General features: G+C 38.3%; 1 protein-coding gene across 1 annotated transcript; it reads right to left on the minus strand.

Annotated features, from left to right (window-relative positions):
- Nucleotides 1–25845: 25845 nt before the first annotated feature.
- On the minus strand, nucleotides 25846–27742 carry LOC149220532 (calmodulin-like). The gene is made up of 4 exons (XM_089382822.1): nucleotides 27389–27742; nucleotides 27127–27284; nucleotides 26775–26855; nucleotides 25846–26306 (listed from the first exon to the last, which is right to left on the minus strand). The coding sequence occupies exons 1-4, from the start codon at nucleotides 27462–27464 to the stop codon at nucleotides 26172–26174; spliced, it is 450 nt and encodes a 149-aa protein (XP_089238948.1). The 5' UTR covers nucleotides 27465–27742; the 3' UTR covers nucleotides 25846–26171.
- Between the last annotated feature and the right edge of the window lie 116437 nt (nucleotides 27743–144179).

Below are 144179 nucleotides of genomic sequence, written 5' to 3' on the forward strand. Positions count from 1 at the left end.
AGACTACCGACTGCATGCAGCACTTGTTTGTATAAATGGATACACAAAATTAATTTTTACACATTCTTCTTATGAAACTAGTATGTGCATGATTAGTGAGCACTTTGTACATCTATTAATATAATAGCATTATTATGCTTACTAACTTAACATATGTGATTATTAAATATTTTTTTCTATGGCTACATATAGAAATGATTATCATCCATAAACCCACTACAGAAAAACTAAGGTATGCCGTGAGAAAGGGTCATGAAGGAATGGTGAAATATATATAATGCATGCCCAATGTCATTAATTATATTTATTTTTAGGTTACAAATGGTTATTCATTCATTAATTGAAATATAAAATGACGATGATGAGGGTGACTAGGGTGACTCAAAGACTTATAGGATATTGAGAAATAGTTATCTTGCATTTTTTATTACAATTTTAGATATTGGTATTTTTATTTTATTTTATTGAAATCTTGATTTTTAAGTATGTTTGAGAAGAGTTGGGATTATGAAGGTTTAGAAGATGAAAATGTTATTTACACTAGGTCAATCAACTCTATTTTTTTCCTTTATACATTTATATATTTTTTCATGTAATGTTGTATATAAAGTTGTTATTTTCTTAATGTGACAATGTGTCACTTGTTTAGCATAAAAAAATTACATGATTAGTTTATGAATTAATTCAAAATGTGATCATCATATTTATAAATACGTGTTTTTATTTTTCCATAGTGTAAAATTAATTAAATATTAAATCTGAAAAGTTTTCATAACTGTGTTGATGGATGTATAGTTATTTTTTGGGTTATGAACGGAAATTGATGTTAATGGGGTGGTGGATTTATATTCATGATTTTTTCTTTATTAAGTTGTGAAATAGATTTATAGTAATTATAAATCTATTTTTTATAATAATATAAATATAAATAATTAAATTAATTAATAAAAATTAGATTATTATACTTTGGTTGATAATGATGGTAATAATTAATTAAATAATCAATAAAAAATTAATTAATAAAAAAATTATTAATAATATTTTTAATAAAAAATGGTATAATTGTATGGGAGGTAAGAGTAGGAGGGGTTATCTATCATCTTGATAAAAAATAGCAATTCAATATGTATGGGCTTCGGGAGTGTTACTGATAATTAAGTCGGATGTTTAGCTTTGTGGTAGGGATTAGAATTGGCTATCTCAAGAAGAATTCAATGATAGTCATTCAACGGGTATGTAAGCTCAAAGAGAATTCTAATCGAATTCAATCCTCAATTCTACAAAGAATAAGTTTGTAAATAGAAAAAATTGAGAATTTCAAGTTCTATCATGTCAAGAGATATCTCAACTGAAAGGCTGATGCATTAGCAAATAAGGGAGTCTCCTTAGATCAAGGGATATTGGCTCAAGATGAAATAAGTGGTGTGTATAAACCTTTACCATGGAAATCCAAAACATAAAACAAAGTCTAGGGGTATTGAATGTTTTAAATAGTAATAAAAGGGGGATAATTTGGCTGGTAGTCAACCAACCTTATGTCACACCACACCTTTATTTTTTGATCCCTCAAATTATCTCTCCAACATTTTGGTGGCTTCCCTCTTCCATCGAGATCTGTGTCCGTGCATACACTTGGCATGCCCATGCGATCACAAGCAAGGCCAGCGATAGATGCATGTTTTCTCAATCTCTTAATAAATGTGGAAGGAAGTTGAGGGTGGTTGTTTTCATATTCGAGGAGAAGCATACATGCTCAAGGTACAAGGCTAGAATGACAAAGGAAGGAATTTGCAATGATATTAATTCTGAACTTTAATGCATGTTTTGGAGAATGTACAAGGGAGTTTGTTGCATTGAATATGGTGAGAGAATTGATCGTTTGGTGGGGGAATGCATGTTTGGTTATAAGGCACGGCCGCTCTTCATCATCTCAATAGAAATTTGGGCATGGCTTTTGAAAGTCTTTGTAGGGAAGGAGGATTGTTGCACTGGTGTTCACATGGACAGGTCGTCTTGCTCAAAGAAGTAAGAATCAAGTTGGCATTTAAACTACCTCACGACAACAATGGAATATATATTGTCTTTGTTAATGGGGATTGTAGAATTCCAAGCTCAATTAGCTCTCCTAAATCAGAAAATTACCTTGTTACAGACCAAGATGGACAAACTGTAGTTGAAAAATGACCTTTTGTGCCTCATTCTTACTAGAATGGAATTTTCAAGTGTGAATGGTGAAACAATAGTGGATGTGGAAGAGGACGAGAGTGAGGCAATTGAGGCACATAAAGTCATGGCACCCAAATAGCTAACGAGGGATGCTCATGTGGCCACAAAGATAATGGTTCCTGCTCCACTACACCCAAGGTAGTTTGACGAGGAAAATGAAGAAGTCAATTTTGAAACCAGTCTGAATAGCGCAGGTTAGCTTGTTTCTTGTATTAAACCATGTTATACAAATATGTATGAGTTTTAAGAGTCTTTTGGAAGGTTTATAAGAAACCTCTGCTTATAGGTGTTATATGTAAACAATGTAGTAAAATTTAAAGTCTTTTTTAGACAATTTTGAACTTAATTGATAAAAAAATTATTGCAGATATAAAATAATTTAGCTTTAAACCTAAATTAAAATATTAAGAAAAAACTTAACTATTTCATTTAAAAGTGAAAATAAAAAATAGCATACTTGTAATGTTAAATATAGATAGAGTCACTATAATATTAATACAATATAAAATTCTTGTATTTAGGCTTCTATGATCCATAATGAATTAAGCAAAGTGTTTCGTTAGATATCACATAACATAAATTTTTAGCCGACACATTTCAAACCAACAAGTGTGGTTCATCATCAAGACCAGATGAAGAGGCAGACAATGGCAAAGGCTTAAATAGAGAGCAATGTAGAGATATAATTTCAAATAATGGCTATATTTGAATAATAATATTTAAATTAATTTATTAATATATTAAAAACAAATATTATCAAGTAACGGCTATATTAAATGGCTAGTTTTGGAAAAGTAATATTTAAATAATGATATTAATTTATTAATTTATTAAAAATATTAATAGGTAGCGGCTATATTAAACGGTTAGTTTTTGAAAAGTAATATTTAAATAATAATATTAGTTTATTAATTTATTAATGTATTAAAAATATTAATAAGTAATGGCTATATTAAACAACTAGTTTTTGAAAAATAATATTTAAATAATGATATTAGTTTATTAATTTATTAAAAATATTAATAAGTAATGTCTAGTTTTTGAAAGATATATATATATATATATATATATATATATATATATATATATATATATATATATATATATAGAACCGAATATTACTAGTTTTTGAAAAATAATATTTAGATTATGATATTAGTTTATTAATTTATTGAAAACAAATATTAATAAGTAATCGCTATATTAAACATCTAGTTTTTGAAAATTAATATTTAAAAAAAAAAAAGTCAAACTCTAAACAAGGAAGGAAGTTAAAAATTATAAAAAGGAGTCAATACCCTAATCAAGACAAGATCATTTAATAAATAAAATAATTAATGGAAATAAAATAAATTAAATTAAAAATAATTAACGGGAAAATAAATAAAATAAAACAAAAATATACACAAGTCAAAAGAAATATATATATTCAAAGAAAAGTTATCAATAAATAAAACAGCGTCAACAATAAAATATGGGGTTGAGGCCCATTAAACAAATAACATAAATACTAAAAGGAGTTAAGAACGAATAGGATGATAAAATACATAAAAACACGAAGGATCAAGAAAATAAATTCTAATGAAGAATAAATCAAAAACAAATACTATAAAATGGATGTCAATACCTACATAGCTAAACAAAAAAACAAAATAAATCCCAAAGAGAAGCCTAAAAAACTAGGAGGACAAGACAGGGACCCAACTTCTACTAATATTCCAACCATCATCTCTATTCAAATTATTGGGTCTTTTTTCAATTTATAGGGTCTCCCTCAATCTACGATGATGGAAATGACTAACCCTAGCAACAACTTTGGCCTCCTCAATGCAGATGTGATGCTTAGATTTATCTGCATGCTCTACCAAAGTAGAGGAGCAGATCTTGCTATGCTTGATGTCAGTGGCATGCTCACGAATCCTTTGATTAATCGAATGACCAGTCTAACCAATGTAGGGAGTCCCACAAGAACATGGGACAACGTAAAAACCCTTCATATTCTTGGGGTCCACTAGATCTTTTACAGATGTAAGGGAGCTCTGGATGGTATTTAAAGGCCTAAAGATTGAAGCCACCTTATTCTTCCTTAGGATCCTCACAATCTTGTAAGTGGACCCTTGGATAAAAGGAAGATGAACACCAGAAAATCGATCCTTGGTCTCTTTCTTAGCACTAGGAACTTTTTCAACTCTGAGGAAAGCCTTAGTACATTGGTGTCTACTATAACCATTATTAAAGAAAACACTTAGGAGATGTTTTTTCTCTTCATTGAGATGGTTGTCATCAAAAACTCTTAAAGCTCTAGTCGCTAAGGTGTTGAGAACACCAAACTTTTGAACTGTGAAATGATGAGAATTAGCATGAAGATATTGTTCTGTATGAGCTTTCTTACGAAATACCTGATGAGAAAAAGAGTCATCATCATTCCTTGAGAGGAGGATGTCAAGGAAGGGAAGACTACCATTACATTCAAATTCCATGGTGAACTTTATGGAACTAGATTGATTGTTAAGATGGAGGAAAAACAGTTCCAACTCTTCTTTACCATGGGACCATATGACACAAGTGTCATCCACAAACCTCTTCCACATCTTAGGCAAAAGACGAGAAGAAGCTAAGGCCTTTGATTCAAAATCCTCCATGAATAGATTAGCTACCACAGGGGAGAGGGGGGAACCCATGGCGACACCGCAAGTTTGCTCATAGAATTCCCCATAAAATTAAAAGAAAGTAGAAGTAAGACAAATACCAACTAAATAAGCCGTATCCAAATCCATGATGCGCTTGATGACTTCAATGGCCTCGTTAATAGGGATATTAGTGTAGAGGTAGACCACATCGAATCTCACAAGCTTGTCATCAGGATCAAGCTTGAAACTCTTCAACTCATTATCAAAGGATGCAGAGTCCTTTATGAAGGATTCTGTATGGCCAACAAGGGGAATACTAGTAGAAGTCGGTTATGTGTTTTGTCCTCCTAGTTTTTTAGGTTTCTCTTTGGGATTTATTTTGTTTGTTTGTTTAGCTATGTAGGTATTGGCATCCATTTTATAGTATTTGTTGTTGATTTATTTTTCATTAGAGTTTATTTTCTTGATCCTTCGTGTTTTTATGTATTTTATCATCTTATTCATTCTTAACTCCTTTTAGTATTTTTGTTATTTGTTTAATGGGTCTCAGTCCCATATTTTATTGTTGACCTTGTTTTATTTATTGATAACTTTTCTTTGAATATATATATATAGACTTCTGTATATTTTTGTTTTATTTTATTTATTTTTTCGTTAATTATTTTTAATTTAGTTTGCTTTATTTCCAATAATTGTTTTATTTATTCAATGATCTCGTCTCGATTAGGGTCTCAATTCATTTTTTATAATTTTTTACTTTCCTCCTTATTTAGAGTTTGACTTTTTTTTAAATATTATTTTTCAAAAACTAATTGTTTAATATAGCGGTTGCTTATTAATATTTTTTTTTAATAAATTAATAAACTAATATCATAATTTAAATATTATCTTTCAAAAACTAGACATTAATTATTAATATTTTTAATAAATTAATAAACTAATATCATTATTTAAATATTATTTTTCAAAAACTAGCCGTTTAATATAGCCATTACCTATTAATATTTTTAATAAATTAATAAGCTAATATCATTATTTAAATATTATTTTTCAAAAACTAGTCGTTTAATATAACCGTTACTTAATAATATTTGTTTTTAATATATTAATATGCCATGATCTGCCTCTTCATCTGGTCTTGATGATGAATCACACTTGTTGATTCAAAACTGGTCGGCTAAAAATTTCTCTAATATGATTTTTACCTAAAACTTTACTTAATATAAAATTCATATAATGATAATATTAAATAGATATTAACATTACAAAATAATACATAAATAAAATAAAAATATAAATGTAATACAAAAGTTTTATATTTTAATGTTAAATAGATGCTATAAAATAAACCATATCACTAAAGCAATTAACAAAACTAAGAATAACATTAACCTGACAAACTAAAAAATGATTAAAAACATTATTTCAATGCAGATAAGAGAACATAATTCCACAAAATTGTTTCAAAGAAAATATTGATGCAATTGAGACATTACTTCGATACTTTTTCTCTCATAATTTGCCTCAAAAAACCTGCCCTAAAATGATTCATGCAACCAAAACATATAAAAACATATATGGTAATCTCTATGTGCATTGCATTTTTTCTTCATGTGAAATTGATTTTGGAAAAAAAAATTACACTATGGTTGTGGCATTAAGTGGGACACCAGACATTATATCCCATGGTAGCGTATGCAGAAAAGTCTAAAGAAAATGTAGGTATATTCCATGGTAACGTATGGAGAAAAGTCTTAAGAAAATGTAGGTATATGAGGATGCCTCCATATTAATTTAGTGATTGAACGGATTTTATTAACTCTCAGATATTCATTTAAAATCTATATAAAATCATATCATGGTAATGTCTTTTACTCATGTGTTAAGGATATAAAACATGAAGGTAAATTAATCAAAGGAAGGGTAACTTATGGGGAATTGAGATAAGGACATATATTTGCCCCTTATAAGGAAAGTACTTCAGTACTCTTGAAGTAGGCTCAAAAAGATTTAAAGATGGTAGTAGTTTTTAATTGCACCATGGAAATTGTAATAGTTTCGGGTGGAGCAAAAACAAAATTGTTATTTAGTTTTAAAAAAAAAAAAAAAAAAATTGTTATAAATTTAAGGGAGTTTTTGAAATGTTACATATTAGAAGTGTCATGTTTTCATTGTTGGTTTGACAACTTAATTATTATAGGTTTTCTTATTGTTCAAGAAATAATAAAACTAAATATAAAAATATAAAAATTTCCCTAAATATGGGTGACCCGAGGCAAAGCACCTTGTCCACTTGACTGCGTCCGGCATGTGGAGATTGTCCTTCAACAAATGTCGCCTTGGAATGTCCAACTGGCCTTATCAACTCTAGCATTATATTCTACATCAGTCTGGCCTCCCAGATGTTTCTCACCTGATCGCCTTCCCCTGCACTCCACGCCGCTCCTTCTAACCTCAATTTTGTGACGCCCAACTCCTGCAACTCAATCATGAGTAGCGATAGAGGTAGGGGGTGTCTCCCAAGCCAGAGCAGAGGGAGCAGTTGACCCCCAACCACTCTAGATGACACCTCCATCGCCACCCTATTCGACCATAACATTCCTGAGCACATTCGAAGGAATGTGATTTCCATGGAAGAGGAGGAGACCCGGAGGGGACACACATCCCTTTGGGTTCTTCACAATCTTTTGGCTTGTCAAATGAAGGATAAGGAGTAGGAAAAGGCTCTTTGTGCATCTCAGTCATTCTTCCTCTTTTCTTAAAAGATTGGCAAGAGACCTCAACATTGCCTACCCCCCCAACCTCTCATCCTTTGCTATGTCTCCCTTGTTCTCCCCTCCCACCAGCTCATCCCTTCCCCCCTCCCAACCGTAGAGCTCCTCCTCCTCCCTTTTTCCTCCCCCTCTCCCTTTCGGTGAATGAAGCTCCTCCTCCCTCCCCCCTCAGCCCAACCCATTCAAATGTTACATTGTGGAAGAGGTACCTAAGGACCCCAACATAATGCAGGCACATGGGAGCACCCAAGCTCGCAGAGGCACCAATTAGGAAATGATGTGGCTCCACTGTGATGTGCGTTATCCATCGACAACATGACAAGAAAAAGGTTGGTAACTTCACTCTCATTTTGGTTAATGGCTATGAGAGTGACCTTGTTTTGGCTCAGTGAACAGTGCAACCATAGCTTTTCTGCTCGGCCTAAGTGCGCCAAGTTTGAGACTGAGAAGCTCCTAGTTTTAGTGCAATTTTCCACTACCCTTGTCCTACAATGTACCATTAATGCGCCACGATGCTCAACACCCGTCTGTGATTTGAATAGCAATATTTTTCATATACTAAACTGTCTAGAAAATGAATGTAAATTGTGGTTTCCTCAACCAGGGACAAAGAATTTTTTACTACACACTCCAATTTCCTTGCTTTGAAGCAGAGATGAATCTCATAATTGTACATTGTGTAAATTTTATTCAGCTAATATAATATAGAAACACTAACTTACAAACAAAAAAAAAAAAAATATATATATATATATATATATAATTAATTAATTTAATCAATTAATTTAATCATTTAGCAGCTATATTAACTACTTGTTATTCATTTAGTGAGCACTAATTTATATAATGAATTTATTAGGGATTTCATTTATAAATGTGGGTACGAATCCCATGTGTTTTTTCGCATTTTTTTTAAATAAAATTTTATAATGAAAAAAAACCATTGTTAAATATACTTTTTTTTTTCATATTAATTATAATGTTTTGCGATGCTCTCTTCTCTTTACAATAATTCTCTCATGATTAAGTGATAAAGTAAATCTATTACTTTGGTTTTCCTCTTTTTCTTTTAAACTCTTTACTAAATTGAATTTGTGAATTTAGTATCGACATTAAATTGTATTTTTCTCTAAGTTATAATGTTTAGGGAAATATTCCCCTACATTTCAAGAATGGTACTTAGGCAAAATATATAATAAGGTTGCAAGTCATTATATAAATATACTAGAAAGAAATCACTATCAATTATAAAAAAATTGAATTTGAGTGGAAGATAACAAGCATTCCTCTAACCCATTTAAATTAAACACAATTTAATTCTATATAAATACAACTTACACATAGCTAATAATTTATACTTATGAAATATTAATATTTTTAATTATTTTTAATAAATTCATTATGAAAACAACAAAGTAAATATATACATAACTACTTTTAAATATTAAATGTGGAATTTTAAATTTTATTTTTTGTAAGTTAAATTATCATTGGTAGTTCACAAAATTACAAGAATCACAAGATGTTATCTATCTTTAGCCTACCACAAGGGAAAATAGAAAAGAGATAGAATAATTAATTACACACCATAAACAAAAAATAAGCTAGGGGAGTAAGCCACTAACTATAAAGGTTTATAGTATTTTTCCTTGAAGCAGGAAAACCACTCGAAAGTATAACAAAGACCATTGTTATAATAAAATAATTGGAACTTGAGAAGCAAGAGGATAAGAAGGTGTCCACATAAATGGGATGATTTTCATCCTTACAATGCGGTACCCCCACCGATCCTAGAAGCGAGCCAAGTTCAAGGTAAGCTAAATGGCATTTACATCCATAAACATAAATTTCAACTCACTCGGGTTGATCAAAATATTATCTTGAGCATCCCTATAATTCACTAACACTTTTCCCAAAAAAATTAATTTCCAATACAATTCCACAATATACAAGTAGTGGTTTTTCCTAGCCCTCGTGTTCACCATGTCAATCATATAGGCAATGAGACTATCCAAAACCTCTAAGTCTATTTTTTTGTGATGAGTTTCTTCTTCTACTTCATTGAGATCGAACTGAATCTCAAGGAGGGTGCACGTATAAAAATGACACATCAAATATTCAATATGAAATCAAGTCTGCAAGCCTCCAAGATTACAAGAACCACAACCACCCTAATAGTGAAATGAGTCCATTGATGAGCCATGGTTTCTATAGGAAGGAAGAGTCGCATAGGACTATGCAGCGCCAAGTATGAAGGACAAACAAAATGTAGCTAGGAAACAATGTTGAGACCTTCTAGGAAGTTTGATAAATAATTGGAAATGATCAGAGGGGGTGACTTGCCAACAACAAGATCCAATGGGTATGGATGGAAAGGAAAGAATAAAAAACCATGGATGGATGTGAAAGGGGGAAATACTACAAAAATCCATGGTGAGTAGAGGAAACAACATTAAGGAGGGCAATGGAGTAGAATGGGAAGGCATACCAAGGAACCAACACTAAGACCCCCATCAATTTTTTAGAGGCCAAGAACAAGAAAATTTAATAGTAAATGCCATGCAAGGTGGTGATCAAGGTGTCCAGTACATCGAACATTACACAATCTGACCAACCAACATGTTAATGTAATCCATCTCTTGAGACCAAGGTCATCTAACTACCATCCCCGCTTTTACATTAGTAATTAACACTCTCATTAAGAAAATTTAAATATTAAATATATATGCAAAACTTCTATTATATTATGGATAAATGGTGGAGAGTTAATACATAAATGGTTGCTTTAATTTAATCAAATAATCCTATTTAATATTTTATTATTAGCATGACCACTTTAATTTAATGAAAAATGTTATTATATTATTAAGTACAATATTATGATATTGTACATGAGTTTGTATAATCCTTATAAAAATAATTCTAATAATTATACAAAGTAATTATTTATTAAGTTAAATTTTGATACTATTTTAATAAATAATAATATAAGTTAAGGAATTTGATTTCAAAAATAAAATAAAAAATTCAAAAAGATAAGTTGGTAGGGAATAAAGGGAAATACCTATATTGTAATGCCCCACTTAAATCTTATCATGCAAATTTATTAATGTTTACATTACCTGAAAATATTGAGAAATATTGGTGAATACCTTCATTTTGGAAACTATAAATTTATTTACTAATATAAAATTCATTATTTCTATTTTGTTCAAATTCCCAACTTGCCTTCTCAAATTGAATCTTAGGTAGGATATGGTCTCCTTCCATTATTTCAAATTATATATATATATATATATATATATATATCTCACATTCCCAAATGTACTCTCACATTTACTTGGGAGAAGGCATAGTCCTCTCCATTTAATTACATCTCACATGCCCAAATGTACTCTCACATTTACTTGGGAGAAGACATGGTCCTCTCTATTTAATTACATCTCACATTCCCAAATATACTCTCACATTTACTTGGGAGAAGACATGGTCCTCTCCATTTAGTTACATCTCATTCCCAAATGTACTCTCACATTTACTTGAGAGAAGACATAGTCCTCTCCATTTAATTATCAATATATATATTCATCTCACATTCCCAAATGTACTTTCAAATTTACTTGGGAGAAGACATGGTCCTCTCCTATTAATTTGTCAATTTTATATTCATATCACATTTTCAAATGTACTCCCAGATTTACTTGGGAGAAGAGAAGTCAACTGTAAGGATGGATGAGAAGTTAATGAAATTAATGAGAGGTGGTTGAGATGGAGAAGAGAGGGAGGGTATAAAAAGGAAGGAGGAAGGGAGAAAAGGGGTTGTGGGGTCTTGCTAGATTTTGGGATTGGCTGTGATTTTAGGATTTGTTGTGATTTTTGGAGACCTTAGGAACCTGTGGAGGTTTCTTGGGTTGTTGAGATGGGGGAAATATTGTTCATCTTGGTCTGGATCATTCATCTTGGATGCAAACGCTACATCTGGTTGGACTTGGGCTCGGAGGGCTAGGGAACCTGTGGAGGTTTCCTAGGCTAGGAATTATTTCCTAGTTGACTGGGAGGTAAATCTAGTTGGGTTAGTCAAGAGTATCATTCAGCAGGAGCAGCAGCTCAAAGCCATCTCCACTAGCCAACGGTACAGGTATTCCTCTATAGATTACTCGTGTAAATTTATTAAAATGAAATGTTCACCATAAGTTATAAGGATTAGAATGTAAATGGTAAAATCTTCATTGTTTAAAAGTCTTGTAAGAAAGTAAATTATTGTCTCTTATTGCATTTAAATTCTAAAGAAATAGATCTGTTAGAAGACCCTAGGATAGGGCTCTTACACATATTGTTACCTTAGATGTAAGTAGATATTTGATGAGTCATGGTTTTTATAGGAAGGAAGAGTCACATAGAACTATGCAGTGCCAAGTATGAAGGACAAACAAAATGTAGCTAGGAAAAATTGTTTTGATCTTCTAGGAAGTTGGACAAATAATTGGAAATGAGCAGAGGGGGCAACTTTCCAACAACAAGATCCAATGGGTATGGATGTGAAAGGGGGGAATACTACAAAAATCCATGATGACTAGAGGAAACAACATTAAGGAGGGCGATGAAGTAGAATGGGAAGGCATACCAAGGAACCAACACTAAGACCCGCATTAATTTTTTAGAGGCCAATAACAAGCAAATTTAATAGTAAATGCCATGCAAGGTGGTGATCAAGGTGTCCAATACATCGAACATTACACAATCTACCCAACCAACATGTTAATGTAATCCATTGCTAGAGGCCAAAGTCATCTAACTACCATCCCCACCTTTACATTAGTAATTAACACTCTCATTAAGGAAATTTAAATATTAAATATATATGCAAAACCTCTATTATATTATGGATAAATTATGGAGAGTTAATACATAAATGGTCGCTTTAATTTAATCAAATAATCTTATTTAATATTTTATTATTAGCATGACCACTTTAATTTAATGAAAAATGTTATTATATTATTAAGTACAATATTATAGATAAACTGTGGAGAGTTAATACATAAATGATCGTTTTAATTTAATCTAATAATCTTATTTAATATTTTATTATTAGCATGACCACTTTAATTTAATGAAAAATGTTATTATATTATTAAGTAAATTATTATGATATTGTACATGATTTTGTATAATCTTTATAGAAATAAATTCAAATAATTATACAAAGTGATTATTATTAAGTTAAATTTTGATACTATTTTAATAAATAATAATTAAAAATAAATAATAATATAAATTTAAAGAATTTGATTTCAAAAATAAAATTAAAAATTAAAAAAAGATAAGTTACTGTGGAATAAAGGGAAATACCCATATTGTTACCTTAGATGTAAGTAGATATTTGAAGACTCCGTGAGATAGTTGGAAACCTAATCAAGGTGGAATGATTACTATCCTCCCCATCTTAGATACCTCTAGGTTGTGATTGCCACAAAGAGGAATGCTTATTATCCTCCCCACTTTAGATGCTTTTAGGTTTCCATTGCCACAAAGAGGTATTGTTATTATCCTCTCCACTTAAATTCAATTCCCACAAAAGATATGATAAACTTTGTTATAATAGATTTAAGTCCAAGAATTCAATTTCCACAAAAGACATGATAAACTTTGGTGTAATGGTTTTAAGCCCTGCCATGTAGTTAATTTAATCAAATAATCTTATTTAATATTTTATTATTAGCATGACTACTTTAATTTAATGAAAAATATTATTATATTATTAAGTACAATATTATAGATAAATAGTGGAGAGTTATGGTCGTTTTAATATTATTAAGTACAATATTATAGATAAATGGTGGAGAGTTATGGTCGTTTTAATTTAATCTAATAATATTATTTAATATTTTATTATTAGCATGACCATTTTAATTTAATGAAAAATGTTATTATATTATTAAGTAAAATATTATGATATTGTACATGAGTTTGTATAATCTTTATAGAAATAAATTTTAATAATTATACAAAGTAATTATTTATTAAGTTAAATTTTGATACTATTTTAATAAATAATAATATAAATTAAAAAATTTGATTTCAAAAATAAAATTAAAAATTAAAAAAGATAAGCTCGAAGGGAATAAAGGGAAATACCCCTATTGTTACCTTAGACGTAAGTAGATATTTGAAGACTCCATGAGGTAGTTGGAAACCTAATAAATTCATTTGATAGGGAATGGAATATAGGTTTTTACATCAAATAATTTAATATCTAATTATAAATAGAAATATTAAAATAAATTAGTTTTTACTTTGAAAAACTAAATAAATAATATATTATTTTAAAAATTGTTATATTTATATTTATTTTATTTTATTTATTTATTTGTAATTTGAATATATATTAAAAAAAATATGACATATTTACAAATAACTATTTTCTTTATAAAAAATTATTCACTATAAAGGATGTGAGGTACTATGATGTGCGGAAGATTTATTAATTTTGAGGCATAAATTAATTATAGAAATTGATTAAAAATATATTATTAAGGAAAGTAAATCTAGGAGATTTAAAAATGTTTATGTAAATCTATATAAAAGTGAAGAGTAATTTTAATAGTAATAATTTTGAGATGTAAAAAGATATATATAAATGAATTTTATATTTTATGTAAGAGTTTTTTTAATTCTTTTTACCATAGAATGGTAGAGTAGTTCGTCACGAGTTCACAATTTTGTGGTCACAAATCTAGGCTTGGTTTGATCCTTAGATTCCCTTGGTCTTTATTGCCACAAGGTGGAATGATCACTATCCTCCCCATCTTAGATACCTCTAGGTTGTGATTGCCACAAAGAGGAATGCTTATTATCTTCCCCACTTCAGATGCATTTAGGTTTCCATTGCCACAAAAGATATGATAAACTTTGTTATAATATATTTAAGCCCAAAGATTCAATTTCCACAAAATACATGATAAACTTTGTTGTAATGGCTTTAAGCCCTGCCATGTAGTTAAGTCTGAACAATCCCTCCCTAACCCAAACATGTAAATTCCTCACATGGAATTGATTTTTTGTGATTGTGAGAAACATGCAACATTTCTTTAAAAAATCACTTTTGGTTTTAAAGTGTAAATCATTTATATGAAATTTTATCTTATAAATTATATACCATTTTCAAAATAAAATAAATTTGATTTTTCATTAATAATATTTATATCAAGTAAATAATTGATTTTCATTTTTATTTATTCAAATAAAATATTTGTTTAAAAACTCTTACTTCAGATAATAAAGTTGCCACAAAGAAGAGTGCTTATTATCCTCCCTACCTTAGATTCCTTTTAAGTTTCCATTGCCACAAAGAGGAACGATTATTATCCTCCCCAACTGAATTCAATTCCCATAAAAGATATGATAAACTTCATTATAACGGATTTAAGCCATGAATTCAATTTCCACAAAAGACATGATAAAATTTGTTTTAATGGCTTTAAACCCTGCCATGTAGTTAAGTCTGAACAATCTCTCCCTAAAAATCACATGGAATTAATTTTGTGATTTTGAAAAACATGCAACATTTCTTTAAAAGATCACGTTTGGTTTTAAAGTGTAAATCATTTCTATGAAATTTTATGTTATAACTTATATACCATTTTGAACATAAAATAAATTTGATTTTTCATTAATAATATTTATATCAAGTAAATATTTGATTTTCATTTTTATTTATACAATTAAAAAATTAGTTTAAAAACTCTTGCTTCATATAATACAGTTGCCACAAAGGGGAATTCTTATTATCCCCCCATTTTAGATGTGTTTAGGTTTCCATTGCCACGAAGAGGAACGATTATTATCCTCCCCACCTAAATTGAATTCCCACAAAAGATATGATAAACTTTGTTATAATGGAATTAAGCCCATGAATTCAATTTCCACAAAGACATGATAAATTTTGTTGTAATGGCTTTAAGCCCTGCCATGTAGTTAAGTCTGAACAATCCCTCCATGACCAAAACATGTAAATTCCTCACATGGAATTCATTTTGTGATTTTGAGAAACATACCACATTTCTTTAAAAAAACACTTTTGGTTTTAAAGTGTAAATCATTTCTATGAAATTTTATCTCATAACTTAAAGACCATTTTCAACATAAAATAAATTTGATTTATTTTTACCTATGCAATTAAAAAATTAATTTTAAAACTCTTACTTTCATATAATAAAGTTAAATGGACCGGCACAAGCGCACCAACCATTCCCGGTTTTCCTGGCACCTGGTTTACCCTATGGGTTTCTTTTCTTCGTCGATCCCCGCAAACAGGTATTCCCTTCTCTCCGACGGTCGGTTTCTTGGTCGATTATCTAGGGCATCACTATTTTGGCAGGTAATATGGTCGAAGAGGACCTCGTGGACTACGAGGAGGACCCCATGCCTCTACAGGACATTTGGGCATATAATAATCGCCCTGCCATGGAACCCCGGGGAAAAGAACATGTTTCCGAGACAGCTGCCTCCTCCTTACATTCCCAACTGCCGCGCTCGGGGAAGAAGAAACATCCTGATGTTAACCTGGCAGACCTCCCGGCTCTCGAATGTCCGCCCCTCTCGCCGGCAACGCTCCATCTTCTGGGTACCTGTCTGCAGACTTCTCCATCTTTTGATTCACCTCTCCAGAACCCTACTCTGCCCTCTGAGCCTACACCCCCTCCGCCTCCTCGGACCACAAACCCTGCATCCGTTTCATTGATGCCGACGAACCCCCAGGGTGCTCAGCGACCCCCCCGCTCATTGCTTCCGGGCACCAGCAGTATCGACCCCCGCTCCCCTATCCGCTCGGGTTGTTTTAACACGCCGCTGCTACCTGCCCGCTCGGCGGGATCTGCACAGCACAGCACTTCTGACCCGTGCCGCAAACTACTTAAGGATTTCCCTATTGGAAAGCGCTCGGAGAAACTGAAAAAGGGCAAGTGCCTTCGGGCTATAGACTCGGATATCAATCTTACATTTGGTGAAGACGTTCAGATGGCGGACGCTCTGGAAAATGCCCGAAAGGTTCTGGTCGGCCGGGTAAGAGGTCGTACCTATTCGGTTGAAAGATTAAAACTATGGACAGAGGAGATTTGGGGCTCTCTCCTAAAAGAACTACCAGTGATCAGGGTCCTTGCGAGGGGCTGGTTTGCATTGCATTTTCACAGACCCGAATATACCCAATGGATACTTTCCCAATACTGGCATATTGAATTGGCACCAGTCCTGCTGAAGCGTTGGGATCCTCTTTTCGACCCGGAGCGAGAACAATTGGGTGCCGGACCAATATGGGTTCGACTTCCAGGTTTGCCCATGCAATTCTGGACTCCGCAAGTTTTCAAGAGAATAGGTGACGCGCTGGGCACCTACCTGGAGCATGACAAATCCTATGAGCAAACTGGAATCATGACCATGGCTCGTATCCTGGTTCACCTTGACACTAGGCCAGGACTGGAGGAGAAAATCACCCTGCATCGCAGACACTTCTCGCGCAAGCAACTGCTGGACTATGAAGGAGTCCCGTTTCGATGTCGTAGATGCCACAAAATTGGCCATCTGTACAAAGACTGCCCTCTGCTTTCGGGGGTGACATCCGAGGATACAAAAGGACCCAGACAGCAGCCTACAGTGGATCAAAACAAAGGAGTAAACAATCCTGCGGAAGGGGATCTGACTCACAATGAGACTCCAGCAAATGTGGTATCAGAAGGCACCAAGAAGACCAACAACAGAAGGAAGGCTACATCCACTCCAGCTCCGCCGCGCACCCGGTCCAAGACAGCGGAGACTGCATCATCTCATCCAGGTAATGCATCTACTCCCATATGTTCTCATAATTTATCTGAAGCATTGCATTCTGTTATGCACACCTCTTTGCTGCCCCCTCATATTGATCAGGCATCGCTTCCTTCCATCCTATGCACAATTGCCCCCCCCCCTACTTTCTCCACCACACCCTCCGCTCACAAGTTGGAGCAGGGCCTCCCCGATCCCTCATCCTCCCCGGCCGGCTCCGGATCGCATCCCTACCATCTCAGACCTCGGGCCCGAACCAGATTGCTAGGACTGGGTTCCTCCCCAGGCCGATACCGCAAGCCAAAGAGGGGCCGTCCATCAAAAATCAACTCGGCTATTCAAAGCGCTGTAGCTGATGTCGCCCAGGGGCGACAATACACCATTGAACGGGCACTTAGAGCAATTGAGCCCCTGGCAAGTGGTTCCCCATGATTTGGCTCTCCTTCAATTGTAGGGGATTAGCCAACCCCAAAAAGCGATTGGCTCTAAAACGACTGATTCATGAATCCAGATGTGACATACTCTTCCTACAGGAGACCCTTTGCACCTCGGAGGTGGCGGTGCGAACCCTTCAGGCCCTTCTCCCTGGATGGATATTACAGGGTATGGATGCTAGTGGCCGGTCAGGAGGTCTGGCCATTGGCATAAACCCTAGAAAAGGCAAGCCTCTCTCCTCATGGGGGGGCAGAGGATTCCTTGGAATGGACATCTTCTTGGGAGAGCTGGGTTTCCCTATTCGTATCATCAACATCTATGGCCCTAACCTGAATAGGCTGACCTTCTGGCAAAACTTTCTGGAAAGCAACCACATTACTCGCGCTACTGTCCTGGGCGGTGATTTCAACTTCTCCCTGGGCGTTGGAGAATCCTGGGGACATCATGCACAGATTGATCCCATCTCTGAACAGATGAGTATGCTAATTGATGCATACAGGCTTGTTGATATTCCAATGAATAAGAAAGTTCCAACATGGCACAACTAGAGAACTGGGGAGGCAACTCTAGGAAGACGGCTAGACAGGTTTCTGGTGCATGAGGATCTGATTCCACTATTCCCCCTATATAGACAATGGGTCAGCTCAGGTGGACTCTCTGATCATCTCCCTATCCTCCTACAAGTCAGTGATGCAATAAGCAAGCCCCGCTCCCCTTTCAAATTTTTTGCTGGATTCCTACAAGACCCGAATTTTATTAAAATGGTCTCGGAATACTGGGGATCTCAACCTCCACTAAGAGAGCAGAGAAAAGCTGCGGATTTTTGTGACAGATTAAATGAGCTAAAGAAATTGACTGAGACCTGGGCAAGAAGGAAGCGACTCAGAGATGAACAGCTGCTTATTGATACAGAAACCCAGATAGCTCAATTGACGGACGAAAGGGGGACGGGCTACCTATCTGAGGTATCGAAATCTTTACTGAACCATCTGGTTGCACAAAAATCTAAGATCTTACAAGAAAAAGAGGAGTTGTGGAGGTTAAAAAGTAGAGCCATTTGGCTCAAAGCAGGTGACTGTAATACCAAATACTTCCACAACCTTGCTAATGGTAGAAAGGCATCAAACACTATTTGGCAACTGCCCTGTGAACCTGAAGGATGGGCTACTACGCACCAGCAACTTGCCAAATTGGGGGTAGCACATTTCAAACGGCAATTCACTGCACCGACTGCCATCAATCTTCCAGATATCATCAATCTTGCTGGTCACTTCCCTAGATTTGTTGGTCAGGAGGACTTGGATGATCTCACTCAACCAGTCACTAAACAGGAATTGGAAAGCACGCTCAAATGGTTCAAGAAAGATAAGAGCCCGGGGCCGGACGGCTGGCCAGTGGAGTTCTATCTGGCTTTTTACGATCTACTGGGAGAGGATTTATTGGAGGTCATTGAAGAAAGCCGGATCACAGGGCACATACATCCCCCGATGAACTACACCTTCATTGCCCTGATACCTAAATCAGATGACCCTACATCCTTTAATGACTTCCGTCCTATATCTTTATGCAATTGCCTCTACAAAATCATTTCCAAGATCATAGCAAATCGCATCAAGCCCATTCTGTCTTCTCATATTTCTGCTGAACAATTTGCCTTCCTCCAAAATCGACACATTCAAGAGGCCATTGGCACCGCCCAGGAAGCTTTACACTCCATAAAGCATAAGAATCTTAAAGGCATATCTCTTAAGATTGATCTTGCAAAGGCTTTTGATAAAGTTAACTGGCTCTATCTGAAGATGATACTCACCCATTTGGGCTTTCCCCTCATACTTATAAACTGGATTATGGGCTGCATCTCTTCTGCCTCCTTCGCTATCCTCATCAATGGCTCGGCCTCTGCTCGATTCAACATCAACAGAGGAATCAGACAAGGATGTCCTCTATCCCCACTCCTCTTTCTAATTGTCATGGAAGGGCTAAGCAGGCTCATTGCAACTGCTAAAAGGAATGGCGATATCAGTGGACTCAAAATCATGGAGCATTATTTCCTCACTCATCTACTCTTTGTAGATGATATCCTTATTTTCATTAATGGGAGTGTTCGGGACACCACTGCCCTAAATGACATTCTCCAGCTTTTCTGTAAGGCTACGGGAATGGAGATCAACAGAAGGAAATCGACTATGTCCATGGCGGGGTGTACAAATCAGGAATCTCAGCTGGCTTCTCAGAAATTCCCATTCCTGGAAATCAATCTGCTGGATGGCATCAAATATCTGGGCTTTAGACTAAAACCAGATGGTTACAAAATAGAGAACTGGTCTTGGCTCATCTCCAAAATAGAAAAGAGGATCAACTGCTGGCATCACCGGCTCCTATCCAAAGCAGGCAGACTTATGCTGATAAAATCTGTCCTTGAGGCTACTCCAGTATACTGGATGTCACTCTCATGGATCCCAAAGGGTATTCTCAATAGAATTCAACAAACATGCAACAGATTCCTTTGGAATGGAAACAAAAAAGGGAAGATTTTTGCCTGGACTCGATGGTCCTTGATTACCACTCCAAAGAAATGGGGGGGGTGGGGCCTTAAAGCACTCCCGGATTTTGCGCAAGCGTTGGCTGCCAAGCAGGGCTGGTTATTACTTAAACAGAATAGTCTCTAGGCAGAAGTTATTCACCAGAAGTATATATGGCCTTTGAACATCATTGACTGGATCCGGAGGCCTCATTGGAACCGACAGGGCATATCGGCGATTTGGAAGGCCACTCTAAACGCCATGCCTCTTATCAGAGATAATCTTTTATGGCGCATTGGTAATGGCACCTCAGTCCGCATTGGTTTTGATCCATGGCCTGGTTCAGGTAATGCACACATATTACCAGAAGGGCTGATTCTACATCTAAACAACAGGGGCATCAAATATCTCTCGCAGATAGGTGATCAACAGCATTCCACCATATTCTCACAAGCTTGGATAACAGATCAGCAATGGCAACTGACAGAAGAGTGGAGCACAATTTGGAAAGATTACATACAGGCATTAATCGAATCTCATATCAGACTCAGGGAGGAAGAGGATGAGCTAATCTGGGTTGTATCCAAATCTGGTCAATATGTGTCGAAGATTGGATACTACAAACTGATTGAAGCAAAAAATCCGGACACTCATAAAAGCTGGTGGTCCGCTATCTGGCACCTGCAAGCTCAACCACGAACAAGACTTCTCATGTGGAACATTCTTGCAGACAAAATCCCTACGGGAACCAACCTTAGGAAAAGGGCTTTTGCTGGACCAACATGGTGCGTTTTATGCAGAAAAGAGGAAGAAACTACCCCCCATTTATTTCTTACCTGCTCGATCACCAAGGAATTATGGACACAGATCACCCAGGCTCTTAATATAAATGCGGTATGGCAGGGGGAAGACATACCTGCGGCATGGGATCAGTGGTGGACTGCTGTGGCATCAGAAAAGCCCAGGAATTTGCCACTTTTGGTGGCCTGGTATATCTGGAATAGGAGGAATGCAATCATATTTGAGAATTGCAATGTAAATTGGAACCTACTACCCTCTACCATATGTGCGGCATATATTGAGATTCCAATTGAAATCAAACAGAAACAACCCAAGATCATCAGCCCAGAAATCATAAACAAAGATATGTCGTGGGCATATTTTGATGGGGCAACTCAGAGACAAGGCTGTGGGGGAGGCATTCTACTACATCTATCAGACTCACACTACTTTCATATGAGATTGGGACTCGGTCCGGGTACAAACAACCATGCTGAACTCATGACCCTGAGACATCTTCTATATTTTGCCTTGTCCAAAAACTGTCAACAATTACAAATTTTTGGGGACTCAAAGACTGTGGTTGATTGGGTTAACAACAAATCCATTTGTCATGCATATTCATTGAAGCATATCTTGGAAGAAATTGTTTTTTTCAAAACACATTTTGACCAGATAACTGTTTCTCACATCTACAGGGAAAGAAATGCAATTGTTGACCGGCTCTCGAAAGAAGCGGCGGATCGTCCTCTAGGAGAATGGCTGATCGAGGAACACAATCTAGAAGGGATGCACAGTTTCTATCATAGACCATATATTGATGGTCCCCTTCAGGGAGGCAATGGCCTCATCTAAATTTTTGCACTATCATGATATATATTTGTACATACCGCAGTATATTCCAGCTTGATCTGTTTTGTATAGCGATCATGCACTATTGATCTGTTTTTGTATAGCGATTATGCACTACTATGATGGACATTGATCCTTTTACTGTATCCCTGTGGGTACCTATATGTAAATTTTGCTTTTTGATCAGTGGTGAAAACCACACTATAGCATATGCCTATGGGCATCAACAGCATGTAATTTCTTATAATAGAATTTATGAATTTTCTTCTTCGGAAAAAAAATATAATAAAGTTAAATTGTTGTATTAATAAATACTTCAATTTTCACAAAAATTACAAATATTTAATAAAATAATATATATTACTAAGGAAGTATATTTAGTAAAACTCCTATTCATTCTAAAAGCTATATTAATTTTTTCTTTAATTATCACACTATAATATAATCAAAAACTCATAGCCAAAAATTATATCCATTCAATATAGCAATAATACTTCAAAACTATGTAAGTTACACAAGTTATTCAATAAAGTTTTCAATCTATATAGCTTAAGTGAAAAGGAAATTTCTTTTCATTTAATTAAGAATGAAAGAAAAGCAATATATTTCCTAAGGCAAATAAACATTAAATTTGTTATATTCTTATTTTATAATATAGATAATAGAATTAGCATTTTACCTCATTAAACCTAAAATTGAGATATGCTCATATTTAATTCTAATCTTAAAGAGAACCACTTTACTTATCATAGGTATTTTATTCCAAAGGAAAGTTCATCCCTCGTAATGAATTCCACAAAAGATATGATAAACTATGTTATAATGGATTTAAGCCCATGAATTCAATTTTCACAAAAGACATGATAAATTTTGTTGTAATGGCTTTAAGCCCTTCAATATAGCAATAATACTTCAAAACTATGTAAGTTACGCAAGTTATTCAATAAAGTTTTCAATCTATATAACTTAAGTGAAAAGGAAATTTCTTTTTCATTTAATTAAGAATGAAAGAAGAGTAATATATTTTCGGGGGCAAATAAACATTAAATTTGTTATATTCTTATCTTATAATATAGAGAATAGAATTATCATTTTATCTCATTAAACTTAAAGTTGAGAGATGCTCATATTTAATTCTAATCTTGAAGAGAAGCACTTTATTTATCATAGGTATTTTATTCCAAAGGATAATAACAAAAGGGAAAAACAATTATAAGGTTAATCAAATTCTATTAATGCACCCATCCCAATGAATTTATGGGAAAAAATGATGAAAACTTTTAAGTCCAAAAACATGGCTCAAATCCGGGAAGTGGAAAAACATGAAAATGAAGAAAAAAAGGTACAAGATTAGCTGATTAATTAATAAATAAATTCCAATCACATATTTTAATTCTAACTCTAAAGGTCATAATTGTTCCAAGATAACATGCCCAAATATTCAAACCCATAGTAGTAAATTCAATAAAATGTAAAAATTGGTTTAGAAAGTTTATTCAAATATCAAAACTTCACACCCAAAAACTTATATCCATTCAAGATAACAATAATACTTAAAAAGGTCTAGGATTTTTTAAGGCTTACTTAGAGAGATATGAAAATTTTATTCCTAATCTAATTAAAAATGAAAGAAGAGCATTATTTTGTTGTCCCATTTACATAAGCTAAGTGAAAAGGAAGTTTTTTCTTCATCTAATTAATAGTGAAAAGAAGAATATTAATACAGGTTCATATGTATTTCTAATTGAGGATATGTTTATATTTGATTTCAACTTTTGAAGACACAAAATATGCAACACCATACTTTAGCTATTATAAAAAATTTATGAGGTAGGGTTCATGGCTTACAATGAACATGAATCTCATAACCCAACTTCAATGAAAAGAAAAATTATTGGAATTCCAATATGAAGAAGCCTACCAAAAATAGTAATAAAGAAAAAGACAAGAGATTATAAGGTTAAACAAATCTTAATCGTGTACCTATCCCAATGTGTACCTAAACAAATCTTGAGTAGTGTACCTATCCCAGTGGCTCAAATATGGAGAAGGGGAAAACATGAAAAAGAAAGAAAAGAGTATAAGATTTACAAAGATTAAATAACAAATAAATTTTAATCAAGTGTTATGTATTCAAACTTATGGTAGCCAATGCAAAAATTAGTGTAAAAAGTTTCTCTATATGCATAAATTCCCAAAAGACCTACAAGGAGAAAACTTTTAAATTTGAACTTAGAGCCAATGTAATTACAATGGAAAATTGCTTCAACACAAAATATGTAAACAACTAAAATCATGATTCAAAACTCATACTTAACTCTTAAACCTCCTCTCAGGAAAAATGAAGAAACTTCTCAATTCCAACCCTAAAGGAAAAACTAAAAAACTTCTCAATTCCAACACTAAACCCAATGTAATTACAATTGAAGATTGCTCCAACATAAAACCACAATACCCAATGTAATTACAATTGAAGATTGCTCCAACATAAAACCACAATAATTAGAAATACATCATTTTTTTATTAATTCCAAATTTACATAATAATAATATCCATTTTTAAGGTCACAGCCAAGCCAAACACCAAATTGGTGTATGAGACCCCCTTATTTGTGGGAGAAGGGACCCACCTTCGCACAGCGATTTGACTGCTAAGTCTACGAAGACTTATAAAGAGTACACATATATAATTGTGTACTCCTTATAATTAATATCAAAATTAATACAAAATTAATATCAAAATTTAAATTATTTCTCTGAACATTAAAATATATTAAACTCTATACCTACACAGCTATATAATTATATTTTTATTAATTTGAGGAGCTATCTAACTTCATACGATGGCTATTTATGTAAAATGACATTTAGAATTTATATATTTCCCTTGCAAAAGGAAAAATCTTTAATAACTGAGTAATGAACCCTATCACTTATTGCTCCAGTAAAGAGCCATTGTTGTTTGTGTTAGTTTGATGCGCTACAAGAACACCCATAGTCAATGTTTTTCACAGAGAATATTTACATGCCAATTGGAACATGGAGGTCCTCAGCGTGAGTGAGCCACTTTGCACATTTCACCTATGCTTAGATTTCCAAATTATACTGAATCGGGTTCCAGATGTTAAAGGTCTACAGGTTTCAGACTGACACCTGCATGTTAATCATTTAAACAAACTCTGCTATATGCCTCAAAATGGAAGTTAGACGGCCATGCGTTAGTCTTGTCCATATTCAAGACCTCCGATGCACAATCTAATATAGCGAAAAGATACAGAAGGGATGAGCAAAATAGGAAATGGTGAAAAGTACGTATATATAATACGGTGGTGGTCAACTGGAGTTATCTCTCAGGTGAGTAGAATGACTATTGTCTTATCCACTTAGATTCAAATTTTGAATAATAACAATAAACAATAATACTTTGATACATCTTGTTTCAGACTGACGTCTGCATGTTAATCATTTAAACAAACTATGCTATATGCGTCAAAATGGAAGTTAGACGGCCATGCGTTAGTCTTGTCCATATTCAAGACCTCCGATGCACAATCTAATATAGTGTAAAGATACAGAAGGGATGAGCAAAATAGGAAATGGTGAAAAGTAATATATATAACACGGTGGTGGTCAACTGGAGTTATCTCTCAGGTGAGTAGAATGACTATTTTCTTATCCACTTATATTCAAATTTTGAATAATAACAATAAACAATAATACTTTGATACATCTTGTTGCAATAGCTTCCCCAAGAAATATAACATGTTGGTATGTAATTAAACTTCACTAAAAATTGGAAACCAGAAAAGAAAGCAAAGACATTGACGTATGAAAGTTATTCCATTTACATGAGCATTGATTAGTGCATGTGATATGAGATTGAAAAAATTGGAAAACAATAATATATATTTATCACATGCATATAAAGGCCCAGGGAAAGAATTTTCCGCCCCAGGGCAGCTGAATATTACAGCATACCAAGAAAGGCAAATAATAGTTGGCAATTCCCCCAAAAAAACAGACAAAAACACTACCAAAAGCGTTGTCCTATGTGAATCTTGTTGCTTATCTCCAGTAGATCTACACTGCCAACTACAGAGAGCAGCAAGATCAAATCTTGTGTATTATAAAGATCACTTTACCAGCATCATTCTCACAAAGTCCTCGTAGCTGACCTGTCCATCACCATCGGCGTCAGCCTCGTTGATCATTTCATCAACCTCCTCATCTGTGAGCTTCTCCCCCAAACTTGTCATGACATGTCGAAGCTGCAAATGAAAACACTCAAGCCATCAGCCCTAAAGCAGCAGATCCAACTCAAATAACTGTGGTTAAAGGGGTGATAGTTTAGCTCTAAAAATGGTGCCATGTCAGGGTTTGGAAGTTTGGTTTAGGTAAACTTCAGCTCTAGAGTTATAAGAATTTATGGAATTTATGGTTTTGTCCGTGGTATTCATTTTTAATATAGCCTAGAAACCACCACTTCTCTTGGTATTTAGTGATTGGTGTTTCCTTATTCTAACATCTGTGGCCTGTAAACTTAATATAAAGTGCACCCTGTAAACTTGATATAAAATGCACCCTCCTCAAAAGCAAAGATGAGACCATCCAAGTGCAATGTCAAATCCAAGTACAATGTCAAATAGTAAATACTTTTATCTAATAGGTCAGCTAAAGCACTATAAATCCAAACAAAGCAATCTTTGGCCTGTCAACTTGATATAAAACCCACTCACCTCAGAAGCAGAGATGAGGCCATCCTGGTCCTTATCAAAAACTTTAAAAGCCTCCTTCAATTCCTCTTCTGAAACTGTGTACTGCAAATTAAAAAATAAAATAAAATAAGATACAAGAATATGTGGGAAAAAAAACAAATCAAAATGCCACTTGATATAGCTCATTCAAAGCACAGGTCTAAGGTTCAAATCTCAGGCAAGCTACTTCCTTAAAATATTAAAGATAGTACTGTGTTAATGCAGAATTTATGCAATAAAGTGATAATTGCACCATGTTAATGGGAAACAAGAATTCATAACTCCAGATAGATGAATCAATAGCATTTGAAGATTAAAAATGAAATCTTGGTACCTTCATTTTTCGGGCCATGAGGTTCAGAAATTCCGGGAAGTCAATGGTTCCACTCCCATCGGCATCGACTTCATTGATCATTTCTCGGACCTCGGCTTCTGTGGGATTCGGTCCCAGGGAACGCATCACGGTCCCTAATTCGTTAGTCGTAATGCACCCTGCAAACCCACTATCACTATCATCTTTCAACCCATCAAACCCTAAAAGCTCGTATAAAGGAACACATCAAACCCTAAACGCTCGAATAAATGAAATAACTTACCATCGCCATCCTTGTCAAAGAGGCTGAAGGCCTCCTTGAACTCAGAAATCTGCTCTTCGGTTAATTTCACCGCCATAGTATTCGATCTAACTCTTCCCAGATGACTAAAGTAACTTCTATTCCTATGGCTGAGATCAACCCAGTTTCGAATCCTGTAGAGTGAAAGGAGAACTCCTGCCGATTCCTCCTAAGAAGCAAAACTATTTGAACTTACGATGACAAAACACGGATATATATATTTGTATCTGGGTAAGGATTTGAGCCCTAAAATCCGGGTGTTGAGCGTGAGATTTGACCGTTGGATGCACAGTGGAGATGATCGAACCGCCTAGATGCGATATACCCTGCGATTGTGACTTTGCCCGTTGCAACTTCTTTGCCCGCTTCTTTCTCGATCAATTTGACTGTGTCGTAGAGCTCCCTCTCACCCTGGGTCACTGTGAACTTGACACGTAGAGCTCCCTCTTACCCATCATTGGATAGTTGATAAGCATAATTTTAGGATTCCCTCCAGGTGTCGTAAAAGGCCACGTCAGATAGGGATGATTTGGTATTGAATTTATTACTAGGCAAGCTCAAAAATACGATGATTTGGTATTGAATTTATTACTAGGCAAGCTCAAAAATACGATTATTAACCGAGCTAGCTATAAAATATAATTTTTTATTTATTAAAAGGTATTTTTTAAATGTGAAGAAACTCATAATGAGAAGAAATATAGTATTTAAGAAAATTTTTGGATGGAACTCTGTATAGGATTAATATTTTGTTCAATGTTTTGGGTGGACCCTCTACTTATCAAGGGATTAGAGAATATTGAATATAAACAAACTAGTGCTCGAAGCTTTAAATATAAAATTTTCATTCTATCAAATTATGGTATATTTAGATTATGCAATTTCAACAATTAATGTATGTAATATTAATCTAACTATTTTGATTTTGGATAAAATTAGTCAAACTACTAGAAAATTTTAATATTTAAATTACAATAAAGTGATAAGGTTTGGATAATCAGCATAATCTAAGTAATATATGAATGAATTTTTTTAGTGTATTTTTTCTAGTTAATTTTTAATCAAAACTGGATAGAGATTTTTTTTAAAATTGAGTTTAGAGAAATAACTCTCCTCGATCAATCACATGCACTTTTGGGGGTTGACGTGTTTCGAACCAATCGATGTGGTTTCATCATTTCATCGTGATGATGAACCACATCTATTGGTTCGAAACACGTCAACCCCAAAATATGCATGTGATTGAGCCGAAAGAGTTATTTATCTAAACATTATAAATCACAAAAGCTTGAATTCAGAGAACTTGAATTTAAGTTGTTTAATCTGTAGAATTTGAGTGCCTCAGGAGCTTTCCAAGGTGTTGAATTCATTTATGTATTCAAAAATGCATTTTAAACAACAAAATTTTACAATTTCAGTGAAAAAGGCCATTTCATTAGCCCACAAGACGTAGAGCAGACGATGACAGAGCGTTCCATTAAGGCACTATGTGGTGTAAAGGTCACCGGTTCGAAACTCTGTGGGCAAAAATCCAGCCATGCTAAGGTTAGTGTGGCCCAGGCCGAATGCAATTCTCGAGGGTGATTTGGACGTCTTAGATGCCCCTAGGTCGCAACTACTCAAGCCACAGGTTAGGCATTCTAATCTTCTCAAAACTCACATTACCTAGCAATCAAAACAAAATAAAATTAAATAAATAAAAGACCATTTTGCCTATAAATTAGACTATGCTTTTGGGATTTCCTTTACATAAAATGGGTTTGGTCTTTATTTATGTTGGGTCCTTCGTTTTGGGGAACTAAAGAACTTAGATGACAAGTTTGAAGGTTGAAGATATTTTGCGAAGATAGTCGTTGGGAAGCTATGAGGGAGACAGTCAGAAAGGAGGAAGGAACCCATTGAGAACTAATAGTTGTGGAAGAATGGTGAAAGAAGGCAGCCACAGCTGAGTGAAGAAGAATAATGACAGTTAAGCAATAGAAGCAGTTGAACAAGGAAGAAGGAGGAGCCTCTAAGAGACAACTGGTAGTCCAAGCTAGTGCAGAAATATAAAGAAGGACGAGCGGAACAAGAAAAAAGGGAGGAGAGTACTGAAATGTTGTTGCAGAGTTGTTCGAGCCACACTGTGTCTGCTGTCTTGGTTAATGTGGTTATGTATTGATCTCTCATGGTAGTTTTGTGATGTTGATAAGAGGCTCTCGAGCTGGATGTAATACTATACTGCTACATGGATTAATAGAAAAGGGAGTTTGTTGGGATATTTGTATAGTATGGATGGTTACATGGTTTTTTTTTAATTTTAATGTGATCATATATGTATTGTATTTCTCCTCTGTGTGTTCATGATCTGTTGCGATTAGATGTCTAATTGATATATTCCGGGGCTCTTTGACTATTGCGTCCCTCATGTGACTCCACCCCGATATCGAACTCCCACACCCCATCTGACTAGGGCCATGACACGCCTCTGGTGAGACTCATTATCCACCCTGGATAAGGTGAAAATGCTGACATTATGCTAGACTATAGTGAAGCTTTGTTTGTCCTTGTGCCCAAACCCAGATTCTCAACCCTGTTAATATTTTTGCGCCAACAAATGGTTATGTTGTCGGGACCTAAAATTTCAAAAAGGGGTTTGGAATATGGTATCGAGGATCTTTAAGAAGGAGCTACAAGACTGGTGGCATGAACAAGTGGAATGGTTCATCTCTCAACAAGTCAACTTCGTCAACAAGGTGTAGAGAATTTGAAGGAAGAGATCCTATACGCGGAATTGACTAGTGATCAATACGAGATTTTTTGGTGCAAATTCTCAGAGGAGCTCTACAACTAGTTGTGGAGAGTGCAAGTAAAAGGAAAGACCAGCAGACAAAACCAATCTCGCCATACCTAGACTCAAGTGGATCTTGTCGAGCTATATCGACTTGACATAGATCTGACGCAAGTTATGGATTTCTAGGTGCAAAACACGCTAGAGGGACATATTAATGAGTTTGTCACGGAGAGTCATCAGTCCTTTTCTAAAGCTGAGGTCGTGTTCAGGTCAGGATTGAGAGGAAGACTACTAAAGGAAATCCCATTGTGGTTTAAGGCTCTAATGGTGGAGGAGAACTTGTTGGTGTTCCAGAACCCGAACATTGCAGCTTAATTGCCTATTACTAGGGGAAGGACTTAAAAGGAGGGATGCTACCAAGTGGGGAACTATGAGAATATAAAAGAAATGGACGCAGATGAATTCTGAAAGGCCGAGGATATGAGGGTGCAAAGGAGGGCTTGGATAGTTGATAAATGGTGGGAGAGGGCTCTATGGGAAATTAATAGACGACAAAAGAGTTCACACCAAGCAGGAGCGGTGTTAGGAGGTCTAGAAGAGGAAGAAAGAGTGGAAGTTGGTCCATTAGGAAGAGAAAATATGGTTGTAATGACTGTGGGTCAAGAGGGTGACAGGAACCCATCCCCGCCAGTGGAAATGGAAACGTTGGAAGGAATGGGCTACACTGGCTCCAAGGAAGGCCTGGATGATGACATGCACCTTTTTGTAAAGAGACTATTTGTAGAAAATGATGCATCCACTATAAGCAATGACTCGCCTTCCCATAGCTCAGGTAGTAGCTTCCTTAACCTTCCCCTGGTACTCTATCATAATCAAGTGATAAATTTTTGTCTAAGTTAATCAAAGTCATAAGAGTTCAAAGTGTGCATGCTACCTACAAAGCTCGTGATGGTGGCAGTAGAACTAGTAATAGTAGTGTGAACCTGCAGGGATCATTGCAGCCTGGGTCGTGGCGATTTATACTTCTCTCACAATTTCAGTCAAATATGGAAAGATCATTGACCAAGTATCCCAAGTTCTATGGTAAACGGAACAATGATGTAGAGAAGCATTAGTATCTGTGTGAAGCCTTCTAGAGGGCCCGCCAGACACCTGATGTTGTAAAGTTAATTGAATTCCAAACCAATCTCAAATAAAGAGCGTTGAGATGGTTCATTAAGTGGTTGGAACTGCACCATAATCCAATAGTAGATGATGTCATGAGGGAATTTTTGCGGGAATTTAAGATTCTTTAGACCAACTAGCAACGGGTTGTATGAGCTATGGTAAATCAAGTAGCAGGAAGGAGAGACTGCCTGGGAACTAATGTAGAGATTCAAGGATGCGATTGGCAAGCTCACCTAACTGATAAATCCAAATCATCAACGGGACTGGTTCATTAAAGCATTATTTCCCCTTATTCGTACACCATTAACTCAACAGAAAATCGATATGCTGCAAGACGCCTTGGAGCAGGCGACTAGGATTTAGGCTATGGTGATATATCCACATGAGTACTGGGGGGAGAAACACCTCATGACCAATCCATATTGGGTCTGCAACATCAAATTGTGAACCTGACAGAGAAGTAGAGGGATCTGTAACTGGCACGCCCTGCACGATCGAATGTATGGTGTATTAATTTTATTTAGAGGGTCATGTTGCTATGGAGTGCCCAATGTTGTGGGGCCCAACCACTACACCTACACTAGTGGTACCATCTGAATCTACACCCGATGAAGGAGTTGCACAGATAGGGACGCAAGGATTATACACAGGGTTCAACCAATTTCATGCATTTCCAAGTTAGCAGAATTCAGCACCAACTGAGTACTGCGGGATATGCATAGGATATGGGCATCTCCCTCGTCTCTGTCCAATTCTACAAAAGTATTCCAACATTCCAAACAAGACCTTTTTTGAATTTTGCACTTCACTAACTCATCATATTGATCATTGTAGAGCATTGGATGCCCTAGATGATCTGTTGGACTGGTCAGCCTACTGAATCAATGAGGCTCCATGATGGCGAGGAGGAGGAGGAATAATGGGAGGAAATATAGGAGGTAGAAGCTCGATTTGTTATTCTAACTGTGATCACGAAGGGCATGTTGCACAAGATTTCCCACTACCCAAAAGACCATGGTGCTCTCAGTGCAGGGTTAACACACATGCAACAGAGGAATGCCCAGAGTTGATTGCTAGATGGGAAGAATGCAACTGTCAAAGGAGAGAAAACTTGATCAATGTAGAGCCAAGGTTTCTGGAGACATCTCCCCTCTCAAAAATCAACATAGTCACTCGTGGAGTGAAAAATACTAGAGATGACATGGAAGCCACTAAACAACCCAGGATTATAAGACCGACGTCACCAAAGCACTCATATGACCTTGAACAGCAAAAGTGGTACTACAAGGAAGCTGCAGAAACTTTTAACACTAGGCGGGGGGTCGCAAGAAGAACAGCCAAGATCCCTAAAACCTAGGATTCTGGACCTGCTACAATATAATCTCAACCCATAGAAGAATGGTTCAGACTATTCCTACAAAATTTGAACGACGATCAGATGCTTGGACAATTTTAGGAAAGTCTAAAATTTGTTGTCAATGACGAAGTGACTGAGGGAGGAATCATTTCTACCAATCTACCTAAAAAACACTCCAGGAAGGTACAGAGGAACAAGAAGAGAATGGGAAGGGAGTTCCAAATTGATGCTCAGATTGCGGGTTTCAAAATGAAGGATAAGATGTTGGACTTAGGCTCAAATGTCAATACTTTTCCAAGAAATACTTGGGAAGCCTTGGGAAGACCTAAACTTGCATTTTCTCCAATTCAGTTGTGTATGGAAAATCAATATTGCATCCTGTCAGTCGAACGGCTGGAGAATGTAGAAGTCAATATAATAGGGGTGAAGACTTATGTGGAATTTTAATTGATAGGAATTATGGGGGACAAGGACCCCTACCCGGCACCGCTTGGGATAGACTATGCTTTTGAGAACTACATGATAATTGATTTAAAGAAGGTACTTATGACATCGAAAATAGAATGAGTTAGAGTGATCCAACCCCTAGACCCATATCAAGGACCAAGGTTCAGTGAGCCAACAAATGATAAGTAAGAACCAAAATTTTTGGATCAACTATATCAACTAACAACAAGAAGAAGGGAGGACTATATTAACCCAACTGCAGGACGGTCTATCAGCAAGTGTAGTATTCAGAGTTCGGAGGTTGGTTCGGAGGCCTCTTGGGATGATTGGCAGTAGGGTGGATATGAAATCAACACCAGGCACTGCGCCACAATCCATCAGATCAACTGGATTGGCATTGAGGTACAAGAATTCCGTATTTTCAATGGTATGGATTCATTTAATACGTTTATCGATAGAGTTGATGCAACTGTTCCTTAAGAACACAAGGTGCCCCTACTAAATGTCACCTTACAAGCAACATCGGAAATGTGGTGGGAAGTTCTATTATGAAACCAACTCAAGAAAAGATAGAAAAGATAGATCAACGCCTTAGAATTTAGCCTCTTTGAGGGGGCAACCTCCTTTACATTACATAAATGAACAATTCTTGGATGATACAAATGAGAAGACCTCCTTTCTATATATAGGAGTCTAAGGGGTCATAACTGTTGAAAAGTGTGCAACAAGAAATGCTTGTTGAGAATGCAACAAGATGATGGAGCTTAGTGGAAAGGAGTCACCTTCACTGAGTGGGCCCGCAGGCAAATTATGGCACAAAGTCTATTTTTGGATCACAGCAGGAATGATCACAGCGGGAGTGATCACAGTGGGAGTGATCACAGCAAGAGTGATCACATCAGAAGTGATCACAGTAGGAGTGATCACAGCAGGAGTGATTAGAGTCTATTTTTAGACTGCTAGTAAAAAATAGAAAAGCCAAATATTATTGTCTCATAATAATATTTAGACTATAAACTTTATCTTATCCTCTTGGAGCACTTCAATTTGAGCTACAGATGTGGCACATGCAGCTGTCAGAAGGAAATGCGCTTTCTTTGTGGGTCAGTTGAGATATTACATGCAGGACATCAGTTAGAACTCATGTGGTTGAGTTCTGTGGAGTTAGATGAGCAGTTAATGGAGTTGTGTTCAGTTTGACTTAGTTGAACTAGTTGTATTTAGTCTAACTGGCCAATAGACTAAGTGATGAGTTGTGTGAATTAGTTATTAACTAATTCACTAATTATTAACTCATAATGCAACTGAAGAATACATCAGTTAACTCAGTGCATGTACAGTTCAATAGGGACAGGTGTTAGAGGTTGAGATTGCTATCAGTTGTGACTATATTTGTGCATGAGATCTTGCACAATCAAAGGATTGAGTATGCCCATGAGAATTGCATATGCCCAGTGATATAGCCTGTGCTCACGTGATTTCCAGTGTGAGTGATTTTCCAAGGTAAATAGAACTTGGAACGAGTTTGGATTCATTCATTCTCTAGCAGGGATTGTGCAGTGGAGGCAGGCAAGCAGCGGAGGAGATTTGGAGATCGGATCTGAGCTATATTGTGTGTAACAGGTGGAGATAGTACTGAGTACTTGTGAGGAGTATTATACTATGTACTGTTACATGTTCTCAATCATTAATATACAGATAGTGTGGGGTTTTCAGCTGTAAGCTTTCCCCGGGTTACATACTGTGTTAATGTGTGCATGCGATTGATGTTTCATTGTTTTTAATGCTACTAAGTTGATGATCAACGTAGAGGAGGTTATGTATTATGCATGTATTCCGCAATAGTGTATAATCAGGATAATCTCTGTTGAATATGTGTTTATTATTCAAAATTTCTACATGGTATTGGAGCTGGTTGATTTGTAGAAAAAGTTCTACAGGATATCAAAGCGAGGATTGATCATCAGATCTATTATTCAGAAAGTGATTACATTTTATTTCTTCAGGCAGAGTCTGTAATCGGGCGAGGTAGCCTCTGGATTCATCCTTCTTTTGGAAGGTGAGATATCTGGTGAATGCCCATACAGTCGATCTCTGTACAAGAAATACTTTGTTCTCATGAATTTTAGATCCGAAGGGGTTGAGTTTTGAAGCTAGTGGAATGGCGTTCAAGGATAAACTCAGAAACATCAAGTGTGAGAATGGAGACAGTATGCCCCAGTATCTCACAAAGTTCACCCAATGCCAGGATGAGCCGGGAAGTGTGGGGGTAACTATTGAGGATGAGGATATGGTGAGCCTAGCACTCCTTGGCCTTCCTAAGAGTTGGCATAGCTACCAAGACTCGGTGAATGGATGGGAGAAATTTCCAGGATGGGAGAGACTTTGGTCGGATCTTGTGCAAGAGGAGATTAGACGGTGCACCAGAGATAGTTCTTCATCTATACATGATGAGGAGAACTGTGCCTTAGTGAGTAAGGCGAAGAAGGGGAAGGGGAAGGTTTCTCTTTCCGAATCTAGTTCTTCCAATGATGGGAAGAAGGTTGACAAGTCAAAGGTGAGATGCTTTCGTTGTCATGAGTTGGGTCATCATGCTACTAATTGCCCAAAGAAGAAGTCCAAGAAGGGATCCGGGGAAGGATCTGAAGGTGAGGCAGCCTCACTTGCTTCACAGTTTGAGTTGGACTTCACACTCTTCGCATGCATGGTTTCATCCATGATGGGAAGTGGTTGGTTTCTTGACAGTGGAGCTTCTTTCCACATGACTGGTGACAAAAAAAATTTCAGTACTTTGGAGGAGAAAGATCTCCAGATACTCATAGGGATGGGTAATGATGAGAAGTATAGTGTCTCGGGTGTAGGCACGGTTATTTTTCAGAGGGAGCATGGAGCTCGCCTTACCTTGACCGATGTCAAGTATGTACCAGGACTGAAGAGAAACTTGGTGTCGATCGCAATGCTGGAAGACAGAGGCTATGATGTAGTCTTCAGTAAGGGAAAGGTTTTCCTTAGGCACATCATCACTAGAAAAGTGAAGCAGATTGGTTCACGGGTCAAGAACCTGTATGCTCTTGAGGTTCAAGATGCATGCAAAGCCTTGAGCAGCGAGGCAACTGATGGAGACTTGGTGGTTGAGAGGGAGTGTATATTACCTCTCAACATGCAGAGCCAGAAGAAGTCTCAGACGATTGTGGAGGAGCCACGATTGGTGCAACAGCTTCAGGAGGTTGTGGAGCAACCACAACAAGGGAAGCTGAGAGGAGATCGAGTAGAGACATCTACTCATGCAGAGACCTCCAGTAGGGGGAAACTTCGAGCCAGGTGGGCTGAGGGATCACATGAAGCCATACCTCCAGGTAGGAGGTGGGGCGATATAGAGTGATCGTTCCAAGGAGGAGGGGCAGGATCCTTGAGGTACCCAACCTCTTGGATGAGACCTTGCTACGAGAGCCCCGATGTGGAGTAGCAGGAACTGACTAATTGGGTAGAGACAGATGCGGATGGAGCGGCAGAGAGAGCGACAGTGTAGGGAATCCCAGGACAGCGCATAGCATGCAGGTTGCAGAAATGCGAGAGGCACAAGTGTTTTGCACAGTGCTAGGTGGCACAGAGAGGTGTGCAATGGTGCGAGATGCATGAAGATGTTGCAGTAGCACAGATGTCAGAGAGGGAGCACTTGTCAGCAGCAGGTAGAGCTTCAGCATCAGAGTATGTTCCTAGCCCAACAGAGTGGTTAGTTGGGAGTGCTTTTTGTTCCAAGTGTTGTTGGAGCAAAGTGGACCGGGCAGATGTGTTGCATGCAGAACATTCCAGAGTTACAGGATCGAGTTTGAGAGGAAGCCTTTCTTGTTGAGAGGGAGTGTTGAAAAGTGTGCAACAAGAAATGCTTGTTGAGAATGCAACAAGATGATGGAGCTTAGTGGAATGGAGTCGCCTTCACTAAGTGGGCCCACAGGAAAATTATGGCGCAAAGTCTATTTTTGGATCACAGCAAGAGTGATCACAGCAGGAGAGTGATCACAGCAGGAGAGTGATCACAGCAGGAATGATCACAGCGGGAGTGATCACAGCGAGAGTGATCACAGCAGGAGTGATCACAGTAGGAGTGATCACAACAGGAGTGATCAGAGTCTATTTTTAGACTGCTAGTCAAAAATAGAAAAGTCAAATATTATTGTCTCATAATAATATTTAGACTATAAACTTTATCTTATCCTCTTGGAGTACTTCAGTTTGAGCTACAGATGTGGCACATGCAGCTGTCAGAAGGAAATACGCTTTCTTTGTGGGTCAGTTGAGCTATTGCATGTAGGACATCAGTTAGAACTCATGTGGCTGAGTTTTGTGGATTTATATGAGCAGTTAATGGAGTTGTGTTCAGTTTGACTTAGTTGAACTAGTTGTATTAGTCTAACTGGCCAATAGACTAAGTGATGAGTTGTGTGAATTAGTTATTAATTAATTCACTAATTATTAACTCATAATGCAACTGAAGAATACATTAGTTAACTCAGTGCATGTACAGTTCAACAGGGACAAGTGTTAGAGGTTGAGATTGCTATCAGTTGTGACTATAGTTGTGCATGAGATCTTGCACAATCAAAGGATTGAGTATGCCCATGAGAATTGCATATGCCCAGTGATATAGCCTATGCTCACGTGATTTCCAGTGTGAGTGATTTTCCAAGGTAAATAGAACTTGGAACAAGTTTGGATTCATTCATTCTCTAGCAGGTATTGTGCAGTGGAGGCAGGCAAGCAGCGGAGGAGATTTGGAGATCAGATCTGAGTTGTATTGTGTGTAACAGGTGGAGATAGTACTGAGTACTTGTGAGGAGTATTGTACTATGTAATGTTACATGTTCTCAATCATTAATATATAGATAGTGTGGGGTTTTCAGCTGTAAGCTTTCCCCGGGTTACATACTGTGTTAATGTGTGCATGTGATTGATGTTTCATTGTTTTTAATGCTGCTAAATTGATGATCAACGTAGAGGAGGTTATGTATTATGCATGTATTCCGCAATAGTGTATAATCGGGATAATCTCTGTTGAATATTTGTTTATTATTCAAAATTTCTACAATAACATAATCAGAGCCGACATAACAATAATAATGTAAGGGCACAATAATAACAATATTGGGCTTCTATGTGGCACAATAGTAACAATATGGGCACTACATGGGTACATCAATATAATAAGTGGGTTGTACTAATAACAATAAGGGGTTACACTAGTCGTATAGGGGCCTAACATGCCCCTCTCCTTCAAAAAGCGTTGTCCTCAACGCTTGAGTAGTTCTTGATGCTTCTGTATAAAATTCTTGTCCTTCCATGTGGAATCTTTAGCGGGTAAGTTCTTCCACTTGATGAGATACTATGAAATTGATCGATTTCGTAACTGTCGGGTTCTTGTTTCTGTGACTGCTCCAGGTTCCAATATGATTTTTCCTTCCTCTTCAATTTCTGGCAATATTGTTTGAATTGTGATCTTTTGCAACTTTTGAATAAGTGGCCATACTTCTTCATCCTTCTTCCATTCATACCTTGCTTCGTTTATCCAATCCGGTTGGATAATAGAAATAGCACAAAACAATGCTTCCACATCCTCATCCTTGAAGAGTCTTCCCATTCGGTAAGGTCGCCATTTTTTAAGTGCATGTAGTATTGCCAACATTTCCTTCTCATAAATAGCTTGCTTGAGATGTAGCAGTAAAAATACCCAATCACCTACATCAAAACATTTTTCACTACGATGTTGATCTACCTGTTGTTTCGTTTGATTTTGCACCGAAGTGGTGTTATCCTTTAAAAGTTGGAGAACTTGTTGTTGATGCTCGATGTGATCTTTCTCTGCTTGAACCTTTTTCTTCTTGATATGTCCTTCTATCTCTAGAGTGTGAGGAGTGATAATTTCTTCCAATCCTTTACAAGATATGGTCGGATTCATTTCTTGATGCTCGATATGATCTTTCACTTCTTGAACATCTTTCTTCTTGATATGTCCTTCTATCTTGATAGTTTGAGGAGTGGTAATTTCAACCAATGAATTACAAGATCTGGTTGGATTCATTTCTTCTTTCTCGATGTGATCTTTCACTTCTTGCACGTTTTTCTTCTTGATATGTCCTTCTATCTTGAGACTTTGAGGAGTGGTAATTCTTGTCAATTCTTTACAAGATATGGTCTGATTCATTTCTTCTTTCTCTGGGGTGGGGTCCTGGCATATATCCTCTTCTTTTGATGTTTCTTGATCCTTTTCTTCCTCCTCTTCATATTCTATGTAAAATAATTTCTTCTTAGCACACTTATGACCTTTAGTGCATTTGCTATCACAATTGTGACAAAGCCCTTTTTCTCTTTTTTCTTCCAATTGTTGTGGTGTAACCCTTGTAGGTTGTGGAAGGCTGGGAGAAACAACACTTCCATCTTTATAGTTGTGAGGGGTATGCTTCCTGGTTTCCATAATTTTGCTTTCCACTATGTCACAAAGCCCTTTTACTCTTCCCAATTGTTGTGGTGTTGCTCTAAAGAAGGTGTTGCTCTTTGTATCCTCATAATGTGCTATCATTTCCTCCGTGAAAATTGACCACGTAACAAGTTGTTTACGAGAACAAAGCCCTTCATACCATAAAAATTGATCCGGTTCTAAATATGAAGATGCAATACATACCTTTTGTAACAGTGGTACACCATGTAGATCAAAATATTGCTCCATCTCAAGTATCCAATTTACCGGATCCTTGCCATCAAACTTCCTCATCTTGCTTTTTCTTGATTTTAGGAGCTCAATCTTGAAACGACTGTAACTCTCTACTTTCGAATCTTTAAGTTTTGAAATTGTGACCTGTAGTAGCCCTCTGCTTCCTCTTTCCAATGCCACCAATCTGATCCAAATTGGATTCTCCAAGAAAGAGTTATGCACAATCTCCCAAGATGACTTGATTATAGACCTTTCCAGAAGAGGGAACTTGTATGAAGTGCCACGTGTCACTGTTTTGACCTTTGGCTCTAAAAAATATATAGAAGAAACTACAGTCCGTCCTCTTTCTATACCTTCTTACAAAATTTCAATCCAATGCTCAAAGAGAAAGTTATAATGATTTTCCCCAGGTCACCTATTTGGAATGTAATTCAGGAGTCTACAAAAAGACCAACTTCCGCAGATCATATCTCCGCAAATATAGCACGAAAAGCTCTGAAATTAGGAACCGAGATTCAGCACGATTTCTTCTCAAATGGGTTTTTTTTTTTAGCTTCTGAAACGTCGCAGAAAAAAAGTTATAGCGAAAATGCCTCAATGACCTGTTTGGAGCAGCGAAACCCTAGAATCCAAAGCTCTCATACCAAATGTTATGAAACCAGCTCAAGAAAATATAGAAAAGATAGATCAACGCCTTAGAATTTAGCCTCTTCGAGGGGGAAACCTCCTTTACATTACATAAATGAACAATTCTTGGATGATACAAATGAAAAGACCTGCTTTCTATATATAGGAGTCTAAGGGGTCATAACATAATTAGAGCCGACATAACAATAATAATGTAAGGGCACAATAATAACAATATTGGGCTTCTATGTGGCACAATAGTAACAATATGGGCACTACATGGGTACATCAATATAATAAGTGGGTTGTACTAATAACAATAAGGGGTTACACTAGTTGTATAGGGGCCTAACAAGTTCACTATAACCATATCAGAGAATGGGAGGAGATCAAGATGATAATGAAAATCATATTTGGACATTCAGGGGAGTACCCGCAAGATTTTGTGAAGTACAGGGGGGACTCTAACCCTCGGAAAAACTTACAAGAATGTGAGGCCAGATGGAACAGGGAAGGAATTTCAAAGGAGTTGTGGGTGCACAGCTTTGTACACACCCCAGGGACCTTTCTGAAAGCATGGTATGTAAAGGAAGAAACAAGGAGATAAAATGGTGATTGGGATTGCCTGGCAAATCAATTTATCAACAACTTTTCCTTCTCAGACAGCAATGAAAGGATGACCAATGCTTTGCAAGTCGTTAAGTGAGTCTTGCTTACAAATGGGTAGCTAATTGAAGGATGCATATATCATAGCACTCTAGAGCATATATATGAAACGGGATATCATAAGGTCATAGCCTGTGGAAAGGTATATAAAGAACTGAACAAGGATGATCTGGAGGAATTACGAAATCTAGCATTCAATGAAATTGAGGGGGAACGGGGCATTAAGGATGGGCTTGTGATTGATTCTTTGCATCAAATTCCCTTGAAGATACAGAAAGACAACATCAAGACTGATGGAAATCCAAGGTTAGCCTCGATTGTAGACTACTAGGATGAGAAAACTAGTCAAGAGATCTTTGATATCTTAAAATAATATGAAGACTTGTTCCCTTCGTCTATTGTGAAACTAAATGGGATTAAGGGGGAGTTAGGGGAGATAAAGATCATGCTTAAGCCAAATACAAAACCAGTGAAGCATCGACCATACCGACTGAACCCGAGGGTTAAGGAGAAGGCGAAGAAAGAAATAAATAAGATGTTGGCAGCAGGGCTTATTTTTCCAATTGATGAAGTGGAGTGGGTTAGTCCAATTATTATACAAAATAAGAAGGATTCTACTGAAATACGAGTTTGTGTGGACTATTGTAGTCTAAACAATGCATGTGTTCACGATCCTTTTCCCACAGCTTTCAGTGATGAAGTTTAAGACAATGTGGCAGGGAATGAAGCTTATTCCTTTACAGATGGATTCTCTAGTTATCATCAAGTCAGGATTGTAGAGAAGGATAAGAAGAAAACTACATTTACCAAAGAATGGGGATCTTATGCGTACCATGTTCTGCCATTTGGACTCAAGAATGCACCAACGGTGTTTTCAAGGATTGTGATTACTACTTTTAGATATTATATCCACAGGTTCCTAGAGGTCTACATGGATGATTGGACCATCTATAGTTTACTAAAGAAACACTCCAATTTTCTTAGAATCATGTTTGACCGATGTAGATAGTTGCAGATCTCACTAAACTTGAAGAAGTGCATATTTTCTATCCCATTTGGAATGCTTTTGGTCTATATCGTATGCAATGAAGGTGTGTGTGTAGACCTTGTTAACGTCACGGCGATCATGAACATGGACTCGCCAACAAGTGTTAAACAACTCAGGTTCACCTTGGGCAACACGAGATATTACAAGAGGTTCATCCACAACTATGCCTTGATTACTGCAACAATGGAGAAGATGTTAAAGAAAGTCGAACGATTCACGTGGTTAGAAGAATGTGACGATGCTCTTAATATACTGAAGGATAAATTTGCAAGTGCATCGATACTGGTTTATCCAAATTGGAACAAATAATTTCATGTTCACATTGATACCTTAGGTATCGCCTTGGGAGTCATCCTGGCTCATCCCAGGGAGGGAAACCTTGATAACCCCGTTTACTTCGCTAGCAGAAATTTATCTACAGCAGAGAAAAATTATACCACAACCGAGCGTGAGGCATTTGCGATGGTGTATTCGCTTCAAAATTTCTGACATTACCTTTGGGATGTTTGTTCAAGTTTTTCACTGATCACTATGCTTTGAAATACTTAATGAACAAACCCGTACTTGAAGGTAGGATTTGTAGATGGATTTTTTATTTCAGGAATTCACATTTGAAGTAATTGTCAATTCAGGTCGACCGAATGTGGGGCCCAACCACCTCTCTCGGCTAGATTCAGGTGAAAGTGGAGGATCCGTTAATGATCAGCTTCCGGACCCCGATCTGTTTCGAGTTGAAGTTGTACCAAACTACTTGGAGGATTTAGCAACCTTTCTAGCTACAGGTAAATTCCCATAGGAATACACAACAACACAACGGAGGCACATGGTCGTCTGTGTTGTATATTATCAATTGATTGCAGGGTAACTGTACAAATTGGGTCTTGATCAAGTATTGCGCAAATGTGTCCTAAACCACGAGAGACAAGATGTATTATGGTAGTGTCATTCACAGGTTGCGGGAGGTCATGTTGGAGGAAAGAACACCACAAGGAAAATATTGCAGGTGGGTCTCTGGTGGCCCACATTTTTCAGAGATGCAAAGGAATATGCTAGAGGGTGTGACATTTTCCAACGGGTTGGAAAGCCATCACACCGAGATGAACTTCCTTTGCAACTAGTATGAGCACTACATGTTTTTGAGAAATGGGAAATTGAATTTATAGGACCTATCAATCTTCTAGCACACCACTCCCATGTTAGATATATCATCACTACCACAAAATACCTTACGAGATGGGTGGAGGCTGCACCAGTTAAAGATTGTACTGTAGATATCACCACCAAAATTATTTTTGAGAATATCATCACCTCATTTGGGTGCCCCTAGATCCTCACTAGTGATCAGGGGACCCATTTCATTAATAAAACAATTTCCTCATTACTCCAGAACTTCATGATACAAAACCATAGGAGCAACCCGTATCACCCTCAAGCAAATGGTATTGTGGAGGCTTTCAACAAGATCTTAGAACAAGATATGCTCAGCCAACAGGGACAATTGGGATGAGAAGGTGCCAGCTACTTTATGGGCCTATCACACTACTTTTAAATTCTTACACAAACATACACATTTCCATCTAGTATATGGATGAGAGGTTGTATTACCGCCGAGTTCATTATTCACAACCTTTTCATTGCACGAGTCACTCGTATGACGAAGGAAGAAGAAATTTTGAAATGGTTGGAGGAACTTTGGGGATTAGATGAGGCTAGTTTCATGGAAACTTTCCATCAAACGGTCGAAAATCAAAGGTAGAAGGCATGCCACGAAAGGCATATTAAGCGGAAATCATTTACAGTGGGAGGACATGTTCTACTATATGATAGCAAATTCTTCAAGTTTCCTGAAATGTTGCAGATGCATTGGTTGGGACCTTTTATTGTTGCGGAAGTGAATGAATAAAGAGTTGTTAATATTGCGTAACTTGATGGTGTCTTACTGCCATGATGGGTGAATGGTGCACACTAGAAACCCTTCCAGGGATCAAACAATTCCAATCCAAATTAGTGCATCTATGAAAGGAGACCATAGGTAGGATTAGGTAGAGTTAGTTATTTCTTTGTCATGTATTAGTTGTGTATGTTAAATTGGTTGGTCAACTATTTCAGTTGAATTTAGTCTAGAATAAATCTCTCATCAGGTCTCTTCCATTTGCAGAGGTATTTCTGCCCCACCGCAATTGCTTTTGGTTGGGGAGACACACGTGTCAAGTGTCGTACTCGTAATAAATGGGCAATAATTCCCAATATCAATTCAAATTTTGTTAAATATTTCCCATAATACCCATCATAAACTCCTAAGTGCCTCCCATCACAATGCCATAATTACCCATCAAATCCACCCTCCTTTTTCATTTTTGCATCATCTAAGTCAGGTCAAGCTCAACCATCATCAATGTTAACATGGTTGAGACCGAGAGGGGAAAGTTGTTGTAGTAATTAGTTAAGTGATCTAGTAAAAAATGGCGTCTAAATATTTTCTAGTTAATTTGCATGATAACAATAATCTTTTCAGAACCAAGAGTCAAGGTGGTAGAATTTCCAAGTCTGGAATCTGTTTCCAATTTCCATTGTCTCAAGTCCAAGTTCAAAACCCCTATGTTTTGTGTATATCAACGTCGTTCTAGAACAATGAATAAGGTTGTGATCTTTGTCCTAGAGTCAAATTCGATGAAATAATTAGGAAGATAGAGCCTCTCTATGCAAATATGATAAGGCGGTGCTTGTTGCGAATGACCTCTCAGACTCCTTTCAATTTCCAGCACTTAAGCAAGAGGTCTACATTGAACCAATAGTAAATCCTGATGGAAGTGAATCCATGAAGGTTACAGACCATTCAGGGGGAAAGAAAAGTTCAACATTGTTGAACCTGAGGAGTCTTCTTGTGTTTAGGACGATGGGAGTCACCATGCAGTGTATAAAGCTTCTTATTAGCCGAATGCATGGAGTATCGTTATGGCTCAACAAGGAGTATCCAATACACACAGTTGACCTTCATAGGCTCACAGGGCTATTTGTTGTTGCGGCTATTATATCCATTACATTCCAAATAAATTGTATCCATTGGGAGTTTCATTCATGGGTTGCAGGAGGTCATTTTGGAGGAAAGAAAACGGCAAGGAAATTATTGTAGGTGGGGCTCTGGTGACCCACCATTTTCAGAGATGCAAAGGAATATGCCAGAGAGTGTGGAATTTTACAACGTGTTGGAAAGCCATCACACCGATATGAACTTCCTTTGCAACTAGTACAAGCACTACAGGTTTTTGAGAAATGGAAAATTGAATTTATAGGACCTATTAATCTGTCGGAACACCACTTCCACGCCAAATATATCATCACCACCACAAAGTACCTTACCATATGGACGGAGGCCGCACCAGTTAAAGATTGTACTGTAGATACCGCCACCAAATTCATTTTTGAGAATATCATCACCTAATTTGGGTGCCCCCGAAGCCTCACTAGTGATCAGGGGACCCATTTCATTAATGAAACAGTTTTGTCATTACTCCAGAACTTCATGGTACAACACCATAGAAGCAACCCATATCACCCTCAAGAAAATAGTATTGTGGAGGCTTTCAACAAGATCTTAGAACAAGATATGCTTAGCCAACAGGGACAATTGGGATGAGAAGGTGCCAACTACTCTATGGGCCTATCACACTACTTTTAAATGCTTACACAGACATACGCCTTTCCAGCTAGTATATGGATGAGAGGTTGTAGTACCTACCGAGTTCACTATTCCTAGTTTTTTCATTGCACGAGTCACTCATATGACAAAGGAAGAATCAATTTTGAAACAGTTGAAGGAAATTTCGGAACTAGATGAGGCTAGGTTCATGGAAAATTTCCATCAAACGGTCGAAAATCAGAGGTAGAAGGCATGGCAAGAAACACATATTAAGCGGAAATCATTTACGGTGGGAGGAGATGTTATTGTTGTGGAAGTGAAGGAATCAAGAGTTGTTAAGATTGCATAACTGGATGGTGTCTCACTGCTAGGATGGGTGAATGGTGCATGCTAGAAACCCTTCCAAGGATCAAATAATTCCAATCCAAATCGATGCATCTCTGAAAGGAGACCATAGTTAGGATTAGGTAGAGTTAGTTAGCTATTTTTCATGTATTAGTTGTGTATGTTAAATTGGTTGGTCAACTATTTCAGTTGAAGTTAGTCTAGAATAAATCGCTCGTCGGGTCTCTTCCAGTTGCGAAGGTATTTCCACCCCACCACAATTGCTTTTGGTTTGGGAGCCACACTTTTCAGGCATCGTATTCTTAATAATTAGGAAATAATTCCTAGTATCAGTTCGAATGTTTGTTAAATCTTTCCCATAATACCCATCACCAACTCCTAAGTGCCTCCCATCACAACGCCATAATTACCCATTAACTCCACCCTCCTTTTTCAGTTTTGCGTCATCTGAGTCAGGTCAAGCTCAACCATCATCAGTGTTAACATGGTTGAGACCAGGAGGGGAAATTTGTTGTAGTAATTAGTTAATCGGTCTAGTCAAAATGGTCGTGTCAAGATTTTCTTTAATCTAGATGGCAAGAATAATTTTTTCAGAACCCGGAGCCTGGGTGGTAGAGTTTCCAACTCTGGAATCTGTTTCCAATTTCCATTGTCTCAAGTCCAAGTTCAAGCCCCCTGTGTTTTATGTATATCAACATCATCCTAGAACAATGAATAAGGTTGTGATATTTTTCCTAGAGGTCAAATTCGATGAAAGAATCATGAATAAAGAGCCTCTCTACGGAAAATATGATAAGGCAATGCTTGTTGCGAACGACCTCTCAAACTCCTTTCAATTTCTAGCACTTAAGCGAGAGGTCTACACTGAACCAGTAGTCAAGGCTGATGGAAGTCAATCCATCAAGGTTGTTGAGGACTTCAGGGGAATTCAAAGGTCAACGTTGTTGAACCTGAGGAGACTTTTTGTGTTTAGGACGACGGGAGTCGCCATGCAATGTACAAAGATTATTATTAGCCAGATGCATGGAAGATTGTTATGGCTCAACAAGGAGTATCCAATACACATGGTTGACCTTAGGAGGCTCACAAGGCTATCTGTTGGCCGGGTCGTTGTATCCATTGCATTCCAAATAGCTTCCAAGTGCGCAAGGAAGACGGGGAATGATAACTACTATAACAAGTACAATACCCAGAGAGGGGGCAAGGGTGCGCTAATAGAACCAATCAACACGCCCAATGTCAAATTCACCTTTTATATTATTGTCAGGAAGATCATGTGACATTTCTCAAGGAATGAGTGCACATTGGATACTATTTCAGTGGAAGAGAAGTGTGTACAGGGTGCACAGTTGAACTAGTGTCGTTTTCTAGTTCAAGAGTTGTTTGAAGCTTGTAAGGATGTATATAAGAGAGTCACTGACTTCATTTGTGGATATATTGTTGTTACACTAACCATGTGGAAATGGTGCCCACCAGAGAGTCGGGAATTGGCTCTAATTGTGGAAGATCAACCACTAGCTCTCTCATATACACCTTGGGGAACCTCGGGATACCCAATCAACAAAGAAATCAATGAGGCCTCCTTTACTGGATGGTACAAGAAGATGTTGGATCTCGTCAAGGCCAGGGAAAGGGTCCCAAAGATGTTATTATATTATTACTCATTGGAAATATGGTTCGGCATCAGTGATGACAATACTTGGATACGGTCAAAATGTGTCCATCTTGACACGTTTCAAATGAGGGCCCAAAATTTCATATTGATTAGAGAAGCTTTCCACACGAAGGTCAGTTCCTGGTTGGGGATCGTTGGAGAAGTTCAGAGGGGAAGCATATATATTTATTTGGAGGGATGGTTCCATAGCCACTACCGGGAGAGACATCTGTGGCATCAAGGAAGCAAATGGTTGAGGAATAGCTGGAACTAGTCATTAGGAGGCTCGAAACAAAAATGCACTCTATTAAGAAACCATGGTGAACATTGGAATCTCGGTAGGTTTGTTCCCCACTTTCTCCGAATTTAAAATTTCAAGGATGTATGATTATGTGAATGGTGTTCCCCTCTTCTCTTCGCTCCCTATAGTGGGCCACCATCTCAAGTCAAAACCAGTAATCCCAAAATCCCAACGACCAAAACCTGCAAAAGCTCCATTCAGATCCAAGAGAAAGAACATGACCACCTCTATGTAAATTTTTGATCTTATAGATGAAGAACCCCAACCATATATTGTGTCACCCATTCTCAAAGAACATCCACCTTCCACTTTCGTTGCATCACCCCGATTGCACAACCTATCACCCCGTATGGCCTTCACATTCGCCACCATCTTAGAGACGTTACCCTTTGGAACACTGCTAGGAATAGAAATGAAAATGAAGGTCAAATTTATTGTTCAATCCATTACTGCAGTTACTAGCACAAAAGTGGCTCCAACGATCATGCTATGTTTATTGCTTGATTTGGGTCCACTCACATTCATGAGACATATAATTACCCTGCCCTTACCGTTGTAGTCCATATAGTATCATTTCCCTTTCATTCCCCTTCTTCAATACCACCCCACCCCGCTCCCATCCATACCAATCCACTAAAAGCTGAGCCCTCGCAGCAGGCCATATCAACCAAGGGGAATTCTAAGAAGTTCATCACTAGTGGATAGTCATTATAGAGATGGTTTCTCTAATAGTCGACAATAGGCCACAATGCTCTCCAGGGCTGGTCCTCAGCCCAACTATTTAATTTTATTCAACTAGTTTCACGCGAGCAAAGGCATTGCACAACGTTCTAGAAACCAAACATGAGCAATAACAACAACATATCCTTACCCTCACCATAGAATGTGATCACATGCTCCAAGAAAAGAAACATCTTCAGAGTCATCTTAATCATATAATTGAAAAGTTCCAGGTACTATGGCCCTTCATCTCAGAAGTAGTGCCTAATGCCCCGGAAGATTTTTTTGCATGTACTATTGTCGAATGTCGTGATCAAATCTAGGCAACATGTGTTGATCTAGTCTCAACAAATCATGAGATCAAGTGAAACCTTATTGACACACAAAGGGCACTGCCAGACCCTACCACCCAGTACATAGCCTAGATTGAGAAAAAACTAGCATATGCAGTGGACCTCAAAGATTCACTCATCAATGTCATGGAAGAAGGTCACACCCTTCTATAGCAAGTTCACAACTGGTTTGGCTATCTAGCAAAGAATAACCAACCTGTCTACCCTTTGCACAGTCGTCTCAATCACCTGCTTAATGAAGCCGAGGGTACCAGGGACAAGAGCCAGTGAAAGGATATTCTAGCATATGTGAACAACCTCGAGAACCAAAGCCAATGGATCGAAGATGAATCGGCTAAGACGTAGAAGTAGATCCAGGTTTTCCTGGAATGGTCATCAATTAAGGTGATGAAGTATTCAAAACCACTGATATCTCTAATGGACATCAGGCCACAAATATCTGAATGTATAAGTCCTAACATGCCATATGTTATGTTATCACTTCTTTGGAATGTTTCCTTAGCATACTTCCCAACTACGCATCCTCTACACACATCATCATGTTATGTGCTAAGTTCTAGAACCCATGTTACCGTTTCCTTGAGCATCTTGAGTGCCCCATGGTGTAGATGTCCCATTCTTCTATGCCATAACTCATTTATTTCCTTCCCACTACTATTGTCACTGCTTATTAGTGCCATTGGAGATTTGAGCTACAACCTATACAATCTATTGCTTCGAACTCCAATTTGTCTTACTCTCTTCCAGCTTGAGTGTCTGACAAACACTTTATTCCCTACAAACTGGATATCATATCCCTTATCTCATAATTGGGATACTGAAATCAAGTTCATACCCAATCCTAACACATGCAATACATCTGTAGCATTCGTGCTTTCTCCCGACTCCCTCTGAAAATCGATGGTACCTCTCTCTACAGCAATACATTTTGTTTTGTTTCCCATCGTAATTTAGAATTCCATTTGTTCCTCCTTGTAGCTAAATAAATATTCTCTAAACCCTATCATATGAGTTGATGTTCCACTATCTATATACTAGACAACCTGTGAAGTTGATCCTGATAAGCAAGCAAATTTGTCCTCCAACCTAGAAGACAAATCTGAATCCTCTTGAATGTCAATTATGTCCATGGTTATACTGAAGAATTTACAATGGGTTATTCCTCTTTCCACCCAGCATTGATTCTGCAATTCCAAACTGTTGCAAAACCCTCTACGTCCAACCTCAAAAATGCTCAGCAAAAATCTGAGTTGTTGTTTCTCCCTCTGACTATTGGAATCACTGTCCTAGGAAAATCAAATTTTTATGTCAATCTTGCAATGAAAAATCGAACTCTTGCCCCAAAAATTTGAAATTCCTATCTTGGAATTTGTGCAGTTTCTCTGGGAATTTCAATTTGTTGCTCCCTTTGAACAACAAAATTCCTTTATTCGCCACTAAGCTTCCCATCTGATCCTAATTGGATCCTCAAACAATTCCATGATTGTTGTAGGTTTTAACCCCGTACAGAAATTACTTGCATATGAATTCTAAAACATAGAAAAATAAACAATGCAAGAGCATAACACATAAAACACATATACTCAAATATTTTCCCTAGATCCCAAAACCGGGACTACCATCTTGATTTTTCATTATGTTCCTTTCAATGTTACAATACATATTTATACATGCCAAAGCATCCAATACCATGGACCGAAAACCATCACATCCAATACCATGGACCGAAAACCATCGCATCCAATACCATGGACCGAAAAACCATCGCGTCCAAAAAACATGTGCGAAAATCATGCACAAAACCATAGGTGGGTCCGCCCAACCTAACATAGGGTCCAAAACCAAAATTTTCCGGGGCGCTACCCCAGACCCCATAAAGTGGGGTTACGGGTGCCCTTCAAACCCCCTATTAACTACATGGAAAGAATATAACACAACCCAACATTCTCCCACTTGTTGTTTTCTTTCCACAGGGGGCCACAAGAGAGCTTAGTCATTTTTCCAGCCTTGAAATGCCCATTGTCTCTCTACACCAAGAGAACTTCTCAGAGCTCATAGATTTTTTCAATGCATCTGCAGTATTCTTCAAAGTGTCCACCTTTACTAGCAACACCTTTTTGTCTTCTATCATATCCCTCACAAAGTGATATTGAACATCAATGTGCTTTGTCTTTGAATGATATGCAGGGTTCTTTGCCAAGAAAATTGCACTTTGGCTGTCACAGTCTATCCTTATAGCTTCCTGTACTAACCCCATACTTGAACACAATCTCTGCAACCAAACTGCTTCCTTGCTTGCATGAGTGGCTTCCATGTATTCTGCCTCTGTAGTTGACAGTGCCACTACAGATTGTTTCTTTCTCATCCAACTAATTGCACCTCCAAATAGGTTAAACACATACCCACTTATAGATCTTCTCTGATCTAGATCTCCAGCCCAGTCTGCATCAACGAAGCCATGAATATCCAACACTCTGTCCAATCCTGGTCTTCCTTGGTAGCACAAACCATAATCACTAGTGCCACGCAAATACTTGAAAACCTGCTTCACTACTGTTCAGTGCTCCTTCCCTGGTTTTGACATAAACCTACTCAATACTCCCACTGCATGTGCAATGTCTGGTCTAGTACAGACCATTGCATACATCAAGCTACCGACTGCACTTGCATATGGAACACGGGACATGTCCTCTTCCTCTTCTTGTGTCTTGGGACACTGTTCAACAGATAACCTCACACCTACAGGAATAGGAACCTTCACCGTTTACTATCCTGCATATTAAACCTCTACAATATTGTCTCGACATACTTCCTCGGGTTTAACCAGAGCTTCCTCTTTGCCCGATCTCTTTTAATTTCCATGCCCAAAAGATAGTTTGCAACACCAAGATCTTTCATGTCAAATTTGGAGGACAATTAGGTCTTCAAATCCTGGATAACTTCTTTGTCATTTCCAACCAACAACATATCATCCACATACAAGACCAGATAAATAACACGGTCACCAATTAATCTAAAATACACATAGTGATCTGATTTGCTTCTGGTGAAGCCAAGTCCCCGTATAAATGTATCAAATTTCTGATACCACATCCTTGCTAACTGTTTGAACCCATACAAAGACTTCTTTAACTTGCATAACAATTCTTTCTTACCCTTCACCGCAAAGCCTTCAGGTTTCTTCATGTAGATCTCCTCTTCCAAATTCCCGTGAAGAAATGTTGTCTTCACATCCATCTGTTCTACCTCAAATTCAAAAGCATCAGCAATAGATAAAATTAATCTAATAGAAGTTACCTTGGCAACAGGAGAAAAAATATCACCAAAATCAATTCCCGACACCTGGGAATAACCTTTTGCTACCAACCGAGCTTTGTATTTCTCCACTTTTCCTTTCGCATTTGTCTTATTTTTGAACACCCATTTACTGCCAATGGGTTTCCTCCCAACCGACAACTCCACCAGATCCCAGGCCTCATTTTTGTGCAAAGATTCCATTTCATCAACCATGGCCTCTTTCCAGAGTTTTCCATCCTCTGAATCTACTACTTCCTTCACAGTTTTGGGATCATCGTCAGTAATAAATAAAGCAAAATTTGAACAGAAATAAGATGGACTATACCTTTCAGGCTGCCTTCGTTCTTGAACTGATCTTCTCATAGCCGGAGTTTGTGGCTCTTCATCTTCTGATTCCTCCTCTGTTATAGAGTCTGATTCTTCCTTCTTTAGCTCAAACTCTATCTTATCAATTTCCTTTCGTTGGACTTCATGTTTAATAACATCTCTCACATCTCTGAACACCACATCTTGGCTATACACAACCTTCCATGTGACTGGATTCCAAAGCTTATAACCCTTTAAACCATCCTTATACCTAATAAAGATGCACTTTTCAGATTTACTATCCAACTTGGTTTGTTTCTCCTTTGGAACATGTACATATGCATCACATCCAAATACCCTCAGATGTGAAAGAGACGGTTTCTTACCAGTCCATACCTCTTGTGGAGTCTTATCCTCCAACGCTGATGAAGGTGACCTGTTGACTAGGTAACATGTAGAATCCACCTCCTTTGCCCATAATTCCTATCCTAACCTGGCACCACTGAGCATGCTTCTTGCCCTTTCCATCAATGTTTTATTCATTCTTTCTGCAACTCCATTTTGCTGAGGTGTATATGGAGTAGTCTTTTGCCATGCTATACCACACTTCTTACATAATTCTTCAAATTCCTTACTGCAAAACTCTCCACCTTTATCTGTCCTCAGCACCTTTATCTTCTTCTCTGTCTGGTTTTCCACCAGAGCCTTAAATTCTTTAAAGCTGTCAAAGACTTCAGATTTCTTCTTAAGGAAATATGTCCATGTATTCCTTGAGAAGTCATCTATAAATGATACATAGTACACAGACTTACCTAGTGATGGAACCTTCACAGGTACAAACACATCACTGTGCACAAGTTCTAATATCTGTTTCACCCTCTTACTACCAGAGGGGAAACTCACCCGATTCTGCTTCCCATATACACAATTTTCATAGAAATCAAAATTCAGAGAGCTATTACTCATACCTTCTACCATACCTTTACCATGAAGTATCCGAAGGCCCTTTTCTCCAATATGCCCAAGCCTTTGATGCCACAGCATGGTCTTCTCTCCAGAGACCACTAGATTTTCTGTTCCTCTTTCAGGAACCATAGAACTATTGCACCCATCAATAACAGTGCTACCTTGCAGCTTGTACAAAGTTCCAATCCGAACTCCCCACATCAATCCCAGTGCTCCCCGAACCATCTTGTAGGTATCCTTCTCGAACATTGTTTTTGCACCTTCATCATCCAGCTTGCTTATAGAAATCAGATTTCTGGCCAATGCAAGAATATGTAGAACACCCGGAAGTGTTCTAACCCTTCCACCTTGCAACTTCAACTTTACTTTTCTGTGACCAATGATTCTAGCCTTCCTGTCATCCCCCAAGAAGACATCACCACCATCATATTTCTCATACTCACAGAACCACTCTCTATGGGGAGTGAAGTGAAAGGATGCACCTGAGTCAATCAACCATGCCTCATGATCTACACATGTACTTGAAGAAGCCAAGTACACATCCCCACCTTCATCTGAGGTGGTTTTCGCCTCTATAGAAGGAGCCTCATCAGATCACTTTCCTTTGTCAGGAGCTTTAGATTTACAGTCCCTTTTGTAGTGCCCTTCCTTTCCACATTTCCAGCACACCACCTTTACAGGTTTTCCTGGAGATTTAGATCTCCCTTTAGATTTAGATCTCCCACTCGATGACTTATTTTTGTTTATGTTCTGGGTCCGCCCTCATACAGACAAGGCATCACCATTTTGGCTTTCCATATTTTTCCGTCTCATCTCCTCCGTCAGCAAGAATGAGACTATTTCATCAAAATGCAAGGCAGTTGCATTGCTACCTATTGTAATAACCAGACTATCCCACGAATCTGGTAGAGATCACAACAAACTGATGCACTTATCTTCAACAGATGCTAACTGACTTTCCATAGTATTAAATGCATTCAAATGCTCTGTCACTGAGTCTCCATCTTTCATCCTCAGGTTATACAGCTTTTTCCGCAAAACAGTTTATTCACCAGAGACTTAGATTGGTACAAAGTCCCTAACTTGTCCCACAAAGCCTTCATCGTAGCTTCCCCTAATACATTCAGTAATACTGAATCTGAGACACACAATCGTATTGTGCTCTTTTTCTTCCGATCCAACTTCTTCCATTCTTCATCAAACACTCCCGTTGGTTTAGTACCTGGATCTACCGCGATCCACTGGTCTTTATCCACCAACAGATCCTCCCTCTTGAGTTTCCACAACTCAAACCTCTGACCTTTAAATTTCTCGATCTCTATCTTTCCACTACTCGCCATCTTCTTTCACCACCAGAATCGATCTCGCAAATCTCCCACTGAAAAGGGTCTACCACAGGCCCGAGCGAAACCACTCAGCAACAAAGGCGTCCCCTTGAAGCCAAAACTACTCTAATACCAAATGTAGGTTTTAACTCTGTACAGAAATTACCTGCATACGAATTCTAAAACACAGAAAAATAAATATTGTGAGAGAATAACACATAAAACACATATACTCAGAGATTTTCCCTGCATCCCAAAACCGAGACTACTAGCTTGATTTTTTATTATGTTCCTTTGAATGTTACAATACATATTTATACATGCCGAAGCATCCAATACCATGGAACGAAAACCATCGCGTCCAATACCATGGACCCAAAAACCATCGCGTCCAAAAAACATGTGCGAAAATCATGCACAAAACCATAGGTGGGTCCGCCCAACCTAACATAGGGTCCAAAATAAAAAATTTCTGGGGCACTTCCCCAGGCCCCATAAAGTGGGGTTACGGGTGCCCTTCAAACCCCCTATTAACTATGTGGAAAGAATATAACACAACCCAACAATTGTTAAGAATGAATGACAGACTTCAAGAAATCTTATAGCTATCAGAAATAACCTCTGAATAATGGCAATTTGCAGCCAACATGGAGCAATGAGGACCTTCGGTCAAAGCGCGCTGACGGTTGGCCCATGGAAACCACGCATGGTGCAAAAATGGCAATTGGGAAGCAAAGATCTGGAAATGGAGGCTATTTCTAATCGCGTATCACTAGGCAAAACCTCTTGAGAAGGAAAGACCCCAAGCACTCAGTCACAAGGGAAACCAAAAAACCATGGGAAAACGCTAAAACTGACAAGGAGGGTCCCGTGCTCAAAACCATCTAAATATCGGAGGCATTTCAGGCGATAAGCGGATTTGGCCGAGAACCCAGCGATTCCATACACTGAGTGACATGTGTCCGGTGGGGAGAGAGAGAAACCGCTTACATCGTGGACTAACATTCGAGCAACTCAACCGCGCGATATAAGCGAAGATCGTAGGATCTGGGGGCTTTGGATCAACAGCGGAGGTTCAACCCGATGGATGACCAGACCCGGGGGAGAAATAAACTACGGCGCATAAGATTTGAAGTCTGATTTGACCAATGAATCGGCAGAAGGATCTGCTTCACATGCATCTAAGAAATAACGGAAAAAAACGACCGTTCAGGAAGAACTAACACTCAGTTTGCAAAGAGACAGGTGTCCACCTCTCTGCGAAGCGTTACACAGCAATGATGATGCAGGGCATAGGAGTCCCAGCGAGCAGAGGCAGGTGATCTAGAAAGCTGAGAAGCCGAAGCGAACAGTCAAAGGAACGAACTGGATTTAAAGCCAAAAGCTGGCAGGAAGCAGAGGGACAGTGAGGCAGAGAAGCTGTGAAGAAGCTGAAGGCCGAGAGACACAGAAACAGGGGCAAAGTTACAGAGGGTAGAGAAGCCGAGCTGACCATTAGAGTAAGGGAAACATCGAGCAAACAGAGACCAACTAAGGTCAAAATTTGGTAAGGGGAGTCTGTGAACTCTAAGGACTTGGGAATTCCAAGTGCCATCCTACTGATCATCCTCTATCAAGTGAGACTCAGATTGAGCTCCTTATTGTAAGACTCTGTTTTAAAAACATAATAAAAAGGCCACCACTGAAGGCTGGACCAGGAGACGCAGCCCAAGAGGATTGGGTGAACTCCTTATTAAATTTTGTTGTGTTTATGTTTGCTTACTGTGATCTCTTACTGTTTCAAGTGTCTGTGTATTTCACAATCTTATCGATCCATTTCACAAGATAACATAGACACACACACCAACACATGAGTTTGTATTACCTTCATTAATTTCCTAATGTCACCTAGGGGTGATTTCAGATCAAGTGGTATCAGAGCTAAAGGTTGTTAAGGTTAGACAAGCTTGTGCTGGATTTAGCTGTTGAATGCTAACTAGATCGAAGCTCAAATTAGGAAAAGGAGAGTTGGTTGAAACTAATCCTAAAATTGGAAGAGTCTATCCTCAGAAGACAATGTCGGAGGAAGCTTTCGTGGGCCTGGACCCTCAATTTATAGATAGTTTCCTAGCCATGAGATCCATGTTAGAGGAAATGTATAAGGACTTTCGAAAACATAAAGATGAGGAATCATCAAGCTCCAAACAAGATAAAGGAGAAGAAGAGTCTCTCCTCCATGACCACTCAAAAGGCAAAGGGAAAGAAGAAAACTTTCTCACACCTCCTAATATCCTTGAACATAAAAAGAAGACATATTTGATTAAACTAGATGTTAAATTTGATTTACCAATATATGATGGAGAGTTGAATGCAGAAAAGCTGGACAATTGGATCAAACAAATTGATGTTTATTGCAGAGTGCAGAGTATCGACTCATACAAGAGCAAGATTCAGCTGGCCAGCCTACGCCTTGGGGGCACTGCCTTGGTTTGGTGGGAAGGCAGGACCCAAGCTAACATGAAGAGACATGGTAAGACTCTTTCTGTCTGGAGTGAATTTGTTTCTGCAATCAAAAAGCAGTTCTATCCATTGGCCTACATGCAGCAAACCATGATGAGCTGGCAAACTCTTCGCCAATTGAAAGGGCAAAGTGTACAAGGTTACACCCAAGAATATAGGAAGAGATATTTGATTCTAGGAATCTCATTAGACTCACCTGAGACTTTGTTGAAGTAAATTGGTGGTCTACACAGCTACATGAGGCACACTATCCTCATGTTTAATCCCACTAGTATAGATGAGGTATCTGTTCAAGCTACGCATCTAGAAGCTAGAGGAAAGAATGGGAACCCAGAGGTTGGAGGATCATCCAAGCCCATTGCAAGCAAGAATAAGGAGAAAAGAAAACAGAAATGGAAAGAGAGGAAGGCCAACACTGCACAAAAAAGAAAGTCTTCATGCACTCACTGTAAGAAGGATGGGCATGATGATGAGCACTGTTGGATTCTGCATCTGGAGCTGAGACCTAAGAAGTTTGAGGGCAAGAAGAAGAAGACTGCTGCAGCTATTCAGAAAGATTTGGGGTCGAACTCAGGAGATGAAACAACCATTGCAGCCACAGGTATAAAAGGTAAGAATTCTGAAGCATCTACTAGTAATTCTGCACAATCTACTATTGATGAAGAAAATGAGAGAAAAAGACATGAGATTTTCCATATTCGAGTTATTTCCAAACCTCAAAAGATTGATACTTTGTTTGATAGTGGCTCACAAGTAAATTTAATTTCTAAAGCAATTGTAAAGAAGTTGGGATTACTAACTACACCTCACAAGAAACCATACCCATTAGGTTGGTTAAGTGATAAAGCACAACTACAAGTGACTAGACAATGCAAACTCAAGTTTTCTTTTGGGTCAGCATTTGTGGATGAGGTTGAGTTAGATATAATTCCTTTGGATATATGTGGAATTTTTTTAGGAAGTCCTTACTTGTATGACAGAAAAGTTATTTTCTATAGAGCTAAGAACAAGTATCTACTTGTTAAAGATGGAATCGAATACTTTGTAAGATCTCATAAGCTCAAGAATAAGTATACTCTCATAAACTCAGGGCAGATGAAACGAATTGTAAATTCATGAAAACAATTTTTACTGATGGTTGTAAGGGAAAAGAAACCTGATAAAACCAATGTATTTGAGGGCTATGATGCAAAACAGCAAGCTGATTTGAAAAAAGTTGTTTCAGAGTATGATATCTTGTTTCAAGAACCTAAAGGTTTGCCACCCAAAAATGAAATAGTGCATGATATTAATTTGCAGCAAGATGCTCCATTGCCTAACATTGGGATGTACAGGTTGTCCACTTTAGAGAATGCAGAAATCAAGAAGTAGGTGCAGGAGTTGCTCGAGAAGGGGTTCATCAGACCTAGCACATCACCAAGTGGGTCACCAATCGTTTTGGTGAGAAAGTGTTTCAGGGAAAACTAGTGTCGATTCGAACTACTAGTCCCACTAAGATGGGTAGCTATCTTAGAAACAAACAATCAAATCTTTTCGAGAGTTCCTTTAAGTGTGATAGATTAGAGGGAAGAAAAGAGGACCAACCTGGATCTCTCGCTTGGATCCTTGCTTGATTTCTCTCTCCCTTGATAGAATTTGCCACTCCTTTCCTACTTGTCCCGCTTCAAAGAGTACCTGTAGAGTCAAAGTAACAAAAAACCATCAAAGCATCTCCATCTAAAACATCATAAACAATGTGGAATCAGAAACACATTGACCATACAATTGCATTCATAAATGATAAGATTCATAAACACACGATTATATGGAGGAAAACTCAAAGAACTTTATTAATAGTGAAAGAGAGGATTACAACCTAGTTGTCTGATCCAGCATCATCCTCCCAGTGTAGAAGCCCTCTTCACCTCATGAACAAGCAAATCACCCAACAATGCAATGTCTCTTCTCACAGATAAACCAACAACACTTCCTTACAAAATACAAAATTCCAGCCCCTAGATCTCTCAGATGAGGGATCCATTTATAGATGTCTTGCAAGGGTGTGAGTCAGCTCTGGGTTTTTGATTAGTGTCATTCCACTGATAGTTCTTGGTTCCACTTGGAGATTTCATTGATCTCTTACTCATCCCTGGGCGAATTCAAAGAGGCAAGTGTCACAGGAGAAGTTTATGGAAGATTCCATGATCATCCACATAGCAAACTGTCTCTACCATTTGTCTATTCTTGCTCATCGCACCCCACAGAAGGCCATTTCAGTATGCATCACACCTGGCTAGTGTAGCAGCCAGTATGCATCGCACCTTGACCATGGAGCAGTCAGTATGGTCCAATTTTGGCCAGTTCTAAGTAGTTTTTCAGGTGGAACTTCTGGGAAATGATGTAATCAGTTGACCATGATCCTTTAGGGTATGAAACAACACTTTTAGGGACTAAAGAGCCCTTAGTTTATGGACATATGAGTTTGGAGTTGCAGTGCCCAAATATGTCTATAACAGCTGCCCCCTAAAGCATGAGGTCGTAAATCTTCTGATGTCGGGTGAAATGCTTTATCATGAAGATCCGAGGTATTTGAACTGGAAGGTGACCTGTACAAGATACAATACAATACATCATCATCATATTATTTTCATGATCTGGCTGAGGCGGGCATTCCCATGCTCAGCTTTATAAATTCATTTTCATGTACATAGGACAGACAATCGTCTGTTGTTGCAGACTGGTGATTCTTTGCATGAAGAGTCATCTTCTTGTTTAGATGACTATCTGTGTAGATTCTGTGCACATTTGATGTCTTTATGTTCCTGAATATATCGCAGCCCAGATGGATGAAACTAGATCCAGGGTCTTCAAAACTCGTTCAATCTTCGCTCGATGTACAAGTCGATCCATGTGAAAAGATGTTCTGAAGTCGAACATGGAAAGACATCGCCAGATTACCAGCCAATAATGTAAGCTGTTAACAAACGCGAGAGGAGTCACCGATAATGATGATGACCCTCAAGGTACTACAGTACAATTCATGTGGTGTGAATATATGAGCCGATGTAGAACACCACACAAAATCTTTCGGTTGAAGGTCATTAATGTAAACCTGTTGCTGGAAGTGAGAAACTTGCCATTGAGGCATGCAAGCTTCAAAGCACTGAAAGGGTTGTTTCTAAGTCAACTTCTTGGATAATGAGCTAATGTTGACAAGAAGTGACCTGTCATAGGAGGGCCTTGATGTATCCCACATCTATGACGCGAAAGGGAGCAAATGATTTTTCTGGAGGTGAAAATGATCTGATGATATAAGGTTCAGGAATGGTGGTCCTGAAAAATGAAGGGTGGGGGTATTGCAGTGGATGAGGCATTTGCTAGATGGTGAATTCTCTGAATGACCTCTCTTGAACATATTGGCGACACTGATATGGACTAGTAGCATTAACCCCATGGATGGTACGGATGACCAATGGTGATGGTGAATGAAAAAACCAAACCCAACTCAATCATGGTGATGGAGTGGAAGTGCCATGTTCAAGAGAAACCCACTACCAATAAAATTCTTCAAGTTTTCTTCCCTTTTTCCCCAATCATTGCTGACCAGTACCTCTTTATTTTTGTCAAGCTTGAGGAGGATAACATATGCTTGGTCTATAATTTTCCCTTCAAGCAAACCTGTCACTCTGTTTTAGCGAGCCTAGCGTCAATGAGACTCGTTCTTGCCTGGGTGGACAAGTTTGTCGCTATTGTTTTAACGAGTTTAACAACAAGGATAACTCAGTCCTTTTCATGTTTAGAGAGTTTGAAAATGAACGAAAATGAAACTCCAATAGTCCCTTTTCATGGCATAATCCCTTAAGTCTGAAAAAAGTATAAAATAATACGAAATGGATGACTTTTCGATCACTTTAACGAGCCGAAAAAGACAAGCGCTTGATCTTTTTGTTTAATAATCCCTCAGGTCCAAAAAGATTAAAATATATGGGAGGGATGGCGTTCCCCTTACTTTAACGAGCTGGAAAGGCCAATGGCTCGACAATACTTTTATATTTAATGAGTCTAAAAGAGTTTAAAAGGGACTCATTTTTTAGGAACGAGTGATATTTTTGAGTAGCAACTGGTTCCAGGTAAGTTTGGAACTTCTCAAAACATGGCAGTGTGAAGAGGATGGCAATCAGAATCACTCGTCGCAACTGTTCCTCAAAAGGGTAAACAATCAAGTGGAAGCGTATGGTCGGCCAAATGAATGGAGGTGACGGTAGGAACACAACCAAGGTTCAAAAAGGCTGATAGCAAGGTGATCACAAAGGTTATTTACCAAAGGTGGTTTCATTTTTTAATGAGCTTGAACTAGGGGAAAACTATGCTTAGTGCAGGTTTATTTTTTAACGAGCTTGAACCTTGCGGGAACATTGCTCTTACCAATCGTTTGAAAATGTCTCTTGGTAGATTTATTTTTTAATGAGCTTGAACACTACTATAACATGCGCTCATTGCCTTTTTATGCAGGCTAGAAATGACCGAGCTACGAGGTTAAAGGATTGAGAACCTACAAACTAAGGAAATCAAAGGTCGTTTTTCACTTGCATGCAAAGGTTTGCATGCCCCCAGGTGTTTCAGTAAAAGGAGAGTTTCCAGGTTACCAAATGGAAGTCCCTGCAGTTAGGTAGGATTGTTTCTGTCGGCAAACAAAAACTCTTCCTTGGATTTGTCCATCAAAATAGACAAAGGTGAATGGTGTGAGATTCCAATCACATAACGAACAAGGAAATAAGTGTTTCAGACTAATCACATAACCTATACGGGAATTTTTCTTCAGTCCAATCATTATGACCTTTCAAGAAAATCTTTCTTTTCCTTTGGGTTCGCCTACCGAAGCAGACTAGGGTGCATGCCCCCTAAACTTCATCACACTCACCGAACTACTCGTTGTAATTAGGTGGATGGAATGAAGGTTGAAGAGACATTGTTGACGCGAAGAGACCATTTAGGGATGATGGTTGATTCATAGCTGTGTTTGAACCAGGAAATGAAAGTTGGTTGACAAGTTGCACTAGCCTGCCTTCATGTGAAAACACATCACTCGAAAGAATGTGGAAATAATAACTTCCATGCTATATATATAGTCACGTCCAAGGAGTAGATTGTAATCTAGTGGCCCTTGGACTACCATCATGTTCAAATGAACGGTTTTCTTTCTCAAAATTATTGGTAACTTTGGAAGGATCCCTAACGGTCGACTGGTTCCTTTGTTGAAGCCTGACAAATTTTGTTTTTCAGGCAAAAGAAATGGCGAACCAAGCGCTTTCCAAGCAATTGAGGAAAGGATACTCACTAAAGCCCCTTCATCTATGATAGTGCCAGACGCGATCATTTTGTAAACTTGTACTATGATTCGGAATGGTACATTAGATGGAAGGCGGGGTTTTGCTAGTTGATTCCAATCAAAGAAAATGACTAGACTGCTTGGAGGAGGTACCAGTTAAATGTCTGGATAAATCTCATGAACTGGGGGGGTCTCTTCCTGTTGTAAAGGAATGGGTGGATTGTACCCAAGTTCATTAGAATCTATATCAACAAAAATAATTTGAATGGTGTCGTTCTCATTCTCTCTGGAAATTGTATCATCTGAAGGTGGGCCTTCTGAAGGTAAGACTGGGTCGATTGCCATCTCGACAAGTTGAATTTGGTCCAATGTGGACTCAAAAGGTTCACTTTCAATGACAGACGATTCGATCGACAATTGAGTTATGTCAATCGGGTTTTCAACTAGTTAAGGACTTGGTAAGAGCTTCCTGTATCCAGGTGGAAGTCACTGCGGTGAAGCAGGACAGTTATCCAAAATGCTTTTGGCTTCATCCAGAAAAGGACAACAGCGAAGAGTATGATTACCTTCACATAACTTACATGGAAATCTGACTTTTCCTTTCTGTCTATTGACTTCATTTTCACTATTTGATGGTGTGCTGTCAACCTGACTGTTAGAGGTTGATGACACCGAATGGTGCAAACGAGGAGACCCTTCTCTCAAGATCTGCGGAATGCAAGGGCAATCTCAATAGTAGTGGTCTCCCTTGAAAATTGCGCATGGAGTTTTTGGTTTGGAAAGTTTAGTGTGCGGATTTTCTCTGGATGATGCATGGTCGCCTCCTTGTTTAGTTGGCTTCTTCTTCTTCTTCTTCTCCTTCCCTTTCTTTTTCTTCTCAGCTACTTGGTTTTTAGTGTCACTAGTTTCATCAAGCGAAGAGGAAGAAGGGGAAGGAGAAACAAACGAAGTAGAAGGTGAAGGGGTAACTTTAGTATCATCTAGTTGCTTATTAGATTGTTGAGGAATTACTGTGTTTTGAACGAAAGAGGTCGAGAAAAGCCATACTAGCAGGCCGATTGTGATTCCTAGAAGGGACAATGTAGCCATATATGGAGAACAAATATCTCCCCAAGAGGAGAAAGGACTAAGATTCCCCCCAAGATGGATTCCCTGATTGGTGGACTCCATTATCTCAACCTCAGATCAACGAAGGAATAGGGATGTTATTCCGATTTAAATAAATTTTAAGACACTTTGATGCAACTTGCTTTTTCAATTTTTAAGAGTCGAGAAAAAGCTAAAGGTGACTCTAGTCGCCTTCGATTTTTAATGAGCCTGAAGTGACAAGTGCTCAGATGGACCTTTTCTTTTAAGGATTCGAAAAGGAACGAAAGTGACTACTCTGGAAATCTAGACAAAGGGATTACCAAACCAATCGCAAAACTGCAAAATACACCTTGGTGATAAATGATAGAGAAATTACCAAGGACTTATGTACGACAGTCAATCTTCCCGAATGTTGTGTTCAGTGCATTGTGATCGATAGGGCGGCAGACACGGCTTCCTAAGGATAAAGGATATCAACCTATTGTGGTCTCCCAATATATACTCGACAGTACAGGGAGCATAAGTCCGTACTGGCACTTGTCGTATCAAAGAGGAGGAATCACCCAACCTTCGATGAAAACGATAGTTACCAGGTTTTACGACGCCGGAACACGTCTCTAGCCTAGACTTCTAGATGTGTTGCGTTAGGTTCCAAAGCGTTTTTATGTTCATTGAGATTTATTTTAGAGTTGATCTTGCTGAGAAGTTTGTCTTTTAAGGTTCGCCATGTGATGTAGCTGTAAAATTCCTAAATATGCAATCTAAAATGATAAACAGTCATTTATTTTCTTTTAGCAATGAAAATCTTAGCTACAAAGGAAAGAAGATAATGATTTTTCTTTCAGCAGAGAGCATAGAGCACACACTAAATTCACTTTCCTAAATCAAATTTTGCATGCAGTCAAAATGAAAATGCACATGCATGTATTTGTTTTCCACTTCCTTAATGTGTGAATGCCAAAAAGGAAAGCTAAGTACAGATCTGAACTATTTTCTTTCAAAACGACATTTCTAACAATTTCTTTTCAAAATGAAAGGATGACTAAGACGACACTTTTCGATTGCGAATCTGAAAACTGTTTTTGACACTTCAAATACTAATGATTCAAATCAATTACAATGACAAAGGTACAATCAACTATCTAGAAGTGGAAGACTTTACGACACTCTTCTTTTGATTCAAAATGACAATTACGACACTTGCATCAAAAACGACAGTTCAATTAAGCTACTTTCGACAAGGGAAGACTATAAATGATTCACAAATACACAAAAACATTTACAATTCCTTACTAATGGAGGCTGAAATATGTGAAGGAAGAAGGTTCCAACAAGAAGATACTGATCATGAACAGTAAAACTACTGAATAGAGTTGAAAACAAGGAGGAAAAAACCAACTTTCAAAGAGAGAAAGCAGTATCACTCAGTCATCGCACCTGCAACACAGGGAAACAGGGATGCATCGCACCTGCAACACATGGGAGGTGCGATGCATATAGGTTACATAGTTACAGATATTGCGATGGACCAGAGAGCGAAACTGAGCTTGGTTTTTGCTCAAAATTTGTAACTAAGTTCAGTGATTTAGACTGAGTTATGATAGACAGTAAAAACAAAGTATAGGGGTAAGATCTTATGAGGTTCTGAGCTACCACAAGGGCACTTAAAATGCTTGTAAGCCAGATGTTCAGTTCATAAACCAACCCGGAGATTAACTGAAGCAGCATTCATCTACTTCGCAATTGCATAGCAAAGGCGTTTCGAAGGCTAGCTGGCTAACTTCAGGCTCCGTCTGTAGTTTATAAAGCAAACAATAAACAAACAAAACAAACTATTCTTTCCCCATTGGAGTTGCCATTTTGTTTCATGGAAAACTAGTGTCGATTTGAACTACTAGTCCCACTAATATGGGTAGCTATCTTAGAAACAAACAATCAAAGCTTTTCGAGAGTTCTTTTAAGTGTGATAGATTAGAGGGAAGAAAAGAGGACCAACCTGGATCTCTCGCTTGGATCCTTGCTTGATTTCTCTCTCCCTTGATAGAGTTTTCCACTCCTCTCCTACTTGTCCCACTTCAAAGAGTACCTGTAGAGTCAAAGTAACAGAAAACCATCAAAGAATCTCCATCTAAAACATCATAATCAATGTGGAATCAAAAACACATTGGCCATACAATTGCATTCATAAACGATAAGATTCATAAACACACGATTATATGGATGAAAACTAAAAGAAATTTATTAATAGTGAAAGAGAGGATTACAACCCAACTATCTGATCCAGCATCATTCTCCCAGTGTAGAAGCCCTCTTCACATCATGAATAAGAAAATCACCCAACAATGCAATGTCTCTTCTCACAAATAAACCAACAACACTTCCTTACAAAATACAAAATTCTAACCCCTAGATCTCTCAGATGAGGGATCCATTTATAGATGTCTTGCAAGGGTGTGAGTCAGCTCTGGGTTTTCGATTAGTGTCATTCCACTGATAGTTCTTGGTTCCAATTGGAGATTTCATTGATCTCTTACTCATCCCTAGGTGAATTCAGAGAGGCAAGTGTCATAGGAGAAGTTTCTGGAAGATTCCATGATCATCTTCTTAGCAAATTGTCTCTGCCATTTGTCTATTCTCGCTCATTGCACCCCACAAAAGGCCATTTCAGTATGCATCGCACCTGACTAGTGTAGTAGCCAGTATGCATCGCACCTTGACCATGGAGCAGTGAGTATGGTCCAGTTTTGGCCAGTTCTGAGTACTTTTTCATGTGGAACTTCTGGGAAATGATGTAATCAGTTGACCATGATCCTTTAGGGTATGAAACAACACTTTTAGGGACTAAAGAGACCTTAGTTTATGGACATATGAATTTGGGGTTGCAGTGCCCAAATATGTCTATAACAGAAAGAAAGATGGCTTGTGGAGAATGTGCATTGATTACCAAGCACTAAATAAAATAACAATAAAAAATCGTTATCCCCTTCCTCGCATAGATGATCTATTAGATCAGTTAAAGGAGGCTATTTATTTTTCCAAGTTAGACTTGCATAGTAGATATCATCAGGTCAGAGTTGCAGAACAAGATGCATGGAAGACTACTTTCAAAACAAAGCAGGGATTGTATGAGTGGCTGGTTATGCCTTTTGGCTTAACTAATGCTCCTACTACTTTCATGACAATAATGAATGATGTGCTCAGACCTTTTATTGATGATTTTGTTATTGTATATCTAGATGACATTCTTATATTTAGAAAAACATGGGAAGAACATTTAAATCATGTTAAGCAGATAGTAGATGTTTTGAAAAGAGAAAAACTTTATGTTAAACTCTCAAAATGTGAATTTGGCAAAACACCTTTGAATTATTTGGGACATATAGTAGGGGTTGGTGAATTGAAGATAGATCCCTCTAAGGTGGTAGTCATTGTAAATTGGACTAAACCCAAATCTGCTACAGAATTTAGAAGCTTCTTAGGAGCAACATAATATTGGAGAAAGTTCATTTCTAACTTTTCCTTAATTGCAGCTCCCTTACATGCTTTAACAAGATTGAACAAGGTGTTTCAGTGGGGAGGCAAACAGCAGAAAGCCTTCGACACCTTGAAACAAAAGATTAGTACAGCACTAGTACTAGCACTGCCAAATCTTCAAAGACTATTTGAGATCCAAACAGATGCCAGTGACTATACCATGGGAGCAGTGTTGATACAGCACGGTAAACCCATATATTATCATTCTGAAACTTTTAACTCTACAGTAGTTAACTATCCCACATATGATAAGGAATTGTATGCATTAGTACAGAGTGTGAAAAAGTGGAAACATTACTTAATGGGCAAAGAAACAGTTATCCATACTGATCATCAACCACTTCAATATCTACACTCCCAAACTAAGTTGTAGCAATCAAGACACTACAGGTGGATGGGGTTCCTACAGCAGTTTCATTTAGTCATCAGATATAAAAAGGGCATACATAATAAAGTTGTAGATATGTTATCTAGACCCATTATAAATGCATCTACTATACTTAAGCATAATTATGTATTACATGAAGGCTACATTGAACAATATGCTCAAGATATAGAATTTCAAGATGTATATGCAACTTTAAGTCAAGGCAAACGAGTAAAAGAATTGGATTATCATATTAAGGACCAACTCTTGTATCATGGTGGGAAGCTATGCATTCCACAAACCGAAAGAGTAAAGATAATTCGAGAAGCACACACTTCTCTAATATCAGGTCACTTTGGGGTAAGCAAAACAATTGCACAGCTGCATAATATTGGAGAAAGTTCATTTCTAACTTTTCCTTAATTGCAGCTCCCTTACATGCTTTAACAAGATTGAACAAAACAATTGCATAGCTGCAAATATTTTGTTATTGGCCAAAAATGAACAAGACAGTTTCTAGATATGTAAGAGGGTGTACTATGTGTGCTAAAAGCAAGCCCAGCAATAGGAAACTAGGCTTGTAGACTCCATTATTAGTTCCTTCTCATCCTTGGGAAAGTGTTTCCATGGACTTTGTTGGAGGACTACCTAAATCTAGGAAGGGTCATAATTATCTTTATGTTGTTGTGGATAGGTTCAGCAAAATGTGTATTTTGATACCTTGTAATAAACAGTGTTATGAAACCATCTCACAAAAAGATAGAAAAGATAGATGAACGCCTTAGAAATAAGCCTCTTCGAGGGGACAACCTCCTTTACATTACACAAATGAACAATTCTTAGATGATACAAATGACAAGACCTCCTTTCTATATATAGGAGTCTAAGGGGTCATAATATAATCAGAGCCGACATAACAATAATAATGTAAGGGCACAATAATAACAATAGTGGGCTTCTGTGAGGCACAATAGTAACAATATGAAGACTACATGGGTACAACAATATAATAAGGGGGTTGTATTACACTAGTAGTATAGGGGCTAAACATGCCCCTCTCCTTCAAAAAGTGTTGTCCTCAATGCTTGAGTAGTTCTTGATGCTTCTGTATAAAATTCTTGTCCTCCCATGTGGAATCTTCAGCAGGTAAGTTCTTCCACTTGATGAGATACTCTGAAATTGATCGATTTTGTAGTTGTCGGGTTCTTGTTTCTGTGGCTGCTCCAGGTTCCAATATGATTTTTCCTTCCTCTTCAAGTTCTGACCATATTGTTTGAATTGGGATCTTCTACAACTTTTGAATGAGTGGCCATACTTCTTCGTCCTTCTTCCATTCATCCCTTGCTTTGTTTATCCAATCTGTTTGGATAATAGAAATAGCACAAAACAATGCTTCCACATCCTCATCCTTTCTTGAGAGTGCATCTGCAACAAAATTTTGCTTCCCTTTTCTATAGATGATGTCAAAGTCATAATCCAACATATTTGTGACCCATTTTTTCTGTTCTTCTAAAGATAGTAGTTGTTCTAAAAAGTATTTAAGACTATCATGATCCATTTTTACCTTCAAGTGTCTTCCCATTCGGTAAGGTCGCCATTTCTTAAGTGCATGTAGTATTGCCAACATTTCCTTCTCATAAATAGCTTTCTTGAGATGTAGCCGTAAAAATGCCCAATCACCTACATCAAAACAGTTTTCACTGCGATGTTGATCTACTTGTTTTTTCATTCGATTCTGCACCAAAGTGGCATTATCCTTTAAAAGTTGGAGAACTTGTTGTTGATGCTCGATGTGATCTTTCACTGCTTGAACCTTTTTCTTCTTGATATGTCCTTCTATCTTTAGAGTTTGAAGAGTGGTAATTTCTTCCAATGCTTTACAAGATATGGTCGGATTCATTTCTTGATGCTCGATGTGATCTTTCACTTCTTGAGCATTTTTCTTCTTGATATGTCCTTCTATCTTGATAGTTTGAGGAGTGGTAATTCCGGCCAATGCATTACAAGATATGGTTGGATTCATTTCTTCTTTCTCAATGTGATCTTTCACTTCTTGAACCTTTTTCTTCTTGATATGTCCTTCTATCTTGAGAGTTTGAGGAGTGGTAATTCTTGCCAATGCTTTACAAGATATGGTTGGATTCATTTCTTCTTTCTCTGGGGCTGGTTCCTGGTGTATATCCTCTTCTTTTGATGTTTCTTGATCATTTTCTTCCTCCTCTTCATAATCTATGTAAAATAATTTCTTCTCATCACACTTATGACCTTTAGTGCATTTGCTATCACAATTGTAACAAAGCCCTTTTTCTCTTTTTTCTTCCAATTGTCGTGGTATCACCCTTGTAGGTTGTGGAAGGCTAGGAGAAACAACACTTCCATGTTTATAGTTGTGAGGGGTAGAATTCATTGTTTCCATAATCTTGCTTTCCACTTTTCTTGCCAACCTAAATGCCTTCTCCAATGAATCAGGTTCCCAAAGACGAACCTCATGTTGAATGTTATCCTTTAATGTCCCTATGGAGACATCAATCCTCTGCTTCTCTGGAATATCATTTTCCTTTATATTCAATTTTTGAAAGTCCTTAATGTACTCTTCCATTGAACACTTTTGTTTGAGATTTATCAATTGGCTAAAAAAGGTGTTTCTCTTTGTATCCTCATAATGTGCTATCATTTCCTCCATGAAAATTGACCACGTGACAAGTGGTTTACGAGAACAAAGCCCTTTATGCCATCAAAATTGATTCAGTTCTAAATAATTAGATGCGATACATACCTTTTGTAATAGTGGTACACCATGTAGATCAAAATATTTCTCCAACTGTAGTAGCCAATTTACCGGATCCTTGCCATCAAACTTCCTCATCTCGCTTTTTCTTGATTTTAGGAGCTCGATCTTGAAATGATTGTAACTCTGTAATTTCGGATCTTCAAGTTCTGAAATCGCGATCTACAGTAGCCCTCTGCGTCCTCTTTCCAATGCCACTAGTTTGATCCAAATTGGATTCTCCAAGAAAGAGTTATGCACAATCTTCCAAGATGACCTGATTATATACCTTTTCAGAAGAGCGAACTTGTATGAAGTGCCATGTTTCACTGTTTTGACCTTAGGATCTAAGAAAATACACAGGAAACTACAATCCGTACTCTTTCTGCAACTTCTGATGAAATTTCAATTTGATACTCAAAACACAAGTTATGACTATTTTCCCCAGGTCACCTGTTTGGAATGTAATTCGAGAGGCTGCAAAAAGGCCAAATTCCCCAAATCATATCTCCACAAATATAGTGCGAAAAGCTCAGAAATTCAGACCCGAGGATCAGAATGATTTCAACCCAAATGGGTTTTTTTAGCATCTAAAATGTCGCAGAAAAACGTTATAGAGCAAATGCCACGATGACCTGTTTGGAGCAGCGAAACCCTAGAATCCAAAGCTCTGATACCAAATGTTATGAAAGCAGTGTTGGAAATAATACTGAGAGGGGGGGTGAATCAGTATTATCAAATTCTTTTCAATTAATTTATTCTTCAGATATTGATCATTAGTTTGTATGTCAGTACCATATAATAATGAGCAAGAAAAACAGATAATCACACCAAAGAACACTAGATATAAGGTGGAAACCCAATGTGGGTGAAAACCACCTGCTGCAATATGTCTCTATCTTCTTTCAATTAGAAACTTCTTTTACAATGATTTTGTACTGGTGCAGTCCTTTACCAGTATGCACGCTGCAACCTGCAGAGAGCTACAACCCTCTCTCGTTTTCCAGTCTCTCCTGGAAGGGAGCTACAACCCCCTTAGCTCTTTTACTTCTTTAAGGACCACGTTTCATAAATTTTCAAACTGGATCCATGAACATCAAATAATCATCAAGTACATGTGAATCACCCAATCAACTTTTTCAATCAACCAATAACTTCTCAGAATGCAATAACCAGATCAGCAATACCAGTACTCTAAACCCAGAACTTTTTAGCAATAGATAAAAGACAACCAACAAATGTTTCAAGATAGGTCCGTAACTTCACCAATAGAGGCATGTGAATATCCGCAGCTCTTCTGTGTCTAAATTGCGCAGATCTGCACCTGGTCAGTCTTCTGCTCTGCGTATCTCCACACCTACTCCTTCTGCTGCCCTGCGTACCTCTGCTCAGATCCGCACCTGCACTGTCTGCCTGACAGTGTACCTCCGCAACTGGTTCTTCTGTTCCCCTGCGTACCTCCACACTGTGCCTTCTTCTGAGCTGTGTACCTCGCACCTGCGCCTTCTGCTACGCTGCGGATCCCCGCACCTGCGCCTTCTCCTGCACTGCGGACCCCCGCACTCACGCCGTGGATCGCCTGCGAACCTCTGATTAGGGCCAAATTAACAGTCCTCCAATGTGCCACAGACAGTCAGATCCACAGATCTGATCATGCGCCTGTGAGATCACGACATATCAATAGATTCGCTTGCAATCTCACCTTCATTTAGATCTAGCCTTTAAAACCAATTACCCAAAATTTCAGATCTTAAGATATTCAATTTTCACAAGTGTCTAGCCAAGTGATCTCCTTTCCTTTTTATAGGCAAGCCCTTATTCAAACCATGGGACAAAACCATCGAAAACCAATACAAGGGATCCAAACCGGGGTTCAATAATTTAGATCCTATACCACGGGCCAAAACCATAGGATCATGAACGACGGGCTAAATACCAAGGGCCAAACATAAGAAACCCCACGTGTGCGCGCTTCTCTGCATTGGAGTGAGTGAACTGGGGGACCGCACCTTCTGAACGGAGAACCTACGGGTATGACTGCACTTCTTGGTCGGCGTACCTGCGGGTCCGCACCTTTTGAACGGGGCACCTGTGAACCCCTTATTTTCCATCATTTTGAGAGCCTGAACAGAGTTTTGCCACTTGAGTGAGTTGCCATCAAGTACAACACCTGTGCCATAGCGCCAAACCTGAATCATAATGCCAACAATCTCCCCCTTTGGACTTGATGGCAACCTCAAGATCCTCAACGTCATTCTCCCCCTTTGACATCAAGGGCAAAGGGTTATGCTCCCCCTGAGAACATGCTTAAGTCTTTGCTCTGCTGATCATGCTCCCCCTGACTATAGACCAGATCTGCAAATGAAAAATTTCTTAAAGAAGAACCATAATCCACCATACACCATAAATGACCGTGAAAGAGATAGAGACATATTGCAGCCATATTCAGATCAGCATCCATGTTCTCCTTCTGTGCTACCATAATGCCAACAATGCATTATATATGCTCCCCCTGAACCTGTGCCATTCGATCTTCGACCAATCCATAACCCAGCAAATGTACGCGTATACCCCATATGAAACTCACGTACAACCAACAATCTCTTAAACAGATGAGATTCAACAACAAGATGATGCATCAACTACCCCCAGCTTTTGCCTGAGGTATTCAAAGGTCTCCCTGGGCAATGGTTTGGTGAGTATATCAGCAACTTGTTCCTTAGAAGGAACATACTCCAACTTGACCTTTTGTTCAAGTACTTATTCCCTGAGAAAGTGATACTTGATCGGTATGTGCTTGGTCTTTGAATGCATGACTGGGTTCTTTGAAATGCTGATTGCACTTGTATTATCACATAAGATGGAGATAGGTGGTGTACAAATGATTTGAAAATCCTGCAAGGTCTGCATCATCCAAAGAAGTTGAGTGCAGCAAGATGCAGCAGCGACATATTCTGCTTCAGCTGTAGATAAAGAAATCGAACTCTGTTTCTTGCTTAACCAAGATACTAATCTGGAACCCATAAAGAATGCACCACCACTTGTGCTCTTCCTGTCATCCACGCTTCCAGCCCAATCTGCATCTGTATAAGCATGAAGTGTGAGATCTGTATCTCTAGGATACCATAAGCCATAGTTTTGAGTTCCGTGAAGATACTTGAAAATTCTCTTCACTGCCTGAAGATGAGTTTCCTTTGGATTTGCCTGAAATCTTCCAACTATTCCCACTGCATGCATGATGTCTGGTCGGGTACCTATCAAATAAGGTAGACTTCCAATCATAGATCTATAGGTTGGCTGATGTACTGTTGCTGATTCATCATTTGCACTGAGGCTGCATCCTGTAACCATGGGGTTACATACTGGTTTTGCATCTTCCATGCCGTATTTCTTCTAGATCTGCTTGAGATACTTGGTTTGAGACAAAAAGATACCATCTTCATTTTATTGGATTTGCAAACCAAGAAAATATGTCAGTTCACCAAGCAAAGACATTTCGAATTCTTTCTGCATCACCACGGTAAAGCTTTGACTCATAGCTTCTTCATTGCTGCCAAAGATAATATCATCTACATACACAACAAGTATTAGCAATTTGTCATTTTCAATTTTTATATAAAGATTTCTATCTGCCGATCCTTTTGAAAAACCTTGTTGATGAAGATATTTGTCCAAACGGTAGTACCAAGCCCTTGGAGCCTGTTTAAGACCATAGAGAGCCTTTTTCAGTCTGCATACAAGATTTGGATCATTCCCAAGAATGAAACCATCTTGCTGCTCAATGTATACTTCTTCTTCTAAGTCTCCATTCAGAAAAGCTGATTTTACATCCATTTGAAATACTTTGAACTTTTGAAAGCTTGAGAGAGCAAGGAACATTTGGATGGCCTCAAGTCTAGCAACGGGAGCAAAAGTTTCTTCAAAGTCTATTCCTTCTTGTTGCGCATACCCTTTACAAATAAGTATGGCCTTGTTTCTAATTACTTCCGCATTTTCATTCAACTTATTTTTGAAAATCCATTTTTTCCCTATGACATTCTTATCTTTTGGTCTAGGAACCAACTCCCAAGTGTTGTTCTTTTCGATTTGCTCAAGTTCTTCATCCATTGCCTTGACCCAACATTCATCTTTGCATGCCTCTCTTACATTTTGTGGTTCAATGGAGGAGAGTAATGCCAAATAGCTTGAAGCTTCTACAATTGTTCTTCTTGTTTGTACGCCTGCCTCCTTTTGCCCCAAAATTTGAGATTCTGGGTGATTCTTTTGGACATACCTGGATGGAGTCTTCTCTTCTATCCTTATCTGTTCCTCTGGTGCCTCTTGAGGTTCTTCTTCATCTTCAGTCTGATTTGGAGGGTAGTCTTCATCCTCTTCGATATTTTCATAATTTACTTACCTAGGAATGTTTCCTTTTTCGTCAACCACCACATCAATGCTGTCAAAAATTCTTCCAAGTCTTTTATTGTAACACTTATATGCTTTGTTGTGGGGAGAATAACCAAGGAGAATGTCTTCATCTGCTCTAGGTTCAATTTTTCCAAGTTGTTCATCATTATTCTTAATATAGCATTTGCTTCCAAAAATTTTGAAATGCTTTACCGAAGGAATCTCACCATACCAGAGCTCATGAGGAGTTTGAGTGTTGTTCACTCGGACATTTGTTTTGTTGAGAATAACAACCGCAGCAAAGGCAGCTTCACCCCAGAAGGTTGCGGGAGTTCCAGACTCATCAAGCATAGCACAAGCCATTTGTTGAACTGTTCTGTTCATCCTTTCCACCACTCCATTTTGCTGAGGAGTCCTAGCTGTAGAGAATTCCCTTCTTATTCCATGTTCTTCACAGAAATCAAAAAATTCATTTGAGGTAAACTCCCCACCTCTGTCAGACCTGAGGCACTTAATTTTGTGATCTGATTCGTTTTCAGCCAAGGCTTTGAAAGATTTGAATTTTTCGAATGCTTCGTCCTTGTGTTTCATAAGTCCCAACCAAACCATCCTGGAGAAGTCGTCAATGAATAATATAAAGTATTCTTCTCCTCGAGGTGACCTTGTCCTAAATGGACCACATACATCTGTATGGACTAGTTCAAGAGGCCTGCTAGCTGATCCTTCCTTCTCAGGGAAGTTAGTTCTGGTTTGCTTACCAAACTGACATGATTTGCATATGGTGTTGTCTGGAATTTTGATATCTGGAAGACCACAAACTGCCTGGTATTTTCATGCTTTCTTTATTTGTGAAAAGCTTAGATGCCCCAACCTCCGGTGCCATAACCAGTGTTCATCATCCTTGCTCAAATAGCATTGTTGTTGTCCTTCTTCAAATATGTATAGATTATTTGGAGTTCTTCTGCCTTTGATCACTATTTTTCCTATATCAAGATCACGAACACTACATCCATTTGGTCGAAATATTACCTCGGTTCCTTGATCACACATCTGACTGACACTCAGTAGATTATTCTTCAAGCCATCAACATACAAAACATTTCCAGCTTTGACCTTTTCTTTCAACTGAGCAGTGCCTTTTCCTTTTATGGCTGCAGGGGTATCATTTCCAAAAGAAACTTTCTTTCCCTTTTCTAAAGCAGTATATGATTCAAGTTTTTCTTTATCACCTGTCATATGCTTCGAACATCCGCTGTCGATGTACCATTGATTTTCCTGTCCTTCTGCATAAAAATCTATCCCACATCTTTCTAGTTGTGGTTCCTTTATTCTCCATGTTCTGGTACTTGAGGCTTGTTCCTTTGTCTGCCAAAACTTGCTCCTGCATTCAGAATCTTCATGACCAAAGTTATTACAAATAGAACATTCAATTTCATTTTCAAGGGCCGAAAATTTGTTATAATTCCTTTAAGTGATCCCAGTCATATTTCTTTGTTTTTGAGCTTCTCTAGTCATGCTTGTTTTATAAGCAACACATTGAGCTACTTTGTGGCCAAAGTTATGGCAAGAGAAACATTGGCCATTGAAGAAACTTCGGCGATTATCAACTCTACCTGCCAAATGATTGTAGTTTCTATTGTCATCCATTCTTGAGGCAAATTGAGAAGATTTTACCTGTGGCTGGTTGTAGCTTTTGTTCATCCTTAAGGTGGATTGCCCTTGATTTACCTGGTAGTCTTTGTTTATTCTTGATGTAATTCGTCCCTGTTTTACCTGGTGATCTCCATTGGGCTTTTTCTCATTCCTTCTTGCTACATTGAGATAACTCTTTGAGGTGGATGCTTGAGATGTTTCTCCATTATACCCCAGACCTGTCTTGATTAGTGGAGAATGTTGTACATTGATAATCTCATCTAGAGTTTCAGATCCTTTAACAAATTTAAGATTAAGAGCCTTTGTTTTCTCAATTTCTTTTCTAAGGCCAACAATTTCACATTCTAACTTCTCAACAAATTTTTCTTTTTCATCAAGTTGAAATTGCAGAGTATCAATGATCACATTCTTTTCTTCTAAACATGTCTTGATTCTAGAAATATCTTCATAAAAGCCATCCATATCTATAGCATCCATGTAATCATCATCTTCAAAAGCCATTAAAAGTTTATAGTTATTACCTCGTTCATCTTCATCACTATTTGATAGTCCATCATTGTCTTCATGAGTGTAATAGCTTTTCTTATTTGCATTTTGTTTCTTGTTCCATCTAACAAGTTCCTTCCCCTTATCAATCTTATCCTTATGAGGACATTTAGCAGCATAGTGACCTACTCTTCCACAAGCAAAACATTTGAAAGGTAATTTACCTCTGAATCTTCCAGTACCCCGTTGAAGATTTCTGACAAAATTTGATTCTTCTTATTCTTCTGACATGTGTCCTGACTCATAGTACTCTCCTTTTCTTGAAGCCTTGAAGGCAGCTTCTCTCCCGTCTGATGGACCTCCTTTCCTCATTTCATAAGTAGTTAGAATTCCGTGCAGCTGTGACATTTTAAGGTTTTGTAGATTCTCTTTTTCTTCTATTGCAGAAACTTTAGATTCAAACCTAGGGGACAAAGATCTTAGAACTTTTTCAACTGCAACAGCCTCTTTTATTTCTTCACCCAAATTTTTCATACAATTAACAATCTCATCTACACGAAGAAAATAGTTAGCCACACTTTCATCATTGTATATTCTGATATTTTCATACTGAATTCTGAGGGTTTGAAGTTTTGCTCGTTTTACCTGATCATCTCCTTCATAGCTCAGAACAATCTTGTCCCGTATTTCTTTTGCGGATTTATACTGCATAACCTTCACGAACTCTGATTGAGATAGACATCCTAGAAGAGTATTGACCGCCTTTGCATTTGTTTCATATTTCTTCTTCTCAGCCAGATCTGTAGGAGTTGTTGATGGAAAAGCATACCCTGTGTCTATGATATCCCAGACTTCTGTACCAAGAGATTGAAGATAGGCAGTAACTCTTACCTTCCAATATACGAAGTTTGTCCCATCAAAAATCGGTGGCCTAATTGATGCTTCCCTCTCGTAGTTTCTCATGATGAAAGATCTTCCTTCAAGCGATCAAGCTTCTTCTGAAGGACCTGCTCTGATACCAATTGTTGGAAATAATACTGAGAGGGGGGGTGAATCAGTATTATCAAATTCTTTTCAATTAATTTATTCTTCAGATATTGATCATTAGTTTGTATGTCAGTACCATATAATAATGAACAAGAACAAGAAAAACAGATAATCACACCAAAGAACACTAGATATAAGGTGGAAACCCAATGTGGGTGAAAACCACCTGCTGCAATATGTCTCTATCTTCTTTCAATTAGAAATTTCTTTTACAATGATTTTGTACTGGTGCAGTCCTTTACCAGTATGCAGGCTGCAACTTGCAGAGAGCTACAACCCTCTCTCATTTTCCAGTCTCTCCTGGAAGGGAGCTACAACCCCCTTAGCTCTTTTACTTCTTTAAGGACCATGTTTCATAAATTTTCAAACTGGATCCATGAATATCAAATAATCATCAAGTACATGTGAATCACCCAATCAACTTTTTCAATCAACCAATGAATCAACCAATAACTTCTCGGAATGCAATAACCAGATCAGCAATACCAGTACTCTAAACCCAGAACTCTTCAGCAATAGATAAAAGACAGCCAACAAATGTTTCAAGATAGGTCCGCAACTTCACCAATAGAAGCCTGCGAATATCTGCAGCTATTTTGTGTCTAAACTGCGCAGATCTGCACCTGGTCGGTCTTTTGCTCTGCGTATCTCCACACCTACTCCTTTTGCTGCCTTGCGTACCTCTGCTTAGATCCGCACCTGCACTATCTGCCTGACAGTGTACCTCCGCAACTGGTTCTTCTGTTCCCCTGTGTACCTCCGCACTGTGCCTTCTTCTGAGCTGCGTACCTCGCACCTGCGCCTTCTGCTGCGCTGCGGATCCCCGCACCTGCGCCTTCTCCTGTACTGCGGACCCCCGCACTCACGCCGTGGATCACCTGCGAACCTCTGATTAGGGCCAAATTAATAGTCCTTCAATGTGCCACAGACAGTCAGATCCACAGATCTGATCATGTGCCCGTGAGATCACAACCTATCAATAGATTCGCTTTCAATCTCACCTTCATTTAGATCTAGCCTTTAAAACCGATTACCCAAAATTTCAGATCTTAAGATATTCAATTTTCACAAGTGTCTAGCCAAGTGATCTCCTTTCCTTTTTATAGGCAAGCCCTTATTCAAACCATGGGACAAAACCATCGAAAACCAATACAAGGGATCCAAACCGGGGTTCAATAATTTAGATCCTATACCACGGGCCAAAACCATAGGATCATGAACGACGGGCTAAATACCAAGGGCCAAACATAAGAAACCCCACATGTGCGCGCTTCGTTGCATTGGAGTGAGTGAACTGGGGGACCGCACCTTCTAAATGGAGCACCTGCAGGTATGACCGCACTTCTTGGTCGGCGTACCTGCGGGTCCGCACCTTTTGAACGGGGCACCTGCGAACCCCTTATTTTCCATCATTTTGTGAGCTTGAACAGAGTTTTGCCACTTGAGTGAGTTGCCATCAAGTACAACACCTGTGCCATAGCGCCAAACCTGAATCATAATGCCAACAAGCAGCTCACAAAAAGATAGAAAAGATAGATAAACGCCTTAGAAATAAGCCTCTTCGAGGGGGAAACCTCCTTTACATTACACAAATGAACAATTCTTAGATGATACAAATGACAAGACCTCCTTTCTATATATAGGAGTCTAAGGGGTCATAATATAATCAGAGCTGACATAACAATAATAATGTAAGGGCACAATAATAACAATAGTGGGCTTCTATAGAGCACAATAGTAACAATATGGGGACTACATGGGTACAAAAATATAATAAGGGGGTTGTACTAATAACAATAAGGGGTTACACTAGTAGTATAGGGGCCTAACAAACATATTACAACTGAACAAACTGCAAAACTATTCTTTCAACATGTATGGGTTCATTTTGGATTACCCACTTCCATTATATCTGATCGAGGCACCAGATTTGTGGGGAAGTTTTGGTCAAGTCTGTGGGAACTAATGGACACTAAACTGAAGAAAAGCACAGCTTTCCATCCACAAACCAATGGCCAAACAGAAGTAGTCAACAGGACAGTGATCCAATTGCTTAGTGGATATTGCAGCAAACATCCCAAGCTTTGGGATGAACATTTGTGTTATGTGCAACATGCTTACAACCGAGCCAAACATTCTTCCACACAGAGATCTCCTTTTGAGACCTGTTTTGGTTTCACACCAAGGTCTCCCTTAAATTTTGTCTTTGGTAAGGACACAACAGTTGAGGGACACAACGATGTGGACAAGGAAACTAGGTTCATTGAACAAATCCAAGAGATCCATCAGGCAGTACAAGAACGTCTAGAAAAGAGCCAAGCCAAATACAAAGCAAGGCATGACAAGCATCAGATGGAGCATAGTTTCCAAGTTGGTGATCAAGTCTGGCTATATATTAGCAAGGACAGGATGCAAGGTGAAGTTAAAAAACTAAAACCAATAAGGTATGGACCTTTCAGGATCCTTGAGAAAATTGGTGAGAATGCTTTTCACCTTGATTTTCCAGCTTATATGCACATCTACTCAGTTGTCAATGCAGACAGCTTGAGACTATTTGAACCTTTGTTAATTGAAGATCCTGAAGAGCAGAGTCAATTGCCTTCTATTGATGACCTGTTACCTGAATATCTTAATGAATTGCAGGAAGACACAGTTCTGGACAGGAAGGTGAGAACGACGCGCAGGGGAGATGTTGAGTACCTCAGAATTGGGCTCAGGGGTTCAAAGCCAAGTAGTGCAAAATGGATAGAGATTGGATAGGTGAGAAAGTTGTATCCTCACTTAGTCGATGCTTGAAAACCAACTTTTGGTGGTCCAAAAGCTTTTTCAGTGGGAAGGTCGTGATTCGAATTGGATCCTCAAACAATTCCATGATTGTTAAGAATGAATGACAAACTTCAAGAAATCTTATAGCTATCAGAAATAACCTCTGAATAATGGCAATTTGCAGCCAGCACGGAGCAACGAGGACCTTCAGTCAAAGCACGTTGACCGTTGGCCCATGGAGACCGCACATGGCGCAAAAATGGCAATTGGGAAGCTCAGATCCAGAAATGGAGGTTGTTTCTGACACGTGATTAGCGCTAATTGTGTATCGTTGGGAAAAACCCCTCAAGAAGGAAAGACCTCGAGCACTCGGTCACAAGGGAAACCAGAAAACCGTGGGAAAACGCTAAAACTGACAAGGCGGGTCCCGCGCTCAAAATCGGCGGAATATCGAAGGCATTTCGGGTGGTAAGCGGATTTGGCCGAGGACCCAGTGATTCCATACACTGAGTGACGTGTGTCCGGCGGGGAGAGAGAGAAAACTACTTACATCGTGGACTAACAGTCGAGCAACTCAACAACGCGATATAAGCAAAGACCGTCGGATCTGGGGGCTCCAGATCAACGGTGGAGGTTCAACCCGATGGACGACCAGACACGGGGGAGAAATAAACTACGGCACATAAGATTTGAAGTCTGATTTGACCAATGAATCGACAGAAGGATCCTTTTCACAGGAATCTAGGAAATAATGGAAAAAAATAACTGTTCAGGAAGAACTAACACTCAGTTCGCAAAGAGACAGGGGGCCACCTCTCTGCGAAGTGTTACACAGCGATGATGACGCAGGGTAAAGGAGTCCCACCGAGCAGAGGTAGGGGATCCAGAAAGCTTAGAAGCCGAAATGAACAGTCGAAGGAATGAATTGGCTTTAAAGCCACAAGCTGATAGGAAGCAGAGGGAAAGTGAGGCAGAGAAGCTGTGAAGAAGCCGAACGCCGAGAGACACAGAAAGAGAGGCAAAGTTGTGTTGGGTGTGGAGCTTGATTATCTTCTGTATTCAAAGGTTTTATCCGGATGTATACCCCAGGAAGACTGTACACCCCTCCACGTGACGGGGTGCGGGGGGGACTTGTCCCCCCCCCCCTGTGGGGGTCCGGGGGCCACCGGTCCCCCAGTGGGGGTTCGGGGGCAGCGCCCCCAAAGCTAAAAATATATGTAAAATTGCCTTCTAAAAGTCTAGTAATTTCTGGTCAATCTGGGCCGTTCATTAGGCGGATGATCTGACGGTAGAAGTTATGTTTAATTTAGGGTTTTTTGCTCTAGAAGGCAACCCCTCACTATATATGAGGGAATTGTATTGTGTCTATATATATCTGTATTCTGAGTGAGGAAGAGTGAGGAGATTGAGAGTGAAGAGGGTGTTACAGCGGATCTGCTGTAGGTTGTATCTCTTCAGTTTGTTGGATAATACAAAAGGAAGGACTGGTTGTTTCTTCGTGGACGTAGCCCAAACTAGGTGAACCACATATATCTGTGTCTCTCTTGTTTTATGCATTTTCTATGTTTATATTTCTGCAATATTTTATGTGTTCCATTGCTCCGTAATATATAATTTTCTAACAAGTTGCAAAGGGCAGAGAAGCCGAGCTGACCATCAAAGTAAGGGCAGCATCGAGCAGATAGAGACCAATTGAGATCGAAATTCAGTAAGGGGAGTCTATGAACTCTAAGGACTTGGGAATTCCAAGTGCCATCCTACTGATCATCCTCTGTTAAGTGAGACTCAAATTGAGCTCCTTATTGTAAGACTATGCTTTAAAAACATAATAAAAAGGCCACCACTGAAGGCTGAACCAGGAGACGTAGCCCAGGAGTATTGGGTGAACTCCTTATTAAATTTTGTTGTGTTTATGTTTGCTTATTGTGATCTCTTACTGTTTCAAGTTTCTGTGTATTTCGCAATCTTATCGATTCGTTGCACAAGATAACATAGACACACACACCAGCACATGAGTCTGTAATACCTTCATTAATTTCCTGAGGTCACCTAGGGGTGATTTCAGATCACCATCTTATCACATACACTTTGATACCATGTGAAACTTTCATCTATTGCAGTAAATATAAATTATTCTCCTAACTGTAAATTTAATTACGCAGTTTATTTTCTACGACAAACAATGAATAAATCACTACTGCAATTTTCACCATAAAAATACTACAGAAAATAAAATACTGGAAACTGAGAAATTCTAGCACACACACAAAATTTAACACATTTTTTTTCGGACAATTGTCCCCAGAAAAACCCAACATAGGAGAATTAGTGCAAAAGATGAAGGTTTTATTATTATTCTTCAGCAGAAAATCAGAGTACAATAATTTGGATGCTCCACTGGCAATCCAATAAAGGAAAAAATACTGGAAATACTATTGAGAGAATTTTCCCTCACCCCACAGCTGGTTTATGTCCCTGAAATTTCCTCCCCACCCACACAAAATCCCTTCTGCATCAACTTCTACAAAGATCATACGTAGATCCTGCTACAACTACCTCTAGAAACCTCTGAAACCCTTAGCTCTATCTTTTCCTGGCTCTGGAAGGCTCACTACCTCATCTGACCAAAATCCTAGCCTATAGTTGTTGAATCACTAGCTCCTTCAGCTAGATCAAAGTGACTACTATTGTCCCTGTGCAATCCGTGCACAGACCCTCTCAGAATTTCACACCCCCTCTCACTGCCTCTTCTGGAACTAGAAGACTTCCTCTGGAAATTCTTTTGATCTCCTCTACCACCTACTACCCACCCTTTGACTAATTATTCTTTGTTGAATCTCTGCTACTGAGAAAATCAAATTGCCTAGGAAACTGAGTATCTGCACTAGTGTCTTCTCCATCGACTTCTTCTTATAGTATTTTGGTAAAGTACCAACGGCTAATATTAGAACTTAATCAAGGTCCCAGATTAATTATCGATCGATCAATGTGATTTTCTAGAGATTTCTCACTTTATCTCAATTAATATTGATTAATTAACCATATTGCCTAAGTTTAGAATTAGGAAATATTTAAAAATCGGCTAATGATCTAATTGGGATACTTCTAGGTGGAATTTCCAGAAAATATTTCTGGGTCATGGAGATCTCATGTATTCTAGCCTCTCCACCAAATTTTGTAGTTAGAACACGTCTGATGCTATAGAAACTAATAGGTAGATGGTTTGGTGAGATTCAGGGGCAAGATCTATGTGTCAAATGACAGTGGGCTCAAGAAGCTTATCTTGAGGGAGTTTCATGTCAAGCATATTCGGTCAACCAGGATATCAAAAGATGTTGACAATAGTGAATAAGTTCCACTATTGGTCGAATCTAAAGAAGGAAGTTGCAGAGTTTGTGGCTATATGTTTGGACTATTAGCAGGTGAAAGCAAAGTGTAAGTATCCAGTTGGGCTACTTCAGCCTATTTCGATTCTAGAATGGAAATCGGAGGTCATTTCCATGGATTTCATTATATTTCTTCCAAGGACATCGAGGCAACATGATTATATCATGGTTGTGATTAATAGGTTGAGAAAGGTAGCTCACTTCATTCCAGTGAAGACTACATATTCAACTAGTGAGGTGGCACAATTCTTAATCAGAGAGATTGTGAGGTTGCATGGTGTTTCAAAGAAGATTGTGTCATACAAGGATGCTAAGTTCACTTCCAAGTTTTGGAAGGACTTGTTTGCAGGTTTGGGGATAGAATTGGCCTTCAATACAACTTATCATCCACAAACATATGGACAGCTAGAGAGGCTCAATAGGATTCTGGAGGATATGTTAAGGATGTACGTCATGCACCAACAGAGGATATAGGAGGAGTACCTTACATTTGTCGAGTTTGCTTAAAACAAAGGTTACCAAGGGTCATTGAGGATGAGTCTATTTGAGGCATTATGTGTGGAGTTGCAATACTCCCATCAGCTAGAGTGATTCAGTGAACAGGGTACTTATTGGACTGGATATGTTGGAAGAAATGGAACAGGAAATGCAGGTTATAAAGAGGAATCTAAAGGTAACACAGGACCGGTAGAAGAGCTATGCAGACCAACACAGGGCATTTAAGGAGTTCCAGGTTGAGGAGCATGTGTATTTGTGCATCAAGCCCAAGAAGATCTCCTCGAGGATTGGATCATGTGCCAAGTTGGCACCACAGTATTGCAGGCCTTTCAAAATCCTTGAGAGTATTGGACCAGTGACCTACAAACTTGCACTGCCTCCAACAATGAAATTCCATGATCCTTTCCATTTTTCATTGCTTAAAATATATGTAAAGGATGTTGATCATGTTATTGATTGGTTGTATTGCAGGTGGAACCAGAAGGAGAATTCCAACCGGAACCTCAATGCATATTGTAGCAAAAACAACTCATGCTTTGGAACAGAGCAATCGATAAGGTTAAAGTGTAATGGAAGCACTTTGGGCCCAATGAAGCTACATGGGAGATGGATGATCAGATGTGGGATATGTATCCTTCATTCTTTATCGGTGGAGGCAAATGATTTTTTGGTATTTTTACATAATTATGTATGGTTTCTATTGTAAATATCACAATGAGTTGTATTATAAAGCTCCAATAAGCGGTATGGTTGTCAGTTTTTCATGTTTGTCATGATGGTTTTTCTTTTAAGAAGGTTGTTCATTGTAAATACTGCAATGAGTTGGGTTATAAAGCTCCATGAGTAGTATTTGTTGGTTTTCAGTGGATTTGATGGTTGTAGGTGTCATAGAACACTGAGGACGTGTTCCCCTAAAGGGGATGGGTCTATAATAACCTCGGGTTAAAATTTCATGTAATAAAGTTAATAAAGGAAAAATAAGACCAAGGTCATGGGACACTTATTCCAAGCTGAATGTTGGGTGAAATATCCTAGTGGGCATCACTTATTGTGTATTATGGATAAGGGAAAATTGGCAAAGGCAATGGCAAAGGCTTTGAAAAGGCAAAGAGTTTTTAATTGACATTATGTTATGAAAATAAAGGAAAATAGGAGAAAAGGGAGGTGAAAGGTCATAGGTTGCATGTGAGGAGGAAATTAAAGGAAAATTAAGGAAAACGAAGAAATTAGAGGCATCAATACTAAAAAGACATCAAAGCATTAGTTGGGGCCTTTTTTTAGTTTAGTTTTGGAATTAGTCTTAGAGAGGAGAAGAGCACTAATAGGAGAAGCAAAGAAAACAAGCAAAAGAAGGAAAAGGAAAGAAAAGTAAGGACAAGGAAAGCAAAGGAAGGACAAGGAAAGAAAAGATCAAGCAAGGAAAGGTTGGATCAAGCAGCTTCAGCGGGAATAATTGTAGGTATCAGGTTGTATGTATGATTTCCTAGATGGTTTAGCATGCATGGCTTATGCATGTGTGTATTTGGTTCATTTTTTGTCATTGACATGGGTTTTGTTGGGTTTCAACAATGGTTTTAGCCTTGCCTTCCCATTTCTAGATAGCCATGGTGTGATGGGATTCTTTCTTGGTTGAGTTTTAATTTGTTGGGAGGTTTTGGATCCGGGTGAGGTGTGTTACAGGTCTATTTGGGCACATCACTCCTAATGATCATATCAGTACAATTAGGGCTCATCAAACCCTAATTCAGTTGCTACATGCCCTAGACAAGTCATCAAATTGAATGCTTTCATCCATGAAAATGTCCCAGCTTGAAACCTTGTTGAAATGCCTTCTTGGGACACCAGCGCAGCCTTGGTCAGGGGCAACTTCATTGCATAACAGGTAGGCCCATTTAGACCTACACTACAATGCACTTAGGCCCACTTATACCTGCAATGGGCGAGAATGAGCAAAATTGGCATAAGATTCTCGGAATATTCCTTGATTCTAGAGCATTCTAGAAGGATGCCCAACTCTTAACCCATCCTATGAACTCGACTTTGGATATGCTATAGATCAATTAACCCTCTATCCTCTCATCCCTTTCTCCATGGGAACTAACTCCAATTATGGAAAACCATTCAATGCCCAATTTATGATAAAACCACTTGCATTTCCCTATAAATTGACCACTCACCATAGTGATCAGGGGCTAGAATTTGAATATTGTAGTGAAATATTGTTGGTTTTAGACTTGAAATAATTGTCAAGTAATGTTATGCCACTAGATTGATGTGCTATTGGTGTGATGAGGGTTTGGACTAAGTTGTATGAGTGACACAGGATCGAACCACATCAGGTGTAACTTCGCCTTCTATCAATCAATAAAGTTGCTTGTTCTTTTTCCCATATTCTTGTCGATATCTATGATGAATGTATGTTCAAATGTTGTTGATTCCATTTGTTTATAGTAAATAGATCATATGCTTTGATTGTTGTCGTCTTCTGTTTATGTTGGCAGGTACCAATTGAACGAATTCAGTTTGAGCAGGAGTGACAGGAGCAATTCAAAGGAGATCAAAGGAAGCGAAGGATCACAAGTAGGTTCCTTTATCTTATCTATCTATTGTAGGAAAAGGTTAAACAACTTTCCTTCTGTTGTTCTAAGTGTAACTACCCACTTAGGGAAGATGTACTTATCTATAGGTATAAATTCCATATAACAAATTGGTGACCATACTGGGGAATGACCATCGTTCCTGGTAGTTTACCCTTATCATATTACATCCTAGTAGACTTTACTTGACTTCATTGATCTCTTTTCAGTCATTTTGAAGTGTTTTTGGTCAAAAAGTGTGCTTAAATGTCTCCTAATTGGACTCTCTGGCACCAGCGCAGTGTTGGTCTTGAGACACTACGCTGTAGAGTAGCCTTAGCTTAGAGACAATTCTCTGCAACGCACTTCTCCCACTTAGGGCTGCGTTGATCCCTGTCAAGCCAAATAACCCATCTTTTGCTTGGTTTTTTCCAAATTTGCTTTTGATGTTGTTTGCTGAAAGATCAATGTTTTCTATGGTTCTGAAATCAATTTGCATTTCTTCTCCTAGCCCTACTTTGACCTTGATTTTTTAGTGTTTCTTAAGAGATTTATTTATCATTATCAATTCATTGTCAAAGTTAGCTTACATCAATTAGTCTTTTCTGAAAAAGAATTGTCGTAAAGTCTTCATTTATTTGAAAAAGAATTGTCGTAAAGTCTTTGTTTCTTATGAAAATCATTGATTGATTGTTTATGCATTTAGTTTCCTTATGTTCAGCTAAACAATAAAGGAATGAAAAGAAAAACAAGCATAATTCATTTAGAAGTTTGTGTGTGCTTGTAGGAATGGTATAGGTAAAGTTGCATTAGAAGTGCTCTATGCTCTTTGTTTAAAGATTTTGATTATTCTATCCCTTTTAGTTATGGTTTTCATTGTCTAAATCAAATGAAAAGAATTTTTCTCATTTTAGTTGCATTCTAAGAGTTTCATAAACATCACGCAGTGAACCTGAAAGGCAAACTTTTAAACAAAATCAAATAAAATTTATCTCAATTAACCTAATGGAGCATTGTAACTTAACGCATAACATTTAGAGGTCTAGGCTAGAGACGTGTTCCGGGGTCATTAAACATAGCAGCTGAAGTTAATGGTCTATGATACATTCCGAGTGTGATACCTCATTCCACATATGTAAGTATATTGTAGCTTGTCCACATATTTTTCGGTATATAGGGTGGTGTTATAGTACGAAAAGTATAAAGGAATGCTCTCGTTGTGCGGTTTTTCATTAGATAGCGCTAACATGGATTGGGCCTCCACGTACTTTCGAGTATATATAGGAGGACTACATTAGATTTATATCCATCCATAGGTAACCAAGTCGACCACCTTGTATACTGTGATACACTGAAAATAGAATTCAGGGAGATTGCATGCACGTATGTTAAGTCCTTGGTTTACTGCGCAATATATTGCAATTCACAGTTACTTGGTAATCCTTTTGCCTAGATTATCCCTCTTTTGTTTTGTTATGTTATTTTGATTAAAATAAAAGTAATTGACCACGGATAACATCCTCCACGTCACTCCTTAGTTGATCTTAGGTTGAGAGATATGGCAACAAATTAAGAGTCCACCGATCAAGGAATTCCTTTTGATGGGAATCCTAGTCCTTTTGCTCCTTTCAAAAATATTAGTGCTCCTTATATGGCTACATTTTCCCTTCCGAGACTTACCATCAGTTTTCCAGTATGGTTGTTCTCAACCTCCTTGGCCCCGCAACTGAATATTCTTGCAACTGGACAAAATCAACCTCCAGTTGATCCTAGAGTTGACCCTTTGCCTTCTTCGTCGATTGTTTCTTCCTCCCCTTCTTCCTCTTCGCCTGGTGAAATTATTAACACTAGTAACCATGGGGATAAGAATAAGAAGAAGAAAATTCAGCGGGGAGGCAACCAAGCAACCATTGCTTCAAATGAAACTTCTGATGAGAAACTGTCTGATAAGCCTCACAAACTTCGATATCCTTGCAAAATTTGTACGGGAGACCATCTTCTTCGAAATTGTTCTGGTATTCCTCAGACCTTAGAAGAATGGTCTTCTCACTCACATCATCCTGTGTCATCAACTTCTGGAGATCATGCTAGTGATACACCATCAACTAGTGGTAGTAAAGTTCATGGAAAGAAGGGTAAAGTTAAGTTTTCCAGTAGCTTATGCGAAGGGAATCACCCCATTCACCTTTGTCCCTATCTGGATGAAGCCCAAAAAGTGTTGGATAACTGTCCTACTTCTCCGTAGCGAATTCCATCTGGTTACAGGAGACTCTCCCTTAATCCTTCACTAGTTGATGAAGTGACTGACCCAAATCAACCGTCGGTCAAACCCACTCTCTCTGAATGTGAATCCCATGAGTCTATACCTGACCAATCACAGGTCGAGGAAACATTTGACCCGATTTCACCTTCAGTTAATCATACCTTTCCCGTAGAGAGTGAGTATGATACCACTCAGGTTCTTTTCGTTTCTTCAGATTCTAATGAGCTTGGAGGTGACCCTCTTGTTCCATCAAGACAGGAGGAAAATACTCCCATTCTCGTAACTCAAGGGGGTAATTCTCCCATTCTTACAGTACCCTCTCCAAGTACTCTGGTCACTTCCTTTGATTGGAATCGACTGGAAAGATGTCGTCTTCCTTTTTATGTGCCTTTCCAGATCATAGTACAGGTTTATAATATGATTGTACCTGACACTATTATAGATGAAGGTGCATCTGTGAGTATCCTTTCCTCCACTTCTTAGCAAGTGCTCGGTTCGTCGCCACTTCTACCTGTTACCCAAAATCTATTGGCTTTTAACAGAGGAACCAGTCAACCATTAGGGATCCTTCCTTAGTTGCCTATTACTTTGGGAGGAAAAATTGTTTATCTCAATGTGATGGCAGTCCCAGGCTCTTTAGATTATAATTTACTTCTTGGGCGTGACTATGTTTATGACATGGGAGCTATTATTTCAACACTCTTTTGAGTGATGTGTTTCCTGCAAGAAGGCAGAATTGTCACCATTGACCAGCTTTCATTTCCTGGTCCAAATATGGCTTCCAGTCAACCATCTTCCCTAAATGGTCCTTTTGTCCCAATGGTATCTTCCCTGCCACAGGTCAATTATGTTGCAACCTATTCCATGCCTACATCAACTGACAATCAATTCCGTGATGTTGTGCATTATGTATTGGGCACATTGGAACCAGATCTCTCTAATGGATTCCTTGTGTATCCCTTCCAAAGCATTGTTCTCCCATCTGATGAGAACCTCTTGGAAGTCATGACCTCTTATGGGTCATGAACAAGGAATATGAGGATAGTTCTTTTACTGTGTTAACCTCATTAAAAAATGAAACAGGTCCTAGAGCATAGTTCCTTTTCTTGTTTCAATATCATTAAAAAATGAAACAAGGAATATGAGGATAGTTCTTGGTCTTGTTTCAACCTCATTAAAAAATGAAACAAAAGGTCCATGAGCATAATCCCTTATCTTGTGTCAAGCTTGTGTAAAAATGAAACAAGGAATATGAGGACAGTTCTTTTACTGTGTCAACCTCATTAAAAAAATGAAACAGGTCCCAGAGCATAGTTCCTTATCATGTGTCAAGCTCGTTAAAAAATGACACAAGGAATTTGAGCAGAGTTCCTTGTCTTGTGTCAATCTCATTAAAAAATGAAACAGGGTCACCTTGAGCAAAGTTCAAATTCGAGTCTTTGATTAGACCTCGTAAAATCTCAGTCAAGTCTTTCACTTGATCTCATATATGAACCTTCATTCCATCCACCTCATATCCACCAGTAGTCTACTTAGGTGAATGCAATGAAGCTTGAGGGGCATGCACCTAGAATCAAGTCATCATGTTGGGGGCATGTAAACCAATCTCAAGCATAGTTTTTTCTTGTTTCAAGCTTGTGTTAAAATGAAATTGAATGCAAGCATAGCTTTTTGTTTCAAGCTTGTGTAAAAATGAAAATGAATCCAAGCATAGTTTTTCGTTTCAAGCTTGTGTAAAAATGAAACTGAATCCAAGCATAGTTTTTCATTTCAAGCTTGTGTAAACATGAAACTGAATCCAAGCATAGTTCCCTATGGTTCAAGCTTGTGTAAAAATGAACTCGTCTCCATTTTAACCCTCGTGATCGCCATTCTATCAGCCTCTTCCATCAGATGAGCCTTGGTTTTTCTCCTTCCATTATCACTATCTGCTTGGCCAATCATATGCTTTCACTTGGTTGTTTTACCCTTCTTGAGGAACAATTGCAATGAGTGGTCTTATTAACCAGCCTCTTCACATAAATCAACATGTTTTGAGAAGTTCCAACATCACTGGAACCAACTTATATCCTAGACACCACTCGTTCCTCTAAGTGGAGTCCTCTTTAAGCTCTTTTCAGACTCTTGAAACATGAAAATATTTCCGAGCGCTTGTCCTTTTTAGCTCGTAAACAGATTGGAAATGACATCTACTCAGTATAAGTTTAACCCTTTTCTAGACTGAGATAGATTACATACAAAAAATGTATGCGTCGATCGAACATGGTCAATAGGTTCTCTCTTGTATTATTTTACGCTTTTTCAGACTTAAGAGACAAATTTACAAAAAAGAACTTGTGTACTTTTATTTTTGTCCCTTTTCAAACTCTCTAAACATGAAAAGGATTGATTCTCATTGTCGTTAAACTCGTTAAAGCATCAAATAACGACAAACTTGTCCATCATGACAAGACCAAGTTTCACCTTCGCTAGATTCATTAAAACATCACATAGCGATGGATTCACCCAAAGGGTGGAATTATACTACAAGCATATGTTATCCTCCTCAAGCTTGTTAAAAAATAAAGAGGTATTGGTCAGCAAGGACTGGGGAAAATGGGAAAAGGGATAAATCATTTTATGGTAGCAAGTCGCTCTTGAACATGACACTTCCACTTCATCCCTATGACTATTTGGTTTGGTTTATCTGCTTGATGGTTATCATACCTATGGTCTATCACACCATCCATCACTTTGGTTTTGGTTCAATGCTGCCAATTCATTCAGTGTCACCGACATGTTCAAGAGAAGTCACTCAGTAAAATTCATCCTTTGCAATACTCATAAACCTTCATTTTCATGACCGCCACTCCTGAACATTGTGTTGTCAGTCACATTTTGTCTTCAAAATCATTACATTTGTTTCATGTCATTGATGTGGGATACATCAAGGCCCTCCTGTGATGAGTCACTCCTTGTCAACATCAGCACATTATCCAAGAAGTTGACTTAGAAACACCCTTCCAGTACCTTGAGGCTTGCATACATCAATGGAAAGTTTCTCGCTTCCATCAACAGGTTGACATCACAAGCCTTTGACCGAAAGACTTTGTATGGTGTTCAACATCAAAACATCTATTCACACCATGCAGAATGTACTGTAGTACCTGTTAGCTCTGCTACAGTTTGCAATATTTGATGGATGTACTCAGGTCAAACAGTGCTGATCTAGGTTGTTGAGGGTTTGCAGCTGTTTATTTCGTCCTTTCCTTTCATTTTCCCTTTTAACCTTTATAAACCCCATTCCTCCATTTCTGCTTTCCCCTTGAATCCTCCTTATTCTCCATTAAACTCCTTTTATCCCTGTTTTACACCCTCCTTGGCATAAAACCCATGTTTTCCTAGCTCCCGAGCGTTTATGTTTAAAAACCTTATAAAACCCTCATATCCCTTTTAAAACCCTATATAAACCCATTATTTGTTATCCCCGGGGCTTAAGTCTTAACATTTAAAAAACCCCGATAACCCTATAAAATCCCATATTAACCTATTTTTCATTAAATCCCGGCACTAATGCCCTAGCCCATTATAACGCGTGGATATAATAAAAAACATAACCGGGCCCGCCCCTTACCTGTCATATCACCCGTCATGTCAACAATAAACTCGTGCTTTTATTCTGTGCCATCCGATCGTCCCGCTTCATCATCCAACAATAGACGCTTCCCCCGCTCCGTCAACCTACGCATACGATAACTCCCGGGGAAAGCGGTTTCACACCTGTCAAATCAGACACATGGCACTCACTAACTCGTATCGCACCCTCCCTATACGATTACCGCCATGGCCCATAAGCGGTGCGGGGAAACCGCTTTCCGCCGCCGTACCTGTTTCCCCGCGCGTTATCACCCGCGCATGTTAACTGCCCGTCGACCGTCCGATCGCCCATCCCATGATCCGACGACCCTCATTCATTCCGCTTCCCGCCTATTTATATGTCTCCCGCTCGTTAATGTTCACGCAGCTCCCGCTCCCGATAGCCGTCCGATCTCTCCCGCCGCGATCTAACGGCCCACATCTGTCTCCGCCCGCTATACCGCTGTCTCCCCACCATTTAAACTCCATGCAACTTTCGTGTGTGATGACTGTCGGATCTACCCGACGGTGATCCGACAGCCCTCATGCACCCCGATCTTCCATTCGCATTTCTTCCCGATAGCCCCCTAGATCTGATCTCTACCATCCGATTTTCCAAATCCGACGGCCTATAATCCATCGCGCCTCTGTGACGTCCCATTGCCTCCCGCCGTCAGATCTAGGCCATCCATCTGAGCCATCCAACGGCCAGTGTTCTTTCTCGGCTCCTCGTCCAATTTCAATACATTTTTCAGAGTTTTTGGCTTGTTCCATGCACGCGAGGAAGGTAGAGATGATCCAGCAATCTGCACATTTAATCATCAGCTACTTCATTCAAAGAACAACATGGTCAAGCACAAGAAAGTACTGCCTCGAGCAGTTGAATTCATTCAGTAGTTATGGACATTTATTCATGAAACATTCCACCTGTTCAAGGAGTACACCAAAGTACCAGAAAGGGCATTTTGTTCATTAAAAGTAATCAAACTATATCAAAGACCCATATCTGTGTGTAAATGTGGTTGGTGGACAGTTATGACACCTCCATGCATGAGTTATGCAGAGCAATTTTGTATTCAACCTCCATATATACCCAGAAAAACAATGTAATGAGGTTGATGAATGTAATTCTAGTGTAAACTTCAACTTCTGGAGACTGTAACTATTATGAGACCTGCAGCTTCTGGTCTTCATTTCCAGCTAATACAAGCTTCTTTTGTTGTTGATTTCTCACTTTCCACTTCTTCTTCTTTGTTCCAGGCTGTGCCTGTTTTGCATTATTTCATGTGCTGTTAATTTTTAGCATTAGAGGGGCTGTCATCCCACCTATGTGTTAGGATTTAGCATGCATCATTGAATTTGTTTGCAGGTTTCTATTGTTTTAATGCCAAAGAGTTGTCATCCTGTCTGTGTATTAGAAAATAGATTTACATGCCTTTAAACTGGTTGCAGCTGGCCATCACAGTGTCCTATGCATCTGCTGGTGTGATCATTGTTCTCCATCATCACATTGTCTCTAAAACTGTGAGTAATTGGTGGTTAAAAGCCTTGTAATCTGGGGGTGTTCACCCATGTCTGGGGTTAAGCATAGTAGGAGTGGTTATCTGGCTTGAATATGCAGCATTTGTTTCATTCATCCACCAATTTATCCAACTTTTTTTTGAGTTCGTAATGTTCCTTGAGCATCTCTGATATACAACCTAGGAGAGTTTCTTGGGGTGATAACATTAATTGGCACCGTTGCCGAGGAGAGGAGAATCAAAGCTTAGCTTCCCTGGGAGAACGACACAGCTTCAAGCTTTGATGATAGACAAGGTTTGAACACAGTTTTGGTTGTAATCATCTATCTGGCGACTCCATTGGAGGAAGACCATCCTTTGGCAACTCCACATTGAAGTTCTAGCTCAGTTTGTGAGATATACTCGAAGAAATCCTTAGAAATCACCAGCTGAACCAGTGCCTAAACCTGAGAGGACTGTTAAATCGAAGAAAGCATCACAGAAAGGGGCATCAGGATCAGGTAAGCCCAAGAAATCTTATTTGTCTCTGCATGAGGAGTTTTTAGTTGAAAATACACAATTTGAAGACTTAGAGCCTAGTGCTGCTAGTGAACAAAAATCTGCAGAGATTACTACAGCCCCTTGTTTAGTTGGTTCCCCTTTGAATCTCAGTCCAAAGAAAGCTTCTCATTTAGTCCAAAACATCCCTTTGTCTCTGCCATCCATCACATTACTTCCTATCATACAATCTGCTAGTGTTCCTCCACATATTCCAATCATGGCAGGACAGCAAGCACCTACGAAGATAGAGAGAATTGTTGCTGCTAGATACGGACCTTTGGTCTTGCCTATCCCTTTGAATCCTATGCCTGTGGGAGAATATCAAAAATATATGCCTAAATTCACTGGCACAGATGGAGTAACAGCAGAAGAACACCTAGAAGCTTTTTACAGTTATGCTGATAATTTAGATATAAGTGAAAATGATGTGTGGATGAGAGTTTTTGTCCAGAGCCTTGATGGAGAGGCTAGGAAGTGGTTTAGAGAATTACCCCAGAGATCAATAACAGATATTGAAGCATTAGATGATGCATTTTTGAAGCAATGGGGAGATAAAAAAGACTTGTTGTATTATCATACTGAGTTTGGTAATCTGAAGAGGGAAAATGGTGAATCTTTGCCTGATTTTAATAAAAGATTCAATCGAATGTATAGTAAGATACCAGCTGAGGTAAAGCCTACTCCTACCTCTGCCAAACTCACTTATGCCAATGCTTTTGACTCTGATTTCTGCCTGCTATTGAGATAAAGGAGATGTGCCACGCTGGCAGACATGCAGGATGCAGCTCTAGAAGTAGAGTCTAATATCATGGCTGCAGAAAAGCTAAAAGGTCAAGCTAACAGGAGGGAGAGATGTCAGTCTTCTACCTCCTCTGCATCATCTTCCGACCCCAAATTTGATAAAATGACTAAAATGATAAGGTCATTGGCTGCTAAGATATCTAAGCTGGAGGTTGAGCAGAATTCAGAAAAAACAAGGCAGCAGAACACATTGCTCCAAGAAACCCAAATCTTTTCAGAAGAGAAAATGAGCAGTTACAAATTATGCAGAGAGGTGAAGAATCAAAAGAAGATCAAAGAGTTAAAGCTCCTTTCCAAAATATAGTCATGGAGGAGGAACAATTTGAAGAAGATGAGGATGAAATTCACTGCATTGAAGATAAAGGCAGCACTGCATTTTTGACATTGGCTGAGTATGAACAATCATTGCTGCAGGAACAAGACAGTCAAGAATGGGATAGAGAAGTTGTCCTACAAGCTGAATAGCAGCAGAGATATAATCTGAGATCCAATGCAAAGAATGTCAAAGAAAATTATGCCTAAAGAGTTGTTGTCCAAACAGAACCATAGAATATCAAGCAGAGAAGACCAGCAGCTGATCCAGTCATCCTCAAAGCTCTAGTTCAAGAGGAAAAAAGTTCTAATAAGTCATCTTCTTCTTTCAGATTTGAGTCAGAAGTTCAGAAAGTGAAAATATTTGTGCCCCTGATCGAGTTGGTGAAGAGTGAAGTATTTAGGAAGCCTATCCTTGGGGACCTTAAGCTAGAAACCAAACAAACCTCCACTGACTCTGTTAATTTGCAAGATGACAAGCCTACCATTGTGCTCAGTCCCATGATTGAACTTGCTGATAATAATTCTCCATCTTTTTATGTCTCCTTGACCATTCATGATAAAATCCTCCACAATTTCCTGCTAGACACAGCGGCCAGCCACAATCTAATGCCTAAAGCTGTCATGGAAGAGTTAGGCCTTGATATCACTAGACCCTATCATGATTTATTCTCCTTTGATTCAAGGAAGGTGAAATGCCTAGGATTAATTAAGGACCTAGCCATTACCTTAACTCAACTACCCATGAAGAGTATGATGATGGATATTGTGGTAGCAGATGTCCCTCCTAAGTTTGGAATGCTACTGTCCAGAGGGTGGATTAAGAGACTAGGTGGTACATTATAGAATGATCTATCTTATGCAACTGTCCTAGTTTTTGGAGGAGAGAGCAGGAGATTGTATAGAGAAGCTCAGTTGGCATATATCATCAGTGATGAGAAGAATCCTACAAATCATCTTATTTATGCAATGGACACTGATTTTGGAGCATGCATTCTCCAAATAGAAGAATCTCATAACACCTCATTGCAGATCAGGAAACCAACAGTTCAGGCCGAGAAAGAGCAAGGAAGTCAGATTTGGGAATTGTTCTTTGATGGAGCATGTTCCAGGGAGACTGCAGGAGCAGGGGTGGTGCTGATATCTCCACAACAAGAAAGCATTCAGCTGTCTTTTAAGCTGGTTTTTCAAGTCACAAATAACATAGCAGAATATGAAGCTCTGCTATTAGGCCTTAATGCAGTAAAGGACAGAGTTATCAAGAATTTGAAGGTGTTTGGAGATGCTTATTTGATTATTCAGCAAGTCAATAAAACATTTCAAGCAAAGCACCCAAGGCTGAAGGCATATAGAGATGAGGTATGGAGAATCAGAGACTTTTTTGTTTTTTCTGTATTTCATACATTCCTAGAGCCCAGAATTAGCTTGCTAATTCCCTTGCTGTCTCTGCTAGTCTATTTATTCCTCCCATGCCTCCTAAACTAGTTTATGAAGTCCATATGAAGTACATACCTTCCTTGCCTGATAATGTCCACCATTGGAAAGTTTTTGAAGATGATAATGAGTTGAATAGGTTCTTGCAAGTCATTGATGAGTTTTCTGAGATGCAAATTGACCAAGAAAATGAAGCCTTGGAAGAAAACCCCAAGTCCCAACTTAGAAATAAAATTGGTAAAAATAGCATTGTCCAGCTTCCTAGTAATCATATTCCTAAGGGCCTAATTCCTCTTGAAAGATTGTTTGATCAAAATGATGTGCCTTATAAGGCTGCCTAGAAAGAAGACCAGTCTGCAGTCTGTAAGCATGATACAGGAAGTCCAGGTCAGCCTAGGTATGTGAATTTGTCCACTCATTTGTCTGCTGATCAAAGTGTTGAATACTGCAATTTAATGAGGCAATTTGCTGATGTGTTTGCCTAGGAATATAGTGATCTAAAAACATATGACAAGAACATAATACCACATAAAATCCCTCTGGAGAAAGACACCATTCCTTTCAAACAGGAGCTAAGACCAATAAATCCTATGCTTCTTCCACTTATTGATAATAAATTAAAAAGTTGTTGGCTGCCAAGATCATAGTTCCTCTCAGGTATTCAAAATGGGTAGCAAATCTAGTGGTGGTGAGGAAGAAGAGTGGAGAAATCAGACTGTGTGTTGATTTCAGAAATTTGAACAAATGCTCAAAGAAAGACAATTATCCTCTACCAAAAATGGAGCATTTGCTGCAAAGGGTCTCAGGAGCTAAAGTGATGTCATTTTTGAATGGATTTTTAGGCTTTAATCAGATTGTTGTGCACCCAGATGATCAAGAAAACACTGCTTTTACCACTCCTTGGGGCACTTTTATGTATGCTAAAATGCCATTTGGATTGATGAATGCTGGAGCCACCTTTCAGAGAGCTATGGATATAGCATTTGTGGGAGAGAAGGACAAATTTGTGCTTATCTACCTTGATGACATAACAGTTTACTCCAGCAGCCATCAAAATCATTTACAGCATCTAAGAAGAGTGTTTTTGAAGTGCAGAAGGTTTGGAATTTTAGTCAATCCCAAAAAATCTCAATTTGCTTTAAATGAAGGCAAGCTATTAGGACATATTGTGTCTGCTGCAGGTGTTCAGAATGACCTAGAAAGAGTCAAATCAATATAGTATTTGACTGTCCCAAGATCAAAGAAGGATATCCAGTCCTTTCTGGGTAAAATTAATTTTGTCAGGAGGTTTATTCCAAATTTTGCAGAACTAGTTAAGCATGTTACCTCCATGTTGAAGAAAGGAGCAGAGGTAAGATGGACTGATACAGCAAGGAAATCATTTGAGTCAATTAAGAAAGCTATTATGGAGGGTCCTACATTAATAAGCCCATATTACAGCAAGGAATTTCATATTTTCTCATTTTCCTCTGAAGACACCATTGCAACTGTTTTATTGCAGCAAGATGAAGAAGGTTCAGAGCATCCAGTGGCATTTTTCAGCAAGAATTTGAGGGATGCTGAACTAAGGTATGATATTATAGAAAAGCAGGCATATGCTCTTATTAAATCATTAAAGGCTTTCAGAGTTTATATCTTGCATTCAAAAATAATTGCATATGTGCCTTCTACTGCAATTAAAGATGTCTAAACCCAACCTGATGTTGATGGAAGAAGGGAAAAATGGATTGCAAAATAGATTGAATTCAATATAGAACTGAAGCCCAAAAAACTAGTCAGAGGTCAGGGTCTTGCCAAACTATTAGCTGAAGAAAATTGCAGGTCTTTAGACATTGATTTCCTATGCACGATGGCAGAAAATGGTCAGGCAAAAGAATAGGAAACAGCTGAAACAGTGAAAGAATAGTCAGTGGCCGAGAATCTAGCTTCATGTGGTTGGTATTCTGCAATAATTAATTTCTTGTTGAAGCTAGAAATCCCTTCAGAATTTACTCAAAGTCAAGCCAGAACTTTAAAACTTAGAGCAGCAAAATATTGCATTAATCAAAATTTGCTCTACTGGAGGGATCCATCTGGAATATTTTTAAGGTGTCTGGACAAAGAACAATCAAAAGAAGTTATGCAGCAGTTTCATAACAGCATGTGTGGAGGGCACCATTACTGGAAAACTACAGCCCATAAAATTCTCAGAGCTAGGTACTATTGGCCCACTTTATTTTCTGATGTGTTTACTTTTGTTAAATCTTGTGACAGGTGCCAAAGATTTGAAGGAAAACAGCAGTTGAAATCCCTGCCCCTAAAACCAATAATTGCAAAGGGACCTTTTCAGCAATGGGGCTTGGATTCTATTGGAGAAATCAATCCACATTCCAGTGGCCAGCACAGATGGATATTAGTATCCACTGATTACTTTACTAAGTGGATCGAAGCAATCCCTACCAGGAAGGTTGATCATCATGTGGTCATCAAGGTTTTAACAGAGAATATCTTCACCAAATTTGGTTGTCCACAGAAATTAGTCACAGATAATGCAGCAGCCTTTAGGGCCAAAGAGTTGGTGGAAATGTGTGATTCAATAGGCATAAAATTGATTCATTCCACATCATATTATCCTCAAGGAAATGGTCTAGCAGAATCCTCTAATAAAAGTCTGATCAGGATAATTAAAAAGCTGTTAGAGGACAATAAAAAGAATTGGGATTCAAATCTCAAGTATGCGCTGTGGGTTGACAAAGTGACCATCAAGAAATCTACAGGGAGTTCTCCATTCAAACTGGTGTATGGCACTGAGGCTGTATTCCCAATTCAGTTAACTCTCCCTGTGGCAAAATTCCTTCAAGAAGAGCAGGATGAGGAAGAAGAAATGGCAAAGAGAATCACTGATTTGGTAGAAATACATCAGATTAGAGAACAGTTGGTTGAAAAGGCTGCAGCACATCAGAAGAGAATCAAGGAAGCCTTTGGCAAGAAGGCAAAACAAATAATTTTCAGATTGGTGACTTGGTTTTAAAATGGGATGCATTAAAGGAGAAGAAAGGATATCATGGGAAATTTGATGCTTTCTAGACAGGGCCTTTCATCATGTCACAGGTTCAAGGGAACAACACCTTCATACTGAAAAGTATGGAAGGAGAGACAGTTTTTGATGGCCCAGTTAATGGGCGGTTTTTGAAAGTTTATGTTGTTTAAGGTCTTTGGGCCTTAAATGTTGTAAATATTTTGTGTTTATCAGTTTTGTGCAGGCAAAGTAGACTCCATGCCCAATGGAACACTAGGAACTTTGATTAATTTGTTTTCAGCTAGAAAGGCAATGATTTACAGGTTCTTGAGACCTCGGAGAGAGGATCTTATCCCCAGAAGGAGCTAGTGTTAGCTCTGCTACAGTTTGCAATATTTGATGGATGTACTCAGGTCAAACAGTGCTGATCTAGGTTGTTGAGGGTTTGCAGCTGTTTATTTCGTCCTTTCCTTTCATTTTCCCTTTTAACCTTTATAAACCCCATTCCTCCATTTCCGCTTTCCCCTTGAATCCTCCTTATTCTCCATTAAACCCCTTTTATCCCTGTTTTACACCCTCTTTGGCATAAAACCCCTGTTTTCCTAGCTCCCGGGCGTTTATGTTTAAAAACCTTATAAAACCCTCATATCCCTTTTAAAACCCTATATAAACCCATTATTTGTTATCCCCGGGGCTTAAGTCTTAACATTTAAAAAACCCCGATAACCCTATAAAATCTCGTATTAACCTATTTTTCATTAAATCCCGGCACTAATGCCCTAGCCCATTATAACGCGTGGATATAATAAAAAACATAACCGGGCCCGCCCCTTACCTGTCATATCACCCGTCATGTCAACAATAAACTCGTGCTTTTATTCTGTGCCATCCGATCGTCCCGCTTCATCATCCGACGATAGACGCTTCCCCCACTCCGTCAACCTACGCATACGATAACTCCTGGGGAAAGCAGTTTCACACCTGTCAAATCAGACACGTCGCACTCGCTGACTCGTATCGCACCCTCCCTATATGATTACCGCCATGGCCCATAAGCAGTGCGGGGAAACCGCTTTCCCCCGCCGTACCTGTTTCCCCGCGCGTTATCACCCGTGCATGTTAACTGCCAGTCGACCGTCCGATCGCCCATCCCGTGATCCGACGGCCCTCATTCATTCCGCTTCCCGCCTATTTATATGTCTCTCGCTCGTTAATGTTCACGCAGCTCTCGCTCCCGATAACCGTCCGATCTCCCCCGCCGCGATCTAACGGCCCACATCTGTCTCCGCCCGCTATACCGTTGTCTCCCCACCGTTTAAACTCCGTGCAACTTTCATGTGTGATGACCGTTGGATCTACCCGACGGTGATCCGACAGCCCTCATGCACCCTGATCTTCCATTCACATTTCTTCCCGATAGCCCCCTACATCTGATCTTTGCCGTCTGATTTTCCAGATCCGACGGCCTATAATCCATCGCGCCTTTGTGACATCCCATTGCCTCCCACCGTCAGATCTAGGCTGTCCATCTGAGCCATCCAACGGCCAGTGTTCTTTCTCGGCTCCTTGTCCATTTTCAATACATTTTTCAGAGTTTTTGGCTTGTTCCATGCATGCAAGGAAGGTAGAGATGATCCAGCAATCTGCACATTTAATCATCAGCTACTTCATTCAAAGAACGGCAAGGTCAAGGACAAGAAAGTACTGCCTCGAGCAGTTGAATTCATTCAGCAGTTATGGACATTTATTCATGAAACATTCCACCTGTTCAAGGAGTACACCAGAGTACCAGAAAGGCCATTTTGTTCATTAAAAGCAATCAAATTGTATCAGAGACCCATATCTATGTGTAAATGTGGTTGGTGGATAGTTATGACACCTCCATGCATGAGTTATGTAGAGCAATTTTGTATTCAACCTCCATATATACCCAGAAAAACAATGTAATGAGGTTGATGAATGTAATTCTGGTGTAAACTTCAACTTCTGGAGACTGTAACTATTATGAGACCTGCAGCTTCTGGTCTTCATTTCCAGCTAATACAAGCTTCTTTTGTTGTTGATTGCTCACTTTCCACTTCTTCTTCTTTGTTCCAGGCTGTGCCTGTTTTGCATTATTTCATGTGCTGTTAATTTTTAGCATTAGAGGGGCTGTCATCCCACCTCTGTGTTAGGATTTAGCATGCATCATTGAATTTGTTTGCAGGTTTCTATTGTTTTAATGCCAGAGAGCTGTCATCCTGTCTATGTATTAGAAAACAGATTTACAGACCTTTAAATTGGTTGCAACTGGCCATCACAGGGTCCTGTGCATCTGCTGGTGTGATCAATGTTCTCCATCATCACATTGTCTCTAAAACTGTGAGTAATTGGTGGTTAAAAGCCTTGTAGTCTGGGGGTGTTCACCCATGTATGGGGTTAAGCATAGTAGGAGTGGTTATCTGACTTGAATATGCAACATTTGTTTCATTCATTCACCAATTTATCCAACTTTTTGTTGAGTTTGTAATGTTCCCGAGCATGTCCAATATACAACCTAGGAGAGTTTCTTGGGGTGATAACAGTACCTTGAGAATCATTATCATTATCGGTGATTTCTCTCACGTCTGTTAACAGCTTGCATCATTGGCTGGTAATCGGATGGTGTCTTCCCATGTTCGACTTCAGATCGCATTTTCACATGGTTAGACTCGTACTTGAGCGAACGATTGGATGAGATAGAAGACCACGTATCTAGTTTTATCCATCCGAGCTGCGATTTCAGGAGAGTACTAAATCATCTGTACGATGGCTTTACACAGATGGTCATCCTATCATGGGTCTATATCTGTAGATGAATATCTGATTTATGTACATGTAATGAAAAGTTTATATGTTGAGTATGGGTATGCCTTCCCTCAGAAATTCATGAAAAAATTCAAAGATATCATGATATTATGTATTGTAATCGATGTTGGTCACCATCCTCTTCAGATCCTCCTCATCACATCATAAATCATATCACTCAACATTGTCATTTTCAACTTCATGCTTTAGGGGGCAGCTGTTACAGGTCTATTAGGGCACATCACTCCCAATGATCAGATCAGTAGAATTAGGGCTCATCAAACCCTAATTCAGTTGCTATATGCCATAGACAAGTCATCAAATTGAATGCTTTCATCCATGAAAGTTTCCTAGCTTGAAACCCTACTGAAATGCCTTCTTGGGACACCAGCGCAGCCTTGGTCAGGGGAATTCATGTTGCATAGCAGGTAGGCCCATTCATACCTACACTACAGTGCAATTACACCCACTTATACCCGCACTGGGCGAGAATGAGTGAAATTGGCATAGGATTTTGGGAATATTCCTTGATTCTAGAGCATTCTATAAGGATGCCAAACTCTTATCCCATCCTATGAGCTCGACTTTGGATAGGGTATAGATCAATTAACCCTCTATCCTCTCATCCCTTTCTCCATGGAAACTAACTCCAATTATGGAAAACCATTCAAGGCCCAATTTGTGACTATGAGTACCTGGTCAAATGGAGAGATCACCAAATAGAAGATGCTACTTCGGTGTCTTCTACAATTATACAGAACACTCGAAGACCTCATGGACCGGAGTCCATGAATCCCTTTTTGTTCCCTGGGAGTCCATTGTAGGGGCATTTAAAAAAAATCCCTGCTTAGATTCTAGGAATCTTAGTTTCATATTTGAGCAATAGTTGAATGTCTATTTTTTGTTACGATAAATTAGAGGAAAAAATAATAATTAGAAATTAGATCTTTTGTTAAGGATTATCCAAGTATGAGTCAATTTATAATTTAAAGAAAAGGAATAAGTTAGATTATGGGTAGTTGATATCATACCTTTGGGGATATGTAAAAATAACTCCAAAAATCCAAATTTGGGTTTTTTAGAGGGGAAAAAATTGAATTGGTTTTGCAAGTCAATGTGGGAAAATCAAAGGAGGAATGAAATCTATAATTTATTTTCCAAGATTCAGTCTAAGAAATCAATTTTTCTAAATGAAATAAGTGCCTTCGGTTATGTTCCTTAATGTTATGTTAAAAAAACAAGCTTTGTATTAATCATACGAATAGCCTATAGAATTGTTGGTAGTATGTTTCAATTAACTTTTATTTATTTAACTTTGTAATGTCATTGAATGTGTAACTGAGTGAACACGTTGAAGTGTGAGAGCCATAGAATGTTTCAAATTCAAGAAAAAGAATACATAAAGAGTATTTATGATCCCCACAATCTAGTGAAGTCGTGCACTCCTGAGTCAGAGCGCTATGACCCTTCAAACACCATTATGTAGTCTAAAAACATAGCATATTTACAGTCATATGTGTCTTTTGGAATTATCCTTAGTTGGAATCGACCTTAAAGTGCACCTGGGTGTTGTTAATGTAAATCATGGAGGATGAGTCATGATTTATATACATAGAATGAAGTTAAATCATAAAATCCACTAATCATTACCTACAGGCATTTTTGTTCCCCTTGTTCCTGTGACCACAATTCAGTGTATATTCTGTGTGTAGACTTCACTAAACATAGTACTTTTAAGCCCATATTTTTTTTGATGTAGAAAATGTTCTAGAACGACTTGTTTCTGTTAGCTCTGCTACAGATTCAGTGTTTGAGGGTTAATATCGGGTTGGAAAATGCTGGGTTGGGTTGCAAAGGATTTGCAGCAGTCGGTTTATTTCTCCCTTCCATTTGTATTATGTTCTGTTAGCTCCTTATTCCTCCATTTCCTTTTTCCTCATAAATCCTCCTTATGCTCTTTCAGCCCCTTATATCCCTATTTCACATCCACTTTGGCATAAAACTCCTGTTTTCCTAGCTCCCGGGTGTTTATGTTTAAAAACCTTACAAAACTCGATAACCCTTTAAACCCATGTTAATCTTTAAACCCCACTTTTCATGACTTTGGGGCATTTTTCTTATAATTCGCTTAAACCTATATAAACCCATTATCCGTTCATTTCCCGGGCGCTTAAGTCTTAACCTTGGATTTTTAACCCACGCATATATGAAAATCTATCATAGGCTGCCCCTTACCTGTCACATCACCCGTCATGTCAACGATAAACCCGTGCTTTTATTCTCCACCGTCCAATCCTCTGCCTGTTGATCTGACAATATACACTTTCCTCGCTCCGCCAACCAGCTCGTCCTTTATCCCGAGGGGAAGCGGTTTCCCGCCGACCACGTGTCTCTCCACGATTGCGTCGCATCGTTGCATACGGAAACCACCTTTCCCGTAAAGCAGTGCGGGGAAACCGCTTACCACCTTTCCAGTACGGCTCCCCGCCTGTTATTTGTCGTGCACCTTCCGCTTCTGTCAGCCGTTGGATCCGCCACTCGTGATCCAACGGCCCTCGTTCAACTGATCCTGTTCGCTCCCGATAGCCTCTCAGATCAAATCTCTGTCGTCGATTTTTATGATCCAACGGCTCACAGATCTCTTCCGCCTTGCCTCCCGGTAGCTCTTCCCATGCCATATCCTCCATTGTTTTTATTCATCCGATGGCTGATATTGCCTCTGTGCCTTCCATCGCAGCCCGACGTTTTCAATGCAATTTTTGTATTCTGAGCAGTCCTGCGTGCCCGAAGGAGAAAAAAACCCATGTTTAATACACTGTGCAATTAATATTTCAGCTGCCACATTCAAAGACAATACGGCCGAGGATGAGGAGAATGATCCTCGAGCAATTCAATGATAGTAGCAATTATTGAAAATTATGAAGATAATATTTCAACTGTTCCAGAAGTACACCAGAGTACAAAAAGAGCCATTTTGTGCATTAAAAACATTCAGATTGTAACAGAGGACCCATATCTAACTGTAAATGTGGTTGGTGGTCAATAAAGACACCTCCATGCATAGCTTAACAGAGACATTTTGTAAACAAATTCTATATATACCAAAAAGAACGATGTAATCAGGTTGATGAGTGTTAGATGAGTGTTAGTATGTTGTAAGCTTCAACTTCTGGAGACTGTAACTACTGTGAGACCTGCAGCTTCTGGTCTTCATTTCCAACTAATACAAGCTTCTTTTGCTGTCATCTGCTCACTTTTCACTTCTTCTATGTTCCGGGTTGTGCCTGTCATGCATTATTTCATGTACTATTGATGTTTAGCAGTAGAAGGGCTGTCATCCCACCTCTGTGTTAGAATTTAGTTGTTTCATTGAAATTGCTTGCAGGTTTCTGTTGTTTTAATGCATAAAGAGTTGTCATCCTGTCTGTGTATTAGATAATAGATTTACAGACCTTTCAACTGGTTGCAACTGGCCATCATAGGGTCCTGTGCATCTACTGGTGTAGTCAGTCTTCTCCATTATCACCTTTACCTTAAACTGTGAGTAATTGGTGGTTAAAAGCCTTGTAGTCTGGGGGTGTTCACCCATGTTTGGGGTCAATCATAGTAGAAGTGGTTATCTGGCTTGAATATGCAGCATTTCTTTCATTCATCCACCATTTATCCAACATTTTTTTTGAGTTTGTAATGTTCCCGAGCATCACTGATATACAACCTAGGTGAGTTTCTTGGGGTGATAACATTAATTGGTACCGTTGCCGGGGAGAGGAGAATCGAAGCTCAGCTTCCCTGGGAGAACGACACAGCTTCAAGCTTTGATGATAGACAAGGTTTGAACACAATTTCTGGTTGTAATCATCTGTCTAGCGACTCCATTGGAGGAAGACCATCCTTTGGCGACTCCACATTGAAGTTCTGGCTTAGTTTTTGAGAAATACTCGCAGAAATCCTCAGAAACTACTAGCTGAACCAGTACCTGAACTTGAGAGGATTGTTAAATTGAAGAAATCTTCATAGAAAGGGGCATCAGGATCAGGTAAGCCTAATAAATCTAATTCATCTCTGAAAGATAAAGTTGTAGCTGAAGATATATAGATTGAAGATATATAGATTGAAGATTTAGAAATCAGCTCTATTAATAAAGAAAAACCTTCAGAGATTAGTTCAGCCCCTTGTGTAGTTAGTTCCCCTTTGAGTCTCAGTCCAAAGAAAGCATCCCATTCAGTCCCAAGCATCCCTTTATCTCTGTCATCCATCACATTACTTCCTACTCCTTCATTTGTATTCTTCCAAATATTCCAAACATGGCAGGACAACAAGCACCAACGAGAATAGAAAGGATCGTAGTTGCCAGATATGGACCATTAGTCTTGCCTGTGCCTTTAAATCCTATGCATGTGGGATAATATCAAAAGTATATTCCTAAATTCACTGGTACAGAGGGAGTAACAGTAGAAGAACACCTTGAAGCTTTTTACAGTTATGCTGATAATTTAGATATAAGTGAAAATGATGTGTGGATGAGAGTTTTTGTCTAGAGCCTTGATGGGGAGGCTAAGAAGTGGTTTAGAGAATTTCCCCAGAGATCTATAACTGATATTGAAGCATTAGATGATGCATTTTTGAAGCAATGGGGAGATAAAAAGGACTTGTTGTATTATCACACAGAGTTTGGTAATCTGAAGAGGGAAAATGGGGAATCAATACCTGATTTTAATAAAAGGTTCAATAGAATGTACAGTAAGATACCAGCTGAGGTAAAGCCTACTCCCACCTCTACCAAACTCACTTATGCCAATGCTTTTGACTCTGATTTCTGCCTGTTATTGAGAGAAAGGAGATGTGCTACGCTAGCAAACATGCAGGATGCAACCCTAGAAGTAGAATCCAATATTATGGCTGCAGAGAAACTAAAGAGTCAAGCTGACAGAAGAAGACAGAGAAATTAGGCATCTACTTCTTCTGCATCATCTTCAGAGCCTAAATTAGATAAAATGACTAAGATGATAGAGTCATTAGCGGCTGAAATTTCTAAGCTAAAGGTTGAACAGAATTCAGCAAAAACAAGGCAGCAAAACAAATTTGCTCCAAGAAATCAAAATTCATTCAGAAGAGCAAATGAGCAGTTACAAATTATGCAGAGGGGTGAAGAATCAAAGGAAGATCAGAAAGTTAAAGCTCCCTTTCAGAATGTAGTCATGGAGGAGGAACAATTTGAAGAAGATGAGGATGAAATTCACTGCATGGAAGATAAACGCAGTGCAGCATTTTTGACATTAGCAGAGTATGAACAATCACTGCTGCAGGAACAAAATAGTCAAGATTGGGAGAGAGGAGTTGTTCTACAATCTGGTGAACAACAACAGAGATATAATCTAAGATCCAATGCAAATAATGTCAAAGAAAATCATGCACAAAGAGTTGCTGTCCAAACAGAATCTCAGAATGTCAATCAGAGAAGACCAGCAGTTGACCCAGTCATCCTCAAAGCTCCAGTTCAAGAGGTAAAAAATTCTGATAAGTCATCTTCTTCTTTAATCTTTGATTCAGAAGTTTAGAAATTGAAAATATATGTGCCTCTGGTTGAGTTGGTGAAGAGTGAAATGTTTCGAAAGCCTATCCTTGAAGCCCTTGAGCTAGAAACCAGACAAACCTCCACTGACTCTGTCAATTTGCAAGATGATAAGCCTGCCATTGTGCTCATCCCTATGATTGAACCTGCTAATAATAATTCTCCATCTTTTTATGTTTCATTGACCATTCATGAAAAAATCCTCCACAACTGCCTGTTAGACACAGGGGCCAGCCATAATTTGATGCCTAACGCTGTCATGGAAGAGTTGGGCCTTGATATCACTAGACCCTATCATGATTTATTTTCTTTTGATTCAAGGAAGGTGAAATGTCTTGGATTGATTAAAGATCTGACCATTACCTTAAATCAGCTGCCCATGAAGAGTATGATGATGGATATCATGGTGGCAGATGTCCCTCCTAAGTTTGGCATGTTGCTATCCAGAGGGTGGATTAAGAGACTAGGTGGGACATTACAGAATGATCTTTCTTATGCCACTATCCCAGTTTTTGGAGGAGAAAGCAGTAGATTATACAGAGAAGCACAGTTGGCATACATCATCAGTGATGAGAAGAATCTTACAAATCATCCTATATATGCAGTGGACACTGATTTTGGAGCATGTATTCTCCAAATAGAATAGTCTCAAAAGGCCATAATGCAGCTCAGACAACCAAAACGTCAGGTCGAGAAAGAGTAAGGAAGTCAAATTTGGGAGATGTTCTTTGATGGAGCATGTTCCAAGGAGACTGCAGGAGTAGGGGTGGTGCTAGTATCTCCACAACAAGAAAGCATTCAGCTATCTTTTAAGCTAGTTTTTCAAGTTACTAACAACATAACAAAATATGAGGGTTTTCTGTTAGGCCTTAATGCAGCCAAAGACAAAGGAATCAAGAATTTGAAGGTATTTTGAGATGTTGATCTGATAATTCAGCAAGTAAACAAAACATTTCAGGCAAAGCACCCAAGGCTGAAAGCGTATAGAGATGAGGTATGGAGATTCAAAGATTCTTTTGATTTTTTCTGTATTTCATACATTCCTAGAGCCCAAAATCAGCTTGTTGATTCCCTTGCTATTTCTGCTAGTCTGTTTGTCCCTCCTATGCCTCCCAGACTAGTTTATGAAGTGCAAATGAAGTACAGACCTTCCTTGCCTGATAATGTCCACCACTGGAAAGTTTTTAATGATGACGATGAGATAAATAGGTTCCTTCAAGTCATTGATGAATTCTCTGAGATGCAAAATGACCAAGAAAATGATGCCTTGGAAGAAAAACCCCAGTCCCAGCTTAGAAATAAAATTGGTAAAGACAGCATTGTCCAGCTTCCTAGTAACCATATTCCTAAGGGCCTAATTCCTCTTGAAAGATTGTTTGACCAGAATGAGGTCCCTTACAAAGCTGCTCAAAAAGAAGACCAATATGCAGTCTGTAAGCATGATATAGGAAGTCCAGGTCAGCCTAAATATGTGAACTTGTCCACTCGTTTATCTGCAAATCAAAGTGCTGAATACTGCAATTTAATGAGGCAATTTGTTGATGTGTTTTCCTGGGAGTATAGTGATCTAAAAACATATGACAAGAACACAATTCAGCATAAAATCCCTCTGGAAAAAGACACTATTCCTTTCAAACAGAAGCTAAGACCAATAAATCCCATGCTTCTTCCACTGATTGAGAAAGAAATTAAAAAGTTGCTAGCTGCCAAGATCATTGTTCCTCTCAGATATTCAAAGTGGGTGGCCAATCTAGTGGTGGTGAGGAAGAAGAGTGGTGAAATCAGACTGTGTGTTGATTTCAGAAATTTGAACAAGTGCTCCAAGAAAGACAACTATCCTCTGCCCAAGATGGAGCATTTGTCGCAAAAGGTCTTAGGAGCTAAAGTGCTATCATTTTTGGATGGAATTTCAAGCTTCAATCAGATTGTTGTGCACCCAGATGATCAAGAAAAGACTGCATTTACCACTCCTTGGGGCACTTTTATGTATGCTAAAATGCCATTTGGATTGATGAATGTTGGAGCCACCTTTCAGAGAGCTATGCATATAGCATTTGTGGGAGAGAAGGACAAATTGTTCTAATCTACCTTGATGATATAATAGTTTATTCCAACAGCCATCAAGATCATATACAACATTTGAAAAGGGTGTTTTTGAAGTGCAGGAGGTTTGGAATATCAGTCAATCCCAAAAAATCTCAATTTTCTTTAAAAGAAGGCAAGATGTTAGGACATATTGTGTCTACTGCAGGTGTTCAGATTGACCCGGAAAGAGTCAAAGAAATTCAGGCTTTGACTGTCCCCAGATCAAAGAAAGATATACAGTCTTTTCTGGGCAAAATTAACTTTGTAAGGAGGTGTATTTCTAATTTTGCAGAACTAGTGAAGCATGTTACCTCCATGTTGAAGAAAGGAGCAGAGGTGAGATGGACCGACACAACAAGAAAATCATTTGATTCCATCAAGAAAGCTATAATGGAAGCTCCCACATTAATAAGTCCTGACTATAGTAAGGAGTTTCATATTTTCTCATTTTCCTCTGAAGAAACTATTGCAGCAGTTTTATTGCAGCAAGATGAAGAAGGTTCAGAACATCTAGTAGCATTTTTCAGCAAGAACTTGAGGGATGCTGAACTAAGGTATGATATTATAGAAAGACAGGCATATGCTCTTATTAAATCCTTAAAGGCTTTCAGAGTTTATATCTTGCATTCAAAAATAGTAGCATATGTGCCTTCTGCTGCAATTAAAGATGTCCTAACACAACCTGATGGTGATGGAAGAAGGGCAAAATGGATTGCAAAGATGATTGAATTTAACATAGAGCTGAAGCCCACCAAGTTGGTCAGAGGTCAGGGGCTTGCCAAATTGTTGGCTGAAGAAAATTGCAGGTCTTTACACATTGATTTCCTATGCACGATTGCAGAAAATGGTCAAGTAGAAGAAGAGGAAAACACAGCTGAAACAGAGAGAAAACAGTCAGTGGCCGAGAATCTAGCTTCTTGTAACTGGTATGCTGAAATAATTAATTTCTTGTTGAAGCTAGAAATCCCTTCAGAATTTACTCAAAGTTAGGCCAGAACTTTAAAACTTAAAGCAGCAAAGTATTGCATTATGGAAAATCTGCTCTACTAGAGGGATCCATCTGGAATATTTTTAAGGTGTCTCGACAAAGAACAATCAGAAGAAGTAATGTGGCAGTTTCATAACAGCTTGTGTGGAGGGCACCATTATTGGAAAACCACTGCCCACAAAATTCTCAGAGCTGGGTACTATTGGCCCACTTTGTTTTCTGTTGTATTTGTTTTTGTTAAATCTTGTGACAGGTGCCAAAGATTTGAAGGAAAGCAACAGTTAAAATCCCTGCCCCTAAAACCAATTATCGCAAAAGGACCTTTTCAGTAGTGGGGTTTGGATTTCATTGGAGAAATCAATCCACATTCCAGTGGCCAGGACAGGTGGATATTAGTAGCCACTGATTATTTCACAAAGTGGATTGAAGCAGTCCCTACAAAGAAGGCTATTCACAATGTGGTCATCAAGTTTTTAACAGAAAATATCTTCAGCAGATTTGGTTGTCCACAGAAATTAGTCAGAGATAATGCAGCGGCTTTCAGGGCCAAAGAGTTGGTGGAAATGTGTGATTCAATGGGTATTAAACTTGTTCATTCCACCTCATATTATCCGCAAGGAAATGGTCTGGCAGAATCCTCTAAGAAAAGTATGATCAGAATTATTAAAAAGCTCTTAGAGGACAATAAGAAAAATTGGGATTCCAAGCTCAAATATGCTCTGTGGGCTGATAGAGTGACCATTAAAAAATCCACAGGCATGTCTCCTTTCAAGCTGGTATATGGCACTGATGCTGTATTCCCAATTCAACTAACTCTCCCTATGGCAAAATTCCTTCAAGAAGAGCAGGATGAAGAAGAGTGTATGGCAAAGAGAATCACTGATTTGACAGAGTTACATTAGATTAGAGAACAACTGGTGGAAAAGGCTACAGCACATCAGAAGAGAATCAAGGAAGCCTTTGATAAGAGGGCAAAAAGAAATAATTTTCAGATTGGAGACTTGGTTCTGAAATGGGATGCACTGAAGGAAAAGAAAGGCAATCATGGGAAATTTGATGCTTTCTGGATAGGGCCTTTCATCATTTCACAGGTTCAAGGGAACAACACCTTCATGCTAAAAAGTATGGGAGGAGAGACAGTTTTTGATGGCCCAATGAATGGGCGGTGTTTGAAAGTTTATGTGGTTTAAGGTCTTTTGGCCTTAAGAGTTGTAAATATTTTGTTTTTATCAGTTTTGTGCAGGAAAAGTAGACTCCATGCCCAATGGAACACTAGGAATTTTGATTAGTTCACTTTCAACTAGAAAGGCATTGGTCTACAGGTTCTTGAGACCTCACAAGGAGGATCTCATCCCCAGAAGGAGCCAGTGTTAGCTCTACTACAGATTCAATGTTTGAGGGTTAAGATCAGGTTGGAAAATGTTGGTTTGGGTTGCAAAGGATTTGCAGCAGTTGGTTTATTTCTCCCTTCCATTTGTATTATGTTTTGTTAGCTCCTTATTCCTCCATTTCCTTTTTCCTCATAAATCCTCCTTATGCTCTTTCAGCCCCTTATATCCCTGTTTCACATCCACTTTGGCATAAAAACTGTTTTCCTAGCTCCCGGGTGTTTATGTTTAAAAACCTTACAAAACCCGATAACCCTTTAAACCCTTGTTAATCTTTAAACCCAGATTGTCATGACTTTGGGGCATTTTTCTTATATTTCGCTTAAACCTATATAAACCCATTATCCGTTCATTTCCCGGGCGCTTAAGTCTTAACCTTGGATTTTTAACCCGTGCATATATGAAAATCTATCATATGCCACCCCTTACCTGTCACATCACCCATCATGTCAACGATAAACCCGTGCTTTTATTCTCCACCGTCCAATCCTCCGCCCGTTGATCCGACAGTATACGCTTTCCCCACTCCGCCAACTAGCTCGTCCTTTAGCCCGCGGGGAAGCAGTTTCCTGCTGGCCACGTGTCTCTCCCTGATTGCGTCGCATCGTTGCATACGGAAACCACCTTTCCCATAAAGCGGTGCGGGGAAACCGCTTACCGCCTTTCCGGTACGGCTCCCCGCCCGTTATTTGTCATGCGCCTTCCGCTTCCGTCAGCCGTTGGATCTGCCGCTCGCGATCCAACAGCCCTCGTTCAACTGATCCTGTTCGCTCCTGATAGCCTCTCAGATCAAATCTCTGTCGTCGATTTTTATGATCCGACGGCTCACAGCTCTCTTCCGCCTTGCCTCCCGATAGCTCTTCCCGCGCCATCTCCTCCGTTGTTTTTATTCATCTGATGGCTGATATTTCCTTTGTGCCTTCCATCGCAACCCGACGTTTTCAATGCAATTTTTGTATTCTGAGCAGTCTTGCGTGCCTGAAGGAGAAAAGAACCCATGTTTAATACACTGTGCAATTAATATTTCAGTTGCCACATTCAAAGACAATACGGTCGAGGACGAGGAGAATGATCCTCGAGTAGTTCAATGACAGTAGTAGTTATTTAAAATTATGAAGATAATATTTCAATTGTTCCAGAAGTACACCAGAGTACAAAAAGAGCCATTTTGTTCATTAAAACATTCAGATTGTAACAAAGGACCCATATCTAACTGTAAATGTGATTGGTGGTCAATTAAGACACTTCCATGCATAGCTTAATAGAGACATTTTGTAAACAAATTCTATATATACCAAAAAGAACGATGTAATCAGGTTGATGAGTGTTAGATGAGTGTTAGTCTATTGTAAGCTTCAACTTCTGGAGACTGTAACTACTGTGAGACCTGCAGCTTCTGGTCTTCATTTCCAACAAATACAAGCTTCTTTTGCTGTCATCTACTCACTTTTCACTTCTTCTATGTTCCAGGCTGTGCCTGTCATGCATTATTTCATGTACTGTTGATGTTTAGCAGTAGAGGGGCTGTCATCCCACCTCTGTGTTAGAATTTAGCTGTTTCATTGAAATTGCTTGCAGGTTTCTGTTATTTTAATGCATAGAGAGTTGTCATCCTGTCTATGTATTAGATAATAGATTTACAGACCTTTCAACTGGTTGCAGCTGGCCATCACAAGGTCTTGTGCATCTACTAGTGTAGTCAGTCTTCTCCATTATCACCTTTACCTTCAACTGTGAGTAAGTGGTGGTTAAAAGCCTTGTAGTCTGGGGGTGTTCACCCATGTCTGGGGTCAATCATAGTAGAAGTGGTTATCTAGCTTGAATATGCAGCATCTCTTTCATTCATCCACCATTTATCCAACATTTTTGTTGAGTTTGTAATGTTCCTGAGCATCACTGATATACAACCTAGGTGAGTTTCTTGGGGTGATAACAGTTTCATTGTACAAGAAAGTGTAAATCCCAGTACACCTTCTACAAGTGGTTAAAATATAGTCAAGTTTCCTGAAGGAGAAAAGTACATCTTTCCCCTGCACCGATGAGGAACTCTTTGTAGTAGAGAATGATATGTTTGTAGATGAATTGGTGAGTTATGAGGAGATGTTGACAAAGAAGGAGAAATAATAGTTAAACCAAGCTCTCTATATGGGGAATTCATGGGCCATCGAAGAGGAGGGGTTGACATTAATTGGCCAATCAACTGGTATGGATGTCATTATAAAGGAAGGTTGTTGGGTTTTGACAGGGATCATGATGCCTCTAAGTCCTATGAGGCCTTTGAAGCCCATTGTGATAAATTGCATAGGCCTTGTAATGGGTGTGACTAGATTCCCTATTATCTCAATGAACAAATAAAAATTCTCAAGGATTTCTACTTTACTATGAGTATGATTGTTAATATTGATAAAATGAAGGTTGTGATCATTAAATCTAAAAGTATCACTTACACTCATTTCATGTATGAAAATAATAGTTGGGAGGAAGTGAATTCATACAAATATGAAGTTTAACTAGAACTATATTATTGAGAAAAATGATAAATGGAGTGTGGAAAGTTTATTATGGACCTGAGAAAACAACGTAAATCAATAGACATCTGACTATGGCATAACATAAAACTCTTCTTTGAGACTCTTGTCACTCTTGTTATCATATGGTTGTGAATTCTAAGGCTACAACATTTGTAGAGAATTGTGGAGAAATAAAAAAAAAAAATCTAAAAGTGTTTTATAACATATAATCTCAAAATTAAAGGCAATACACCCTATCCCATCCCTGTAAAACTCAATCTTCCCCCCATTGAAAGCATGGCTACAGTTAGGTACCCAATGTATACGAACAAGATAAAAGACATATAGGACTATGATTTATAAGATTTCTTCAAAACCCAATAAAAACTACCTATGGCTAAAACAAGGTTGGCATAAATATGCCAAGCCTTGGCTAAATCATTAGGGAATCAAGAAAGTGGTCACTTTTTAGAATAACGCAGGTTTTTTTGAGGGGAGGATAATTACACTAAAGGTGTTTTTAAGGGGAAGTTTCTCTGAGAACTTTTGTAGTCTGTCCTATAAAAATATGTCACCTATGTGCATGACCTGGTGGTGGTGCTTTGCAATGCAAAATTTTAATTTTGTATCTATCAAGTGTCGAGAGAGAATAAACCTCTCAAGATGCAAACATCGTTTTTTAGTGCAAAACTTGAGAAAATGTTTGCACCTCGATAGATTTTATCCCTCTCGACCCTTGATAAATTCAAAGTTAAAATGGATCTAGGTGTGTGTGTGTGTGTGTGTGTGTGTGTGTGTGTGTGTGTGTGTGTGTGTGTGTGTGTGTGTAATTTTATTTTTATTTGTAATTATAATTATTTATTTTATTTATTTTATTTTTATTTTTATGTAATTCAATCAAATAAAAATGTCTAAATCACATTTTACTACTTCTCTGTGATATCTGTAGACTAATACTGTGATTTTGGATACTACAAACAACTTAAATCTCGACAAAATAAAATTCCAAAAATATTATATATATAATTTTATATTTATCTATAATTATAATTATTAATTTTATTATTTTATTTTATTTTTATTTTTATGTAATTCAATCCAATAAAAATGTCTAAATCACAGTTCAGTGCCTGTCTATGAAATCTGTAGACCAATACTGTGATTTCATATACTACAAACAACTTAGGTCTCGACAAAGAAAAATTCCAGGAAGATTTTGATAATAGTCATATTGTAAAAAAATTAAGACTGCACCAACACAAATATTCCATCATCACCCTCCACTTTGAAATCATAGATCACAGGGAAGGCAGAGAGTAAAAGGCCATGAAGGGGTGTGTGTAGACTCTTCTAAGGTCACGACGATCATGAACATGGACCCACCAACAAGTGTTAAACAACTCAAATCCACCTTGGGCCACATGGGGCATTACAGGAGCTTCATCCACAATTATGCCTTGATTACTGCAACAATGGAGAAGATGTTAAAGAAAGTTGAACAATTCACGTGGTCAAAAGAATGTGACGCTGCTCTTAATACACTTAAGGATAAATTGTCAAGTGCACCGATACTAATTTATCCAAATTGGAACAAAGAATTTCATGTTCACATTAATACCTCAGGTATCGCCTTGGGAGTCGCCATGGCTCATCCTGGGGAGGGAAACCTTGATCACCCCATTTACTTCGCTAGCAGAAATTTATCCACAGCAGAGAAAAATTATACCACAACCGAGCACGAGGCACGTGCGATGGTGTATTCACTTCAAAAGTTCTAACATTACCTTTTGGGATGTTTGTTCAAGTTTTTCACTGATCACTATGCTCTGAAATACTTAATGAACAAACCTGTACTTGAAGGTAGGATTTGAAGATGGATTTTGTTATTCTAGGAATTCACATTTGAAGTAATTTTCAAGTCAAGTCAACTGAATGTGGAGCCATACCACCTCTCTCGGCTAGATTCAAGTGAAAGTGGAGGATCCATTGATGATTAGCTTTCGGACGTCAATCTGTTTCAAGTTGAAGTTGTACTAGACTACTTGGAGGATATAGCAGCCTTTCTAGCTACAAGTAAATTATCGGAGGAATACACAAGAACACAATGGAGGCACATGGTTGTTTGTGTTGTATATTATCAGTTAATTGCAGGGTAACTGTACAAATTGGCCTTGATCAAGTATTGCGCAGATGTGTCCTAAACCATGAGAGACAAGAAGTATTATGGAAGTGTCATTCACAGGTTGCGGGAGGTCATGTTTGAGGAAAGACCACCACAAGGAAAGTATTGCAGTTGGGGCTCTAGTGGCCCACAGTTTTCAAAGATGCAAAGGAATATGCCAGAGGGTATGACATTTTCCAACAGGTAGGAAAGCCATCACACCGAGATGAAATTCCTTTGCAACCAGTATGAGCACTACATGTTTTTGAGAAATGGGCAACTGAATTTATAGGACCTATCAATCTACCAGCACACCACTTCCACATTAGATATATCATCACTGCCATAGAGTACCTTACCAAATGGGTGGAGGCCACACTAGTTAAAGATTGTACTGTAGATATTGCCACCAAATTTATTTTTGAGAATATCATCACCTCATTTAGGTGCCCCCAGAGCCTCACTAGTGATTAGGGGACCCATTTCATTAATGAAACAATTTCCTTATTACTCCAGAACTTTATGATACAACACCATAGGAGCAACCTATAACACCCTCAAGCAAATGGTATTGTGGATGCTTTCAACAAGATCTTAGAATAAGATATGCTCATCCAACAGGGACAATTGGGATGAGAAGGTTCTAGCTACTCTATGGGCCTATCACACTACTTTTAAATGCTTACACAAAGATACGCCTTTCCAGCTAGTATATGGATGAGAGGTTGTAGTACCCGCCGAGTTCATTATTCCCAGCCTTTTCATTGCACGAGTCACTCATATGACGAAGGAATAAGCAATTCAGAAATGGTTGGAGGAACTTTGGGAACTAGATGAGGATAGATTCATGGTAGATTTCCATCAAATGGCCAAAAATTAGAGGCAGAAGGCATGGCACGAAAGGCATATTAAGCGGAAATCATTTATGGTGGGAGGACATGTTCTACTATATGATAGCAAATTCTTGAAGTTTCTTGAAAAGTTGCAGATGCATTGGTTGGGACCTTTTATTGTTGTGGAAGTGAAGGAATCAATAGTTGTTAAGATTGCGTAACTAGATGGTGTCTTACTTCCATGATGGGTGAATGGTGCATGCTATAGACCCTTCCAGGGGTCAAACAATTCCAATCCAAACTGATGCATCTATGAAAGGAGACCATAGGTAGGATTAGGTAGAGTTAGTTAGTTCTTTTTCATGTATTAGTTGTGTATGTTAAATTGGTTGGTCAACTATTTCAGTTGAATTTAGTCTAGAGTAAATCTCCCGTCAGGTCTCTTCCAGTTGCGGAGGTATTTCCACCCCACCGCAACTGCTTTTGGTTGGGGATCCACACGTGTCAGGCAACGTATTCATAATAATTAGGCAATAATTCCCAGTATCATTTCAAATTCGTGTTAAATATTTCCCATAATACCCGTCATCAACTACTAAGTGCCTCCCATCACAACGCCATAATTACCAATCAAATCCACCCTCCTTTTTCAGTTTTGTGTCATTTGAGTCAGGTCAAGTTGAACCAGTGTTAGTGTTAACATGGTAGAGACTGAGAGGGGAAAGTTGTTGTAGTAATTAGTGAAGAGGTCTAGTCAAAAATGTTGTGTCAATATTTTCTAATTAATTTGCATGGAAACAATAATATTTTTAGAACTCAAAGCCGAGGTGGCAGAATTTCCAAGTCTAGAATCCGTTTCCAGTTTCCATTGTCTCAATTCCAAGTTCAAGCCCCCTGTGTTTTGTGTATATCAACGTCATTCTAGAACAATGAATAAGGTTGTGATATTTTTCCTAGAGATCAAATTCAATGAAAGAATCAGGAAGAGAGAGTCTCTCTACGGAAAATATGATAAGGTAGTGCTTGTTGCGAATGACCTCTTGGACTCCATTCAATTTCTATCACTTAAGCAAGATGTATAGTGAACTAGTAGTCAAGCCTGATGGAAGTCAATCCATCCAGGTTGCAAAGGACTTCAAGGGAATTCATAGGTCAACGTTGTTGAACCTGAGGAGTCTTCCTGTGTTTAGGATGACGGGAGTCACCATGCAGTGTACAAATCTTCTTATTAGCCGGATGCATGGAGTATCCTTATGGCTCAACAAGGAGTATCCAATACACATGGTTGACCTTCAGAGGCTCATAGGGCTATCTATTGTTGGGGCTGTTGTATCCATTGCATTCCAAATAGCTTGTATCCATTGGGAGTGTCATTCATGGGTTGCGGGAGGTCATGTTGGAGGAAATACCACCACAAGGAAAGTATTGCAGGTGGCGCTCTGTTGGCCCACATTTTTCAGAGATGCAAAGGAATATGACAGAAGGTGTAACATTTTCCAACTGATTGGAAATCCATCACACCTAGATGAGCTGCCTTTGCAACTAGTACAAGAACTACATATTTTTGAGAAATAGTTAATTGAATTTATAGGACCTATCAATCTGTCGGAACACCACTCCAATGCTAGATATATCATCATCGCCTCAAAGTACCTTATCATATGGGAAGAGGCTGCACCAGTTAAATATTTTACTGTTGGGCTCATAGGGCTATCTTCTGTTGGGGCCGTTGTATCCATTGCATTCAAAATAGCTTCCAAGTACGCGAGGAAGATGGGGAATGATAACTACTATAATAGGTACAATACCTAGAGAGGGGGAAAGGGTGCACTAATAGAACCAATCAACGCGCCCAATGTCAAATTCACCTTTTATATCATTGTCAGGAAGATCATGCGACATTTCTCAAGGAACGAGTGCACATTGGATACTATTTCAGTGGCGAAGAAATGTGTACAGGGTGCACAGTTGAACTGGTGTCGTTTTCTAGTTCAAGAGTTGTTTGAAGCTTGCGAGAATGTATATAAGAGAGTCACTCACTTCATTTATGGATATATTTTTGTTACACTGACCATGTGGAAATGATGCCCACCAGAGGGTCAGGAATTGGCTCTAATTGTGAAATATCAACCATTGGTTCTCTCGTATACACCTTGGGGAACCTCGGGGGCCCAAGCAGCAAAGAAATCAACGAGGCCTCCTTTACTGGATGGTACAAGAGGATGTTGCAGCTCGTCAAGGCCACAGAAAGCATCCCAAAGATGTTATTAGATGATTACTCATTGGAAATATGGTTCGTCATCAATGATGACAATACCTGGATACGGTTGAAATGTTTCCATCCTGACACATTTCAAATGAGGGCCCAAAATTTCATATTGACTAAAGATGCTTTCCACACGGAGGTCACTTCCTGGTTGGGGATCGTTGGAGAAGTTTGAAGGGGAATCATATGTATTTATTTGGAGGGATGATTCCATAGCCACTACTGGGAGAGACATCTGTGAGATCAAGGAAGCAAATGACTAAGGAACAGTTGTAACTAGTCATCAAGAGGCTCGAAACGAAAATGCACTCTATTCAGGAAACCGTGGTGAACATCGAAGTCTCGGTACGTTCGTTCCCCACTTTCTTTAAATTTCAAAGTTCAAGGATGTATGATTATGTGATTGGTGCTCCCCTCTTCGCTCCGCTCCCTATAGTGGGCCCCCATCCCTAGTCAAAACCGATAATCCCAAAAACCTGATGACTGAAACCTGCAAAACCTCCAACCAGGTCCAAGAGAAAGAACACGACCACCTCCACACAAATGGTTAATATTATAGATGAATAACCCCAACCATATATTGTGTCACCCATTCTCGAAGAATGTCCACCTTCCACTTTCGCTGCATCACCCCGATCGCACAACCCATCACCTTGTACGGCCTCCACATTCGCCACCATCTCAGACACATTACCCTTTGGAACACTGCTAGGAACAAAAACGGAAATGGAGGTCGACTTCATTATTCAATCCATTACTGTAGTTATCGGCGCAAAAGTCGCTCCAACTTTCATGCTATATTTATTGCTTGATTCGAGTCCACTAACATTCACAAGACATATAACTACTTCGTCCTTAGCACTGCAATCCATACAATATTATTTCCCTTTCATTCCCCTTCTTCAGTACCATCCCACCCCGCTCCCATCCATACCAATATGCCGACATATGAGCCCTCGCAACAGGCCACATCAACCCAAGGGAACTCTAAGACGTTTGTCACCAGTGGATTGTCGTTGCATAGACGGTTTCCCTAATAGTCAAAAATGGGCCATGATGATCTCTAGGGTTGGTCCTCAACCCAACTATTTAATTTTATTCAACTAGCTACACTCTAAGCAGAGGCGTTAAACAACGTTCTAGAAACCAAACATGAGCAATAACAACAACAAATCATTACCCTCACCATAAAACATGATCATCGACTCCAAGAAAAGAAACATCTTCAGAGTTATCTTGATCATATAATTGAAAAGTTCCAGGTACTATGGTCCTTGGTCTCAGAAGTAGTGCCTAATGCCACGGAAGATTTTGTTTCATGTACTATTGTCGAATGTCGTGATCGAATTCAAGCAACATGTGTTGATCTAGTATCAACAAATCATGAGCTTAACTGAAACCTTGTTGACACCCAAAGGGCACTGCCACACCTACCACCTAGCATGCAACCGAGATCGAGTAGAAACTAGCATATGCGGCGGACATCAAAGATTCATTCATCAATATCGTGGAAGAAGGCCACACCCTTCTACAATGAGTTCACGACTGGTCTAGCTATATTGCAAAGAAGAACCAACTTGTCTACCCTCTGCGCAGTCATGTCAATCACCTGCTTAATGAAGACAGGGGTACCAGGGACAAGAGCCAGCGAAAGGAGATTCTAACGCAGGTGAATGATCTTGAGAACCAAATCCATTGGATCGAATATGAATCATCTAAGACGTAGAAGTAGATCTAGGTTTTCCTGGAATGGTCATCAATAAAGGTGACGAAGTATTCAGCACCACTGATAGCTCTAATGGACATCGGACCACAAATATCTGAATGTATAAGTCCTAACATGCTATCTTCTATGTTATCCCTTCTTGGGAATGTTGCCTTAGCATACTTCCCAAGTACACACCCTTTGCACACATCATCGTGTTATGGGCTAAATTATGGAACCCATGTTACCGTTTCCCTGAGAATCTTGAGTGCCCCATGGTGTAGATGTCCCATTCTTCTATTCCATAACTCATTTATTTCCTTCCCACTGCTACTATCACTTCTTATTAGTGTCATTGGAGAGTTGAGCTGCAACCTGTACAATCTATTACTTTGAACCCCAATTTGTCTTACCCTCTTCCAGCTTGATTGTTTGACAAACACTTTCTTCCCTATGAATTGGATAGCATATCCCTTATCTTGTAATTGGGATACTTAAATCAAATTCATACCCAATCCTAGCACATGCAATATGTCTGTAGCATTGGTGCTTTCTCCCGACTCCCTCTAAAAATCAATGGTACCTCTCTCTACTGGAGTACATTTTGTTTTGTTTCCCGTCATAATCTAGAAGTCCATTTGTTCCTCCTTGTAGCTAGAGAAATACTCTCTAACCCCTATCATATGAGTTGATGTTCCACTATCTATATACCAAACGCCCTTTGAAGTTGATCTCGATAAGAAAGCAAATTTGTCCTCTAGCCTAGAAGACAAATCTAAAGCCTCCAGAATGTTAATTATGTCCATGGTTATATTGAAGAATTTACAGTGTGTTATTCCTCTTTCAATCCAACGTTGATTTTGCAATTCCAAATTACTGCAAAACTCTCTGCGTCCAACCTGAAATCTGCTCAGCAAAAATCTGAGTTGTTGTTTCTCCCTCTGACTACTGGAATCACTCTCCTCGAAAAATCACTTTTTTCTGCCAATCCTGCAATGAAAAATCAAACTCGTGCCCCAAAATTTCGAACTGTCTGTCTTGGAATCTGCGCAGTCTCTCTGGGAATTTCGATTTGTTGCTCCCTCTGAACAACGAAATTACTTTCTTCACTACTGAGCTTCCCAGCTTATCACATACACTCTGATACCATGTGAAATTTTCATTTATTGCAGTAACTATAAATTATTTTCCTAATTGTAAATTTAATTACACAGTTTATTTTCTACAGCAAACAATGAATAAATCACTACTGCAATTTTCACCATAAAAATACTGGAAACTGAGAAATTCTAGCACACAAACAAAAAATTAACAGTTTTTTTTGGATAATTGTTCTCGGAAAAACCCAACTTAGGAAAACCAGTGCAGCAGATGAAGGTTTTGTTATTATTCTTCAGCAGCAAATCTGAGTAAAATAATTTGGATGCTCCACTGGCAATCCAATAAAGGAAAAAATACTTGAAATATTATTGTGAGAATTTTCCCTCACCCCACAACTGGTTTCTGTCCCCGAAATTTCCTCCCCAGCCACACATAATCCCTTCTGCATCAACTTCTACCCAGATCTTACGCAGATCCTACCGCAACTGCCTTTGGAAACCTTTGAAACCCTTAGCTCTATCTTTTTCTGGCTCTGGAAGGCTCACTACCTCATCTGACCAAAATCCTAGCCTCTAGTTGTTGAATCACTAGCTCCTCAAGCTAGATTGAGTTGACTACTATTGTTCCTGTGCAGTTCGTGTGTAGACCCTATCATAATTTCACATCCCTCTCACTGCCTCTTATGGAACTGGAAGACTTCCTCGGGAAATTATTTTGATCTCCTCTGCCACCTGCTACTCACCCTCTGACTCTATATTCTTTGTTGAATCTCTGCTACTGAGAAAATCGAATTGCGTAGGCAACTGAGTATCTGCACTAGTGTCTTCTCCATCGACTTCTTCTTATAATCTTTTGTTGAAGTACCAACGACCAAGATTATAACTTAATCAAGGGCCCAGATTAATTCCTTACTGATCCATGTGATTTTCTAGAGAATTCTCACTTTATCTCAATTACTACTAATTAATTAACCATATTCCCCAAGTTTAGAATTAGGAAATATTTAAAAATCGGCTAATAATCTAATTGAGATACTTCTAGGTGGAATTTCCGAAAAATATTTTTGGGTCTTGGAGGTCTCATGTATTCTAGCCTCTCCACCAAATTTTGTGGCTATAACACATCTGATGCTATAGAAACTAACATGGAGATGGTTTGGTGAGATTCAGGGGCGATATCTATGTGTCGAATGACAATGGGCTCAAGAAGCTTATCTTGAGGGAGTTTCATGTCAAGCCATTTTCAGGTCAACAAGGATATCAGAAGATGTTGACAATAGTGAAGAAGTTCCACTATTGGTCGAATATGAAGAGGGAAGTGGCAGAGTTTGTGGCTATATATTTGGACTATTAGTAGGTGAAAGCAGACTGTAAGCATCCAGGTGGGTTTCTTCAGCCTATTTCTATTCTAGAATGGAATTGAGAGGTCATTTCCATGGATTTCATTACATTTCTTCCAAGGACATTGAGGCAACATGATTCTATCATGGTTGTGATTGATAGGTTAAGCAAGGTAGCTCACTTCATTCCAGTGAAGACTACTTATTCAACTAATGAGGTGGCACAGGTCTTAATCAGAGAGATAGTGAGGTTGCATGGTGTTTTGAAGAAGATTGTGTCATACAGGGATGCTAAGTTCACTTCCAAGTTTTGGAAGGAGTTGTTTGCAAGTTTGGGGATAGAATTGGCCTTCAATACAACTTATCATCCACAAATATATGGACAGACAGAGAGGGTCAATAGGATTCTGGAGGATATGCTAAGGATGTACTTCATGCACCAACAAAGGATATGGGAGGAGTACCTTCCATTGGTCGAGTTTGCTTACAATAAAGGTTACCAAGGGTCATTAATGATGAGTCTATTTGAGGCATTGTATGCGTGGAGTTTCAATATTCCCATCAGTTTGAGTGATCCAATGAACATGGTACTTATTGGGCTGGATATGTTGGCATAAATGGAACAGGAAATGCAAGTTATAAAGAGGAATCTAAAGGTAACACAGGACTGGTAGAAGAGCTATGCATACCAACACGGGGCATTTAAGGAGTTCTAGGTTGGGGAGCATGTGTATTTGCGCATCATGCCCAAGAAGATCTCCTTGAGGATTGGATCATGTGCCAATTTGGCACCGCGGTATTGCAGGCCTTTCAAAATCCTTGAGAGGATTGGACCAGTGACCTACAAACTTGCACTGCCTCCAACAGTGAAATTCCATGATGCTTTCCATACTTCATTGCTTAAAATATATGTAAAGTATGTTGATCATGTTATTGATTGGTTTGTATTGCAAGTTGAACCAAAAGGAGAATTCCAACCGGAACCTCAGTGCATATTGCAACAAAAACAACTCATGCTTTGGAACAGAGCAATCAAGAAGGTTAAAGTGTAGGGGAAGCACTTTGGACCCAATGAAGCTACATGGGAGATGGATAATCAGATGTGGGCTATGTATCCTTCATTGTTTGTCGGTGGAGGAAAATGAGTTTTTGGTATTTGTACATAATTATGTATGGTTTCTATTGTAAATATCACAATGAGTTGTCTTATAAAACTCCAATAAGCAGTATGGTTGTCAGGTTTTCATGTTTGTCATGATGGTTTTTCTTTTAAGCAGTTTGTTCATTGTAAATACTGCAATGAGTTGGGTTCTAAATCTCCATGGATAGTATTTGTTGGTTTTCAGTGGTTTTGTTGGTTGTAGGTGTCATAGAACACCGAGGACGGTGTTCCCCTAAGGGGGAGGGGTCTCTAACAACTCCGAGTTAAAATTTCATGTAATAAAGTTAATAAAGGAAAAATAAGACCAAGGTCATGGGACACTTATTCCAAGATGAATGTTGGGTGAAATATCCTAGTGGGCATCACTTGTTGTGTATTATGGCTAAGGAGAAATTGGCAAAGGCAATGGAAAAGGCTTTGAAAAGGAAAAAAGGCTTTAATTGCCATTTTGTTATGAAAATAAAGGAAAATAGGAGAAAAGGGAGGTGAAAGGTAATAGGTTGCATGTGAGGAGGAAATTAAAGGAAAAATAGGGAAAATGAAGAAATTAGAGGCATCAATAATTAAAAGACATCAAAGCATTAGTTTGGGGCCTTTTTTTCAGTTTAGTTTTGGAATTAGTCTCAGAGAGGAGAAGAGAACTTAGAGGAGAAGGAAAGAAAACAAGCAAAGGAAGGAAAAGGAAAGAAAAGTAAGGAAAAAGAAAGCAAAGATCAAGCAAGGAAAGGTTGGATCAAGCAGTTTCAGCAGGAATACTTGGAGGTAACAAGTTGTATGTATGATTCCCTAGCCGGTTTCAGCATGCATGGCTTATGCATGTGTATATTTGGTTCATTTGTTGTCACTGACATGGGTTTTTTTCGGTTTCGACAGTGGTTTTAGCCTTGCCTTGCCATTTCCAGATAGTCATGGTGTGATGGGATTCTTTCTTGGTTGAGTTTTGGATTGCTGGAAGGTTTTAGACCCGGGTGAGGTGGTCTCAAGAAAATCCCAAGAGTTGTGGGTGGAGATGTTTTTCTCCAGGAAGCCCTCAACAGGTGGGTGGAGACAGGAAAATTCCTCAAGGGATGGTGAAGGAATTCTAAGGTATCCAAGCTCGGTTTGGTTTTGTGATCTCGGGACTGGTTTAGGTGAGATCACAGTATGGTGAGGGTGGAGGTGGTTTAACTTCTGAATTCCCTTGGTTGTTTATGGATATCTTTATCCCACGAGATCCCACGTTCATGCTTGGAATATAGCACAAGGTTGATTGGCTGAAAGAAATATTTGGTTCAACCAATCTATGGTCGGGTGGTACGTGGAAGTACCTGACTTGGTTGGTTTTGGCATATGGTTAATAAGAGCTAAGTTTATTTTGTCTTTGATAAGTAATTATACTTGTTATTATGTGGTTTTAATGATTTTTCTATCATTATTATATACTTGTTTATATGTTGGTTATAATCATGGTTATATGACAGATCTAAGAATGGTTCTTATCACATTTTCGTTAATGTGTTTGGATAATGAATGCATGACCTAATTGGTGTTATGATATCTATGGTGAGAAGACATTAGTCCTTCTTCGTAAGCCATAGATAAGTTTCAACTCCCTATGTTCAGATATGCATTCATGAACTGTAGGTTGCATATTTACCATATGTTTGACGGAATTCCTGTCCTAGTTGGGAGGGGTCAGGTCAATTCATTGTTCAATTTTTTGGATTAGAAGCTTTGTTTCCATTTTGTTTATCATTTATGGAAGTTTCACTGAGTTCTGGGAAGAGGCTTGAGTCCTAGCCCTGAAAAAGTAGCTCAGAATTTGGGGTTGTTAACATAGAACTAACTGGAAAAGTTCATAGTCGTTGGGAAGCAGGCTTATGGGAGAAACTGGAGGCATATAGTCACTTGGAAGCCTTGTGAAGGGAACAGCTGAGAGTCCATGTCAGTGAAAAAGAGAGTTAGCTCAAGGGTTGGACACTTGGAGGGGTTGGGTAGCTCCTAGAGGCCCTGTTACACCTGAGGGAAGTCAGTAAGGTCTTAAGTTTTCGATTCCATTTCCTTAAGGTCAGATAGGAGGTTGAGTATTATCATAGTGACCCTCAGCTCATGTTTACCCCAGGAAAATGGTGAAAGTGAGTAATGTGGGTGAAGGCGGTTACAACTACCAACAATGAACCAGATAATGATAAGGACCAGTAAGCCAAATGGATGAAGTAGTTACCTACAATCAAGAAAATACAAATGGATAAGATTTTGGACAAAAGAGTAGTGAAGAGAACCTAAGGAAAAGAGTACTATGAGTACCTGGTCAAATGGAGATATCACCAAATATAAGATGCTACTTGGGTGTTTTCTACAATTAAATAGAAAAGCGACAGAACACTCGAAGACCTCATGGACGGGAGTTCATGAATCATTTTTGTTCCCTAGGAGTCCATTGTAGGGGCCTTTAAAAAAAATCCCTGCTCAGTTTCTAGGGATCTTAGTTTCATGTTTGAGCAATAGTTGAATGTCTATTTTTTGTTACAATAAATTAGAGGAAAAAATAATAATTAGAAATTAGATATTTTGTTAAGGATTATCCAAGTACGAGTCAAATAATAATTTAAAGAAAAGGAGTAAGTTAGATTGTGGGTATTTGATCTCATATCTTTGGGGATATGTAAAAAGGACTCCAAAAGTCCAAATTTGGGTTTTTTAGAGGGGAAAATGGAAAAAATAAAAAATAAATAGATTGAAGTGGTTTTGCAAGTCAATGTGGGAAAATCGAAGGAGGAATGAACTCTATAATTTCTTTTCTAAGATTCAGTCTAAGAAATCCATTTTGCTAAATGAAATAAGTGCCTTCTGTTATGTTCCTTAATGTTTTGTTAAAAAAAACCTTCTTTGTATTAATCATACGAATAGCCTATAGAATTGTTGGTAGTATGTTTCAATTAACTTTTATTTATTTAACTTTGTAATGTCATTGAATGTGTAACTGAGTGAACACGTTGAAGTGTGAGAGCCATAGAACGTTTCAAATTCAAGAAAGAGAAGACATAAAGAGTATTTATGATCCCCACAATCTAGTGAAGTCATGGACTCCTGAGTCAGAGCACTACAACCCTTCAGACACCATTATGCAGTCTAAAAACATAGCATATTTAAGATAATACATGTCTTTTGGCATTATCCTTAGTTGGAATCGACCTTGAAGTGCACCTTGGTGTTGTTAATGTTAATCATGGAGGATGAGTCGGGATTTATATACATAGAATGAAGTTAAATCATAAAATCCACTAAATCATTACCTACAAGCATTCTTGTTCCACCTGTTCCTGTGACCACAATTTAGTTTATGTTTTGTGTGTAGACTTCACTAAACATAGTATTTTTAGACCCATATTTTATGTGATGGAGAAAATGTTCTAGAACGATTTGTTTCATTGTACAAGAAAGTGTAAACCCCAACACCTTCTACAAGTGGTTAAAATATAGTCAAGTTGCCTAAAGGAGAAAAGTACACCTTTCCCCTGCACCGATGAGGAACTATTTGTAGTAGAGAATGATATGTTTGTAGATGAATTGGTGAGTTATGAGGAGATGTTGACAAAGAAGGAGAAATAATAGTTAGACCAAGCTCTCTATATGGAGAATTCATAGGCCATCGAAGAGGAGGGGTTGACATTAATTGGCCAATGGACTAGTATGGATGCCATTATAAAGGAAGGTTGTTGGGTTCTGCTAGGGATCGTGATGCCTCTAAGTCCTATGATGCCTTTAAAGCCCATTGTGATAAATTACATAGGCCTTGTAATGGTTGTGACTAGATTCCCTATGATCTCAATGAACAAATAAAAATTCTCAAGGATTTCTACTTTACTATGAGTATGATTGTTAATATTGATAAAATGAAGGTTGTGATCATTAAATCTAAAAGTATCATTTACACTCATTTCATGTATGAAAATAATAGCTGGGAGAAAGTGAATTCATACAAATATGAAGTTTAACTAGAAGTATGTTATTGAGAAAAATGATAAATGGAGTATGGAAAGTTTATTATGGACCTGAGAAAACAATGTAAATCAGTAGACATATGACTGTGGAATAACATAAAACTCTTCTTTGAGACTCTTGTCACTCTTGTTATCACATGGTTGTGAATTTTGAGGCTACAACATTTGTAGAAAATTGTGGAGAAAGATTAAAAACAAAAAAAATCTAAAAGTGTTTTATAACATATAATCTCAAAATTAAAGGTAATACACCCTATCTCATTTGTGTAAAACTCAACCTTCCCCTCAATCAAAGCATGACTACAACTAGGTACCTAATGTATAAGAACAAGATAAAAGACATATAAGACGAGGATTTATAAGATTTCTTCAAAACCCAATCAAAACTACCTATGGCTAAAACAAGGTTGGCATAAATATGCCAAGCCTTGGCTAAATCATTAAGGAATCAAGGAAGTGGTCACTTTTTAGAATAATGATAATTATAGTAAAAGTGTTTTTGAGGGAACAAATAATTACAAAACTAACCTTATTGTTGATTCCTCTCATAACCAAAAAATGATTTAATAAAACAAATTTAATTTTATTAAACATTAATCATCATTATTTTGTATATTAAAAAATATATTATCTCTTTCACATCAATTTATATATTAAAATTTATCTAATGAATCATGCATAAGGATGTATGTAATCAAATAATTGATTCTTAAAAAAATACTAAAAAATAAATGTGGAGGGATGTAGAAAAAATGTGTAGAGATGGTTACATTATTATAAGGTTGCTTTATTGTTGGCCTTCATATGGTTACAACAAAATTTTGTTTCATTTCATGAAATGATGTTTAGTGAATCAAAACTTTTTTAGCTTTGCTTTGAATAGAATTTTTATTAAAAAATTATTTCAAAAATTAAAATTTTAATAAATGTTATTTTTAAATTATTATATTCAAATTAAATTTTTAATATAAATTATATTTTATTGTTAATTACGCCTTCCCTCTGAAACGAACTTCCTTCCCATACCACCTGTACGTTTGTCTGCCTTCGATTTACGCATTAGACGAAAGAAATAGCCGTCGCCATTCGATTGAAACCGGTCACTAGTAAGTTACAATTCTCTAACGGGTTTCCATGTGATACTGTGTTAGACTTCATCCACACAAACCAGTGTTCGATGGGCAGCGTAGGATAGACGATAAGCTCTCCAAGGTGTTCGTCGGGCATCCTCTGATAGACAATAAGCTCTCACAGTGCATTTTTTTAACTGTGGTTATTTGCAGAAAATAGAACTGCGGTTAAAGGTTTGTATGGCTGATTTTAAATTAATAGTTTTCACAAAATTATTGACACCTTAGATGAAGTTGTATTTTTATAAATTTATATATATTACAAACAACTACCATAAATGTTTATAATGAGATTTAATTTAATTTAAATTTTAATTAATCTTTTTTCATATTTATATTAATATAACTTGAATTTGAAAATACAATGTTATGAAAAATAAAGTATTAACTAATTGTTTTCTTTATTTTTAGTAGTTTCTATTTTGAAGTTCAGTCTCTCTGAGAGCTTTGCATGTGAACACATTTCATCGAGATCTTTCCCATTTGATCCTAGGCAATTTCAAGGATTTGTTGGGGAATCTCTCAACTTCTCTGAGATATATATGATGGTCATCTGAGAAAATCCCAACAAGAGCCTCCAAATTGACGAGCATTAGAGAATTAACTGTGGTGCAGGAAGCACTCTAGAACCTTTGTTTCTCCGGTGCAGAGCTTACAGGTAGATTATGTTGTTGTAACGTGCAACTCTATTTAATAGATCAAAGTTAGAAAAAGCCATTGCAGGGCAGAAAAAGGTGTGTTGTATGATCAAAGAAAAGAGGTTGTCTCAACATAGTACGGATCATATATATTTTTTTGGTAAAAAAAGGCAAACACTCACCATAGAACTTTCATCATAAATATCAATTCAAAGTCTTCTATAACTTTCATTCTAAAGCTAAGTGTTTCAGCACATTAATCTTACTACTGATATTTTGATAGTTACACCTGAGATGTAACAGATCTCTGCATTCTCTGCATGCATGGCAATATGTGAATGGCATCAAATTTACGTAAGTGAATTATGAGTAAATAATTGGATCAAGTACTCTATAATTGTATGAGAATAAATTTTCTCAACTCATATTTTTTTAATTTAAATGAAAGACATTTATAAAGATTTTTATTTGTTTATAAAAAATTAGTAGTAAAGTAAATTGATTATTTTTTAATTTTTTTAAGGTTAATTATAATATAATAGTGTAAGATTTATTATTATTTCATTAATAATTATAAATTAATCATCTCTATAAAAATTAGAAGAAAAAATGTGATAAATTTTTAAATATGAATTATTTTATAGTTTTATATAGATATGGAAAGTATAAAATTTCATTGAAATATTTTTATTTGAAAAAAAAATTACTATGAATTTGTAATTTATATTATATAGTTTTTTATGTTTAATTAATAGGATCTAAATATAGACTTTATTTTGAGAAATGATGATGGTGCTTCCAATTTTTTTTGATTTAGGTACTATGTTACACTTTGGTTCTTATTGCTTGAACATTTTCTGGTTTTTTACATCAGTGTGTCCTTTTTGAAGCATGTCAATGCCCCACTCCTTGTCGGAAAAGACATTATCTTTCAACGATGTGGAATGATGTGGTATTTTTTTTTCAAACAACCATTGAATGGAAAGAGTGGTGCAAGGAAGGATTGGATACCACCATAGATGCACTTGGTGAGAGGAAGATAGCCTTAAAACTACATAGTGGTTGCTTGGCCAAAGTGAAGGAGAACCTAAAGTATGATGGCACATCTCCAAATGTGGGTAACCACATCTAATAAAAGGACCACATAGTTGTTGTAAAATTCATGGTGATTTGGCCCTCTTAAAAATACCTCATGTGATAGGTCAATACTACATGCAAAATGAAATGACAAAGTGATCTCAAACTAGGCTCCAAGGGTTTCTTCACCTATGTGGAAGACAATGAGCATATTTTTAGAGGACGCTATTTTTTCCAATTCAACTAGTCTACATATGAGACACTAGTCTACATATGAGACACTAAAAAATATGATTTAGTCCTAATAAAGAAACGTTCATTAAAGTCTTTGTTTGTAACAAAATGTATTACCTTTGGAATTCTAGGAACAAGAAACTATTGAAGGTGTCTAAAACACCCTAAGTTCCTTTGTTAAAGTTTCATAACTCACTATAATGGATGATTACACCTCATATGTTCATATTTGTGTGTATGTGAATGTGAATGGAGTGCTCCGTGAGTCTATCAACATATGCTACCAAGATATAGAATGGATCCAAACCTTGGACTATGAGTACATTCCATTTTAGTGCAAAGCTTGGACTATGAGTAGAGCCCTTATTTTTCACCAAAATAAACCCCACACAACTCCAAAAGGAAAAAAAACTTGAGAAGAAGGAAGAGGAACTTCAAGAGTCTAAGGAAGAATCACATAAAATAGAAAGGGAGACCTAAATGATGTAGATTGACATCCTAACCCCCTTACTGGATCATGGAGAATATAACTTGGAAAATATATAATTTCAATAATTCTAGTAGTTGAAAAAAGAAATATCTAGGAAGAAATATCAAATTTGTTAAGTCATCGTAAAAATCTAATGAAGTTAAAGGACTAGGTATTATGACCTCTCTCAAATATCAAAGTAAGATAAATGAATGCACGGGAGAACAATGGAATATGAAAATATACAAAATAGAAACTAAATAAAGTCAAAAGACTCTTAGTAGAATGATAATAGGCCATTAACCTAAAAGATAAGTACCTCCCTTCTCATCCTAAGTTACCAATGATTGTTCTCTATTTGAATATACGAGGTCTCAACACACCTAGAAAACATCACATGTTAAAGATAATAATCAATTAGGAAAAACCCACTATGGTGTTGAACTACAAGAAACAAAGTGTGACAAGAAAACAATCATTCTCTCTTGTGAAGATATGTTAGAACACATGTAAAGTAATAGTGATACCATCCAGAGGACTCCTCAATGGATTGAGAATTCTCTAGGATCCTAACTTAATCAAAATAGAAAACATCATGTGCTACAAAGGCAGGGCAGGATATGTGGGAAAGGAAAATAGGCTCCTCTATAATGGATGACAGTAAACCATGGTACCTATGAATAGTGGATCAAAGTTGTTATGTTAGCTAAAAGAATTATTTAATCAATGCTCAACAAAATCCAATTCTCTCCTATCAAATAGTGTAAATAGTGTAAAGTTGCTATGTCAGTGACTATCCTAAATAGTGTAAAGTTGCTATGTCAGTGACTATCCTTATTGATATATTTATTTAGTAGCTCTAGTTTAAACTATTTCATCCAATGGTAAATTTTGAATTTGTCATTTTGGAAAAAACCTTTGAATAAACCTATTTCATCCAATGGTAAATTTTGAATTTGTCATTTTGGAAAAAAAACTTTGAATAAACCTCATGTCACAAACCAGTCCAAATGCCTAAAAGAAGTAAAGCAAGGACAAGAAAATGCAACTCCAATCACCTTAAGAGCAAGTGGTAAACGACTGTAAGCTTTTGAACAAGTGAGACTTTTCAATATTGAAAAAGAGCATCTTTTTTATCAAATATTTGTTGCTAGAACTTAAAAGAGCATCTTTGAAGTTTGAGAGGCAATATATATTGGAAAGGTTATTAGAATCTGTAAATTTAGCATCATATAAGTGATTTCTCTTTATCTTCTAGCTTTGAATGGAATTTTGTTTACTAATTTTATATTTAGTGATCTTCTATATGTCACGATTCTTCTAGAATTTATGCCTTACGGCGTTTCCTTTGCAACATCTGGTGCAATTGCTAGTTTATTCTATTTAAACTACTTTAAGTAGCCAAGGTGAAGACGACAGGAAAATCTGATAAGCTTCAAAATATCTAGCAAATGAACATGTCAAAAAAAAAAAGGTTTTAGGATCGAACCTCGCAAAATTATAAGAGTGGTCATTTGCCATGAGATGAGAATTTTTAGCTACCAAAGTTTGGAGAAATTTTAGATGTTTTATTTAAGTTTACGCAGCAATATCATATATTCAAATGTGTATATGAATTGGTTTAGATGGGGTTTTGTTTCTACCCGGCCATAAGCTCAAATCTTATAAGAGCAATGTCATTGATTCCAAATAACACATCTAATTTTCTGAATGAATACATTTTTTGCTTCTTCTGCTTTATGCTGCTTTTGGAAGAAGAAGAAGAGTATTTTGTAAAGATCACCCTTGTTGTGGAAGGAGACTGGATAATTAATTAATGGATGCATACCAATGCCAACAATGTACGTAGAGTTTGTATTTTTTATTAAAATAAGATAATTACCCCTGCCTAATTAATTAATGGATGCATACCAATGCCAACAATGTACGTAGAGTTTGTATTTTTTATTAAAATAAGATAATTACTTCTGCGTGTGGAGTTGGTTAAACATAGAGAGTCAGTTAATTGAGTGATTGCATGATTGAGTGTTTGAGTGTTGAATCAAGTCGAGTTAAGTTATAAATGACTTTGAGTGTGTGATTGCATGTGGTTGCATGTCAAGATATTTTAGGCAATTAGCTAGTCGAAAAGATTTAAATACCCTTCACTAGGTTCATTGTAATCATCATGTTCTGTGTGATCAATAGAATTTTAGGGAATCAACTAGTCGAAAAGGTTTAAATACCTTTCACCGAATTCATTGTAATCATCATGTTTTGTGTGATCAATAGAAAAGTAGCAACTCGTGTTTTGTGTGAATTTATACTTTGTCTCCTCCGTCTTTCCAACAAATTGATATCAGAGCAAAGTTATAAAGAGCAAAAAAACGGATTAACAGCAATCTGGGTGAACCATTCGTTGACGAAGTTCTAGAAGTTTTCAAAGGCATTATGCGACAAAATTTTTAAAAAGACTAAAAACTTTAAAGTGAAATTTTCTATTCACGAGTTGATTTAAATTTATGATAGTGCCTTTTTTCAAAGGCCTTTTAATATATCAAACGAGCCACGTAAAAGGTTATTTTTATGATTGATTTTATAAAGGGCTTCACAATAAAAAGTTTTTTTTAATTGGTGAAAGGCAAGGTTTCATTGTTTTTTATATATAAAGATTTTTTTTAAAAGATATTTTTTATATATAAAAATTATTAAGGGATTTTTCAAAAAAAGGTTTATTTTGCAAAGTTTTTTATTTCAAGTTTTTTTTACGAAATAAAAAATTTAGGGTTTTATTGAAAGGGGTATTTTTTTTTAAAAAGAATTTTACAAAGGAGAAATTTAGGGTTTTTTTCAAAAGGTATTTTTGGAGAAATATCGCTTTTTCAAATTTCCAGCCCTAGTTCCCACCGTTTACAAAGAAAGATTATGATGTGCGGGCCATTAAAATGGCGACCACATTGCAAGCACATGATGTTTGGGATTATTTCAAGTTTGGGTTTTCAGAACCTAAGAACAAAGAAGAAAAACAAGCTCTCAGTAATACAGAGAGGGAACAATGGAAGAAAGACAAGAAGAAGAATGCACATGTGTTACAGCTTATTTAGCAGGGAGTGGACCGAGCAGTGTTCCAGAAGATTATGATCACGTTTTCAGCAAAAGTAGCATGGGATTCTTTGGCGACCAACCATAAAGGTATGACCAAAGTCAATATTGTTAGGTTGTGAAATACTAGGAGAGATTTTAAAAGTCTGCAGATGGAGACAGAGGACATCGATTCTTTCATGAATCGGGTCATCACTGTCGTAAATCAGTTCAAGATTTATCGTGAAGATATAAAAGATCAAAGATTGGTTGAGAAGGTCCTCCGATCTTTGTCTACCAAATTTGACGTTGTGGTAGCAGCCATAGAAGAAGCCAAGGATTTGGCATCATTGACAGTTGGTGAGTTGATGGGATCACTTCTATCGTATGAGGCAAGGATAGACAGAAATAAGAATTCCACTTTAGAGACCGCTTTCAAAATTCAAGTTTCTATTTCAAGAGACAGAGGTTGAGACAGAAGTAGATAGAGAGGCAGAGGATGAAGTGGAAGATATGGTGGTCAGAAACACGGTCAAGAAGAGTATGAACATGCAAGTGGAAGCAACTACAGAAGCTTCAACAATAATCAAAGAGTTGACAAATCAAAGGTGAGATGCTATTATTGCAATAAATTTGGTCACTATACTCGTGATTGTAGGAAGAAGATAGCTGATCAAGGGAACCAGAGAGCTAATGTCACTACAAAGAGTTCTAATTCCATGTTCTTAGCTTGTCGTACCATGCATGAACCTTCTGCTAGTGTGTGGCTATTAAACAGTGGTTACAGTAACGACATGACAGGAAACAAGGATTTGGTTGCAAATTTCTATCAATCTGTGAAAACAGAGGTACAGTTGGGGACTGACAAGACTGTGGAAGTAGATGGCAAAGGAGCGGTCAACATTCTGACCAAGTAGGGGGAGCCAGAGACAATCTCAGAGGTATATTATGTTCCTAGTCTCAAACATAATGTGTTAAGTGTTGGTCAATTGACACAGAAAGGATACAAAGTTATCTTTCAAGGTCAAGAGGTTGTTATATATGGCAAGCCTCCAAGCAAGAAACTGATAGCAAAGGTGCAGATGACGAGGAACAGACTCTTTCCTCTAATTTTGAATTACAGTGGTTAGGTGAGTTCTTTTACAGTTGCATGTTCTGATGATTATTGGTTATGGCACTTTCGATTTGGACACTTGCATTTTTCTGGTTTAATATTGTTGCAGCAGAAACAGATGATCAGAGGATTACCTCCCATAAAAGAGCCTGCTAGTACTTGTGAGTGTTGCATCTTGGGAAAACAACACTGTGAAAGTTTTCCAAAGGGAGTTGCATACAGAGCAAAGCAACCTCTTGAGCTAGTGCATACAGACTTGTGTGGACCTATGAGGACACAGTCGATTGGTGGAAGTTGTTACTTCCTCACTTTCATTGATGACTATAGCAGAAAGACTTGGGTTTACTTCTTGAAGCAGAAGTCTGAAACTTTTGCAAAGTTCAAAGAATTCAAAACCTTAGTAGAGAACCAAAGTGATCAACAGATCAAGGTATTGAGGTCAGATCGTGGTGGAGAATATGACTCAAAGGAAAGACATGATTACTGCAAACAACATGGGATCAAAAGACAGTTTACAACCAGGTACACACCGCAGCAAAATGGTGTAGAAAAGAGAAAGAACAGGACAATTATGAACATGGTAAGAAGCATGTTGAAAGGCAGAAACTTGTCTAATGAGTTTGGGCAGAAGCAGTTCTATGTGCTATTTATGTTATCAACAGATCTCCTACAAAGAGTGTAATGAACAGAGTACCAGAACAAGCATGGTCAGGTATGTATTGTAGCGTATCTCATCTCAGAGTATTTGGATGTGTAGCTTATGCACATGTGCCTAAGGAACGAAGAGGAAAATTGGATGATAAAAGTGAAAAATGCATATTCATTGGTTATAGTGAGCAATCAAAAGCTTAAAAATTGTATAACCCTGTCACAAAGAAGACCATAATTAGTAGAGATGTTGTGTTCAAAGAAAAAGAGTCATGGAATGGAACTATAGACAAAATAATTGATGAACAAGTGCCGCTAATGGAAGAAGATGATGTAGCAGAAAAGAAGCAACAAGAATCACAGGTAAAGACATCAAACAGAGACACACCAACAAGGACTCCAAGATTTTCAGAGCAGCATAGATCCTCAAGCACATCAACAGATCAAGATTCTCCCAAAAATCAATCAGGTGATGAATCAAGCAACGATAAGACAAAGGTGAGAAGTTTGAAAAATATTTATGATGATTTGGATTTTAGTTCAAATTTTTCATTGTTGTCATTCCAACCTTCTTCGTTTGAAGAAGCAATCAAAGATGAAAATTGGGTGCAAGCCATAGATGAAGAAATTGAAGCTATTGAAAAGAATAACACTTGGGATTTGGTTGATTTAGCAAAGGAAATCTCATTGGTGTGAAGTGGGTGTACAAGACAAAGTTGAATGAGAAAGGTGAAATTGACAGATTTAAAGCACGACTTGTAGCAAAAGGATTCTCGCAGCAACCGAGAATATACTTTGGAGAAACCTTTGCTCCAGTGGCCAGATTGGATACTATAAGAGCAGTTCTAGTCACAACAGCTCAAAAAAAATGGAAAGTGTATCAGATGGATGTGAAATCAGCCTTCTTGAATAGAATTCTAGAAGAAGAAATTTATGTGTAGCAGCCTCCAAGATATGAAGTTGAAAGTAACGAAGACAAAGTTTATAGGTTGAAGAAAGTGCTCTATGGACTGAAGCAAGCGCCTAGAGCTTGGTATAGCAGAATCGACAGCTACATGATTAAGAATGGATTTTGTAGAAGCAACATTGAGCCTACCTTATACACAAAGGTAAATGAGCATGGACAGATTTTGATTGTTTGCTTATATGTTGATGACATGATTTTTATAGGTGATTTTGAGATAGATGAATTTAAAGCGGCTATGATGAACAAATTTGAGATGACAGATCTTGGTCTCATGAAATATTTTCTTGGCATAGAAGTTGAGCAATCTAAAAAAGGAATTTTCATTTGTCAAAATAAATATTCCAAAGATTTGGTGAAAAGATTCGGGATGGAAAATGGCAAACTTGTCCCTACACCAGTTGCAACAAGGACAAAGTTAAGCAAGGATGATGAAGGATCATATGTCAATCTAACTTTATTCAAAAGATTGGTTGGTAGCCTCATGTATCTCACAGCTACAAGACCGGATATCATGCAAGGAGTGAGTTTGATTTCCAGATTTATGGAGACTCCAAAAGACACACATTGGAGTGCAGGAAAAAGAATTCTGAGATACATAGCAGGAACTAGAGATTGTGGCATAATGTATGCAAGCACAAAAAAGAAGGATTTGATTGGATACACAGATAGTGATTTTGCAGGAAGTTTGGATGATAGGAAGAGCACTTTTGGTTTTGTGTTCCACCTTGGTTCAGGTGTGATTTCATGGGCATCTAAGAAGCAGCCCATTGTGACACTTTCATCAACAGAAGCAAAATATGTAGCAACAACACCAGCAGCATGTCAAGCAGTGTGGTTAAGAAGAGTACTTGATGGACACAAGTAGAAACAATAAGGATCAACAATAATATATTATGACAACACCTTAGCAATTGCACTATCCAAGAATAGTGTCTTTCATCAAAAGAGCAAGCATATTGATACTAGATATCACTTTATTAGAGAACTTGTGAGCTACACAATAGAGAAGTTCACTTGAAGCCTTGTAAATATAGTGATCAATTGGTTGATATATTTACTAAGTCATTAACACAAGATGTGTTTGAGTTTCATAGAAGAAACTTGGGTGTTGTAAGCCTAGCTGAGACATAGACCAGCAATCGTGTTTTAGTTTAGCAATCGTAATTAAGGGGGGAGTGTTAAAATAAGATGATTACTCCTGCATGTGGAGTTCGCTAAACATAGAGAGTCAGTTAACTGAGTGATTGCATGATTTAGTGTTTGAGAGTTGAGTCAAGTTGAGTTAAGTGATAAACGACTTTGAGTGTGTGATTGCATGTGGTTGCATGTCAAGATATTTTAGGCAATTAGCTAGTCGAAAAGGTTTAAATACCCTTCACCGGGTTCATTCTAATCATCATGTTTTGTGTGATCAATAGAAGAGCAGCAGCTCGTGTTTTGTGTGAATTCATGCTTTGACTCCTCCGTCTTTCCAACATTTTTGTTTATACAAATAAGGCTTAAGCCATATCAATTAATTTTTTATACAATTATACTTCTTGTTTGCCACGATTTTGTGCAGTCACGATCATAATTCACTGTGGAATATAGAGTGAAAAAAAAAAAATGGAGATGAATAACCATTACATTGGATAGTTGTAGGGATGAATATATGAGCATATATGCTTCAGTTGGCTGGCCTGATAAAATCTTCACTTTGGAGATTTTATCTAGCAGAGGATTTATCGAGCCTTGTATTTGCATTCTGTGTATGCAATATTTGGAGGATGTTTTTCATTTTTTATTGCGCTGTCTTGTTGCCATTGTAATTTGGAATTTGGTATTACAAGTTTTACATATTGATGGTGAATGGAATCAACATTCTCTGGTGGCATGTTCTAAACATTGGTTTGTGACTCATCAAGAATTTAACACCTTGCTCTTTTTATCATTGGGGGCATTTGGGGTTGTAGGAACCATAAGGTATTTGAGCACAAGCAGGTAGACTTAAGGCACTATGTTCTAGGGACTGTGTCATATTTCTCTAAAACAGGTCCCATGAAACATGTTATAAATTCGCAGTAGATTATTCTACAGGATGTCTGGCATAAGATCCTGGCGGGTTTCTTTGATGGGGCCTTTAATAATAGTCAATGCGGATGTGGTGTCATCATTGTCATTGAACCTGGCAGCTATCACCATTTCTGGTGGGAGGGTGGTAGAGTTACCAATAACAGGGCGGAAATCATCGCATTATGAGGTTTACTATTTACTGCAAGATGGCTTAACATCAATGAACTTCAAGTGTACGAAGAATCTAAAGGCTCCATAGACTGGATCAAGGGGGTCACACACTTTCAACTTCCTCTATTGGCATATTGGATGAAGTGCATCCGCATTCTGGTAGGATCACTTCATCACACCTTCAAACAGATCTACAGGGAGCAAAATACCATCGTTGACTTGCTCTCGAAAAGAGGAGTTACATCATCAACTAGGGTCATTCACTGTGCCAAATTCAATCACAATTCAGAATTGACTTCAAACATATCTACAAGGAGAAAAATACCATCGTTGACTTCCTCTCGAAAAGAGGAGTTACATCATCACCTAGGGTCATTCACTATGCCAAATTCAATCACGATTCAAAATTGCTACGGGCACCATTCCTACTTCTTAGATTACTCTATTTTATGATATATTGTAATGGATGCATTTAGGCTTTTTGGTTTTCTCCATATGCTGACAAACATAGGAAGGATTAGAGGATGATAGGATAACACTTGTTGATATTAGACACTTTCTTTTAGATTGTTTTGTCTTCCTTTTTTTTAAGAAACTGATTGAACTATATTGTAAAATAACTATGTAAATGTATTTTCTTTTCTATATATAAAAAAGGCGTTTTTTCTATTGAAAAAACTTTATTAGAAATATAATGAAGAGGAAAGATTAATGTTGGACACAGATTGTCATTGATGTCAATATGGAAATATTCAAGAGGAGGAGACAGAGCATATCAGAGCCAAGGGGAGCAAAAGGAGCCAAGAGGAGCGGACCAAGCCAGAGGAGCCACATATATCGGAGGAGTGCCAGAGCAAGAGGAGCCATATCGAAGGAGTGTCAGAGCAAGAGGAGCCATCGGAGGAGCTACAGGAGCAAACAGAGTGGACCGAGAGGAGCAGATGGAGCAAGAGGATCCAAGAGGAGCCATATATATATATATTACAAACAAATAGGGCCATCGGAGTCATGTGATTGAAGCCTTGGGAGTCATTTCCTTTTTATACAGACTCCTTAAATCATTTTACAAGTGCTATATCGAATATCTCTGTTTACACAGAGAATTCAAAATATTTCCCCTTAGGTGGGACAGTGGCGGAGTTGAAACAATATTAATTTTGGTCCAGACCGATATCGGGTCCAGAAACCAAATATCGCATCGAAGGAGAGGCCTCGGAACCGCCGAAGTGTATGCTCCGAAATCCCGGAGCCGAAGTATTATGAAGTACAGCGGATAAGGATTTCGGGTCCGAAATCAATATCGCATCGGAGGAGTGGAGCCTTTCAAATCACCGAAGTGTATGCTCCGACAGACCGGAGCCGAACCATTATAAAGGGGAGCATAAAGTATATCGGGTCCGCAAAGGCCTTTGGTACTGTTAAGTGTAAGCTCCGACTGTCCGGAGCCGAAATATTATAAAACAGAGCCTAAAGGAGCATCGGGTCCACAGACCCATTACATTGCAAATCTGTCGATAGGGAACTGCCGATAGGCCGGACCCGAAATCTCTTTAGAAGGGAGCTTAAAGGAGTGTCGGGTCCGCAGACCCTTTGTATTACAAAGTTTCCATGGTGAACTCGCCAAATTGACGGAGCCGAAATTTGAATAGGCTGGATCATAAAAGGGTGTCGGGTCCGTCGCATCGGAGGAGGCTGTTCTATTGTTTACAGTGAACGCCGATGTTCATCGGACCCGAAACAATATTAAAGGG

This window comes from Pinus tabuliformis, chromosome Q (genome assembly GCF_031772625.1).
Source record: "Pinus tabuliformis cultivar Carrire ecotype Pingquan chromosome Q, CPIR1, whole genome shotgun sequence".
Taxonomy (NCBI): domain Eukaryota; kingdom Viridiplantae; phylum Streptophyta; class Pinopsida; order Pinales; family Pinaceae; genus Pinus; species Pinus tabuliformis.

Coding starts and splice junctions, on each gene's coding strand:
- LOC149220532 (XM_089382822.1), bottom strand. CDS start 27,464: ATGGCGGTGAAATTAACCGAAGAGCAGATTTCTGAGTTCAAGGAGGCC. Junction 27,285..27,388: donor CTTTGACAAGGATGGCGATG/GTAAGTTATTTC, acceptor GTGGGTTTGCAG/GGTGCATTACGACTAACGAA. Junction 26,856..27,126: donor TCATGGCCCGAAAAATGAAG/GTACCAAGATTT, acceptor TTTAATTTGCAG/TACACAGTTTCAGAAGAGGA.